Below are 121,896 nucleotides of genomic sequence, written 5' to 3'. Positions count from 1 at the left end.
TAGTGGGAGATTTTTGGGTCATAGGAGGTTTCCCCTCAGAAGGTAATTCTCACAAATGGGTTGGTTACCTAGGCCAAGTTCAGCCTCACTTCTCTCTCCGCTCCCAGGCTGACTGTGTGTGAACATTCTTCTGCAAATGCTTTGCCATTGCCAGCCTCCACCACACACAAGACTAATAGGACCACCCAACCTTGGACTGTGAACCTCCAAACTATGAACTAGAATCAATCATTTTTCTCCCTAAAAAAGCTCCTATTAGGTATTTCTGTTCTAGTAATACAAAGCTGGCTAATACACCCACCATCTTGGGAAAGTTATAAACCTTGAAGCTGAAATTGTCATAAGAACAGGTCCACCCTGGCCAGTCCAGTGTGACAAAGCCTCTACTCAAAGTTGTCCTTATCAAAGTCCAACCCCATTACTCTCCATCCTCTTACTCTATTTCATTTTTCTTCACAGAAATTTTTCATCACCTAAAAGTTCATCACTTCTCTTTGGCCATTATCTGTTTATCCTATTAGAATCCAAGTTCCATGAGAGCAAGGAATTTTTTGCTTATTCACCATTGAGTTTTTTTTTTTTTTTTAACAGACAGTGAGAGAGAGAGACAGAGAAAAAGGTCTTCCCTTCTGTTGATTCACCCCCCAAATGGCTGCTACGGCCAGTGCACTGTGGCCAGCGCACTGTGGCCGGCGCACTGCACAGATCTGAAGCCAGGTGCTTCCTCCTGGTCTCCCATGCGGGTACAGGGCCCAAGGATTTGGGCCATCCTCCACTGCACTCCCAGGCCACAGCAAAGAGCTGGACTGGAAGAGGAGCAACCAGGACAGAATCCAGCACCCCAACCGGGACTAGAACCGGGGGTGCCCGCGCCGCAGGCGGAGGATTAGCCTAGTGAGCCACAGCGCCAGCCTGAGTTCTTAAAACTGAAGTAATACCTGTAAAATAGTAGATGCCCAATACTTATTTTTGAGTCACTGGATAAATAAAGGAATCATAAATAGCTTTAGAAGCTTTAGATCAGAAAAAAAAAAAAGCCTGCAAAAACAAGCAATGCATTGCTTTCCAAAGACTTTCCAGAGAGAGAGTACCTAGCAACAAAGCACTCTCCGTTCATGATGGATGTGTTCCCATTAGAGGATGAGCTCATCACATTTCCTACTACAGCTGCTGCTACTAGCCCCTCTCATACCACTATGTGAGTGCCCTCGTTCTGATTGTATGGTCACAACATAACTTCTAATAATCTGGTTTCCATGTCATCTGCTCACAAGGCAGGATTACTCCTTGCCGTTCCAACCTCTCCTGGCCATGCTGTGGCCTTGCTGTGGGCCCATCCCTATGTGTTCACATGAACTTTGGAAACAAGCAATAGAAAACAGGTGAAACAGGTCACGCAGAAGAGAACTTTTTTGGAACAGTATAGAAATATGGCACAATCTTTAAACCTAGGGCTCTCAGGGGAGCAGTCACAACAGGAAAATTCCAACCACAGACTGGAAGGCCACAAGAATTCTAACTACACCTTTCTCTGCTCCTGTGTGTTCAGCAATTTCATTCTATTTCACCGTACATGCACCAGAGACGTTCTGTCTATGTTCTCTCAGAGACTGAAAGGCTCCTGGGAAAGGCGCTGATGGGCTGGCCCAGCTGGGCTAGGCTCCATTCCAGACCAATCCACAGTGGCCACAAGGGTGGGATCCATGAGAACATGGCAGCATCCATGAGCCCACACGGCTGGAGGATGTCAGAGGCAGACGATTTTCTAACAGAAAAAGGTTACTACTCACAGAAGAAAGGAAGGATGCTGGGAAGACACACAGTGGACTCTCCCTCTCGTACATGAAATTCTGCAAGACTAGTATAGGTGTCTTGAAGAAGTGAATGCATGGCCGGTGCCGCGGCTCACTAGGCTAATCCTCCACCTAGCGGCGCCGGCACACCGGGTTCTAGTCCCGGTCGGGGCGCCGGATTCTGTCCCGGTTGCCCCTCTTCCAGGCCAGCGCTCTGCTGTGGCCAGGGAGTGCAGTGGAGGATGGCCCAAGTGCTTGGGCCCTGCACCCGCATGGGAGACCAGGAGAAGCACCTGGCTCCTGGCTTTGGATCAGCGCAGTGCGCCGGCCGCAGCGCCAGCCATGGCAGCCATTGGAGGGTGAACTAACGGCAAAGGAAGACCTTTCTCTCTGTCTCTCTCTCTCTCACTGTCCACTCTGCCTGTCAAAAAAAAAAAGTGAATGCAAAATATGCCAAATTGGAATGTTAATTATTTCTAACTGAAATCATTTGAGGAACTGTTGTTTCAGAAGAGGCCATTTGGCCTCTTTTCCTACGTGCAGCAATCCATAAAGATACTTTTGGGGCCGGTGCCGTGGCACACTAGGTTAATCTTCCACCTGCAGCGCCGGCATCCCATATGAGCACTGGTTCTAGTCCCGGTTGCTCCTCTTCCAGTCCAGCTCTCTGCTGTGGCCCAGGAGTGCAGTGGAGGATGGCCCAAGTGCTTGGGCCCTGTACCCCATGGGAGACCAAGAGGAAGCACCTGGCTCCTGGCTTTGGACCGGCGCAGCTCCAGCCGTTGCAGCCATTTGGGGGGTGAACCATCAGATTGAAGACCTTTCTCTCTGTCTCTCTCTCACTGTCTGTAACTCTACCTGTCACATAAATAAATAAAAAATCTTAAAAAAAAAAAAAAAAGATCCTTTTGGGAGGGATGTCCTATGCACTCCAAGGCTTAATCAGCAGACTAGTAAATGGAGCTGCATTAAATCTGAGCAACCGACCTCTAAAGTGACCCGTATCTTTCACTAGATCCTGCACGCCCTGTATATCTCTTAGTAAAACCCCTAAATCTTCCTCCCCAGTCAGAGATCCATCTGTTCTTTCATCCCTTCATAAATGTATTGTTCTTTGTTGGGAAAGGAGGAGAGGGATTCGAAAAGTTCGTAGAAAATGCATATTAGGAAACAACTAAGCATAGATTTCAGACAAAGAGATCTAAGCGGTGTGGGTTTGGGGTCTAACCTGGTGCTGCAGTCTTGGACAGGCTGCGGGGTCCTGTGTGACCTAGTGTTGCAGCATCGGTGGCCACAGGACTGGGCATTTGGGTCCGCCCCAGGCCCAGGGGTAGGGTTTTAGAATGGGTTACCCCTTTTCCCACAACTCCTCAATTCATTCGGAATGTCGCAGCAGCTGGGTGTGCTTCAAACCCAGGCTCCAAGTGGCACCGAGCCAGTCTGTGCACGGGCAGCTGCGTTGGAGCAAATCTCAGCTTCAGACACCGCCTAGTGCTGAAGGGGTGGAAGTGTCCACAGACTTGGCAAAGCAGACTCCTTGGAATTTCTGGAAGGCATCCACCAAGACACGAATAATCATTAACTCTTCCGTGCCCAGATGAAGCCATATGCCAATAAGGATCAAGAACTCGGAGAAATATGACTTCCTTCACCTAATGAACAAATCGGGGTGCTGGAGACTAACCACCTAGGACCTGACATTGTCAGATGTGCAGATAAGGAATTTAAAGTCGCCGTGTTAGGGGCAGGCATATAGTCTAGCGATTAAGATGCATGTGTCCCACTGAGAGGGTCTGGTCGGCTACCTGGCTCTAGTTCTTCACTCCAGCTTTCTGCTAATGTACACTTTGGGAGACAGTGATTTAGAGTCAGTGCACTTCCTACCAAAATGACAATGACATTTTCCACAGAACTTAAAAAAACTGCTAAATGTTAGATACTTCAGATAGACAAAGCAATCTGGAGCAAAAATAACAAAGCAAGAGATTTCACTAGCTGATTTTAAAATATTTTACAAAGCTGAGTAATTAAAACAGCATTGGCATAGACCCACAGAAGAGAGACCTTCGACTTAAACCCACACATCTACAGCCAACTGATCCTTGACAAAGGTGCCATAAACAGTCATTGGTGCTGGGGAAACTGAAGAATAAAAGTAGACCTCTGTCTCTCACCACATACAAAAATCAGCTGAAAGGGGATTGAGGACATAAATGTAAAAACTGAAACTTTGAAACTGTTAGAAGAAAACATAGGCAAGACATTTCAGGACATTGGAATGGGAAGAAATTTTCGGATCAGATCCCCAAAGCCCAAGAAGCCAAAGGAAAAACAGACAAATAGGATTTCCTTAAACGAAAGAGTTTTTGCATAGTAAAGGGAATAGTTAAGACAGTGAAGTGACAGCCTACAAATGGGAGAAATTATCTCAAGCTCTATATCTTACAAAAGGTAATAACCAGAATACATAAGGAACTCAAACAACTCAACAACAACAAAATCTGATTACAACATGGGAAAATGGTCTGGGTAGGCATTTCCCCTAAGCAGACACACAAATGGCCAACAAATGTGTGGAAAAAAAAAAAAAAAAAAAAAAAAAAACGTTCAACCTCACTAATCAGCAAGGAAATGCAAATCAAAACCACAATGAGATTTCACCTCACTCCTGTTAGATTGGCTATCAAAAAGAAAAAGGATAAAAAGGGGAGATTGGGGAAAAAAACCTTGCATACTGTCGGTGGGAATGTAAAATAGCACAATTATTAGGAAAAACAATATGGAGGTTCCTCCCCCCAAAAAATAAACTAAACTGAAAAACAGAACTACCATATGCTCCAGCGATCCCACCACTGGATATTAATTCAAGTGAAATGACATCAGCTCATTGAAGAGACATCTGCAGTCCCATGTTTATTACAGCACTATTCACAACAGCCAAGGAAGGGGAACAACATAAGTGTCCACACATTGATGAACAGGTAAAGAAAATGGGGTACATACACACAACTGACTATTACTCAGCCATAGAAAATGACATCATTGGGCCGGCGCCGCGGCTCACTAGGCTAATCCTCCGCCTAGCGGCGCCGGCACACCGGGTTCTAGTCCCGGGCAGGGCGCCGGATTCTGTCCCGGTTGCCCCTCTTCCAGGCCAGCCCTCTGCTGTGGCCAGGGAGTGCAGTGGAGGATGGCCCAGGTGCTTGGGCCCTGTACCCCATGGGAGACCAGGAAAAGCACCTGGCTCCTGGCTCCTGCCATCGGATCAGCGCGGTGCGCCGGCCGCAGCGCGCCGACCGCGGCAGCCATTGGAGGGTGAACCAACGGCAAAGGAAGACCTTTCTCTCTATCTCTCTCTCTCTCACTGTCCACTCTGCCTGTCAAAAAAAAAAAAAAAAAAAAAAAAAAGAAAGAAAGAAAAAAGAAAATGACATCATTTACAACAACGTGGACGGAACCTCAGGTCACTACATTAAGTGAAATAATCTAAGCACAGGAAGAAAGTACCTCATGATCTCCCTCATGTGTAGGACCCGAAAACACTGACCACATAAAGGAGTAAAATGGTGGCTACCAGAGCTGGGGACGGTGGTGAGGAGGGAGGTTGGGGAAAGGTTGATTAATGAGTTCTAAGTTATAGTTAGAAAGGAGTAATAAGTTCTAGAGTTCCATTGCACAGATAATGATACCATAGTGTATATTTCTTCTTAAGAATGTATTGTGGGCCGGCGCCGTGGCTCACCAGGCTAATCCTCAACCTGCGGCGCCGGCACCCCCGGTTCTAGTCCCGGTTGGGGCGCCGGATTCTGTCCCGGTTGCCCCTCTTCCAGGCCAGCTCTCTGCTGTGGCCAGGGAGTGCAGTGGAGGATGGCCCAAGTCCTTGGGCCCTGCACCCCATGGGAGACCAGGAGAAGCACCTGGCTCCTGCCTTCGGATCAGCGCAGCACGCCGACCACAGCAGCCATTGAGGGGTGAACCAATTGAAGGAAGACCTTTCTCTCTGTCTCTCTCTCTCTCACTGTCCACTCTGCCTGTCTAAATAAATAAATAAATAAATAAATAATTTTTTTTAAAAAAGAACATATTGTGAATGCTTTTGCCATAAAGAGATGTTAAATGTATGAGAAGAGACATTTACCCTGATTGAACTTTACATTGTATGTGTGTAAATATGTATAATTTTCATCAAATAGAAAAATAAAAATAAAGGATTTTTCACCAAAAATATTTTGCAGCAAAATAAACTCATCTTTCAGCTCCATTTTTCCATGAACTCTTCTTTTCCATGAACTTTTTGAAGTACCTCCATATGAAAGCAATAGGCTTTGGCCATTTCTTTGAACTTGACTCATCTGTGAAGGAAAATTTCATAATATGTGTGTGCCTCTCTCTCTTATTCATCTCTTATTAACCGGGCTCCTAGATGCAGACAAACCAAGAAGGGTAGAGGGAATGTCTCCAATACCTGCAGTCTCCAAGGGCATTCAGGGCAACTTATGCTCAATACTAGAGCGTCAGGATGAAAGTCACAAATAAATCTCAGGAGGAAGAGCTTGGATTCCAACCAAAAAAAGGCCATCATTGGCAAGTTGTCCAAAAACTCTATAGACCCTCTTTTTACTGATACATTTGAGAGCATACAATAAATGAAGAGCTATGAAAATATTTTAATTTGATTCACATATTTTGTTTTTCATCTCCTCATAGGAAATATTTTAGGCCTTTATTGTGGGCCACACAATGAGATGTAGGAGGAATTGGGACAAACAGGAAGGAGCTAGTGGTGAAACCTTGAGCTGCCAGCCCTTTGAGTCCTAGGTTTTCCTTTTTGAGCCCACTGGTGCCCCATGTTCCCAGCACCCCTCACCTCTACCCATGTACTGTGCAAGCAGGGAGGAACGAGGAGGAAGCAATGGCCGCCCTTCAGTGCTAGTGCTTTGAGCATCCTTCCGATCCCAGCCTCTCCACCCGCCTTGCACCATCACCCATCACATCTCCATTTGACTCACTATCCACAAATGCACCTGATGAACATCTGCACCCAAGTGCAGCCAGTTAGGGAGGGACATTTCCACGCTCAAGGGTGACGGTTCCGACCTCTGCAGAGTGAGCATGGCCTTGCGGTTGGTTTGACCCCACATCCTCTCACCTCCACCTTGTCAGCAGCAGATATTTAAGTGTAGCTTGAAGCACATGGACAAGGCAGACTGCAAAGCGGAGGCTGAAAGTAAATAAGCTTCGATCTACAGCAGCGCAGGACACGGGAAGTGCTATTGCATATCTACAAAAGCTGGGTGCAGAGGCACATGACTACCAACCTCCGCGCCATGAAATCAGTGAGCCGGGAAAATCTGAAATGCAGACAAGATCAAAGGATTCTGTGACTCACAGAAGCGGGGCAGTTGATTTAAAATAAAAGATGAAATCCAAATGTGCCACAAGATGGCGCCTTTGCCTTTCTAAAATTGTTTCCTTTTGTTGGGCACCAGGCGTCATCTTTCCCAGGGGAAAAAAAAAAAAAAAAAAAAAGGCAGGAATATGTACAGAAAACAACAGGCTATTTCAAAGATGACCTGTTTATTGAAGGACAAGTTTCCTGGGAGACTTTGGCCTGGCAAGCCTTAGGTAAACATTGAGCAGCTCCTGGAGTAATGAGCACTGTGCTTCAGCACACTCACCATTGCCACACGCTGTTGGGTTTGGTTCCATTTGATGAGGAAGGAAATTAATCTTTGGAATCTCCAGGCAACCCTTTGTCTTTAGGCAGGTCATTCGTTTCGCAGCATCGCTGTCAAACCTTTATTGGAACCTGCTCTGTTCAGTGCAGTCTGCTGGCGAAGCCATCATTCAAGGAGAGTTCTTTCTAAGAGGATGAAATGGGAGGAAATATTTGGCTGATAACACTTATAACACCCGGGTTTACCTAATAATCAGCCATTCGATATTGGAAGAAAAATATGAATACTTTATGCATTGAAGAATGTCAAAGAAGCTCTCCCCAACTACAGAATATTGTGACCCAAAGAGAACTAAAGGAGAATGTTCACTGCAGCATCATTTAAAATAATAAAAATGTGAACATAATATACACGTCCAGCACTATGAAAATGGTTAGTGTGCTATAACCGCACAGTAGAGTATGGGCAGCTGTGTAAACGGTGAATGAATACATTGAGTTCCATGGTGTGGCTGTCCTCTCTCCGCTCCGGTCCCTCCCGTCCATGCATACTCTGTTTTGTGACACTGATGGAGACCTGCAATGCCTGGCTCCCCTTTGCCTGCGGGCGCAAGCGAGCTCTGCCAGTAGGGGGCAGTCGAGGGAGCTTGCACAGCTGGAGGAGGGAGCCGGAGGGAGCAGGCTCCCTATGTGTCGTTTTGTGTGGCTTCTGTCGGCCTCAGCCTTCACCCTGGCAGCCCCTGGTACAGGATTCTGGGTTGTTTTTGGCATCCTAAGAACCAGCCTCATTGTGTGTCTGCCCAGCCCTCTCTCCCCGCCCCGGGCACCAGCAGCGGTCGCCAGGCGCCTTCCTTCAAGCCTCTGAATTCTGATACCTCCACCCTCCTCCTGTGCTCCCCACCCTGCCAGGGGGAGCTTCTGGGGCAGTTATTTTCTCTGTACTCCAGGGCTTGTTTCTTTCCCCCGTTCTATGAGGCCTCTTTAAGTCCTAATACATTTTCTCTTTTGAAATACTTAATGTGGACCCTGACTGGTAGGGAGACATTTGCCAGGAACTATATATTATATAGATTTGTAGACAGATGAATACACACATATATACATATTAGAATATATACATTCATGTATGTAAAGGTGCATATATATATATATATAACTTCCAAAAGTTGTGGAATTTCCAAAAGTTTGTGGAAATGGAATTAAAAGATAAATTAATTTTGGTGCAAAAAAACCTGAAATTCAAGCCTTTTTTTTCATCATTTCCATGAACTTCTTGAAGATCCTTTGTTTCCATGAATTTCAAAATTTTTTTCAAAAGGTTTATTTATTAATTTGAAAGGCAGAGTTACAGAGAGAAGGAGAGACAAAGAGAGAGATCTTCCACCCACTGATTCACTTCCCAAATGGCCACAGTGGCCAGGGTTGAGCCAGGCTGAAGCCAGGAGTTTCTTCCAAGTCTCTCCCATGGGTGCATTTGGGCCATCTTCTGTTGCTTTTCCAGGCACATCAGCAGGGAGCTGGATTGGAAGTGGGGCAGCTGGAACTCAAACCAGTGACCATTAAGGGTGCTGGCTCTACAGACGCCAGCTTAACCTGCTGTGCCGCAGCACCGGCCCTGGATTTCAAAATTTTTTGCAGCAAAATAAATTTTGTCTCATTCCATTTCCCATGAGATTTTGGAAGCAACCTCATCTATAAAAAATGTTACTTAATCCTCACAACAAATACTATGGAAAAGATACCATTACCCCCATTACACAGAAGGAGAAACTGAATCTTGGGGAGGGTAGATAAATTTTGCAATATTACATAGCTAATAAATGATGAAGCTGGGATTTGAATCCAAATATCCCTGATTCCACAATCTGTATTTTTTGCTCTATGCCTTGGAAGTTGCTCAAACCTCAAGGTCAATTTACACTTCAGTGGGCATAGTTCAATTCCTAGACTAAGCCTTTTTTTTTTTTTTTACATTATAATGTAAGACAAAACACTGTGCATATAATACTAGAGAAGATCATCACCATGTGTGACTTTATGACGTTATGGAAAGTTATGAAAAGTTTGAGGAGACTGTAAGGAAACCATGGACATCCCTAATCCCAAGTTGTGTGTCAGTTATTCATTCCACTACTAGGATTTAGTGTTTTATTTGCCTGGCAATGTGCAGGACTCAAAATGATAATGCAAACATGACTAGTCCCTCCTCCAAATAGTTTACAATTAGGGTATTCGACCATCTTTAACTAAATCATCATATATAAAAGGTACTTCAAAAAATCCCTAGAAAGTAGAGTTAAAAGGTAAATTTCGGGGGTGGGCATTTGGTCTAACGGTTAAGATACAGTTAGGACATCCACGCCCACATTGGAGGAACTGGGTGTGATCCCCAGCTCCAGCTCCTGGCTCCAGGTCCCTGCTACTGTGGACTCTAGGAGGCAGCACTGATGGCTCACATAGTTGGGTCCCTGCCAGCCCCAAGGGAGACCTGGAAGGAGTTCCTGGTTCCCAGCTTCCGCCCAGCCCAGGCCCAGCCATGGTGGAGATTTGAGGAGTAAACAAGCGGATGGGAGCGCTTTCTCTCTGTCCTTCTGCCTCGTAAAGTAATTAATCAATGAATCCAAAAGATAAGTTTGTTTTGGTGTAAAAGCCATTTTTGAAATCCATGCATAATTTTTTCATAACGGACATTCTCCATGCACTTTTTGAATACCCCTCATATGCAGGGATTTCAACATTTTTGCACCAAAATAAACATCTTTTAATGCCACTTTCCATGAACTTTTTGAAGTACTGTTATAGAAGTACCTAAGTGTATCACGCAAGGAATTAACATGCACAGGCCATCTGATAAGAGCTGTTCAAAATGCAGCATACACACACACACACACACACACACATTCCAGATGTTGGCATCCATCCCTCCATGTCTGGACTGTGTCTGCTCTGCCTTTGTGTACCGGGAACTCTGGGTTCCCCATCCAAAGGGCTTGCAGAGAGATGTCAGAGCAATAGTAGCAGTGTGTCTCCCGAAAACCTGCTCCTCCCCAGGGCTTGACCTCTTTGCTTCCCGCGTGACTTTTGTGAGGTCCATCAATATTTCCACAGGCAGCAGATGGACCAAGACATCCCTGTAGCCTAATCAATACCATGCTCAAGTGACCAGGGAAAAGTGGCCAGAAAGCTGTCTAAGGGACAGACTTGCAGAAGTGCAAACACAACCCAGCCAGAAACTTATGTTGTAATCAGGGTCAGGAATCTATTTGTCACATCACCCATGACAGCGAAACCTCTGAACTCGTGCAGCCACATTTCATCAGTCAGGAAACAAAGCATTGGGCAACCACCCAGTAGAGAAAAGGGATCTGCTGTAGCCAACATCCACTGATGGATACAAAAATGAACAAGGGAAACCTTACAGAGGAAAAAGACTTTTGCAGAGCTTCAAAACACTTTCTTCCTAAATACGTAATCACTGTCATGGCTGAACAATTTCTTTGAAGCCCCCCTCCAGGAGGTGGAATTGATTTCCACACGTTCATGGCTGGGAAAGGGGGAAATTGCAGCTTTGATGGAGACAGCACCTGAACCAGGAGAAAGGCACATGGCCTCTAATTGTCTACACCAAGACATATAGCCTCAGCTAGCCACAAGGACACACCACACAAAGCCACCAGAGGGGCATTCTACAAAATTTCCGATAAATACTTTTTCTCTTTTTTGTTTTTTGCTTTCTCTTTTCAGAAACCACTCTTACATGTCTTTATTATGGCTCATTCTTTTTGCAGATTGAATAAAGCATTTTTTTTCTAAATCGGCTTTGGATCTGAGGATTTAAAAGTTTTTATTGTATATTGACAAACTATAATTGTATATATTTTTGGAATTCAAAGTGCTTTTACGATATATGTCTACAAAGGAGAATGATTACTCAAGCTAATTAGTGTATCTGTCACCTCAAATACTTAACCATTTTTTGGTAGTGAGAACATCTGAAATTTACTTTTTTTTAAAGATTTATTTATTTACTTGAAAGACAGTTACAGAGAGGTAGAGACAGAGAGAGAGGTCTTCCATCCATTAGTTCACTCCCCAGATGGCCGCAACGGCCGGAGCTGTGCCGATCAGAAACCAGGAGCCAGGAGCTTCCTCCGGGCCTCCCATGTGGGTGCAGGGGCCCAAGGACTTGGGCCATCTTCTACTGCTTTCCCAGGCCACAGCAGAGAGCTGGATAGGAAGTGGAGCAGCCGGGACTAGAACTGGCGCCATATGGGATGCTGGCCCTTCAGGCCAGGGCCACAGTGCCAGCCCCCTGAAATTTACTCTTAGCAACTTAAAACATAATGCCAATAGTTCATATTACTAGCTGTGGTCCCTCTGCTGTGCTATAGATAACAACAATTTATTCTTAGGATAACTGAAAGTTTGTATCCTTTAACCAGTCCCCCTTCCCTCCCCCTCCCACCCTGCCCTTGGTGACCACTATTCTATTCTCTGTTTCTATGAGTTTGATTGTTTTAGAGTTCACAGATAAGTGAGAACAGGAGCTATTTGTCTTTCTGGGCTTCTGACCAGTACTTTTCCAAAGTGTTTTTCCATGCAAAACAAAGAAAGATTGAGAATAAACACAATTCAAGATCCTGAGACAGAAAAAGGGCCTTGGTAGAAACACTGGTGAAATTCAGTTTTTAAAGTCTGTCAGTGAGCTAGTAGCATGTTAGTTGCTTTGTTTTGATAAAGATGCCATGGTTATATAAGGTGACATTTGGGGAAGCTTGGTGAAGGCTATATAGGAACTCTCTGTACTATCTAACCCTTCTGTAAATCTAAAATTATTTCAAAATATAAGGACTAAAATGGAAAGAGACGGGGCGCGGGAAGCTACCACGTACCAGGACCCATTTCCACAAATGCATGCAGTACTTCTGCAGTTTAAGGGTTAGGCAGTATGGGTGGCACTCTTTGCGCAATCAGCAGTCACGGGCTGGGGAGGAGAGGTGGGTCCAACATCAGCATATGCACCCAGCCTCTTGACAGGCAGGAAGGCTGCTTGGAGGAGGCTCAGGCCTGATCTGGGGAAGGGTGGAGAATTCTGGGGAGGGAGAAAGGACAGAAATGAGAAGAAGCTTCCCCTAAAAAGGCTGCAAAGTATTCAGGAGAAACCCCTAGGAAGACCTGTGCGAGGAGTGTCCCAACAGAACTACTGACCTTACCCACCACTCGATCTGACTTGAGTGATGTGCATATAAGTTCTGCTTCTGTCTTGGACATCCAGAGCAACCCCAAGCCATCCTTTGTTCTTTATCAATACAGTCCTTATCTGTCCCTAGAATTGTTCTTCTTAAAATTAACCAGTGGCAGGGGTGGGCGCTGTGGTGCAGGGGGTTAAAGACTCGGCCTGCAGCGCCAGCATCCCATAAGGGAACCAGGTTCAAGTCTTCGCTGCTCCACTTCTGATCCAGCTCTCTGCTATGGCCTGGGAAAACAGCAGAGGATGGCCCAAGTCCTTGGACCCCTGCACCCATGTAGGAAACCCAGAACCAGCTCCAGTCTTTCTACCTATCTCTGTAACTCTTTCAAATAAATAAAATAAACATCTTTTGAAAAAATTAACCAGTGGCCTTTTTAGAGATGATTTTTTTAAAAAAAAAAAAAGAATCTGCTCTTTAAAAAGTAATCTCCAGGGGCTGGCGATGTGGTGCAGTGGGTTAAAACTACCAGCTGTAGCGCCGGCATCCCATATGGGTGCTGGTTCGAGTCCCAGCTGCTCTACTTCCCATCCAGGTTCCAGCTGATGGCCTGGGAAGCAGCAGAGGAGGATGGCCCAAGTGCTTGGGCCCCGGCATCCATGTGGGAGACCCGGAATAAGCTCAAGCCAATGCATGCTCACTGTGCAATGACACATGAACATATATTGGCACGGAACACAGAAACGCTGACTAGAGTCTGACCATGTTCCAACATTTCCCAAGGTCATTAAAAGTCACTGGGCTTGGGTGTCCCCGGCCTCCAGCACTGATACTCGGCCCTGAATAAACCTGACATGAACCTTTTTATGGAGCCTGCTAATTTCCTTCCATAGAACCTTTGCAGGCCAAGCGTGCAGATGAAACAGCACTACCCAAGCAAGTGAGTGCTGAGGTTCAAGGAGAAGAAAAGTGGCCAGCAGGAACAGGTCCAGACCGGACAGAGCGCAGGGCTGCGGGGAGAGGGCTGAAGCGGGAAGGTGGCAGAGAGGCCTGCCCTTCAGAGCAGGGTTGAATGTCATTTCAGATCGCTAGAGTGTGCTCAGCAAGTTGGCTTTCCTACAGGCTTGCTCCAACCCTGGGGTGGAAACGAACAGCAAACAAGAAAGAATGATGGTTGTGTGAGAACAAAGATTGGGTCTCTGTTCATTCCCCAGTGTCTCTGGGCCTAGTGCCAGGCACACAGCAGATAATCAGAATGTGTTTATTGTGGAGTGAATAAAGGAAGGAATGAACATGTAGGACAGGCTGGAGGAGGCTGTGGAGCTACATGCTGGAGTGGGGAGGAGATGGAGCCCCGGCCCTGGATGCCTCTGTTTCCCCATCAGCTCTGACTCCCCACTCTTTCTCCTTACCAGCCTCAAACCCGCTCCTGCACCTCGTTTCTCCCCACAAGTGCAGCACTAAAGGATGAACCTGCAACTTCCCCTAGCTCATCTAGTCCTAAAGCAAGACATAGCCCTCAAAGAATATTTTGTGAGCCTTTTTTTTTTAAATATTTGTGTTCATCTACTTGAAAGGCAGTGTGTCAGGGAAAGATTTAACTTTGTTTTATACCTTTGCAAACCAACAGTTAAGAATGTCATATAGTGGGGAAAGCTGCTGCCTGCAGTGCCTGCATCCCATATGAGCACCGGTTCGAGTCCCAGCTGCTCCACTTCCGATCCAGCTCTCTGCTATGGCCTAGGAAAGCAGTAGAAGATGGCCCAACTCCTTGGGTCCCTGCACTCATGTGGGAGACCCAGAGGAAGCTCCTGGCTCCCGGCTTCAGAGTGGCGCAGCTCTGGCTGTGTGTCCAACTGGAGAGTGAACCATCGGATGGAAGACCTCTCTCTCTCTCTCTCTCTCTCTCTCTCTGCCTCTCTATAACTTTGCCTTTCAAATAAATAAAAAAATAAATATCCTTAAAGAAACAAGAAAACATTTTTTTAAAAAAGAATATCATACTACTACAGTTTTAATGACTTGTCATTACTTTAAAATTTACTGTGTATGGATGAAATGGTCATTTTTCCATTTAATTATTGTTTATAGCCATTGTCTTTATTCCCACTTAACTAGGGTTTTTTGCTTTTTACTTGTTAAACTTCTTATTAAGTGAAATATTAGGCCTTTTATTGTAATGTAAATTCAAAATAAGTTCTCTCAAAAACCAAAAAAAAAAAAAAAAAAGAAAGAAAGAAAGAAAGAAAAGGAGAGGGAGGGGAATATCTTAGAATTCAATCTACAAACTATATTGAACCTGTTAAAAAGTAATTAAAAAATTTTTAAAATAAAATCTCAAGAAAAAAGAAAAGAAAAAGAGAAATCTTCCCTCTGCTGGTTCACTCCCCAAATGCCCTCAGCAGGCAGACCGGGGCCCAGTTATTGGATCAATCAGCTGCTGCCTCCCAGGATTCACCAGCAGGGAGCTAGACTGGCAGTAAAGGATCTGGGCTTCAGGGCATTACTCTGACATGGAATGCAGGCGTCCCAAGCCCTGGCTCAACCTGCTGCACCACAATGCCCGACCTCAAAGAATATTTTGATTGTTGGTAGTATAGAAAAGATTTCTCATTCATTACAAAGTTCATGGATGAGTCACCTATAGCCAAAGATTAATAAGAGAAAAACATACACATATATTTTATATTAAATTGATGTGACACAGGAGCCTTCTGAAATGAAGAGTCAGAGTAAAGCTGTGTGTTCCTACGGACAATCACACTGAAGCATGTTCAAAAGACAGAAGGGTTTAATCTAATAATCATACACTGGGGGATCTCAGCAAGGTCTGTTTATGTCTCTGTGTCTTTAAGACACAAGGAAGGGAGTGGGCACTGTGGCACAGCAGGTTAAGCCTGTGACACGAGCACCCCATCTGGGTGCCTGTTCTAGTCCTGGCTGTTCCACTTCCGATCCAGCTCGCTGCCAATGCCCCCTGGGAAAGCGGTGGAAGTGCTTGGGCCCCTGCACCCACATGAGAGACCTGGAAGAATCTCTGGGCTCTTAGCTTCAGCCAGGCCCAGCCCTGCCGTGCCCATTGTGGTCATGTGGGGAGTGAACCAGTGGATGGGAGACACGTCTCTCTCTCTCTCTCTCTCTCTCTCTGTTTCTCCCTCTCTCTATGTAACTCTGCCTTCCAAATAAATACATGTCTTTAAAAAAAAAGAAAGAAAGAAACACGAGGAAGAATTCCTTTGCTCCATGTACCAGGAGGGCAATTCTTGAACGAGGGTGTTAGGGTCACTTCAGGGGAGGGTCAGAGAATTCTTTGGCTGGAGAAAGGCAGAGAAGCCCGCCTGCTTCTGCTGTTGCCTCAAATGCCAGCGTGCCATATCTTGGGGAAGGTCATCCTGACCAGCATCGGTAGAAATAGGGAACTTGGTTGTATGCTCTTAGTGTGTGTTTCCAACTTCCTCCCCACCCTCCCTTGGCTGGGTTGACATAGTCCAAGGACCACGGCAAGGTTCATCCCCGCTGCAGCAGGAAGCATGCACGCCAGTCCCTCTGTGGTAGTGCCCAGGCTGGAGTTGTTTCTGTCTATTGAGTTGCTAACTCGACAACAGTGCCTTCTTATTCTGAAGAATTCTAAATGGACATTTTTACAATCTGTCCTTTTTCCATGTTTGCCCGTTATTTTGCTTTGAAATTTCATATTCTTTTTAGATGGAAGTTACTCCTTCATTTACCTCATTGTACATGTGTGTCAAATATTGTTTAAAGTCTTCATCAGATTCCTTCATATAATAAATTTTATTTTGCATAAATTGCAATCTGCTAGTTTTTATTTGCATCCTTTGTTGGTGTTAGATTTCTTGTGTGTTTTTGAAGTGTAGTTTGATTTTTAATTTGTGACTTTTCTTCTTCACTCATTCTATATCTCCATATACGTGGTTTCTATACATCCTAATGATTTCATATCTGCCTCTACTGCCCATCTAGAATTAGAAGTTAACATGGTACTTTGAGATTCCTGGCTGGTGGTTATAATTCCTGGCTGGAGGGAATCATAGATCCTGTCCCAAGCCAGCTGGTAGCTTGGTTGACTTCCAGGGTCAGGAGCTGATTATGTCCTCCAACTCCCATTAAAAGCCATGCGTATGACCAGCACAATTTCTCTGTCTACCTTGTTGGGGGGTGGGGAGAATGGATGCTGGAGATCGAAGTTTGTGCCTGTGTTTACCCTCTTGGCTTTCTATTTTAATCTTCCATTACTATGTTTGGGAGCAGAGTCGCTGTATCAAAGCCAGTCTGAAGCCCTGAGTAGCCTTCTTGTCAATTTCTCTGCTGCCTCCACTCTAGTTCAGGCCACTGTCCACTCTGCCTGGATAACTACGGCAGCTTCCGAACGGATCTCCCTACGGCCGGACTTTCTTCCCACCAGTCCCCATTCTTCCCACCATAACTAAGGAATTGTACGATGTAATTCTTCTCACTTCACTACCCTTCCTAAAGGCTTTAAGTATTTCCCGGTTGTCACAATCTGCAGCAGAGATGGAGCGAACTCACCAGCTCAACATGGAAAGGGAAGAATGCTGCCTCCCACTGCTCACAGGCAAAAGAGCATTAACTCTATAGTCCCAGAAGACAGACACATTCCCAAAGGAATGATGTATTACTACCTTCTACAAATGAATGCTCACCCCAAAGACTTTAGGACAAGGGAATAGGTCAGGAATACTTTCTAGGTCCCATGTAACAGTCAGCACCTTCTTAGAACACATGGCAGCCAGTCAGAATGGATCTGGTTGGTGATTCCAAAAGTCAGGAAGAATGGAAGATAATGATGAAAACCTTCAAATGTCCATTAACAGATACTAAACATTTCCTATTTTCAAGGTACTTTGAGGGAAAGCAGAAAGCATATACAATATGTCCAGCTTTAAAGAAGTAGTAGGTAAGGTGAAACATTTCAGCTTGTGTCGAAATCGTGTTGAACTGTGTCCCCCCAAAAAAGATAGGCTGAAGCCCTAAACCCCAGTAATTCAGAATGTGACCTTATTTGGAAACAGTTTCCATGGCTGTCATTGTTCCAGGTGCGGTCAGACTGGAGTAGAGCAGACCCTTAATCCAGCATGAGATGTACAGACAGGAGGGAACACCAGGCGACAGTGGAGGCAGAGGTGGGGCTGACGCACCTCCAAGCCAAGGGCCCCCAACCACTGATGATAGCAAGAAAAGCTAGGAAGCAGGAAGAATTCGCCCCTATAGATTTAGGGATTTGAAGCCTCCAGAGCTACCAGATGAATTTCTGTTGTTTTTAAGCCTCTGTTTGTGCTATTTTGTTACAGCAGCCCTGGGAAACTAATGTTATCATTAGTTTTATAGCTAGTGTTATAAACAAAATGACATAACAAAAAAGAAATCATTTCCAGCTGACACAGAGCCTGTGCAGAACACAGCATCTGGGCCGGGCTTTGTAGCACGGTTTTGATAGGTAGCGCTGGCAGCAGAAAGAACTTTGTGTTCTTCCACATCAGTCCAGGAATCAATCCTGAAGCACAGCCCCCCTAAACAGCCTATTTTGATTCCCTTTAATGCTCTGTAAGAACCCAGTGTCAACTTTGCCATCAACGTGACTGTAAGGCATAAAATCAGGAAGAACAGAATATTTTACATAGGCTTTATCCCTTTAAGCAGGAATTGCGGAGGTTAAATAATGATTACTTGCTTTTATTCCCTTTGTATCACACTGTAAAAGGGGCAGGAGGTATCTTCATGGAGATTCCAGTGTGCAGTCTACTGCTCATTAAAATCTCAGTCTAACCAAAACTGACAAGCCGGTAAGAGGAACTGGTATTAAGAGCGCTGTCTGGAATTTCTTCCAGAGCTTTTGACCTTGGGTTATGACGTCTTCACGGTGCCGTCGCTAGGTTCTGTTATGATCACAGGCATTGCTTAGCAATCTCCGGTTGTAAATAAATTCTTGAAATTTCAGTAGTCATTTAGGGAGCAAGGTACACGCTCCCCTTCTCACAACTCAATCTCACTTTGGGCTCCAAATGAAACTGACGGAATCCAGATGGCTTCCATCCTAAAAACACAAGCACCTACGGGTTTGAATCTTCAAAAACACCGAAGGGTTTCCTCCTGAAACCCGGATCAAATTGTCTCACAGCACAAGGGTTCTTCACCAGGGATGTGCGCCCGAATCTCAGGGAGCGGCTTATAGAACAGAATACATTCCCCGCCTGCGTCCCGCACTCACACGGCTGTGTCACAGCTGAACACACGCCCAACTCCCACGGACCACCCCAGGAGGAAGTTCTGAACTCAGGACAAGGCCCATAGCCCACAGCTAAAAGACCAATTCCAGCAGTCGCCTCCCCACCCTGAAACTCGATTCACAAAAGCCACTGCTAACCGATGTCCTCCACCCCGGGGGTGTTTTCAGCTCGGTGAGACCCCCACCCCCACAACGCCACGACCACCTCCCACCCACTCTCCCTCCAGTCTCTCCTCCCTTTCCCACCCGGGGCCGGTCCCCACCCACCTCCGCCACGCCCCTTGGGCGTCCACGAAGCCTAGGCCACGCCCCAATTCCTCGGGCCCCGCCTCCTTTGGCCGCGGAGGCCCCGCCCCCGACGGCGAGGCGACCAGCAGCCGCGGCCCGCAGCGGGAGGGGCGGGGGCGGGGTGGGCGCCGGGGAGGGGGGTGCGGGATGAGGGGTGGGGGCGGGACCGGGCCGAGCGCCACGAGGGGAGGAGTCGCGCCGGCGACTCACACTTTCGCTCCTACGGACTCTGCCTCGGAGACCGAGGAGCTGGCGGGGGAGCCGCCGGGAGCGCCCGAGGAGCCGCCGCTGGAGGACTGGCGCTCCCCGCAGCCGTCGGGCTCTGAGCTGCACCGTGGCCGGCGGAACATGGCGCCCCTGACGTTCTGGCGCTGCTGCCAGCGCATCGTGGGCTGGGTGCCGGTGCTGTTCATCACCTTCGTGGTCGCCTGGTCCTACTACGCGTACGTGGTGGAGCTGTGCGTGTGTGAGTACCGGGCGGGCGCGGGCGGAGGCGGGCCTGCGGGGGTCGGCGGCCGCGGGGCCCCCTGTGGCTTTGTTCACGCCCGCGGCGCGGCCTCCGGGCGTCCTCGGGGGCGAGCGGCGCGGCCGCTGCCCGGGCAGAGGCTGCGGGCCCCGCGGGCCCCGCGGGCCCCGAGAGCTTCCTGGTTCCGCGGTCGCCGGGCGGCTCCTCAGCGTTCTGTGACGGAATGTTCAGAGAGGCGTTTTCTTCGAACTGCGAGAGCCGAACTCGGGGGGTGGGGGTCGTCTCGAGGTGCGCGTGAGGCCCTGTCTGCTTTTGTTAATGTCTGGTGGAAGACAAATCTGTGCCTTCCAGATTGTTGTTTTGTCCAAACAGCGCGGGAAGAAACGCCTGGGACCCGACGAGCCGGCGGCTGGGGGTGGGGGAAGGGAGGCGTGTCTTCCCTGGCCCGAGAGCAGGCAAGATCGCCCGCTGCTGATTTTTGCTGGCACTTGACCCTTTTTAAAGTTCATTTATTTCGAGTCTGAATCCAGCGACCGGTACAGAACGCTGCTTTAAGGCAGGACGAGTGAGTGGGGGCGACACAGAGCTCGACTCTGATTTTCTTGGCCGTTCATTGTGGAGGCTGGTGTATCTTAGAGCTTCAGCTTCCAGGGTCTTGTTTTATTTTCGTGATTCCCATTTCCCTGGTTGGTTTTTAGCACCCAGTTCTCACCTGATTCCCTGACTTGCTGCTTAAAAAAGGGTTGTCTTTAGATCGAAGGAAATTGGTTGTCATCGGAACATTCAGAGCTACTATTTGTGTGTGTGTGTGTGTGTGTGTGTGTGTGTGAACATTTGTGCCCAGATTGCTCTGTCTTGTGTACATTGTTCATAAGCTTTGGGTATGCGGCTGTTTCATGTCAGTCCCCCCCTCCCTGTTGCTGTGTATACATCTGCTTTTTGTATCAATTTTTTTTATGAAAACCTAGGACCCAGTGGTAAATGGTGCCTGTAAAAGCGATCTCTTGGAAGTACCCTGGGATGATGTAGTCCTAGTTCTTATTCTGCAGAAACATCACCATTAGTATTCTTTGACAGAAGAACCGGATGAGATAGGTACTAGTTGTTGAGTGAAAAGCAGTGTACCACCCGCTTTCCCTGGAAGTGGCAGAAGCAGCATCTCAGGACGGATTTGCGTGACTCTCAGCCAGCTGCTTGGTTAAGACACGAGCTCTGTAGATGGAGAATACTTTGGCTGAGAAGATTTAAGGGTAGGTGTTTTGTTGTTTTTATTTGGAAGACCGAGAGACAGAGACAGACATCTCCCACCTGCTGGTCCACTCCAGATGCTCACAGGAGCCCTGGCTGGGCCAGGTGGAAGCTGCGAGCTGAGAACTCCGTCCACGTTTTCCACATGGGTGGCAGGGATCCAACTACTTGAGCCATCTCCTGCTGCCTCCCGGGTCACATATATAATTAAGAAGCTGAGATTGGTAATGTAGATCAGACTGCAACCCAGGCAGGCATTCCAAGTGGTGTCTTAAATCTGTGCTAACAGCCACCCCCTATGGTTTTTGTTTTTTTTTTTTTTGTTTTTTTGTTTTGTTTTTTTTTTAGATTTATTTATTTATTTAAAAGGCAGAGTTACAGAGAAACAGAGGCAGAGAGAGAAGTCTTCCATTTGCTGGCTCACTCCCCAAATGGCTGGAGCTCTGCTGATCCGAAGCCAGGAGCCAGGAGCTTCTTCCAGGTCCCCCACGTTGGTGCAGGGACCCAAGGACTTGGGCCATCTCCCACTGCTTTCCCAGGCCATAGCAGAGAGCTGGATCAGAAGTGGAGCAGCCCGGACTAGAACCGGCGCCCATGTGGGATGCCAGCACTGCAGGTGGCAGCTTTACTGGCTATACCACAGCACCATGCCAGCCCCAAGGGTCAGTTTTTAAATTAAAATGCCTACCCTTGGCGGGGGTGGGGGGTGGGGTGGGGTGTTGCAGCTCAGCAGTTCAGGTGGCTCCTTGTGTGGCCCACATCCTGCATCAGAGTGCTGGTTTAGACCCAGACTACTGTGCTTCTGATCCACCTTTCTGCTAAGACATCTTGGGAGGCAGTAAGTGCTTGGGCCCCTGTCACCCATGTGGGAGACCTGGATGGAGTTCCGGGTTCCTAACTTCAGGCTGGCCCGGCCCTTGCTGTTGTGGGCATTTGACGAGTGAGCAAGTAGAAGACTCACTATCTGTGTGTCTCTCTCTCACTCTCACTCTGCCTTTCAGTAGATGAAAATAAACATTTTTAAAGATCTGCCCTTAAGAAAATTGCTTTGCACCTATATGTTTAATTTTGAGGAAAACTATCCCTACATGTAGGCCCATAATAAGTTGGTTGTAGAATATTATTTCCAAACAATAATAGCATCAATCTGTTGAATATAATGGTTTTGTCTCATCCTTTGGATGCCAACATGTTGAGTCAGTTAGAATTGAGTAGATTTAGCTTTTTTTTGCAGCTGTTTCCAGAAAGTAATAGTTAACTAATGATACCTACTTTATAGTATTTTCTTTGAAGTGGACATTCACTCCAAAAGTTGTATCATTCTTATGTTGGACGAGTCCCACCCTATTCTAATTCTCGTTAGTGGTTTTGAAGTAAAGTTTGTGAAAGAACACTAAAAATTCGATATTGGTTAAAAATGAGCATTTATGTTCCGATTTCACAGTTTGACCTATCCATAACTTCTGTCAAAAATATCAAAAGGTGTGATTAGACCATGCTGCCAAAAGTCTTAAATTGTTCCTAATTTCTTTCAGCCTTTCATATAAAGTAAGGGAATTAATATGAATTGAGAAGCACCGTGTGCTAGTGAGCATAAAAGGGATATTCCATTCACTCTATTCTTTAATTCTCTTGTCTCAGAGCGTAGGTGTCTCTACAGAGCTGGAAGTTGAGATTCTACGTGATTCAGTCCTTTGGTTAGGTCATATAATTGTTGAGTGACTATTGGAATGTGACCTAGATGTTTCCATACGTCTGTTAAACTTTTAGTGACCAGTGAGAATCAGTGGAACAGTAATTGTTTGGTCCATAATAGGGTGGTAGGTTATTAAAGTGGTTGACATTTTTGAAAGTCAATTAGCTGGACTTTAGGTCCATCCTTTAGAAATTAAAGCTCTAGGATTTTATCAAGTTAAAACATTCTGCAACAATTAAGGTCCAATGCTTGGCAGAATTTTCAACTATTCAGTAATAAGAGGTCTTAGAGATTGTGTTTCATACTGATAGCTGATTTTGGAATTTGGAAGTCTGCAGTGTCTCTGGAATATCAAGGTGGGTATAAAAGTATATTCACTCTCAAAAATATCTTTTATCCTACTTAGGTATTTTTATATTTCATAAGCAATGGCCCTCCCCTGAAATATATAAGCATATACCTTTATAGGAAGACTTGAAGTGTGCTTTCCATTATATGCCATTAAGTATTTTTATAGAATTTTCTTAGTTACTGATATTCTTCATCAAACTAGAAGGAAAGGAGGATCCTGGTTGTAACTTTACATGAATGTGTCAATTTAATACTCACAATCAAAATCCACAAGGCTAAGCAGTTTCCCCAGGGTGATGTAGAGACACTGAATAACATAATCAGAATTAGAACTCAAGTGGTTTGCCTCCTGAACCCGTGTTTTAAAATTAACCACTATGCAGTGAGTAACTAGTTTACTTACTTGTGCAGATCTGGACACTCAGGGAAGTGTCTATTATATGTTCGTCTATGATATGTTTATAGAAGGTGGTTTTCTCTTCAAAAATAGCAGTGGAGGTTCCTAAATGTATCAGGCAGTAAAAATGCCTGGCCCATAGTAAGCCCTCAGTCATTTGGACAGATTGCTTCTGAGCGAGAGAGACCCTCCTTCTTTCCATCCCAGTCTCTGTAGCTTCCTAGTTTTATAATTAAACATATGCAAGCATGTTTGGTTTATCCAAGGATGGGTATATCTTTTACTTTTTCTGAGGCAGAAAGATTACACAGTGGGACTGTAACCTGAGCTTGTATCAAATACTTCTTGCAACTCCTTCCAATTTAGAGACACAGGATAAATAAATACTGTCATTGAACATAGTTTAAAATAGTTGGTTTTGAAGTGTGTTATTGATCTCAAAAGATTCTTATGGTTTTTCTCTTCTCTATTTCATTGATTAATCTATTTCCTTTTATCTTTTACTTTGAGTTTAATTTGCTCTTTTTCTAGTTTCTTAATGTGGAAACCAAGGTCATTGATTTGAGCGCATCTTAGGTATTTAGTCCTATAAATCACCACTAAATGTTATGTTAGTTCTATCCCATCATTTTTTTTTTTTAAGATTTATTGTGTTTATTTGAGAGACAGAGTGACAGAGAGAGGTTGGGAGAGAGGTAGAGATAGAGATCTTCCATCTGCTGGTACACTCCCCAAATGACCACAAAGTCAGGCGCATGGAACACAATCCATGGGTTCAAACATGTAGTCTGTCTTTTGCTGCCTTCCCAGGCACATTAGCAGGGAATGGCATACAAAGCAGAGCAGCTGGGACTTGAATTTTGGTGCTCCAGTATGGGATGCCAGCATCCCAGGTAGTGGCTTAACCTGCTGCACCACAATGTCACTTCCACCATTAATTTTGATACGTTGTAGGTTTTTTAAAAAGATTTATTTATTTATTTGTAAGGCAGAGTTAGAGAGAGGCAGAGAAAGAGAGAGAAGTCTTCCATCCACTGATTCACTCCCCAAATGGCCACAATGGCCAGAGCTTGCCTGACCCAAAGCCAGGAACCAGGAACTTCTTCCTGGTTTCCCACGCACAGACTTGGGCCATCTTCTACTGCTTTCCCAAGCTGAGGCAAAGAGTTGGATCGAAAGTGGAGTAGCCAGGACTCAAACTGGCTTGCATATGGGATGCCGGCACTGCAGGCAGTTGCTTTACCCACAGCACCGGCCCCTTACATCATGTTTTTATTTTCACTCCATTTAAATGGTTTTCTCATTTCACTTTTGATTTCATCTTTGACCCCCATGATTTGATTATTTCACCTTTGATACCCATGATTTGATTATTCTAGAAGTATGCTACTTAATTTTCAGTTATTAGATTTCAGAGTTAATTCCACACTGTCAGAGAACATGCTTTCTGCAACTTAAATTCTTTAAAATATATTCAGATTTGTTTTATGGCCCAAAATGTGATGGTCTGTCTTACCAGTGCTACATGTGCACTAAGTGTTCTATTATGTCATAATGCTCCATAAATGTTAATTAAAGCAAGTTGGTAGCATTCAACTCTTCTGTTGAATGCTTGTTCTTGCTTTTCTGTTCTTTCAGTTATTAAGAGAAGTATGACTGTGATTGTGGATTTGTTTATTTTTCTTTGTATTTCTGAAATTTTTTGAAATTAGTTTATTTATTTGAAAGGCAAAGTGGCAAAGGAGGAGAGAAGGAGAGAGAGTATCTTCCATTCACTGGTTTACTCTGCAGGTGGCCACAGCACGTAGGGCTGGTACAGACCCAAGCTAGGAGCCTAAAATTCCATTCTTGTCTCCTATGTGGATGGTAGGGGCTCAAGCGCTTGGGGCATCCTCTACTGCTGTCCCAGGCACATGGCAGGGAGCTGGATCAGAAGTGGAGCAGCCAGGATTCAAATGGGCACTTTAATAAGAGCTGCTGGTGTTGCAAGCAGTAGTTTAACCCACCATGCTACAACATTTGCCCAGTATCCATTTTTGTCTCATTTATTTTTCAGATCTGTAATAAAGTACATGAACAGTTTAAAATTATTATGTTCTCTGATGAATTGTCCATTTTTATCATTATGAAATAACTTGCTTATCCCTGGTGATATTGTTTGGCAGATTTTTTAAAATTTCCTCATAGTTACATGTTGGCTAACCTTTCTTTGATTTGTGTTAGCGTGGTATGTCTTTCTTTGTCCTTTTATTTTTTTTAATTATTTTTAAAAGATTTAGTTATTTATTTAAAAGGCAGAGTTACAGAAAGACAGAGATAGAAAGATATCTTGCATCTGCTCGTTCACTCCCCAATGTCAATGGCTGGCCAAGCTGAAACCGGGAGCCTGGAACTCCATGCTGGTCTCCCACATGGGAAAACAAACTGTTTTAAGTTAATTTATTTTGGGGCTGGAGCTGTGGAATAGCAGGTAAAGCTGCTGCCTACAGTGCCAGCATCCTCTATGGTCGCTGGTTTGAGTCCCGGATACTCCACTTCCAGTCCAGCTCTCTGCTATGGCATGGGAAAGCAGTAGAAGATGGCCCAAGTCCTTGGGCCCCTGTACCTGCATGGGAGACCCACAAGAAGCTCCTGGCTCCTGGGTTCTGATCAGAACAGCTCTGACCATTGAGGCCAATTGGGAAGTGAACCAGCGGATGGAAGACCTCTCTCTCTGCCTTTCCTCTCTCTGAGTAACTCTGACTTTCAAATAAACAAATAAATCTTTAAAAAATTATTTTGACAGAGCAAGCAAGTGAACAGTTAATTTCCCAAATACCTGCCATGGCCAGGACTGGGCTGGGCCAAAGCTGGATCAGAAACAATCCAGATCTCCCATTCGGGTGGCAAGTCTGCTGTTACTGGAGCCATCATTGCTGCCTTCCAGAGTCTGTATTAACAGGAATCTGGAATCAGAAGCTGGAGCTGGGAATCAAACCTAGATGCTCTGATGTGGATACAGACATCTTAAATGTCACCTTAGCGGCTAGACTAGAAAGTCTGCCCTGTTCTTTTACTTTTAACCTTCTTGTTTCTTTATATTTAAAATGTTTTTCTTGTGAGAAGTGTATATTTGGGTATTTTATTCAATCTGAAAATCTCTGCCTTTTAATTGGAGTGTTTTGACCATTTGTATTTAATGTAATACTTGGTACAGTTAAGTATATTGTTTGCCATTTGTTCTTTATCTGTCCTATCTGTTCTCCATTCCTGTTTCCTTTTTCTATCTTCTTTTGAATTAGCTCTTTTTTAATCTTCTGTTTGACTTATACTACCTTTTCCTTCTGTTTGTTATTTTAATGGTTGCTTTACAGTTTATAGCATACATCTTTAACTTCTCCTAACCTACCTTCAAGTGGTACAGCTCTTTACATAAAGTACCTTATTAAAGCATTCTTTCATTTCTTCTCTCCCAGCCTTTATGCTGTTGTCATGCATTTCATTTTTTTTAAACCTCACACTATGCTGCTATTACTTTGTTTGAACAATTGATTATGTTTTTAAAAGATTTAAATAATTTTTAAAAAGGGTGGGTGTTTGGTGCACAGTTAAGGTACTTGGGATGCACCTTATATACATCTTGTATCAGAGTATCTAGGATTGAGTCCTTGCTCCATTTCCAAATCTAGCTTCCTGCTAATGCACTCTCTGGAAGGCAGCAGGTGATGGCTCTTATTAATTGGGTCCCTGCCACCCAGATAGGAAACCCAGAGTGAGTTCCTGGCTCTTGACTTCAGGCTGGCCCAACCTCAGCCATTGTGGGCATTTGGGGAACGAACCAGTGGTTAGAAGATCTATCTGTCTCTGCCTTTCAAAAAAATAAAAATAAATAAACAATAAAAAACACATGTTACATATATACTGTTCTAGTTACTATTTCTGGTACTGTTTGTTCCTTTTTATAGATACATATTTCCATCTGGTATTATTTTGTCTTCCTGAAGGGCTCCTTTGACATTTATTGTAGTATAGGTCAGCTGGTAATGAATCATTTCTGATCTTCTGTGCCTGTAAATGTTTTGATTTTACCTTTGTTTTTCAAAAAGCAACTTTATCAAGATACAGTCTACATACAAAATTCACTCATTAAAGAGGTACACTGCAGTGATTTTTATTAACATTATCCATTTGTGCAGTGTCACAGCAATCCACTTTTTGAGCATTTCTATCACTCGCCCAATTCTTCATGTCTATTTACAGTTAATCCCTCTTCCCAGCTATAGCAAAGGCAACCATTATCCATGTTCTCTGTTCCATATATCTTTTCTGGACATCTCACATAAATGAAATCATACAATAAGTGTTCTTTTGTGTTTGGTATCTTTTACATAGCTTAGTGTTTTTGAGGTTTTTCTGTGTTGCAATAAAAGAGGTCTTCAAAAATGCATGCATTATTGTTCGCTTCACATTCCAATTTGTATTTTTCCTGTTTTAAATACATATTTATAGTTTAATTTAGAGCTGTATTTCTAGTACATAAATGTATTTCTAGTATATAAATGTAAAATATGGATGCATATTTAAGTACCTAAATAATCCAGCTTGCAAGATTTATGATTGGGTCCTGTTGGTGTTCCTGTTCAATAGAAAGTCTGATGCTAGTAGACTTTTTGTAATAAAGCAATATTCTTTTTTTAAGAAATACTTATTTATTTGAAAGGTGGAATTACAGAGGCAGAGAGAGATAGAGGGAGAGGGAGAGAGAGAGAGAGAGGTCTTCCATCTGCTGGTTCACTCCCCAAATGGCCACAATGTCTGGGGCTGGGCCAATCCTAGACCAGAAGCCAGGAGCTTCCTCCAGGCCTCCCATGTGAGTGCAGGGGTCTAGGGATTTGGGCCATCTTGTACTGCTTTCCCAGGCCATAGCAGAGAGCTGGATTGAAAGCGGAGCAGCCGGGACTCAAACCAGCGCTCATGTGGGATGCTAGCACTTTAGGCGGCGGCTTTACTTGCTAAGCCACAGTGCTGGCCCCAACTTTTTTTTTTTTTTTTTTTTTTGAGTTCTTACTGGGGCCACTGCTGTGTTGTGCCAGGATGGGCTGCAGCCTGTGGTGTTGGCATCCCATGTGGGCCCAGGTTTGAGTCTCAGCTGCCCTACTTCCCATCCAGCTTCCAGCTAATGCTCCTGGAAAAGTAGGGTAGCGTGGCCCAAGTGTTTGGGCCACAACACCCACAGGGGAGACCCAGAGTAAGCTCTTGCCTCCTGGTTTTGGCCTAGCCCAGCCCTGGCTGTTGTGGCAATTTGGGGAGTGGGCCTGTGGATGGAGGATCTCTCTCTCTGTCTTTCCCTCTCTCTGTAACTCTGCCTTTCAAATTAATCTTTTTAAAAAGTTTTTATACTCCTATGGAGTGTTTGAAACATTCTTTTTATATTAATACAAAAAACTTAAAACTAGTTTTTTATCATATATACATTATATTTTTCTTAGCTTTTTTAGTGTAACCTGATAATCTTGGCCTTTTTAAAATATTTAACTGAGAAATAGTTGTATATACTTGTAGGGTACAGTATAATTTGATAAATGTTGATTCCGGAATTTTTTTTAAAGATTTATTTGTTTGTTTGAAAGTAAGAGTTACACAGAGAGAGGAGAGACAGAGGGGGAGGGTCTTCCATCGGATGGTTCACCCCCCAGATAGCCACAACAGCCAGAGCTGAGCTGATCTGAAGCCAGGAGCCAGGAGCGTCTTCTGGGTCTCCCATGTGGATGCAGGAGCCCAAGGACTTGGGCCATCTTCTACTGCTTTCCCAGGCCACAGCAGAGAGCTGGATTGGAAGTGGAACAGCCGGGTCTCGAACCGGTGCCCATATGGGATGCCAGTGCTTCAAGCCAGGGTGTTAACCCACTGTGCCACAGCGCCGGCCCCAATTCTGGAATTTCCAAGTCAGAATAATTCACATATTCTTCACCTCATATATTTTATGATGAGTACATTTAAAAGCCTCTCCTAGACCAGGAAAAGCACCTGGCTCCTGGCTCCTGCCATCGGATCAACGCGGTGCGCCGGCTGCAGCGCGCCGGCCGCGGTGGCCATTGGAGGGTGAACCAACGGCAAAGGAAGACCTTTCTCTCTGTCTCTCTCTCTCTCACTGTCCACTCTGCCTGTCAAAAAAAAAAAAAAAAAGCCTCTCCTAGAAATTTGAAATATGAAACACAACATTATAGTTTCCATGCTGTGTGGTACAACTGTAAACTCATTTGTCCTATCTACTGGAAACTTTGTACCCCTCGACCAGTGTGTCCCCTTTGTCCTTACTCCACCACTTCCCCCCTCACTCATTGGTAACCACCATTCTTCTCTCTAACATGCATTTCAGTTTTTCAGAATTCAGGTATAAGTGAAGTCATATATTTGTCTTTTTGTGTCCTTCTGGGTTTGTCACTTCACATGATATCCTCTATATTCATGTAAATTGCCATATGTGACAGAATTTCCTTATTATTCAAGGCTCAATAGAACCCCATTGTGTTTATATACCACATTTCAAGTCCATTCATGTATAGGTGGACATATCCATAGTTTCTTAGTCTTACCTATTCTGCGTAATGTGTAATACATATGAGAGTACAGATAGCTTTTCAATATACTGGTTCCATGTCCTTCATATATATTCCCTGCCATAGGATTGCTAAATCCAATGGATTTTCTAGTTTAAGTTTATGCTATTTGCCAAGCTGCCCATTTTAATGTACAATTGCATAGGGTACAATGGAGACTCTTTTTCTATCCTCATGAACACTTATGATTTTGCATCTTTCTGATCATTCTAACAAGTGGGAGGTGATATATTGTTGTTTTAATTTGTGTCTCACCAAAGATTAGTGATGTCGAGGATGTTTTCATATATTAGCCATTTTCATGTCTTCTATTGGGAAATATCTATTTGGGTCCTTATCTCCTCTTAATAGAGATATTTGATTTCATATTATTATATTGATTTGCTTAGGGAATATTATTCTCTTAACTGTGTTAATATTAGACTTATCACTGTTTCTTTTTTAATTTTTAAGGATTTATTTTTTTAAAGATTTATTTATTTACTTGAGAGGCAGAGTTACAGAGAGAGAGAGAGGTTGGCTTATTCTCCAGATGGCCACAGTAGCCAGAGCTAGACCAATCCAGAGCCAGGAGCCAGAAGCTTCTTCTGGGTCTCCCACATGGGTGCAGGGGCACAAGCACTTGGGCCATCTTCCACTGCTTTCCCAAGCAATATTCTTTTAATTAATTACTTTTTATTTGAGAGGCACAAAGCCATCTGCTGGTTTGCTTCCCAAATGCCCACAACAGCCCTCCTCCAGGCTAAAGCAGAACCTGGAAACATAAGTGGCAGGAACCCAACCACTTGAGCCATCACTGCTGCCTCCTAGAGTCTTCATTACCAGCAAGCTTGAGTCAGGAGTGAGAGCTGGCTGGCACCAATTATTGAATGCAGGTACTTCAATGGGGGACCCAGACATATTAACTGCTAGGGAAAATGACTGCCCCTGACTTCTAATTATTTTTTGTTGAATTTATTAAAATCATACTCATAAATTCCTTTGACTCATGTTTGAATGTTAAAACACACAAACAAATAGAATAGTACTTATTAAAGTTATAAAACATATTTTGCAGGGCCAGCATTGTGGCGTAGCAGGTAAAGTCTCTGCCTGTGGTGCCACTTCCCATATGGGCACCAGTTCGTGTCCTGGCTGCTCCATTTCTGATGCAGCTCCCTGCTAATGTGTCAGAGAAAGTAGCAGAAGATGACCCAACTGTTTGGGCCTCTGTCACTCACATGGGAGACCTGGAAGAAACTTCTCACTCCTGGCTTCAGTGAACCAATATATGGAAGACCAATCTCTCTGTCTTTACCTCTCTGTGTAGCTCTGACTTTCAAATAAATTAAAACAAATAAACCGGCTGTATTTTACAATCTTTGGTGTAGAAGTCTAGATGATATGGCCTATTGGTTCTACAGTCTTTGTTTTGAATTATGAAACTGATTCCTTGAAATTATGTTGACATGTTAAAAAATAAAATAAAATAAAAACTTGGCTCACTAAATCCCGTCCAAAGGGGCCAGCATAGTGTCACAGTGGGTTAAGCTGCTACCTGGGATGCTAGCATCCCATATTAGAGCATCAGTTCAAGTCCCAGCTGCTCTGCCTCTGATCCAGCTCTCAGTTAATGTTCCTAGGAAAGCAGTAGATGATGGCCCAAGTGCTGAGCCCTGTGCCACCCACATGGGATACCCAGATGTTCTGGGCTCCTGACTTCAGCCTGGACCAGCCCCTATCATTGGTGCCATGTGGGTAGTGAACCAGCAGATAGAAAATCTTTTTCTCTCTCTGTCTTCCTCTTTCTTTATCACCTTGCCCTTCAAATACATAAAGTGAATCTTTAGGGGAAAATAACTCATCTGTAATGTTTGGCATAATGATAGGAAAAGTAAAAAAAATCTTAATTTGAATTGTTTAAAATAATTTATTAATTGTATATCCTGTCTTTTGGATTGCTTGAGTTTAATGATTATCTAGATAGCTTACCTTTTGCAAGCTATAGTCCCCTTCAGACCTGTTTATTTGCATTCTGTAGTTACTCTACCCTGTTTTTCTTGTGTTTGAAGAACAAGGTTTTTGTTTTATTTTTTGTTCTCCTCCCCCACTTCTAACAACAGAGTTATCTTTCTTGGTATTGTTTTCTCCTGTTACCTGGTAGTAAACTAGTTCTATAAAAATACATCCAAAGTAAAATACTCCAACCCTAATGAACAAAACAATCTTGTATGTTTTCTCCCACTGAACTGAACTTTCTTTGAGGCTTCACTGCCTTCTTGAAAGATAAGAAATGTGGAAGGAAAAGACATTGGGCAACTTAGAAACCAGATCAGACTGGAAGAAAGTGCCCTGGTGGTATAAATAAAAGCTTTACTTCCCCGCCCGTTTCCACTTCATGGTAAAGAAGTAGTGTGCTGAACTCTAGACTCCAGTGTCTGCCTGCTTGACATCAGTGCTGGGTAACCAGCAGGCATTCACATTTAACATGTCCAAAAACGAAACTCTGGATTTTTTTTTCCTCTCCTGAACCTGCTTCTTCTGTCATAACTCATTAAATGGCAGTTGTACCATTCCAGTTTCTTGATTGAAGTCATTCCACATCCAACTGATCAGCAAATCCTGTCATTAAATATACTAAAATCTGGTTGCTCCTGATCACGTCACTGCAACTATATCCCTTCAACCAACTTGATCTCTGCTTTGTGAAGCAGGTTGGAAAACATGGCCACCATAATTTGCACCTCTTCCCATCAAGCGGTCGAGTCTGGTTATCTACCCATGAAACTGGGCTGACATTTTACTTGCTTTAACCAATAGAATGTGGTGGAAATGATGATGTATGAGTTCTGGAACCTGAGCCTCTTTTGCCTTAGCTCTTTTGCAACATTCTTGTCATCATGTAAGGGCAAATCCAGGCTAGACTGCTGTGAGAGAGATCAGAAGCTTACAAAATTAATGTCTTGTATTAAGCTTCTTCTTTTTTATAAGATTTATTTATTTTTTATTAGAAAGGCAGAGTTACAGAGAGGTAAAGGCAGAGAGAGAGAGAGAGAGGTCTTCCATCCTATCCAAAGCCAGGAGCCAGGAGCTTATTCTGGGTCTCCCACACCGGTGCAGGGGCCCAAGCACTTGGGCCATCTTCTACTGCTTTCGCAGGCAGAGAGCTGGATTGGAAGTGGAGCAGCTGGAGCTCGAACCGGTGCCCATACGGGATGCTGGCACTGCAGGCTGCACCATAGTGCTACCCTGTATTCAGCTTCTAAAGTACTACAGGATGATGATGATGATGGTGATGTAAAGGGCCATCTCCATTAGGTTTCTCCCTGTTGCTTCCCCACACATACTCCTGACATTACCATCGGCCCATAGCTCTACCACTACCACACTGGCCTCCTTTCTATTCCTTAATCATCTTAATCATGGTCTTCATGTAATGGTCTTAGTGTAAACTTTGAACTTGTTTCCCTGCAATAAAATGGAATCATAGCTTAAAAAGTGATGTCAAGTTTCTGGCAGAGTAGGCTTTCAGATGTTATTGAGGATAGGGAAAAGATTTAAATAATCATTAGCACACTATTTCTTGTCTTCTTGAACCCTTTTTGGTGAGAGCTGGTATTTTTGTAGGTAGAATTGTGTTTTCTCTCCCAAGTTGTGTAGTGAGCAAAGGAGCACATTCTCACCCACTTTCCATGTTCGTAATTGGCTCTATTTGAAGATCATACTGCAAAATGTGCCTTTTTTTTGCTGTAAACTGCTGATAATGTTAGCAGTATGCATGTGGGAAGGTGTGTTGTCTAATGGAAGGGGTCCTCCACATCATCATGTGGGCTTTTAAGAATGATAACACCTGACATCATTCCTGTGTGTAAGAAATACAGATTTACGTATTGCTGAAATGTGCAGTGCATGTTTTTGAGCAGTTGGGCACATACATTTAATTACTGAAAGAGCCGATAAAAAATAAAAGTGAGCATAGTTTGTTTTTAAGATTTATTTATTTATTTATTTCAAAGAGAGAGAGGGAGAGATATTGAGAGAGAGAGAGAGAGAGAGAGAGCGTGCTTCCATCCACTAGTTCACTCCCCAAATGCCTACAATAGCCAAGGCTGGGCCAGACTGATGCTAGAAGCAAGGAGCTTCATATGGTCTCCCATGTGGGTGCAGGGGTCCAAGGATTTGGGCCATCTTCTGCTGCTTTCCCAGGTGCATTAGCAGGGAGCTGGTTTGGAAGTGGAGCAGCCAGGACTTGAACGAGCACCCATATGGGATGCTGGCACTGCAGACAGGAGGCTTAACCTGCTGTGCCACGGCACTGGCCCCATGAGCAGTAGTTTTAAGAAAATAAATTCAAGATAGGGATTCATACTCGAAGATCTTAAAGATTTTTTAAAAAGATTTGTTTTTATTTGAAAGGTGGAACAACACAAAGGGAAAGAGAGAGAGAGAAAGAGAAGCGCGTATCTTCCATCCACTAGTTCACTTCCCAAATAGCTGCAACATCCGGATCTGAAGTCAAGAGCCAGGAACTCCATCCCACATCTCCTGTGTGTGTATCAGGGACCCGAGTTGTTGGTCCATCTTCCACTGTCTTTCCAGGAGTACAGCAGGAAGCTGGATCAGAAGCTGAGTCGCTGGACTCAAATTGGAACTCCAACATTGGATGTTGGTGGCAGCTTAACCTGCTATGCCACAATGCCAGCCTCCCATTCTCTGAGTTCTTTTGCTGTTCCCAGCACTTCAGTATACTAACTAGTGTAAACTTTGTACCACTTATTGGAATCATAGGAAGAGTTAATTTTTGTTAACATACTAATTGAACAACATATAAAAACAAATGTGAATTTATTAAAAGTGAAGTCTTCGGGGAAGCTGTTTAAATTTAATTGTGTGGAAAACATATCCTCAACACTTCAAGGAAATAATATCAAATGTAACAAAATCTTAATAGCGTATGTCTCTGGGTGTAAAGTGATACTCCTTTTTTCCCAGATATTCTGTGAGTTTCTTTTTCTATGAATAATTGGTGTACTTTTCACAAGTACTTTAAAAGGAAGGGAGGTGGTCGTGGCCTTGACACAAATATTGTGTTCATGTATGCAATAGTCTTGTAATAAAGGCTGTTGGGGCCGGCACTGTGGTGCAGTGGGTTAAAGCCCTGGTCCGAGGCACCGGCATCCCATACGGACGCTGGTTCGAGTCCCGGCGACTCCTCTTCTGATCCAGCTCTCTGCTTTGGCTTGGGAAAGCAGTAGAGGATGGCCCGAATCCTTGGGCCCCTGCACCTGCACATGGGAGGCCCAGAGGAAGCTCCTGGCTCCTGGCTTCGGATCGGCCCAGCTCTGGCCATTGCGGCCATCTGGGGAGTGAACAGATGGGTGGAAGACCTCTGTGTCTCTACATCTCTCTGTAACTCTGTCTTTCAAATAAATAAAATAAATCTTTAAAAAATAAAATGTAAATATAAAAGGCTGTCATATTTTCTCCTTAGTGTATTCTTCCCTCAACCCCCAAGCAACTAAAGTGAGTATTTTTAAACCTAGTCAAGTGTATGACTCCTCTGCTCAGCACCCTCCAGTGGCTTTCCAGTTCATTCATAGTGAAATCCAAAGTTGTGTAGCCTTTGAGGCTACCCTGCTGTTTCTGACCTCATCTCTTTTGTTTGATCATTCTGATTGTCACAAGCAAGCTACTTTATCTATGAAGCTGTGCATGGTCCCACCTGAGGATATTTGTAGCTGCTGTTCCTTCAGCTTAAAATGCTCTTCTGATTTCTGTATGGCTAGCTATCAAATAGCATCCTGTCAGAGATGCATTCCTGAATACTCTGAAATTTAAGTGCCTCCTCCTTCACTATCTCCTTCCCTTACCTTGCTTGTTTTTCCTCATAGTTCTTACTACTGTTTGACATAGTTATTTGTATTTCTCTACTGAGAAATGTTTGTAGAACCTCGAACAGGGTGTAGCATAGTGCAAATATGTTCTCAATAGGTATTTGTTGAATGAGTGAATTGATTCTGTAGCTGCCAGTTCCTATGCTAGCTAAAGAGTGAATTGGAGTGTTTTCTTATAGTAGAAAACACAATTAATTAAAATCATTCATATGTCCTTCATTTAGCAAATATTGATTCCATGCTTTCATTGTTCTAGATACTATATATTTGATACTGAAAATACAAAGGTATATAAATAGCCATAGCCAAATGCATTTACACTTCATATACCAGTCCCCATTTTTAGTTTTCACAGTTCTCATTTGCATTTTACAGGTTTTAAGAAGTCTTGCCTTAACTAAATTTGCAATTTTATTCAGTATTTTTCTAGCTTTCTTTTTCCATAGAATTCTTTTTTCATGAGACCTCTTTAAATCTTTTTTGACTTAGATAATTAACCATTAGCAACAAAGCTCCAGTTGTGGGAGTAGGATGAGAAGTCACACTGAAGGACTTTGGGGAGTGAACCAATGGAACTCTCTCACTATCTCCCTCCCTCCCTCCCTCCCTCCTTCTCTCTCTCTCTCTCTCTCTCTCTCTCTCTCTCTGCCTTTGTGTCTTTCAAGTAAACTTCCAAAAGTTTTAGAAGTCAAATGTGCATAAACATCTATGTAAATAGGAATAAGTGGATATTTTTAAAGTTGTTAAAAGATATAAAATACTTGATAAAGTTCCACTGAAACATGGAATAAAATACAGTGCTTACTATAGTCATTACTCTGTGACATTATATTGACAGAATTAATTACTACATTCAAGCAAGAGAATTCAATCAGAAGCTTAAGCCACTGTAAAGGAAAGAGGGAGAGCTATTTCTCTTTTTTAAAGATTTTGTTTATTTATTTGAGAGGTAGAGTTACAGACAGAGAGGGAGAGACAGAAAGAAAGGTCTTCCACCCACTGGTTTACTCCTCAAATGGCTACAACAGCCAGATCTGAAACCAGGAGCCAGGAAGTTCTTCGGGGTCTCCCAAGCAGGTGCAGGGGACAAAGTACTTGGGCTTCCACTGCTTTCCCAATCCATAAGCAGAGAGCTGGATTAGAAGAGGAACAGCCCAGACTTGAAATGATGCCTTCAAGGGATTCTTGCACTGCCAGCAGAGGCTTAGCCTACTACACCACAGCACCAGCCCAAGATTGATTTAATTGAAAGGCAGAGTTACGTAGAGAGAGGGAGAGACAGAGAAAAGACATCTTCCATCCACTCTCACTCCCCAAATGGCCAAAATGGCTAGAGCTAGGCCTATCCAAAGTCAGAAGCCAGGAGCTTCTTCTGGGTCTCCCTTGTGGGTGCAGGACCCCAAGCACTTGGGCCATCCTCTGCTGCTTTCCCAGGTGCACTACTAGGGAACTAGATTGGAAGTGGAGCAGCTAGGTCTTGAACCTGCACCCGTATGGGATGCCAGCATCGTAGGTTGCGGGTTTTACTAGCTACACCACAATGTCTGACCCCAAGGGAGAGCCATTTCTTTATGGCAATAACATGATGCTGTATGCTGAAAAGCTGAGAATATTGACTGAAAATCTAAACAAGAGAATTGAGTAAAAGGGCAGCATATAAAATAAGCAAGCAAAACCCAACACTTTTTTATGATAATTTTTGAATTTATAGTTTGAAAAATATAGTAGAGGAGATGTCTGTAACATCAAACATCTGTAACATCAAAAAGAAAAAAAAAATACTTAAGAATAAGCCAGGCCAGCACCGTGGCTCACTTGGTTAATCCTCCACCTGCAGCATCGGCATCCCATGTGGGTGCTGGGTTCTAGTCCCGGTTGCTCCTCTTCCAGTCCAGCTCTCTGCTGTGGCCCGGGAGGGCAGTGGAGGATGGCCCAAGTGCTTGGGCCCCTGCATCCACATGGGAGTCCAGGAAGAAGTACCTGGCTCCTGGCTTCGGATCAGCACAGCACCAACTGTAGCGGCCATTTGGGGAGTGAACCAACAGAAGGAAGATCTTTCTCTCTGTCTCTCTCTCTCTCACTAACTCTACCTGTCAAATAAAAAAAAAAAAAAAAAGAAGAAGAAGAAGAAGCCAAACCCAAACCCATAGAGGAAAGCATTCCTGAAAGGCACAAAATTAGAGCTGAACAAATTGAAAGATGTTTCATATATCATATTTATGGGTAGAATAACTCAACATTACAGAGATACCAGTTCTTCACAAGTGAAGATATTTTTTCTGGTGCAAAACAAGTTATGGGAGGTGATAACTGATGTCATACATAAAAGAGTGTTAATTGCTAAATTAACAACAGGAGTCACTGTGCTCTAACTTCCCATACAGGACCTCTGTCCTCAAAGAGTTGCATTATAATTAAGTCTACATGCTAGCAAAAGATGTATCATTCTTGGGTACTTCTTTAAAGTTAATTACGTTTCTAAAAAAAAAAGTGAAATTATCTTAAAGATGCAATGACTTTGAACAGCCCTTGTCTCAACTATTGAGGAACAGTTCTTTTTTTTCTCTGCAAATTGTTGAACTCTTTACTTAGTATAGAGTTGGTTTTCTGTGTATCAAGCTAATCAAAAATGGAACTTAGTGGAGGATGGGACTGGGAAAGGGAGAGGGAGGAGGAGGAGGGGTGGGAGTGTGGGTAGGAGGATGACTATGGTCGGGAGAATCACTGTATTCCTAAAGTTGTACTTATGAAAAGCATGAAGTTTGTATTTCTTAAATAAAAGGTTCCTTTAGGGGGAAAAAAAAGACCATATGAAAAAATAAACTAAAAAGAATGAACAACCTAAAAACCCCTGAGGGACAGACAGTTAGGATGCTCATTTAGATGCCTGCATCCCATATCCAAGTATCTGGGTTCAGGTCTTAGCTCTACTTAGCTCTGCTCCTAATCAGCTTCCTGCTGATGGACATCCTGGGAGGCAGCAGATACTGGCTCAAATAGTTGGGTTCCTGCAACCCACATAGGGGAGCTGGATTTTGTTCCCAGCTCCTGATGTTGGGAACATTTCGGAAGTGAACGAGCAGGTGAGAGCTTGTGCTGCCCGATTCTCTCTTTCTCTCTCTCTGCCTTTCAAATAAAATACAAATTTAAAGAAGGAAACCCCAGCATGACGAGGGCAAACCACAAGGCCTTTATCAGTAATTAAAACTCTTGAGACAGAGAATGTATGAGAATACTCTCTACATGCCACTCAATTTTTCTTTAAAGATTTATTTATTTATTTATTTGAAAGGCAGAATTACAGAGAGGCAGAGGCAGAGAGAGAAAAAGAGAGGTCTTCCATACACTGGTTCACTCCCCAAGTGGCCACTACAGCTGGAGCTTTGCCAATCTGAAGCCAGGAGCCAGGAGCCTCTTCCAGGTCTCCCACAAGGGTGCAGGGGCCCAAGGTCTTGGGTCATCTTCTCCTGCCTTCCCAGGCCATAGCAGAGAGCTGGATCGGAAGTGGAGCAGCAGGGACTTGAACCAGCGCCTAAATGGGATACCGACCCTGCAGCCATTGGCCTTACCAGCTACACTTCAGCGCTGGCCCCAGCTCCACTCAATTTTGGCATGGTACAGATACATATGTTGACCAATGGAACAGAATAGAAGGTTCAAAAATAATTTAAAATATAAGGGTGCAACTCAAATCATGAAAAAAAAAAAGATGGAATAACTGGATAAATATTTGGTAAGAGGTAAAATTAGTTCTATACTATTCCTGGATAAACTGTATTTTCTTTTTTTCTCAAATTTTAACTGTTTATTTAAAAATAATTTCAGACTTGTGAAAAACAATATAAATAATTGTCATATATCCTTCTTCTAGGTCCTGCACTACTTTTCACTTATTCTTTGTAATTCATTTATTTTCTGCCTTAAATGTTAAAGTTGCAGGTATAATGGTCCTTTACCTATAAATACTTCAGTATTATTGCTTAAGAATAAGAACATTTTTTTGAACCAGAATACAGTTATAAAAATCAGGGGATTAGTATTGATAAAACACTACTGTCTAATCTGTAGCCTTGATTTAAACTTCATTCGTCACTCCAGTCCTTTGTTCGGCTTCACTGTCTAGTCTAAATCACATCTTTTGGTTGGAGTTGCTGTTTTTCTGATGTCCTTTAATCGGAAGGATTAATGTGTTTTATGTCCATGACATTTTTTAAGAGCAGAGACTTACTTTGAATGCCTGAACGTCCTTCAGTTTGGGTTTATCTGATGCTTCCTGGTGATTAGATTTAGAATAAATGCTTTCAGCAAGATTACCGCAGAAATGCTGTGTCATTGATTGTACCGTTTGGGGTCACCACTTTAGGTGGTGTTTGGCAGCTTTCTTTATTCTGTAAAGGTACTGGTTCTCTTGGTAATTAATAAGTATTCCAGTAGACTCAGAGATACCACACACAGATTGCCTTTCGAGGAAAGACATGCTGCTCCGTTGTGGCAACTGTGGTCAGCAGACAACTTCCAGCTGCTAGCTCTTTCAGCCTGACTCACCTCAGCCAAGGTCACACCCTTCCTGGAGCAGCCCACGCACCGCCTGCCTGTGCTGGGGCGACACCACTCACTGCAGGCTCCTTGCTAGCTGTGGAGCTAGGACTGCATTGCAGTTAGATTTCTCCCTCAGCCCAGTTTCTGCTTCCTCCCTGTTCTTTGACTTGTGTCAATCTCTACTAAATATGTTGACCCCAAACTCTGTCTCAGCATCTGCTGTCAGAGAACCCAACCTGAGGCAAGTATCTTGTGAGGAAACACGTTGAAACTATAAATAACCTGTTCCCTGTTGCTTTCAATTACTCTTTTTAAAGGTGTCCTTTGAGGATTTTTGCTTGATAGTGATTTTTTAATTCTGTCATTTCTTCTGCATTTATCAGAATTCCGTAAGAAAGAATTTATCATCTTCCCCTTTATTGGTTGGTTGATTGATTCATTTACATCCACATACACTTAGGGATTCCATTTTAGGGATTATAATCAATCATTTATTTTGTCTCCCAAATTGTCCCAGATTTGGCCCACAGGAGTCTCTTCAGTCTGGTTTCTGTGTCCATTTCACATGTTCCCATCATGTTTTAGGACTTCCTTGCTTTCTGGCACCAGACATTTTTCAGGCTCACTTGATAACTTTTCCTTGCCCCTTACAATTGGCCAATTAAGTATGAACCAAATACGAATTTTTAAAAATGAAAACTGGGCCAGCATTGTGACATAGCAAGTTAAGCCTATGCCTATGACACTGGCATCCTGTATGGGTACTGGTTTGAAACCTGGCTGCTCCACTTCATATCCAGCTCCCTGCTGATGCGCCTGGGAAGCAGCAGAGGATAGCCCAAGAGCTTGGGCCTCCACAGCCACATGGGAGACCCCGAAGAAGCTCTGAGCTCTTAGTTTCAGCCTGGCCCAGTCCTGCCCATTGTGGCCATTTGGGGTGGAAGATCTGTGTGTGTGTCTGTGTGTATGTCTGTGTTTTGTGTATCTGTGTGTCTTCCTCTCTTTATAACTCTGCCTTTCAAAAAAAAAAAAAAAAATCTTAGGGAAAAAGAAAGCAAGCATTCAAGCACTAGAAAGAAAACATGGTTTGGTGATCTTATAATGGGAGTAAGTAAGGAAAGCCTCTAACTGTAGTTCAGAATTGCTATTCCCAATTTTTAAAAATGGACAAATTTCATAAACAGTTCACAGGAAAAATGCAAATGGCTTGCAGCATAAGGAAAGATGCTTACCTGCCTATAAAGAAAGTGCAAAGTAAAGTGACCCTGCAGTACCAAAAGTTTGAGAACACCTTACTGAGTAGATTGCAGAGAAACAGGTGGTCTCACACATCGCTGAGAAGAGTGAGAAGAAAGTGATTACAACTACTGTCTCAGGGATTTTGAACAAAGCTAAAAACACAGCAGATTTTATTTTTGGTCCAGTAATGCCACTATTGAAAATCTACACTAAAAATAAACTTCCACAAATAACACATGCATTTGATTATTTATTGCCAAATTCTTTTTTTTTTTAAGATTTATTTTATTTATTTGAAAGACAGAGTTACTGAGAGAGGTAGAGACAGAGAGGTCTTCCATCTGCTAGTTCACTCGCCAGATGGCTGCAATGGCCGGAGCTGCGCCAATCCAAAGCCAGGAGCCAGGAGTTTCTTCTGGGTCTCCCACGTGGGTGCAGGGGCCCAAGGACTTGGGTCAGCTTCTACTGCTTTCCCAGGCCATAGCAGAGAGCTCGATCAGAAGAGGAACAGCCAGGGCTAGAACCGGCAGCGCCCATATGGGATACCGGCACTTCAGGCCAGGGCTTTAACCCGCTGCGCCACAGCACCGGCCCCAATTACCAAATTCTAATAGCAGAAAACTGAAGGCAATCCAAATATCCAAAGCCTGGTTATAAAATTCAATATCTACACAATGGAATACAGTGCAGTACTTTACAGAAATGATTGCCCCTGTGTGCTAATGTGTAGTGATTTCTAGAATTTGTAGGGCGTTTGAAAAGACATTTGGCCTGTTCTCTTAAAAAGTCACCATTATACGTGATTCTGGGAAGCTTGAATTGCTCTAAATCACTGCATAAAAACAGAGCACCTTTACTAGAATCTTTAGCAAAGCTATTTTGCTGGAGGATAAGAGTGAGCTTCAGATAATTAAATTGACTTTAGAGATAGGAGTACAACTTAAACTCTGATATAAACATCAACTATTTTCTTGTAGACCCAAGACTAAATGAGGATTATAAGGAATAGAGAATGGATTTCTAATGGTAATGGGTATATACTTTGACAGTGTAGAGACAGTACAAGTATTAAAGAATGAGAGAACCTATGTGAAAAATTATTTAAGCTTGCAAGTAATATTACTTGCTGGTCTCTTGTGATTGTTGAGTGAGCATTATGGGATATTCTAATCTTCATCCCTGTGTCCTTGAGAACTAGGAATCTCAGTGGAAAAAAGGAGATACAAATGTTAGAATATGCTAAGTACAAATCTTTGAGACTTGAATTTTTATTGGAAATATCAGTGTATACTCATGAGGGTATTTTTGGGGGAGGGGGAGAAAAAATTGATTACCAGACTAACCTCATGCAGAAAGATTCTATTAAAAAGCAGAGTCAGGGGCCGGCACTGTGGTGCAGTAGGTTAATCCTCTGCCTGTGGCGCCTCCATCCCATATGGGCGCTGGTTCTAGTCCTGGCTGCTCCTCTTCCCATCCAGCTCTCTGCTATGGCTTGGGAAAGCAGTGGAGGATGGCCCAAGCCCTTGAGCCCCTGCTCCTGGCTCCTGGCTTCAGATCAGCGCAGCTCCGGCCGTTGCAGCCATTTGGGGAGTGAACCAGCAGACCTTTCTCTCTGTCTCTCCCTCTCATTGTCTGTAACTCTACCTCTCAAATAAATAAATAAATCTTAAAAAAAAAAAAAAGCAGAGTCATAGAAGATGAATAAGCAAAACTTTGTTGTATTTCTAAATAATAGCAATGAACAATTAAAAATTGAAATTTGGGGCAGTGTGTGGTGCAGTGGTTAAAGATGCTCCTTGGAAACCCACATGCGGTATCAAAGTGCCAGAGTTTGAGTTGTTGCTTTGCTTCTGATTCCAGCTTCCTGTTAATGTGTACCCTGGGAGATTGGGTCCCTGCCCCCAAAATGGGTGATCTCGATTGAGTTTTGTGCTCCTGGCTTCAGCCTGGCTCAGCACTGGCTGTTGTGGGCATAGGAGGCCTCCCTTGTCTCTGTCTCTTTCTGCTTTTTAAGTAAAAAATAAAATAAGATAAAAATGCTGTTTATAAAGCATCAAAAACATGAAATATTTTAGAGAAATATAATGAAATACGTAAGTGCAAGTTTTTGTGTACTGATGATATAAAGTCTAAAAAGGAAATTAGTTCTTAATATTAAAAATTGTGAACATTTGGGGCTGGCGCTGTAGCGCAGTAGGTTAAAACCCCAGCCATCCCATTTGGGCGTGATTTGAGTCCCGGCTGCTCCACTTTTGATCCAGCTCTCTGCTATGGCCTGGGAAAGCAGTGGAAGATAGCACCAGTGTTTGGGCCCCTGCCACTTATGTGGAAAACCTGAATGAGGCTCCTGGCTTCAATCTGGCCCAGCCCTGGTCATTGTGGCCTTCTGGGGAGTGAACTAGCAGATGGAAGATTTTCTCTTTCTCTCTCTCTCTCTCTCTCTCTCTCTCTCTCTCTCTCTCTCTCTCCTGATCTGTAACTCTTTCAAATACACAAACAAATCTTTAAATAATAAAAAACAATGACAGGCTATGTATACAAATGATTGCATAAGATTATAAAAGAGCTGACAAATTCCTGTTACCTAGTAACATTAAAGCTGCTGCTGTCCTAACATTTTAGTGCATCACATTCCTTGTGTGTGGTGATGCCAGAATGAACACTGGGCCACCAGTCCTGTGAGGGTGTAGCACATACAGTTAGGTAGTTCATAATGCTTGATAGCAAACAACTGTTACTGGTTTCTGTATTCACTGCACTATGCTTTTTATCCTTATTTGAGAGTATACTCCTACTATTACACTGATGGCAGCCTCTTAGGTCTTGTGTTTACCACACTTCTGATTGCATCAGTAGGCCATCTGGTGGGATGGACGTAGTGGCACAGCAGTTAAGACCCCTCTTGGGGACACCCACATCCCTTATGAGAGTACCTGGGTTTAAGTGGCTGCTCTGCTTCCAATCTAGCTTCTGTCTCTCTCTCTCTGCTTTCCAACCCAGCTTCTCTCTCTGTCTCTCATTCCTGCTGTCACTCTCTCTACCTCTCAAATAAATAAAGATTAAAAGTAAATAAAAGAAAAAAAAGAACAAATAACAGCCGAATAAATTTTTGACATAAATATGAAAAAAAAAGTAAATAAAAGTTTACCAAAAAAAGAGACCACATTGAGTAATTAACCCATACCATCTTGATTTGTATAAATATACTCTAGGACATTCACCTAGGACATTTGCCTATTTCTCAGAATATATGCTCCTGGTTGACTGATGATTTTAAAATCATCTGGTTTAGGGGCTGGCATTGTGGCATAGTGGGTAAAGCTGCTGCCTTGAGATGCTGACATCCCATATGGCTGGTGGTTCATGTCCTGGTTGCTCCACTTCAGATCCAGCTGCATTCCCTGCTAATGGCCTAGGAAAAAGCACAGATAATGGCCCAAGTATTTGGGCCCCTGCAGCCCATGTGGCAGACCAGATGAAGCTCCTGGCTTCTGGTTTTCACCCAGCCCAGTCATGGCCATTGGGGGTTCCTGGGGAGTAAACCAGTGGATGGAAGATATCTCTCTTTCTATATCTCTCCCTCTCTCTCTAACTCTGACTTTCAAATAAATAAATCTAAAAGTAAAGTCATCTGGTGTAGTATTTGGCATGACTGGTTCTATTTCATTGTTTTCCTCTTTAAGCATTTCTTTCTCTCCCTGCAAGTTTATTTTTTACAAATGGACTTTAGACTCAGGGTTTTTGTTTTTGTTTTTGTTTTAAAGTGATTTAGCAACCTAATACAATATAGTTTTTTTAAAAAGACTTATTTATTATTTGAAAGGCAGAGTTATAGAGAGACAGAGGCAGAGAGAGAGGTCTTCTATCCACTGGTTCACTCCCCAAATGGACACAACGGCCAGAGCTAAGCTGATCCAAAGCCAGGAGCCAGGAGCTTCTCCTGGATCTCCCACATGGGTGTAGAGGCCCAAGCATTTGGGCCATCTTCTGCTGCTTTCCCAGGCCATAGCAGAGAGCTTGATCAGAAATGTAGCAGCCAGGACTCAAACTGGTACAGCCAGGACTCGAACTGGTGTCCATATGGGATGTCTGCAACTGCAGGCGACAGTTTTACATGCTATGCCACAGCTCTGGCCCCAGGTTTTTTTTTTTAAAAAAGTATTTTTGTTGAGATTAATTTAGGGAGAATTGTCAACTCATCCTATGTAAGGGCATTGTCTTTCCATTTGTGCAGATTTTATGTGTCCCTCAAAAGCATTAAAATGTTTCTTTGTGCAGATCTTGCTAATTTATTATGTGTTTTTTAGATTGCTTTGTAAACAAAATTTTGTTCCTTCAACTATAACTTCTGTGTAGTAACTGTATGTACAAAGGAAAGCTACTGATTTCTTTATACTGTTTTTGTGCACTATCACCTCTTGTTTATAGTAGTTTTTCAATTTATTTTCTTTGACTGTCAAGGATTACACTACAAATAGTGATAACATTTGCTTTTTCAATTTTTATACTATGAATCTACTTCTTTTTCATAATGGTTTACTTGTATAGTGTTCTCATGTCACTTTCACATTATGGTATGTATAGAAAACAATAAACTTTTTAGTGTACAGTAAGATCAGGAGAAAATGCTGTGTGAGGCCGAAGGTGATGAGCACAGGATCTAACCACTCCAGGCCCCTCTGACGGCTCTGAGATGGGTGAGAGAAGCTCCATGACTCTACAAAACAGTGGGGTTTTTTTTCCCTTTTTTTTTTTTTAAGAGTAATGATTATGAACATACTCTTCTTGTTCCTGACTTTACTGGGAATACTACTTAATATTATATGATTAAATTATGCTGGTTTAAGGATTTATGTTATATATATTTATATTTGTTTATTAAGGAAGTATTCATGTAAAATTGTCTATTCAAAAAGATTTTGGTCAAAATAGATATTTAATCAAATATTAAGCATTTCTGCTGTGTACCAGACTTTGGATATAAAATGAGAACAAAATGAGAGACACTATAGGAAAGAAAACAAGTTTGGGGCCGGCGCTGTGGTATAGCAAGTAAAGCTGCCACCTGCAGTGCTGGTATCCCATGTGGGCGCTGGTTTGAATCCTGGCTGCTCCACTTCTGATCCAGCTCTCTGCTCTGGCCTGGGAAAGCAGTAGAAGATGGCCCAAGTCCTTGGGTCCCTGCACCCATGTGGGAGACCCGGAAGAAGCTCCTGGCTCCTGGCTTTGGATCAGCTCAACTCTGGCTATTGCAGCCAATTGAGGAGTGGCCTAGCAGATGTAAGACCCCTCTCTCTTTCTCTGCTTCTCCTCTCTCTGTAACTCTGACTTTCAAGTAAATAAATACATCTCTAAAAAAAAATTCCTGCTAATGCGCCTAGGAAAATAGCAGAAAATGGCCCACCCACATAAGAGTCCTGGATGGCGCTCCTGGCTCCTGGCTTCAGCCTGGCTCAGCACTGACCATTGCAGCCATTTGAGGTGTGAACCAGTGGATGGAAGACCTCTCTCTCTCTTTCTCTGCCTCCCCTTCTCTCTCTGTGTAGCTCTGACTTTCAAATAAATAAATAAATAAATCTTTTTTAAAAAGAAAAAGAAAACAAGTTTGAACAAACTTCCAAATCCTATCCACACTACACATAGTAACTCTATGACCTTAGGCAAATCATTAAATTATTTTGAAACATAGTTTACTTATCTGTAAACTAGAGGTAATGATAACTTTCAGGGTTATAAATGCGCTAAGACATGATTCCACATTTCTGGGAACATGCAGTCACAGTAGGATGAGAGGGCCATCAGCCTACCATTTAGAATGCCCACATGCTATATCAGAAAGCCTGGGTTCATTACCTCTGGCTCCTCACTCCAGCTTCTTAATAAAGTAGGTCCTGGGAGGTAGCAGTGATGGCTCAAGAAATTGAATTCTTCCAAAAATGATGCTGACATTCATATGGAGGCACAGGAGACCTCAAATAGCTAAAGCAATCTTATATAACAAAAACAAAGTCAGAGGCATCACTATACCAGATTTCAAGACATAACTACAGGGCAGTCATATTCAAAACAACCTGATGGCCGGCGCCACAGCTCACTAGGCTAATCCTCCGCCTGCGGCACCGGCATCCTGGGTTCTAGTCCCGGTCGGGGCACCGGATTCTGTCCCGGTTGCTCCTCTTCCAGTCCAGCTCTCTGCTGTGGCCCGGGAAGGCAGTGGAGGATGGCTCAAATCCTTGGGCCCTGCACCCGCATGGGAGACCAGGAAGAAGCACCTGGCTCCTGGCTTTAGATCAGCACAATGCGCCGGCCACAGCGCACCAGCCGTAGTGGCCATTGTGGGGTTAACAAACAGAAGGAAGACCTTTCTCTCTGTCTCTCTCTTTCACTGTCTAACTCTGCCTGTCAAAAAAACAAAAACAAAAACAAGAACAAAACCAGCCTGGTACTGGTACAAAAACAGATGAACAGATGGATAGATCAATGGAACAGAATAGAAACACCAGAAATCAATCCAAACATCTACAACCAACTTATATTTATTTGATCAAGGAACTAAAACCAATTCCTGGAACAAGGACAGTCTCTTCAATAAGTGGTTCTGGGAAAACTGGATTTCCACATGCAGAAATATGAAGCAAGACCCCTACCTTACACCTTATACAAAAATCCATTTACAGTGGATTAAAGAGCTAAATCTATGACCTGATACCACCAGCTTATTAGAGAACATCGGAGAAACCCTGCAAGATATTGGCATAGGCAAAGACTTCTTGGAAAAGACCCCAGAGACAGAGGCAGCCAAAGCCAAAATTAACAATTGGGATTATATCAAATTGAGAAGTTTCTGTACTGCAAAAGAAACAGGAAAGTGAGAGGCAACCGACAGAATGGAAGAAAATATTTGCAAATTATGCAACTGTTAAAGGATTAATAACCAGAATCTACAAAGAGATCAAGAAACTCCACACAACAAAACAAACAACCCACTAAAGAGATGGGCCAAGGACTTAAACATACATTTTTCAAAAGAGGAAATCCAAATGGCCAATAGACCCATGAAAAAAATGCTCAGGATCTCTAGTCATCAGGGAAATGCAAATCAAAACCACAATGAGGTTTCACTTCACCCTGGTTAGAATGGCTTTCATACAGAAATCAATGCTGGCTAGGGTATGGGGAAAAAGGTACACTAATCCACTGTTGGTGGGAGTGCAAACTGTTAAAGCCACTATGGAAGACAGTTTGGAGATAACTCAGAAATCTGAATATAGCCCTACCATATAATCTAGCCATCCCACTCCTCGGAATTTACCCAAGGGAAATTAAATTGGCAAATAAAAGAGCTATCTGCACCTCCATGTTTATTGCAGCTTAATTCACAATAGCTAAGACACGGAATCAACCTAAATGCACGTTTATTATAATTTCATAAAGAAATTATGGGATATTACTCTATTGAATACTACACATGCTCCACATGTAGGACCTCTGTCCTTAATGAGTTGTACTATGAGAATTAACTGTAAAACTTGTCTTCAAACAGTACTTTATACTTTGTGTGTCTGTGTGGGTGCAGACTGTTAATAAAAGCTTTTGAAAGAATGAAGAAAGAAAGAGAGAGAGAGAAAGAAAAAGGAAGGAAGGAACGAAAGAAGGAAGAAGGAAGGAAGGAAGGAAGGAAGGAAGGAAGGAAGGAAGGAAGGAAGGAAGGAAGGAAGGAAGGAAGGAATAGAGAAAGAGGAAGGGAGGAAGGAATTGAGTTCTTGCCACCTACATTGGAGACTTGAATTGACTTCCTGACTCCCAGTTTCAGCCTCAGCTGAGCTCCAACTATTGCGGACTTTGAGGAGTTTGAACCAGCAGATGGGGAAGCTTACTGTTTCTTTCTCTCAAATTAAGAAAACTAATTACTCCACTTCCAGTCCAGCTCTCTGCTATGGCATGGGAAAGCAGTAGAAGATGGCCCAAGTCCTCGGGCCCCTACACCCACATGGGAGACCCAGAAGAAGCTCCTGCCTCCTGGCTTCAGATCCATGCAGCTCTGGCTGTTGTGGCCACTTAGGGAATGAGCTAGCAGATAGAAGACTCTCTCTCTCTCTCTCTCTCTCTCTCTCTGCCTCTGCCTCTACCTCTACCTCTACCTCTCCTCTCTGTGTGTAACTCTGACTTTCAAATAAATAATAAATCTTAAAAAAAAAAAAGCGCTAATTGCAGTGACCAGCGATGTACCACAGTGGATTAAGATGTTGCTTATGATGCTGGCATCCCTTACTATAGTGCTGGTTCAAGTTTCAGCTACTCTGTTTTTAATCCAGCTTCCTGCTGATGTGCCTGGGAAAAAAGTTGGAGGGTGGTCCAGGTACTTGGTCCCCTCTACATATGTGGGAGATGTGGATGGAGTTCCAGACTCCTGACTTCAGCCTGGCCCAGCACCAGTTTTTGGCAGCCATTGGGGACATGAATAAGCCAATGGAAGATCCCTTTCTCTCTGTCTCCCCCACACACACACAGACCCTGCCTGTCAGTATGCCTCTCATATTTTTAAAATGAATCTTAATAAAAACAGTAATTTCAGGGGCTGGCACTGTGGCACAGTGGGTTAACACCCTGGCCTGAAGCGCCAGCATCCTATATGGGCGCCAGTTCTAGTCCCGGCTGCTCCTCTTCCTATCCAGCTCTCTGCTATGGCCTGGGAAAGCAGTAAAGGGTGGCTCAAGTCCTTGGGCCCCCTGCACCCGTGTGGGAGACCCGGAGGAAGCCTCTGGCTCCTGGCTTTGGATCAGTGCAGCTCCGGCTGTTGCGGCCATCTGGGGAGTGAACCAGCGGACGGAAGACTTTTCTCTTTCTCTCTCTCTCTCTGTAACTCTTTCAAATTAAAAAAAAAAAAAGGCAGTAATTTCAAATAGAGAGGAATGATATGGCAGAGATGGAAGAGTGAGCAGTAGTGATACCTAAAGAGACACTCAGGAAGGTTTTACACGGGAGCTAGGATTCAGACTAGACTCTACAGGGAGAGAACTGGGGAGGGACACAGTAAATGTGAAACTACTTGAAGTATTTATTCAGAATAATTAGACTAGAGATATCGGCAAATAACAGACTGGAGAAGTAGACACATTCTAGATGGCAGAGGACCTATAGTTAACTACCCTAAAGATTTTGGACTTCATTCTGAAAGTGACTCAGAAGTGTTAGAGGGTATTCAACCATCAGATTTGCTGGTGGTGAGGTGTGTGTTACACTGATAGTAGGAAGACAGCTCAAACTATTGCATTTAAGGAAGGCAGAGGAGGGAAGGGAGGAATTGAAGAAGAGGTGACACATTTGAAAGAGACTTAGTAGAGTCAATAGGACCTAGAGGCCATTGGACCCTCCAGGGCTGGGGTCGGGAGTAAGAGTAAGTAGCAATTCTCAGGGGTTTGGACTTGGTGAACTGATACGGTTGTTGAATTGAAATAGTATACAAGATGGAAGAAACACTGAATTAACTTTTCTATACTTAGACTAATTTTTTAAATATTTGAGTATTCAGAGAAAAAATACTCTCTTTAAATTACAGGTATAATTTTTACTTTTTTCTATAAAAAATAAATTTGCCTAATGCATATTCTCAGACGTGAAAACTAAGAAAGTTGGGCTTAAAGAAGAGAGCAAATAGTGATTACCCAAGGTGAGGAAGGGGAGTAGAGACGGGAATAAAGAGTTGCTGGAGCTGTACCTATGAAATTTATATTTATTAAATAAAAGCTTTCTAAGCCGGCGCCGTGGCTCAATAGGCTAATCCTCCACCTTGCGGCGCCGGCACACCGGGTTCTAGTCCCGGTTGGGGCGCCGGATTCTGTCCCGGTTGCCCCTCTTCCAGGCCAGCTCTCTGCTATGGCCAGGGAGTGCAGTGGAGGATGGCCCAGGTGCTTGGGCCCTGCACCCCATGGGAGACCAGGAAAAAGCACCTGGCTCCTGGCTCCTGCCAGGATCAGCGCGGTGCGCCGGCTGCAGCGGCGGCCATTGGAGGGTGAACCAGCGGCAAAGGAAGACCTTTCTCTCTCTGTCTCTCTCTCTCTCACTGTCCACTCTGCCTGTCAAAAAAAAAAAAAAAAAAAAAAAAAAAAATTAAATAAAAGCTTTCTAAAAAGAAATAGTTGCTGGATAACAGGTACCAAAATATAGTTGGATAGGAGGAAATCAATTCTAGTGTTCTATAGCACAGTAGAGCAACTATAGTTTACAGCTTAGTGTATACTTTACAAAGAACTAGAAGAGAAGAATTTTAAGGCTCCAAATACAGCTTAGTTGGAAATGTTAATTACCCTGATTTGAGGTCGGTCCTTGAGTACATGGATTCAGTTATCACATTCTACCATGTAAATATGCACAATTATGTGTCAGTTAAAAAGAGAAAGATTTGTCTTGAGTACATGTTTCACCAAAAGGTCACTAGAGTACATCATAGACTGATGAATAAGTTTGAGTGCCATAAAGGACAGCGCTGTTCATTCTGCAGGTATCATTAAGAAAAGAGCTAAAGAAGATATCACAACTATATAACCTTGTTGACATATTTGAAATTAACAAAAGTCTACAGAAATTTTTAAATGTAACTGTATTAATGATAAGGAATTTTTTTAGTATTTCAGTGTTTTTGAAAATTTTTCAAGAACAATTCTAACTTTACAGTGGTGTTTATATTTTATAACCCAACTTTATTTTTATGAAAATTATATTAAGATGAATATTCAACTCAAAGCTTAGTACAAAATGTTCAAAATATACTTATTCACTCTTTTTTCTTCTATTCTAGTTACTATTTCTGGAAATGAAGAAAATGGTAAGTCATTTTTAGTCTCATTTTAATAAAGTAGAATAATCCTTATGGTATCTTAGTTGCCACCCACATACTTTCTACTTATTGATGAGCACATGTGATTTTTGCTTTTCAGAAATATATATCTTTAAAACTTATGTAATTAAAAGGAGATATAATATTGGGTTTCTTCTTAGACATTTAGTATGTTCTCAGTTTGTATTATATATATATATATTGAAGTAGCCATTATTATGTGAAATACCTAGCACTCAAATGTTTGTATTTTTGTATGCCTATTTAGATTTGCCTGCTTTATTTATTCTCCAGAACTCATTCAGGTTGTTAATGTCATACCCAGCTAGGTTGAGAAAGAGAATTTGCTCTCATGAATTTAATTGATGTTTTTTTAAAAATAACATTTGTTAAAAATAATACTTCACTACTCACATACATTTAATAAAAATAACCAGACTACAGATTTGAAAATTTTATTATTAGTTCAAGGAAACTAAAATTTTTCTAGTAGCTAGTCATAGAGGGAAAAAAATTATCAAAACTTCATATCAAAATTCATCAGGATAAAAAATTTCTAAAGTTTATTGAGATCACATTTTAAAAATAAAATTTGATTTGACAAAAATCCAGAGGTTCTAAAATAGTTGAAGTTAGAAATTATTATTATTATTATTATTAAGCATAAAGCATTTATATCTCAAGTTGCCTTTTTACTCTAACTTTTCAGTAACAGAGTAAACATAAACTCAGTCTTGGTAAGCTCTTTCTTCTTTTTATTTTTTTATTTATTTATTATTAGATATACTTTATTTATTTGAAGGTCAGAGGGACAAAGGGAGAGAAAGAAATCTTCCATCTACTGATTCACTTCCCAGATGGCTACAAAAGCCAGAGCCTAGCCAGGAGCCCAAATAACTAGGTCTCTGACGTGGATGCAGCAGCCCAAGTATGCAAGCCACTTTCTGCTGTTTCCCCAAGTACATTAGTAGAGGAGGTAGAATCGAATTAAGCAGCCAGGACTTGAACCAGCACCCGTATGGTCTGCTGGCATCACAGGCATCCACTACTGCTCCCCTCTTGTTTCTTTCTTTAAGCTGGCACTGTTCCCTGTGTGTTTAAAGCAGAGAATTTCAGAAGTTCCTATAGGACTTTTCACTTGTATTGTCTCTTAGGGCTGTTCCTAATATGCCTCTTAAAGAAACTTTGAACAAAGTTTTTTTGTTAGCTTTTTAATTCAATGTGATTTATGAATATAGATTTCTTGATTTATAAATTCAGATTTTTCTCTCAGCTTTGACTTAATTTGCTTATTAGTAAATAAGATTTTCCATGTTGTTTACAACCAGTGGTTTATGGCATATATATATATATATATATATATATATGAACAGCAATTTGCCTATTATCAATCACATTAATTTGAACTTAGTTAAAAGCAATATCTTCTATTGTTCACTCATAATTTAATAATTATCACCTGTTGAATTCTATACTCTAGGCATGGTACTAAGAACTTAATTTTATCAATTTTTTATTGAAATAAGTGGTAGTATATTTTATTTTAAAGCAAATTGTCTTGTTTTGCTTTCATGGAGAGCAAAAATATTAGAAACATATTAGATATTAATTTTTTAAATGCTTGAAGCCTATATGCTTTGTTTCACATACTGCTCTTAGTTGTAGATAAATTATAAAGTTTAAATATGTCAGGGGTACTCTTTACCTCAGTGTATAGGTGAGGAATGGCACGCTCGATTAAATATGGATGTCAGTCATAAGTATAGATAAAGGGAGGTTCCTGAAGGTAACATCTGCACAGTCACTCAGTGGCCTCAGAGTCAGCCTCAGTGTTGTGCAGCAGTAGGCAGCTGAGCTGCTAAGTGCTTGTGTAAAGGAAAAACAAACCAAACAGGATCTAGCATTGTAGTGTAGCAGGTAAAGATGCACCTGTGACACTGGCATCCCATATGGGCACCCGTTCAAGTCCCAGCTGCTCCACTTCTGGTCCAGCTCCCTGCTCATGGGCTGGGAAAACAGAGGAGGATGGCCCAAGTGCCTGGGCCCCTGCATGTAGGAGACCCAGATGAAGCTCCTGACTCTTGGCCCAGCCCTGACTATCTGGGGAGTGAACCAGTGGATAGAAGATCTCTCTCTCTGTCTCTCCAGTTCTCTCTGTAACTCTTTCAAATAAATAAGCAAATATTTTAAAAAATAAATAAATAAGATGAAAACAAACCACGCAATGATTTTGAGTCTGTTGGATATACTACAGGGTTCAACCTTGAGGGAACTGATAGGATAGAAAATGCAGATTTGAGAAATCAGAATTTTCAATGTGCATAACAACATTAGTGGAAGTGAAAAGAGCACATTTGAAAATCAAAGAAAATTGTAGTTCGAATTTTATCCTGGCATCTGATGCCAGCTTAGAAGTAGAATTTGACCATTAAGATGATGGTTCAAAAAGTAGAGGAAAACATAATCTTAGGGATGACATATTGCAAAGAATTTTGGATTTTTTTAAGCAGATAAGTTTCAATTCTGGTTTTATCATGCAAAATACTAAATCCTGTGAGGCTCAGTGTTTACATCTGTAAACTGGAAGAATGCTTTACTTGACTTTGAGGGTTGGACATGAGGCACATACGATATGTCTTCCAGGTGACTGTGTAACCAGCAGTGTATGGTGGGGAGTTTTGTTGGGATGTATTTATCAGGAAGCTAGAGTTATCTTCAGGAATTTCACAGTGAAGAGTGAGAAGGAACTATGAGCAGCACATCTCACATTGTCCATAGAGGATGGATTGGAACAAAGACTGGAAGTGAGGAGACCAAATGGCCTTTGCATCAGTTTGGATGAGCTAGGCAACAATTTATGGGCTGTGTACTGACAGTGAAGATGAGTTCAATTTTAGGCACCAGGACTGGAAGTATTTGTGCTGGCTAGCTGTGAGGGATGAAGAATCACTTGAGCATCTGTTAACTGTGTGACTGGGGTTTCTAAGCCTCAGAAATCAGGAATAGGCCAGCACAATTTCAAAATAAAATGCTGGGTTCCAGTGGGGTTTTCAATTATTTATCATAATTTTTTAAAAGAATGGACTTTTTAAAACCAAAAATGTAAGGAAGATAACATCAGGCAGAAGGAAGGAGAGTACTTCAAATTGAATGCATGTTAGCTTTATAAAAGCTTCACTACGATGTTTTTAATGTTTCTCATTTTCCTACAGTTCAGTGAAAACTACCACTATTTAAACTTGAGAAGCACTGGAATAGGGAATGTACAAAAAGCACCAAATGTTATGAAGTAAGATGCCTGGCCGGCACCGCGGCTCACTAGGCTAATCCTCCGCCTAGCGGCGCCGGCACACCGGGTTCTAGTCCCGGTCGGGGCGCCGGATTCTGTCCCGGTTGCCCCTCTTCCAGGCCAGCTCTCTGCTGTGGCCAGGGAGTGCAGTGGAGGATGGCCCAGGTGCTTGGGCCCTGCACCCCATGGGAGACCAGGAAAAGCACCTGGCTCCTGGCTCCTGCCATCGGATCAGCGCGGTGCGCCAGCCGCAGCGCGCTGGCCGTGGCAGCCATTGGAGGGTGAACCAACGGCAAAAGGAAGACCGTTCTCTCTGTCTGTCTCTCTCTCTCACTGTCCACTCTGCCTGTCAAAAAAAAAAAAAAAAAAAAAAAGAAGTAAGATGCCTGAAGAGCTAGTATTTATTGATGATTTATTATGTGCTAGGCATTACTCTAAGTGTTTTGCATAGTAAGCAGCTAACTCTTTTGAAGCAAGAACTTTAATTAAAGTCTAAGCAAATTATTTGGGGTATGCAGTTTGAAGAGGTAATGAATCCCAAAATGTAATTGTAGAATATTTTTGTGGAAGAAGTAGTATTGGAGCTGAACTTTAAAATGCACAGAATCTCATACTTTAATGCTTGTCTGTGTTATCTGTAGTGTGTTTGTGGTGCTGCGTGCCAAACTGAAAGAATTTAAGCAGCTGGTAGATAGTTCATGCTTGTGGAAACAAGTCCTGTTCCTTACAAATAGAAAAACTACATTGCACAACAAAAAGCTTAAAGTTACATCAGTGAGTTAACATTTGAAGATGAAGATGTTGGAGTATTACACTGATCCCTTTGGGAAATAATTATGGTAAAAATTTAAAGTCACTAAACATTTTTCTTGTTAGCTTTGTTGAACAAGAGAATGAAATTTAGGATATTTTTTCTGAGCAATGCAGGAATTTGGTTATTTACTCATTATTCATGGTAATGGTGACTTTATTTACTTTCAGTTTACAGTTCCTGAGATTTAATGTTCATGGTGATGGATTCTGTTTTAAATAATTTTTAAGTCATTAAACATTAACTTTAGGGAGTGCTTGAACTACAGTGAGTGAAGGAAGTGTTTTAGCTTAAGTGTTCATCAACTTAATGAGATCAGATTTCATCTCAGGCTGTAGTATTTTCTTGTAAATCAGACTGATAAGACTATTTCTTCATGTCTATTAATGTTATATCATGCAGATAAAGTTTGTATATTTGATGTTTTGATAGGTTTTAATTCCATTTTTTATTGGATTTAGGCCTCTAGACCCAAATATTATGTTTTAATGGTAATGCTTTTTCCTGTTTTCACTTGGATTCAATGAAATGTTATTTGCTTTTATTTACCAGGAAAGACCGTTGTTTACCTTGTGGCTTTCCATCTGTTCTTTGTTATGTTTGTATGGTCCTATTGGATGACAATTTTCACGTCTCCCGCTACCCCCTCCAAAGAGGTAAATTTAATGTTGGTAAATTACCAAATGCTTTAACTGAATATGGAATTATTTTCCCTTGTGTTACCTTTGTTAAAACTTTACATAATACATTTGTTCTGTTTCTGTTCATAAAATTGCTTGGTAACTCCGTATTGTGAATGTGAGTCATTAGCCTATTCTCAGATACAATCCCCTGACATAACATGGTAAAAGTTTAACTATAGATGAAGAATTTCCTGCCATGCTATGTTTTCTTAAAGAAGTAAAAGTAGAGTTTATTTTTAGAAACCCTCTTAACATTTATATTTTGTTAGGATGAACAATTATGCCTAATAACAATTATGTTAGGCACGAACAACAAAAGAAAATATTTTGATTGTGGAAAACAAACTGTCTAGCTATTGCTTGTCCCACCTTATAGTGACTAGTGTTTCTTCTAATTGGAAGTCTCATTGTAAAACAATGTAGGTAAACATTTTTTGTGGAGTGAGTTTTAGGACTTGAATGTCTCTCTTGGCCTTGACATAGCTGTCTAAATTCTTCCCACTATAAATTTATTATCGCAAATGGTTAAGAGTATGTTCTCTAGAGTTAGAATTGTCTTTTGATTTTCTGTTTTAGCACATTCAGTTTTGTCATCAGAAATGGAGCTAACAATCGTGCCTGTCTCTAAAAGATGTTTGTGAGGAGTAAATAAGATTTGTCTAAGTAAAGGTTTTAATATATTAGCTACTACAAGATTGGCACTCATATATATATCAAATGATGGTAAATAATGTTGTTTCCCTTCGTATTAAATTTATGAAAATATATTTAACATTATAGACCATGTGATTAAAACTAATATCAACTTCCAGTTAAGTTTGTAATGAAGAACATATATGCAGAAAAGTATACACGTCATAAAACTCGGAGTTTCACAAACTATGTAACCACCACCCAACCCAGTTTAAGAGGCAGAACCGTGCTAGCATCCCATCAGCTCCCTCCTGCTTTCTTCTTGTCACCCATTCTAGAAAAAGCCACTTTCCAGCCTTCTAACAGCAGAAATTAGTTTAGCCTGTTTTTGTACTTAATATATAGTAGGTAGCACGTATAGTCGTGTAACGATCATAGTGATATATGCTTACGTGTATGGCTTCTTTCATTAACATTCTGTTTATGAGCTTCATCCCTGTTGTTGCATATAATTGTGGATTATTCATCCACGTTTGATTTTCAACTGTGGTGTATGTGTAACACACTTTATTTACTGGGTCTACTGTTGATGGACATTTGAGTAGCTTCCAGTTTAGAGCTGTTACAAATAGGGCTGCTGTACACATTCCAGTGCATGTCTCTTGGGGGGACGTATACGTAGTTCTTTTGGAGAGATGCTTAAGAGTAGAACTGCTATATCATGCATTATGTGTACATTTCAAAAAAACTAAGTGGATATGCCAGTTTTTCACTGGATGCTTGTGTTTTAATAGGTAAACCATAAATCAAACAATGTTCCTTCAGGTGTATATATTCTTCAGAAATTTGGTAATAATTAGCCCTTAAAAGTATGCTACAGTTATCCATTTCTTAATCTCTAAATTCAAAAGCATCTAATTTTATTTAATCAGTTACTAGGAGTGATGGCTGTTGTAAACATAGCATATGCAAAAAGTAAATAGTTCTCATTATAGGAAGTAAAAATAGAAAAAGAACAAATTGTTAATACTTTTGAGAAGCAGTATAGAGGTTAAGAACTCAGATTCTGTAGCCAGAACTGCCCAGGCTTAGCTTAGGCCTCTGCTACTTGCTAGGCATGTGACTGTGGACACTTTGCTTAGCTGTAAAGTGAGGCTGATAGTAGTACATATCCCATGAGATTGTTGTAAGGAATGAATAAATTAATAGCGCATATAATTAATAACATAAAAATATAGAAGAATGCCTAGGATATAAGCACCATCTAAATATATGTACTTTTATTTTTTGGCTGTTGTTTTGGCATACTGCAGCTCTGAGCTTAAGCCTTTACATCCACTCAACCCTTCATCCTCCCCCACTCATGACTGCCCAAGCCTATGTCCAGTGGCCATGCTATGACATGCTCCATTTGCCCTGTCCAAGGACATTTCCATCATGTTCTCCACAACCTCTCACTATCTGGCACATGATGAGTGTTCAGTAACTATTTTTTTTTTTAAGAATGATTTATTTATTTGAAAGTCAGAGTTACACAGAGAGAAAAGGAGAGGCGGAGAGAGAGAGGTCTTCCATCCACTCGTTCACTCCCCAGTTGGCTGCAATAGCCGGAGCTGCGGTGATCTGAAGCCAGGAGCCAGGAACTTCCTCCGGTCTTCTCATGCAGGTGCAGGGGCCCAAGGATTTGGGCCATCTTCTACTGCTTTCCTAGGCCACAGCAGAGAGCTGGACAAGAAGTGGAACAGCCAGGACTCAAACCGGTGTCCATATAGGATGCCAGCACTGCAGGCGGCAGCCTGCCCGCTACACCACAGCACCGGCCCCATTCAGTAACTATTGAATGAGTTAATTATTAAATCCTCAAGGATCAAACTAAGCTCAGCTCTAGTGACAACCAAGGACAGGATTGTAAGAGTCTCACTAAGCTTGCAGTGTGCTGCCTGAGCTAACACCGTAAGTAATATCAGACCTGTGAGATCAGTGCTGACTATATTGGAAGGACTTTGTTAGCTCAAAGTTTAGAGCAACTCTTGGGGATCAGGTCTAGGAGAATTGATAGGTTCCAGAAAGGAAAAACTGTTACAAATACAAGTTTTGTTTTGATTTGGTTTCAGTTAGCAAGTACTCAATGAGTACCTACTGAATGTCGGACTCAGTGTTAGTCTCAGAATAAAAAGAAGAGCAAGACAGGTTCTTTACACTTGAGAGAGAGAGAGGTGATGAACAAGCAAACAAAATAATTATAAATTATAATAAATTTAGATAATTTTAGAAAAGTAGTTAAATTTAGGAAAGCATGGAGATGTGACAGAGCATAACAGTAAAAGCTGATTTAGGGGGAAGAAAGCTATGTTAAATCAAAGAAGTCTTCTCTGAGGAAGTAGCATTGAAATCAATACCTTTATAAGTTCTTCCACTAAGTTTCGGAAGGAAAAATCTTTGTTGTTTACTGCTGTGTCCTCATTGTCTAGAATGAGGCCTGCTATTTAATCAGCAGTTTGGTAGACTTGAGTGAAGGAATAGTGGATGAGCTAGGCACCACGTTGTTCAAGAACAGCTTCCAGGCTGACCCAAGGGAACATTTAGCATACATAATAATGTACTGTTAATATTATACTTATGCTGACTTGTATTTTGTAATTCACTGTTTACATAGCTAACTACATAGGAATGTTCTTTTTGGAGACAAAGGTTGTTTTTATTCATCTCTGGATCCCTGATATGAGGAACAGCACTGGTCCTTAATTGGTATTTAATATATATTTAAATGAAACCAGCTGAACACCAAAATTAAAGATAATAACAACATTTCGTAGTTTGAATTCTCTTCAGTTTTGAATGAAAATAGAATTTTAGTACTAATTTCAAAAGTCTAATCTATTTTACTTATTTATTTATTTATTTAAAAATAAATAGAGAGCAAGCTGCCATCTGCTGGTTCACTCCTCAAATGCCTGCAACAGGTAGGCTGGGCCAGGCTGAAGCCAGGAGCCAAGAACTCACTCTAGGTCTCCCACAGGTGTGGCAAAGACCCAACTACTCAAACCATCACTTGTTACCTCCCAGGGTCTACATTAGCAGGAAGCTACAACCAGTAGCAGAACTAGGATTTGAACCCCAGCACTCCGATATGGAATGCAAGCATTTTAAGTGCTAGGACAAATCTGCTATTTTAATTTTTTTATTTTATTCCATTTCTCATCTAAAATTCTGGTATCTCTTGAAATTTTCATTCAGTTTTAGTTTTTCATAATTTCGTAAGATTGATCCCCTTTTTTTTTTTTTTTAAGATTTATTTATTTATTTGAGAGGCAGAGTTACAGAGAGAGAGAGGTCTTCCACCTGCTGGTTCATTCCCAAAATGGCCGCAACGGCAGGAGCTGGGCTGATCCAAAGCCAGGAGGTGGGAGCTTCTTCCAGATCTCCCACATGGATACAGGGGTCCAACACTTGGGCCATCTTCTGCTTTCCCAGGCACATTGGAAGGGAGCTGGATCAGAAGTGGAGCATCCAGGACCTGAACCAGTGCTCATATGGGATGCCAGTGCTGCAGGCGGAGACTAAACCTATTATGCTACAGCACCAGCCCCATAAGCTTGATTCTTAAGGAAAAACAATGATGTTGAGTAAAAGTATCAAAATAAAGATAAAGGAAGTTGGGGTGCTCCTGAATGCTAGGAATAAGACAGCCCAAGGAAATCTGTTGAGATTTTACAAGGAAACTGTAAAGTTTGATGAGAAATTCTCCTATCCAAATACATACTTAGCATCATAGCATGTGATTTTTATACTTTACTATGAATGTTTCAGAGACATATCAGGCAAGAACTTTCTAAAGTAAAGTTTCTTTTGAAAGAAAATGAGGGGCTGGCGCTGTGGTGTAGCCACCACCTGCAGTGCCAGGATCCCATATGGGCACCAGTTCGAGTCACGACTGCTCCACTTCAAATCCAGCTCTCTGCTATGGCCTGGGAAAGCAGTAGAAGATAGCCCAAGTCCTTGGGCCCCTGCACCCATGAGGGAGACCTAGAAGAAGCTCCTGGCTCCTGCCTTCAAATTGGCCCAGCACCAGACATTGCAGCTATTTGGGGGGAGTGAACCAGCTGATGGAAGACCTCTCTCTCTCTCTCTCTCTCTCTCTCTCTCTCTAACTCTGCCTTTCAAATAAATAAATCTTTAAAAAGGTATTTCTTCCCTCTGAAAATATTAAAGAGAGGGTGGATAGGTCAGAAATGTCTGAAGAACCTCTCTCTGTGATGGGAGGTTATGCAAGTGACCTCCACAGTGTTTGTCATTTTGACCTTTAGGTTGTGTGAATCTGTTCTGACTTCTTTCTGTCCTGTTCATGTGATTGCAGGAGCCAGGTGAGCTGATCTAAATAGACTCTTATACTTACTAAAGTATAGTGTTTATCCACTTAGAGTAGCAGTCTTTAAAAAGCCAGAGCACTTATTCTACATTGGCAGTATAGAAAAAAAACATACTAGAGTAAAACCCAGAAGGACCTGTATTTTACTGTGAACTCTGCTAATAATTCTGCAACTGTGGAAAATTCCCAGGGCCCTCTCAAGCTATACACCATGCTATAGCCTCATTTATATCAGAACAGACTACATGGTGAAGCTAATACATTTAACAGTGATGGGGCAGCAAGAGGAGGGGATTTGAATTAGCAGGTAGACCACACTAAAATACTCTTAAATATATATAAAATATAAAAATATAAAATTCAGAGTCCAGCACTGTGGCATAATAGGCTAAGCTTCCACCTGCTATGCCAGCATCCTGTATGGGTACTGGTTGTAGGCCCGGCTGCTCCTCTTCCAATCCAGCTCTCTGCTGTGGCCTGAAAAAACAGTAGAAGATGGTCCAAGTGCCTGGGCCCCTGCATCCATGTGAGAGACCGGGAAGAAACTCTGGCCTCAATTCTACCCGGCTTTGGCCATTGCGGCCATCTGGGGAGAGAACCAGCAGGTGGAAGACCTTTCTATCTATCTCTCCCTCTCTCTGTAACTTCTATAAATAAATAAAAAAATTTTTTTGATTTATTTATTTGAAAGTCAGAGTTACAGAGAGGCATAGGCAGAGAGAGAGAGGAAGAGAGAGGACTTCCATCCTCTCGTTCACTCTCCAGATAGCCACAAGGGCCGGAGCTGTGCCAATTCGAAGTCAGGAGCCAGGAGCTTCTTCCGGGTCTCCCACATGGGTGCAGGGACCCAAGGACTTGGGCCATCTTCTGCTGCTTTCCCAGGCCATAGGTGAGCTCTGGATAAGAAGAGGAGCAGCCAGGACTTGAACCAGTGCCCATATGGGATATTGGCACTGCAGGCGGTGGCTTTACCCACTATGCCACAGTGCAGGCCCCTAGCCTAATAGAAATTTAAAGTTCTTGGCTACCTGAAATGCAGACATAAAACTGAGCGCCTTTGAGATGATGGGATGTCATAGGAAAAGAATAGCAGCTAAACAATTACATGATAGAAAAATGCTATCAAAATGCACTGGAGGCTAGCCACACAGTAAGAACAAATACTAAGGTATGAAACAAGTCTATAGAGGAATCTCTCCTTGAAGAAAGGAAAATGTGCATATCTTGACAATCTTTGATAGTTCTGGAGAAAGTATCCCTACAGGTTAGCTTTCCTAAAGCCTAAAAATGATCAAAGAATGACTTGTTCTGTCATTGACATATTTGACCAGAAGATACTGGGACCCCATTACCTTGACTTAGCCTGTTCTCCAAAGGAAGCAAGTCTTTCAACATTCTTCCAAAAATTGAAAGATTTTTGGTAACAACTTTTAAACAAAAATATTTTTACTAATAGAAAATGTATATTAAACCTTTTTTTCTTTTAGAGGAATTTAATTTTAACTATTAAAAATAAAGATGCAAAAATACTTAATTCATGTCTTTGCTATTATTAGTATAGATGGCAAATATTTTTTAATGTTTCAAAGGTACATGCTTTTGGTTAAAATGTATTTGATTTACTTCTTAAAGAAATTTGAAGTCAAATTTTGCCTTAGTAAAACAAAATAGGGTTTTTTTTTATTTTTTGTTTTCAATAGCAGTTTTTCTTTTTTTTTTTTTTTAACTTTTATTTAATGAATATACGTTTCCAAAGTCAATAGCAGTTTTTCTAAGAATTATAGTTAACATCATGGCATTTAAAAATTTTTAATAGTTCTCTCTCCTTTCATAGTTCTACTTGTCAAATTCTGAAAAGGAACGTTATGAAAAGGAATTCAGCCAAGAAAGACAACAAGAAATTTTGAGACGGGTAGCAAGAGATTTACCTATCTATACAACATCAGCTTCAAGAAGTAAGAAAGAAATTTTAAACTTTCCTTTCCAAAGGATTTTTAAAATAGATTTATTCCTGCCAATATATGTTTCCATGGTTTGACTGTTAAATGGATACTATGATTGCCATAAATAGCTTCAAGAACAAAATTTTCTGTTTTCTGTGTCTTCTATAGTGTTTCAGATACACATGTATAAATAAAATCATAATTTGTTTAAGAGTCAATTTAATATAAACTTTTCCTTTGCTTATTTTTTTTCCTCAACCATTAAGGCTAAAAATTTCAGTTGCTCTTCTTAGTAAACCATCAGTTGGAAATTTTAGTTTGAATTTGAATATGATATGTCATCACCAAAGTAATAAAATCAAGACTTTGCTCAGCAGAGGAGAAGTAAAAGACACAATGGGGAGGAAATTTGTTCAGAGCTATAAAGCTATTATTCTGAGAGCTAGCGTGGTGTTCCTTCCTGTAGCACTGCCCTCATTGACCTAAAAACTGTTAACATCAGCTTCCTTTCCTTAGGTTTTATCCTTGTGATGGGGAACAGCCTATGAGTGACCAACCTAGTCATTTAAGTATAAGAAATTGTTTTCACATGTGTATTGTAAACCTAACTAATTGGTTCAAATAACAAAATCATCACAGCGTAACAATTAGTCTGTTTTAATTGCTTTGTACGCTTGAAATTTAAACTTCACAACAACTGTGTAAGGAAGATACTGTAGTCACAAGGTTAAGTACCTTGGTCAAGGTCATACAGGTCATATGTGGGAAAACAGGGATTTAAATCCAGGTGCTCCAACTCAGCACCCATTGGGCTTCTCAGCTTCAGATAGAAATAGAAGGAGCTTTGCCTTTGTGTGGTCGTGTACAAATTGGGACTGCAGAAAAATTGAAGTGTCCGTAAGCTTCAGGAGGAGGGGGTCTTTGACTTTTAATTTTAATGCAGTTATAATACTGTCTTTTTGCATAATTAATATACTAAGATATAGAACAAAAACGTTATTTTTGATCAAACCCCAGCTTTTCCAATGCTAGTGCGGTGCAAGTCACTTAAATTTTCTAAGCCTTAGTTTCCTCACTTCAAAAGGAGGATACTATCTACATCTCTGAGTTAGTGGAAGCATTAAATTAAACAATACACATAAAGCACTTGGTGCAGATTTTGGCATGTAATAATAAATTTCCAGTACATTCATTTACAGTAAATGATCACTAATTTAAAATAATTTTCATTTAAAATAATTCTTTTTAATTATTAGTAATTGCAGTTCTGTAGATTAGGTGTGTTTAACTCAAGGTCCAAGATTTATGGGCCTCTGGGATATGGTACAGAATACGGGACACATGTCATTTTCAGAGCAACTCATTCATAGCAGATACATCTGATTTTCAGAGCAGTGCATGTTCTTTAGAAAGTAAAGAACCAAGTAAGTGCCACTTGAAACCCTGGAATCCAAGTACCAATTCAAGTCCTTGCTGCTCCACTTTTTTTTTTTTTAAGATTTATTTATTTATTTGAAAGTCAGAGTTACACAGATAGGAGAGGTCTTCCATCCACTGGTTCATTCCCCAGTTGGCCGCAACAGCCGGAGATGTGCCGATCCAAAGCCAGGAGCTAGGAGCTTCTTCTGGTTTCCCACGCAGGTGCAGGGGCCCAACGACCTGAGCCATCTTCTGCTGCTTTCCTAGGCCATAGCAGAAAACCGGATCAGAAGTGGAGCAGCTGGGACTCGAACCAGTACCCATATGGGATGCTAGCACTGCAGGTGGCAGCTTTACCCACTATGCCATAGTGCCCCCCCCCCTTTTTTAGACTTATTTGTTTATTTGGAAGGCAGTTACAGAGAGAAAAGGAGATACAGAGAGAGATCATCCATCTGCTGTTTCACTCTCCGAATGTCTGTAACGGCCAGAAGTGAGCCAGGCCAAAGCCAGGAGCCAGGAGCTTCATCCAGGTCTTCCACATGGTTGTAGGGGCCCAAGTACTTGGGCCATCTTCCACTGCTTTCCCAGGCACATTACCTGCTGCTCCACTTCTGAGCAGGCTCCCTGCTAATGTGCTTGGGAAGGAAGGATGGCCCAAGTACTTAGACCCTTGCCACCCCCTGGGAGCCTCAGGGTATCAGGCTTCTGACTTCTGCCAGGACCAGCCTTAACTTTGTGGCCATTGGGGGAATAAATCAGCAGATCTACTCTGTCTCTCCCTCCCTCTCTCTGTCACTCTGCCTGTCAAATAAATAAATCTTTAAAAATAATAATAACAGGGCCGGCGCCGCGGCTCAATAGGCTAATCCTCCGCCTAGCGGCGCCGGCACACCGGGTTCTAGTCCCGGTCGGGGCGCCGGATTCTGTCCCGGTTGCCCCTCTTCCAGGCCAGCCCTCTGCTGTGGCCAGGGAGTGCAGTGGAGGATGGCCCAGGTGCTTGGGCCCTGCACCCCATGGGAGACCAGGAAAAGCACCTGGCTCCTGGCTCCTGCCATCGGATCAGCGCGGTGCGCCGGCCGCAGCGCGCCGGCCGCGGCGGCCATTGGAGGGTGAACCAACGGCAAAGGAAGACCTTTCTCTCTGTCTCTCTCTCTCACTGTCCACTCTGCCTGTCAAAATAATAATAATAATAATAATAATAATAATAACAAAGGAGCCACTGATGTGAAAACGTGACTCTTGAAGCTTCCTTACTTGTCAGTGATTATAGTGACTTCTCTCTGATTTGTTTAATGCTATCAAGTATCACAGCAGATTGTGCTCTAAGTACTTTATCTGTGCGTATTTGACCTTTGTAACAACTCTGAGAGAAGTATTGCACTTGTGCCCATTGTAGAGAATGCGGCACAATGAGGTGGCCACGTCTGGGATTCCTCCTTCTCTCTGACTCCCACGAGGAGCCTGAGCTCCTGTGTGCCGTTTTATACTGCATTCCCACTGCTTAGAATTCCAAACTGCGTGCGAGTTTCTCTCTCTCTCTCTCTTTTTTTTTTTTTTTTACTACAAAAGTAATACCTGTTTATTCTTTCAAAACTGAAGTTACAGAAATACATATATGGGCATACATTGGGCCTTTCACACATCAGGATTAGTAGAAGATAATGGAGCTGTCTTCACTCTGGGAACTTGAGAGCTAGAGTACAGGCATGGAAGAGACTTTGCACTGAGTTGTGCTTTTTTGGAACCATGTGGACGTTTGTTATTAAGAAAGCAAAATGAGTCCTTCTAAACCTTCTCCTGACTGCAGTCTGGATCCCACTGTCTTGAGTTTTGCCCCACTGTTTTCCTCATTGATTCTGTGCTCTACATTGTGCTAAGTCCCTGCCCTTCCCCACCTTTTTAATGTCTTCTCTCTCTGTTAGATTATTGCCTCCTCCCAAAGTCCAGTTTAAAGTTCTCAGTCAACATCTTTTTTTTTTTTTTTTAAAGATTTATTAGTTAACAGAGAGAGAGAGAGAGGAGACATCTCCCATCTGCTGGTTCACTCCCCAGATGGCTGCAACAGCCAGCACTGGGCCAGGCCAAAGCCAGAAGTTTCATCAGGGTCTCCCACATGGGTGGCAGGGACCAAACATTTGGCTGTCTTTCTCTGCTTTTGCCAGGCCATTAGCAGGGAGTTGGATGGAGCAGCTAGGACACAAACCAGCACCCATTTAGGATGGTGGTGTCCCTGGCAGCTGTATCACCTGCTACATCACAATGCCAGCTCCCAACATCTATCTTTTTTAAACCTATTTCTGTTTGCTTTCACAAGAAATGATTTTTCATTTTTTTATAACCATAACATCATACAGCTTTTTAAAAAATGTATTCATAAGGTAGAGAGAGAGACACCGATCTTCCATCCACTGGTTCACTCCCTGAATGCCCACAATAGCCCAGAGAGGGCCAGGCCACAGCCAGGAGCCTGGAAGCTAATCCAGGTCTCCCACTGGTGGCAGGGACCCAACTACTTGAACCATCACCTGTTGTCTGCCAGGATGCATGTTAGCAGGAAGCTGGAATCAGTAGCAGAGTCAGGACTTGGACCCAGGCACTCATATATGGGACGTTAGCATATGGGATCCCAAATGGCATCTTAACTGCTGTGCCAAATGGCTGCCCCAAGAAATGGTCTTTAAAGTCTACTCTGAACTTCACAAATCCTTACCTTGCAGATCACAAATCACTGCTACATAGTTATTTATGTTCTCTCTCTCACCTTCTGACTTTATTCTAAGCCCCTAATGGTCAGGAATTTCTCCCATGGTTCTTACAAAGTATCTCACTAAATAGGTGTTCAATGAATCTTTTCCTAGGTGTGCTCCATGATAGCTGTGGATATATTTTCTTTTTAAAAAAATATTTATTTGAAAGGAAAGTTACAGAGAGAGGAGGGAGGGATAGGGAAGGAGGGGGAAAGAGAGAGAGAGAGAAAGATCTTTTTTACCCCCCAAATGGCTGCAACAGCTAGGGCTGAGCCAGACCACAGTCAGGAGCATGGAACTCAGCCGGGTCTCCTTCATGAGTGGCAGGGGCGCAAGCACTCAGGCCATCTTCCGCTGCTTTCCCAGGCATGTTAGCAGGGAGCTAGATCAGAAATGAAGCCGCTGTTACTCAAACCTCTCTTAGATGGGGTACCAGTGTCACAAGTGGCAGCTTAACCAGGTGTGCCACAGCGCCGGCCCCTGTGGTACATTTTGAAATCTTCCTGGTTTTCTCTCTTTGACTGATTTTCCCCATCTTAAAGTATGACTTAATTTTTATCAGACATAATAGCAAAATAATGATAAAATAAGTATTATTAATAGTAGTACTGTCATAATGATTATAGTTAATTCGTTGAGAATCTGATGTCCCAGATTTGGTTTTAATACAATAACATTTCCACTTGATATACTTTTATTAACAGATTAGGAAATTAATGCTCTTACAGAGTAGTTCATTGTCCAAATCTCACAAGCTGGTAAGGACTTGTGCCATCTTGTACTGCTTTGCCAGGCCATAGCAGAGAGCTGGATCGGAAGTGGAGCAGCAGGGACTGAAACGGGTGCCCATATGGGATGCCAGCACTGCAGACAGTGGCTTTACCCTCTACACCACAGCACCGGCCCCTCATCTATCTCTTAACATTTTGATTGACAAGCTCTCTGGTGTATTTTGATATTATTTTAAAATTATTAGTTGTTAGTTTCCTAGAGTTGTTTATTTTTAAAAATCAAGTTTTATAGTCAACATCTTCCTTTGACTCCTTTCCTGTAGCTATCAGATACTGTGAAAAGTGTCAGCTGATTAAACCTGACCGGGCACATCACTGCTCAGCCTGTGACACGTAAGTGCTCCTCACTCATTTGTTTTCATCTAAACCTCGCACTGGAGATTAGTGACAAGAGAATGAAAGGGGAAGGAACATTTAATCAAAAACACATCATTTTCCCTCATTATTTGCTATGCATACAGTGCTAACAAAAATATTTATGTAAAGTAGAATATTCCCAGAAGTAATCTTTGATGATAACAGTTTCTCTACCAGTTTATAGAATTTTAACTTTAAATATACTTTCTATGTTTATGCTTAAACATGAGAGTACTTCAAAAAATTTGTGGAAAAAATGGCATTAAAAATGTTCATTTTGATTTTTAAAATGTTTTGGAATCCATGCAATAATTTTTCATAGTATGTATTTTCCATGAACTTTTTGAAGATGCCCTATTTATAATTTTTAAAAGATTTATTCATTTATTTGAAAGGCTGAATTACACAGAGACAGAGGCAGAGAGAATGAGAGGTCTTCGACCCATTGATTCACTCCCCAGATGTTCACAACATCAGGAGCTGAGCAGATCTGATACCAGAAGCCAGGAGCTTCTTCTAGGTCTCCCATGTGGGTGCAGGAGCCCCAGCACTTAGGCCATCTTCCACTGCTTTCCCTGGCCATAGCAGAGCTGGATTGGAAGAGGAGCAGCTAGGATGGTGCCATTGGGGATGCTGGTGCTGCAGGCAGTGGCTTTACCTGCTAAGCCACAGCACTGGCCTCTTTCTTGTTATTATTAATGCTTATAGTTAAAACCCAAAAATCCACTAAAGTATTTATCTTCAGTTACCATTTGTGAGTTTTCTCAGAAAAATTTGAAGGAGTATAGCATTCCTACCTGTGTGAGAAGGTCATGAGTGTGTTCAAAGATCTTTGCTTTGTGAATCTTTGATTTGTGAATTTGATTTCTGGTTAGACAGGCTGCTTGACTGCTGAGTGTTAGCCCTCTAATTTGTCACATTATTTGAGGTGATTTGTGGTCTAACTTTATACAAATGTAGAATACATATAATAGTAGGGAGGCAAATTTTGGGTTTGCTTTTGTTCCTTATTATAAAAATGCAGTTCTTACCCATAGGATAAAATATTAAAAATAAGCTCATTAGTGTTAGTATTTTGACATAGTTGCTTCTAGTTGTATTTTCATGACTTGCACATGTTTAAAATAGCATAAGGATCACATCTGTATTATATTGCACCTCTTTCAGCCAGTTTGTAAGCTGGTCCTATCTAATGTGCCCCAGTATTGCCCATCAAATCTGAGAATTAAAGTCATTGGATACAGTCCAAGACAACTGGAAATTCTCAGTTGAATTCCCAGTGTGAAAAATCATAACCTCTGAGATACTTGTGGAAATACCAGAAATTATCCCTAACCTGATGTTTCTGGTCTGGCTCTCTGAAATACAGTATGAAAGGGGAAATTTTAAGTCAAACAAAAATATGTGGAAAATTAGTATTAGGAAGCTTTTTCTGCATGAATTTTCTTATGCTTATTTGTTTCTTAGATGTATTCTTAAGATGGATCATCACTGTCCTTGGTATGTATAAAATAAAATTCATGTATAAGGGATGGAAAGGTGGGAAGGAGAGAATTTAGAGTGTTTTATCTCAATGTTCCTAAATTTTAAAGGTTGATTTAATTACTTATAGGTATTAAGATTGATCTGCTTATATACATATATATGTATGTATAGAAGAGTATTTATATTAAATATTTTCCTTTAAAAATGTCTTCTGATATTATTAACCTTAATAGCAGTGTATTAAGTATTAACACTAAAATTCCAAAGTTCTTTATAGAATTTATTAAAAACACACATGCACAGTTAAGACACTACTCCCTATTTCCTAAATGACCTACTTCCAAGTAATAATGATAAAAGTTTTCTGATTTGTTTTCTTTTTCTATTATGGTTTAAAAAAACATAAATTTTAACATTTTAACCATTTCTGAATATACAGTTCAATAGTGTTAAGTATATTTACACTGCTGTGTAAATCTCCAGAACTTTTTCCTCTTATAAAACTGAAACTGTTCTCATTAAACAACTCCCCTTACCCCTCCCACCAGCCCTTGGCAACTCTCATCTGCTTTCTATGTCTGTGAATTTGTAATTTTTCTTATTTTTATAGTGTGACTTTCTTTATTCTTCTAGGGTGAATAACTGTGTGGGATTTTCTAATTACAAATTCTTCATGCTGTTTTTATTGTATTCCTTATTATATTGCCTTTTTGTGGCTACAACGGTTTTAGAGTACTTTATTAAATTTTGGACGGTAAGTCTTTTTCTACTTAAACATGTATTTGAGACTTTTTCTTAAGATGTTTATATTCCTAAAGAATTACTTGATTCTTTGTTACAAGTAGATATACTTTAAAAAAAAAATTGTTTATTTGAAAGGCAGAATTACAGAGAGAGAGGGAGAGACAACTAGAGGGAGATCTTCCATCTGCTACTTATTCCCCAAATGGCTGCAATGTCTGGGGCTGGGCCAGGCTGAAGCCCGGAGCCTGGAACTCTCCCCAGGTCTCCCAGGTGGGCCATCTGCTGCTGCTTTTCCAGGCGCATTAGCAGGGAGCTGGCATCGCAGGCCACTGCTTAACCTGCTATGCCACAACGCCGGCTCAAGTGGATATACTTTACTTCTGCTAGTGAGAGTTTATGGATCAGAGAGCAGACAGCTACATTTACCTTCAGATACACATTTAGGTGTAAGTTAATGTATATTAAACAAAAGTGGAAGTTTTCGTAGTGGCCCGTTATTTTCAGCCACACCCAAATAACAACGTCAGTTTTAAGACAGGAATTACTCTTGGAGTTGCTGCGTCTTACTGCAGTTTACAGTAGTGACAGTGAGATCCACAGCCCCATGCAACCATTAATCTACCTCCTGACTATAAAATTTACAGCATTGTTTGTTTTTTTAAGACTGACTTATTTATTTGAAGGTCAGAGTTAGAGAGGAAGAGACAGATTTTCCACCTGCTGGTATACTCCCCAGATGGCTGAAATGTCCGGGGCTGAGGCAGGCCGAAGTCAGGATCCTCATCTAGGTCTCCCTCTGGGTGTCGGGGCCCAAGCATGGGCCATCTTCTGCTGCTTTTCCCAGGCCATTAGCAGAGAGCTGTATCGAAAGTGGAGCAACTCAGCCATGAACCGGTACTTATACGGGATGCCGGCATCACAGGTGGTGGCTTTACCTGCTGTGCCACAACACTAAAGCATTGTTTTTCATGTTTAGTAATTGAAAAAAAAAATCAAATGTCTTATTAACAAGGGACTAAATTATTATTTTACACACACACACACACAGAAGACTACAGTGTTGCTTAAGAAAGAATAAGGAAGTCCTTTATGACAAATAATGTGAAGTGATCTTTGAGATGTGTTACATGTAAAAGAAATAAGGCACGAAAGAATGCTTACAGCATGCTTCAATTTCTACAGAAAAATAACACAAATATATAGTTGTATATGTCTTCTCTGGAAGAATGCATTAAAAAATCACTGACAGTATTTGCTTCTAAGAAGGACAATTACAGAGACATGCTTTTCACCATTACCTGTTAAATTTTGTATACCATGTACAAATAGTAATCCATTAAAATTAGATATTCGGTTTAATTTTTTATTTTTTACTATGGAAATATATAAATTTAATATGTAAATATATAGAAGAAACTACCAGAGGCCCTGAAAGTTAACTGCCACTCAGGGGTCGGGCAGAGAACTGCTATTTTTCTTTAATTGCTTTTTGGCATTGTTTGATTTTACTCGTGCATTTTAAAATAAAACTATCTCCATTAAAATTCTCTGCCTTTCAAAATATTATTCATCCCATATCTGATTTCCATCCCATCCCTGTCAGCCTCCTTAAATGTAGCTGTTGTCCTTCGGTGCCACTTTCTTGCTTCTCTGTAATGTGTTTCTGGGTGCTTACGTGTCCCCGTGTCCCCTTGTCCCCTTGTGGCTTTCACAGTCTCTTTAGCCCTAGCTCTTGACACTGTCCAAGCCTTTGTGCTCAGTTACCATTTGCTATTTATTGAACCATCAGACATGAAGGCATCATAAAAATCAGCATTTCTCAAACCAACCTCATTATCTTCTCTGTCCATTGTTCATCCCGTGTTTATCTGATTTAATGAGAACAAAATCTATGCTAACCTCTCAGCTGCCAGGCTAGAAAAGTTAATTTCATCTTTGAGCAAATGTTATTCCCTTAATTCCCTTAGTCTAAAATCAGGGTTGCATATTACCAAAAAAAAATAGTAGCCTCTTTATATTTAAAAATTATTTTATTCCCTAAGGTCTAAGTTCCATGAGGGCAAGGATTACTATCTCTTCTGTCCCTTGATGTATCCCAAGCACCTAGAAAACGCCTGGCTCACAGTAGGTTTTGACTGTATGCTGAGTGAAGGAATAGGCCACGGTCAAGATATGTAAACATTTGTTTTTTGTTCTCTCATTTTTAAAATTTGGAGTAATATTTGTCTCTGGATTGATGTGAAGATTAGTGTTAATATGTGATACATAGAAAGCATTCAGTATATGTTTTTGATTTTGTTTTTCCCAATTCACTGTGCTTTAAATCATTCCTACTCCTAATCACAAACATGGTTTAGACTGTCTGTCTCCTACATCCCTGTCTTTATCCTTTCCCTTTCTGAAGTTCAGAGCTTGTTAACTTATGAGAAAAATCTAATTTATTTTGCCTATCCTTAAGTGTATGCTCATTAACCACTAACTTGTCTTTTGTATGAACTTCCTGTTTGTGTTCTTTGCCCTTTTTTTCTAGTAGACTTTTGTATTTACATATGAGACCTATTCTTATATTAACAGTACTAATATTCATTCTGGACTTTGGTGTGTGTGAGGGTTTCTTTAAAAAAAAAAAAAAGGATTTATTTATTATTTGAAAGTCGGAGTTACAGAGAGAGAGAGATCTTCCATCCGCTGGTCCACTCCCCAAATGGCTGCAAGGGCTGGGGCTTGGGCCAAGCCGAAGTCAGGAGTCAAGAGCTTCTTCCTGGTCTTCCACGTGGGTACAGGCCCCAGACAATTGGGGTATCTTCTGCTGCTTTCCTAGACAGATTAACAGAAAGCTGGATTGGAAGAGGGCAGCCAGGACTCAAGCCTGTACCCATATAGGATGCCAGCACTGCAGATGGTGGCTTAACCTGTTGTACCACAGTGCTGGCCTCATTAGGGTTTCTTAAAAAGAACATAGGAATTGCTAACCATAGAAGAAATGATCAATGAATTAGACTTCACTAAAATTTAAGAGCTTTGGGGCAAGAGTTTAGCATGGTGGTTAAGTCACTGCTTGGGATGCCTGTGTCCTATGTCAGAGTCACTGGGTTCTAGTCTCAGCTCCACTTCCCATCCAACTTCCTGCCAATAGGCATCCTGGGAGACAGTAGAGAATGTAAGTAGCTGGGTCCTTGCCACCTATGTGGGAGACCCAGATTGAATTCTGGGCTTCTGGCTTCTCCCGGGCCCAGCCCTGGTTATTGCTGACATTTGGGGAGTGATCCAGAGAATGGAAGATTAATCTGTATTTCTCACTCTTTCTGTCTGTCTGCCTTTCAAATAAATAATTTCTAAATTATGAGTGTTAATAAAAAGTCAACTTTTAGAATGAAAGGTAAGCTACAAATTGGAAAAAGATATTTGCAATGCACATAGGACTCATGCAGAGTACATGAGAAATACCTAAATATATTAAGCCTTTTTCTGAAGTGGGTTGCAAGCATGTTTTCTGTATTTGTTTTTTGTGTATTCTAACCCTGTTTTGTTTTGTTCTGTTTTTATGTAACCAAAGTTTAAATGTTTAAAGCAGTTATTTTTATTTATGGGTCTATTCAGTGTAAAGTTATTAAATACTCATCCATGTTTCCTTCTGATACTTTTGTTTTCATCTTTGCATTTAAATCATTGATTTTGAAGGACATATTATGTTGGCTTTTTTAAAAGATTTATTTATTTATTTGAAAGAGTTACACAGAGAGGAGAGGCAGAATGAGAGAGAGAGAGAGAGAGAGAGGTCTTCCATCCAGTGGTTCACTCCCCAATTGGCTGCAACAGCCGGAGCTGCGCCGATCCGAAATCAGGAGCCAGGAGCTTCTTCCGGGTCTCCCACGCAGGTGCAGGGGCCCAAGGGCTTGGGCCATCTTCTACTGCTTTCCCAGGCCATAGCAGACAGCTGGATCAGAAGTGAAGCAGCCGAGCCTCAAACCGGTGCCCATATGGGATGCCAACGCTTCAGGCCAGGGTGTTAACCTGCTGGCGCTGGCCCCAGACATGTTATGTTGTTAAAAAGTACTTTCATATTTACTCTTTCTAAAAACCCTATGAAGATGTTTAAAAATGTAGGTCTTAATATTATTATTCAGGTAATAAATGGTGAAGCCGACAGATCAGAGGATATAGTTCCACTGAAAAGATAGTGTGCTACTCACAGGCCCCAAAGAAGGGAGCACATGGTGACAGGAAGCGCTGGGGTCAAGTTCTGGAGGTGGAAGGAGCGAAGGCCAGAGCAGTACTGTGCAGGGAGGCAGGGTAAACAGTCGCACTGGCCAGCTTGAGTAACTTCAGCAGGCTCTAGAGTACAGAAAGGCAGAGTTTAATTTTAGGTCTGTCTGTTCCAACACCTACATATTTACCACTGTAACTTGCCATTCATATAGTTACAGTTGGGAAAAACATAATTAAAGACCTGCATCATCAAGCACAGTTATATTTCCAGGAAGTATCTAATACATGTCAGAAGGATATTTACTTTTAAAAACTCACTAGGTTTTTAAAGTTGGGGTATTTAATACCAGGTGTTAACTTTTTAAGGTTCATCATGAGTAAGACTAGTAAAGTTGAATTTATCTTCTTCCTTCATGCCACAAATATTTATTTTGTACTTGTGCCATACAGTATCTAGGGACTTAAGATATACAATATGTATCTGATGGGGACAAAAAAAAAAAACTGTATAGATTTCAAAAATTTTTTGCACCAAAATAAACTTGTCTTTTAATTCCATTTTCCACATTTTTTTTTTTTTTGAGATTTATTTTATTTATTTGAAAGGCTAGGTTTCAGGGCACTGTGGCCTAGCGAGTAAAGCTGCTGCCTGCATTGCCAGCATCCAATATGGGCACTGGTTTGAGTCCCGGCTCCTCCACTCCCAATCCAGCTCTCTGCTTTGGCCTGGGAAAGCAGTAGAAGTCCTTGGCCCCTGCACCCATGTGGGAGACCCTGAAGAAGCTCCTGGCTCCTGGCTTCAGATCAGCCCAGCTCTGGCCATTGCGGCCACTTGGGGAGTAAACCAGCGGATGGAAAACCGACCTCTCTCTGCCTCAGCCTCTCTGTAACTCGGCCTTTCAAATAAATAAGTTAATATTAAAAAAAAAAAAAAAAAAAAAAAAGGGCCTAGGTTTCAGAGAGAGAGAGATCTTCCACCTACTGATTCACTCCCCACAGGGTAGCAACAGCCAGGACTGGGCCAGACCAAAGCTAGGAGCCTGGAGCTTCATGTGGGTCTCCCACATGGTTGTAGGGGCCCAAGCACCTAGACCATCCTCCACTGCTTTCCCAGGCTCTCTAGCAGGGAGCTAGATTGGAAGTGGAGCAGCCGGGACTCCTCGGCACAGCCGACAGTGGCTTAGCCTTCTGCACCACAACACTAGCCCCTCCGTGAACTTTTTGAAGCACCCTTGAATCAGTGAACAAACAGTTCCGTCTTTGCAGAGCTAACTTTTAAACAGTTTTGAATTTTCTATTAGAGAGAGAGCACACTCCACCCGCTGGTTCACTCCCCAAATGTGCACAATGACTAGGCTGGACTGAGTGGAGCCAGGAGCCTAGAACTCTAGGTCTCCCACGTGGGTTGCAGGGACTCAAGAACTAGAGGTGGCTGCCTCCCAGGGTGCCTTTTAGCAGGAAGCTAGAATGAGAAGCCGGAGCTAGGAAGAACACGAATATCTTAACGCCATCCGCAGAGCTGACTCCTGAGACATAGTGAAAGTAGATCCTGGGGCTGGCGCCTGTGGCGCCGGCATCCCATATGGGCGCTGATTTCTGGTCCGGGTTGCTCCTCTTCCAGTCCGGCTCTCTACTGTGGCCTGGGAGGGCAATGGAGGATGGCCCAAGTGCTTGGGCCCTGCACCTGCATGGGAGACGGGGAGGAGGCACCTGGCTCCTGGCTTCGGATCGGCGCAGCCGTTTGGAGGGTGAACCAACACAAGGAAAACCTTTCTCTTCCTGTCTCTCTCTCACTGCCTATTACTCTACCTGTCAAATTAAAAAAACGAAAGTAGATCCTGCTAAGGGAGTGTGGCCCAGATTACAGTGTTAAGAAGAGTCCTCTTGAAGAAGGTAGGATTTGACCTGAGCAAAGACTTGAAGGAGAAGAGTGGCTGTGTGAGAGAAGAGCACTTGTAGAGGGGACAGTGGCAGGTGTCCCTGGCTTATTTGAGCAGCAGCAAGGAGGCTTCTGTAGGGGGAAGAATGAGCAAGACAGAGACTGAAGGAGTGGGGGCCACAAGTGACGCAAGGCTTTGGGGAATGTTGGAGGGGCAGTGGCTTAGTTACTGAGATTTAGGTGCTGAGCCCAAGAGTAATGTACTCTAACCTGTAGAAGCATCACTGTGCTTGCGGAGCAGAGAATTGGTGGCAGGGCGAGTATTGACAGCAGCCAGCAGGCGTCACGGGCTCCTGTGCAGTGTCCCAGAGGAACAAGGGTGGTAAGAGGTCATCAGATCTACTTTCTGGCAACTACCAATCAGAAGTTTTTTAAATAATTGCTAAAACATTTTATTCTTTCTTAGAAAATATCTGTTTAAAAACTTCGTGGGAACTGTGTAATTAAAGGGTACCTGAAATGTGTTTGAAAAGCTAAATGTTCTTGTCTGCTTTTTTGATTTGTGAGAAAATGTTTTAGATGGTTGTTAGAGAGCCACCTCTTAGTGTTACTTCAGAACATAAAGGATTTATAGAACCTCATGTTCAGGGTACTTTTGTATAAAAACTGGTTTCTTAATACATTGTCTCTATTTGCACAAGCTTTGCCGCAGGAAATCTACAGAGAATTGTCCAAAGGTAAAATACATCATTGCCATGACATTCTCATGATCTCTTTGTGACATTTATAATGAATATACTTCATAAAAGTTTCCTTCACAAGATGGCAATAGAGAAGAATCACTTAATGTGTTTAGAGAGTATAGTGGTTACTTAGAAAAAGAAAGAGAGAAATGTTAGGATAATCTAGTACCAACAACCTTCCTTTTAGTCTGTGGAACACTTTTTAAGTCAACAAGACAGCCTCTTGTTCTCTTGTTCTGGTGGGGTACTTTAACATTTAAAGCTTCCCTCTTCCTTCTATTGATAGATACTAATTTCATTTAGGTTAAAACTTGGCTTCTGAAAAATGTGTGTAGCCATAAGAAGGGATAACAGAGAAACTCTTTTCATTCATTAATACCTTTTAATAAATTTATTTATCACAATTGCCAATTACCTAAAAAGGCTTTATAGAAATGAGACAAGGATAAATAAAAAAGTAGGAATCAAAGCATCTAAGGGCCTGGGTAGCTTTGCAATGGTGTTCTGAAGATACGGATTTTTATTAGAAAAATAAAACTTAAATATGACTTAGCAGCATATATAATTAAAATAAGTAAATACTTTAGCAAAGATGAAGGGAACCTTTGTGTATCTTCCATGTTGGGAAAAGCTCATTGCATAAACCACAAAAGAAAGATGTTGGGTAGAAGAGTCCATCTTTTCATTTATTACTGAAAGTAATGATAATATCTTTAAATGTTTAAGAATAACTTTAAAATGACTCTTTCTAACCTCTTAGATAAGCAACCTGCTTTAATAATACCAATTCTTTGCTTTTGCAGTTGTTGCTTTGGGATGTATTATCTAATTTGTTTTATTATTCTTTAAGCCTGGGAAATTTTTAGATGATTCAATAAGATATTAGGCAATGTATAAGTTATTTTTTGGAGGTTGATTGTCCTCAAAAGTAACTTTTCTTTTATCTTTCCTCAGAATGAACTAACAGATACACGTGCAAAATTCCACGTACTTTTTCTTTTCTTTGTGTCTGCAATGTTCTTCATCAGCGTCCTCTCACTTTTCAGCTACCATTGCTGGCTAGTTGGAAAAAACAGAACAACAATAGGTAAGTAGGTTAAAATAAATTATAATTACTGGGGCCGGTGCTGTGGCATAGCAGGTTAAACTAACGCCTGCAGTGCTGGCATCCCATATGGACCTGGTTCAAGACCTGGCTGCTCCACCTCTGATCCAGCTCTCTGCTGTGGCCTGGTAAAGCAGTGGAAGATGGCCCAAGTCCTTGGGCCCCTGTACCTGTGTGGGAGACCTGGAGGAAGCTCCTGGCTCCTGGCTTCAGATTGGCACAACTCCAACTGTTGCAGCCAACTGGGGAGTGAACCAGCGGATAGAAGACCTCTCTCTCTCTGGCTCTCCTTCTCTCTCTGTGTAACTCTGACTTTCAAATAAATAAATAAATTTTTTAAAAATGTATAATTACTTAGGAAAATAACCACAAATGAAGGTGAAATCTATAGGACAATAGTCAGATGATAAAGTATAAAGTAATTTTCATTAAAAGTAACTATGACTGGATAAATAAGGAATATTAATAAATAAAATATTTATTAAATAAATTATTCATTAATAATATTTCTTATTTTTATGAAGAAAATCTGTTTCCTACATCTATATTTATCTATAGTATCTTTTGAAAAATCAGTTTATGATAGATTCAAATGCTTTATTGTGAGGCTCATTTTCAGCCAAAAAAAGGTTGGATCCTTAATTAGTTAATTTTAGCTATAACATATCAACTATATATTTCATACATGTTGTTTACTTTTTTCTCCCCACAGTGACACATTTGACTGGCACATGTTCCATATTTGAGGCCAAAGAATAGTGCTTTTGGTATACATCATTGTTTGTCTTTGTGTCAGTTGTCATTTACTAGTATCAGAATTTCTTCTCTATTTTGTTCATTCTTTTAAAATGAAAATATAATGGAAGACTTCAGTAATGTATTCAAGTAATTGGACAAACATTTCCCAAAGATGATGGTGGCTTTGCTTACATGAGGTGTTGGCATGGAAGCAGCATCCTGTGTTATAATTGAATCTTTGTGTATCTACCAGTGTACCAAGGTACAGAATAAGGATTTGTTGGTATAATGTTTTGTAAGGAAGTTAAAAACCACCTCTATCTAAAGCCATGTATCTGCCAGGAGAATTGGAAGGAAGAGGTCTTAGGGAGACATTTAGATAATTTTATGTTTGGATCCCTTTAATCTTGTGTCTTACTGAGTCACTAAGTTCTAGTGGGCTTCCCACATACGAATTTCTCTGGCCTTCCTTCCCTAGGTCACCCTCCACTGTTAGAGTCTCATTCATTTCCATTACATCTTCATTCCTTTTCCATATAAATAAAATTGCTCCTACCTATTAACTAACTTTTCTACACTCTTCACAGAATATCCTGCTATCTCCTTACCCTGAGTCAGAAATGACAAAAAAAAAAAAAAAAAAGGCTGCATGCAAGGTCCAGCCCAGAAGACCTCTCACAACAGCAAAAACAGAGACTTTATATAGAAAACCAGATTTTTGTCTTTGCAAAATGAGTAAATCTGGTAATGATGGGCTCATTTTCCCCTCTGACATCTGTCAGTTGGAGCTGGCTGCTTTGGTTGGGACATGCACATTTCAGTTTGCCACGGTTCCCACCATGCCTGCTTTACCTGTTTCCCTGGGAAGAACTTGAAAGGCACTTCTAGGGAACTCTCTGTTCTCTTTGAACACTCTTTTTCAAACTTCTTTGCTAATGACCACAGTAAGAGAAGTATCATTTTATATCATGACCTGTTATATAAGTACATATTTATGAAATTGTGAAAATAAAGTGGGAAAAATTTCACAAAACATTGCTAAATTTATTCTAGTTGTTTTTCCATTCCTAGCTTTCAGGCCACAAAATTGATTCTATGGCCTATTTTAATATTAAATTTTAACATTAAAATTTAATATTAAATTTTAAATGCTTTAGCATTTTAAAACCCACAGTTTGATTAACACATTGCCTTAAAAACTAAAACCACTTCCTTTATTGCTTCATCTCCCACAGCCTGGGTGTTTGGCTAGCTTTCTACTGATGCATTCAGTTTTTTGTTCTTTATCATTTGAGGGTGTTTTATTCAGATATATCCTCTCTTTTCTTTAATATTTATTTATTTATTTGAAAGGCAGAGTTAAAAAGAGGCAGAGGCAGAGAGATAGAGAAAGAGGGTTCTTCTATTCTGGTTCACTCCCCAGATGGCCACGGTGCTCAGAGCTGTACCAATCCAAAGCTAAGAGCCAGGAGCTTCTTCCAGGTCTCCCATTCAGGTGCAGGGGCCCAAGGACTCAGACCATCTTCTACTGCTTTCCCAGGCCATAGCAGAGAGCTGGATTGGAAGTAGAGCAGCCAGGACTCGAGCTGGTGCCCAAATGGGATGTCGGTACTGCAGGCCATAGTGCCAGCCCCTGTTTCACCTCTTTTTTAAAAAAATATTTATTTATTTGAAAGGCAGAGAGCTACAGAGAGAGTAGGAGGGATATATCTTCCATCTGCTGGTTCACTACCCAAATGGCCACAGTGGCCAGGGCTAGGCTAGGCCGAAGGGAGGAGCCTAGAACTCCTTTGGGTTTCCCACATGGGTGGCAGGGGTCCATGTACTTGGGCCATCTTCTGCTTCTCTCCCAGGTGCATTAGCAAGGGAGGTGGATTAGAAATAGAGCAACTGGGACATGAACCAGTGACAATATGGGATGCAAGCATTGGAGGCAGCGACTTAACTAATTGTGCCACAATACCAACCACTATCACCTCCCTATAACTGTCATCTACCCACCTTGAAATCATTTGCCCACATTTAATGAGTTCCTCTATTCAACTAATTCCATTGTCCCAAATTGGCAAGTTAGTCTCTTTGATTCAAGTGGCCTATAATTCTTACAACCACATGTTGAGTCTTTTAATCCTGTAGAACTGAAGAGCTTCTGGAGATGCAGTTTTAAATTTGGGCCAGCGCTGTTGCATAGTGGGTAAAGCCACTGCCTGCAGTGCCAGCATCTTATATGAGTGCCGGTTTGAGTCCCGGCTGCTCCACTTCCAATCCGGCTCTCTGCTATGACCTGGGAAAGCAGTGGAGGATGGCCCAAGTCCTTGGGCCCCTGCACTTGCATGTGAGACCTGGAAGAAACTCCTGGCTCCTGTCTTCAGATCAGCACAGCTGCAGCCGTTGCGGCCAATTGGGGAGTGAACCAGCGGATGGAAGACCTCTCTCTCTCTCTCTCTCTCTGACTCTCCTTCTCTCTCTGTGTAACTCTGACTTTAAAATAAATAAAATAAATCTTTAAAATTTGTTTGAATATTCCATTTTCTCTTTCTTTTTTTTGAAATGCAGAATTAGAGGGAGGGGGGAGGGGGAGAGAGAGAGAGAGATCTTCCATCTGCTGGTGCATACCCCAAATGGCCCTGATGGTTGGGACTGGACCAAAGCCAGGAGCCAGAAACTCCATCTGGGTCTCCTACATGGATGTTGGGTCCCAAGTACTTGGACCATCTTCCACTGCTTTCCCAGGTACATTAGAGGGAGTAGGATGAGAAGTGGAGCAGCTGAGACCATAACCCACTATGCCACAACACCAGCTCCTGAATATTCCATCCTTTCATCACAATTGTTTATCCTTTTTTCCCTCTTTTTTTTTTTTTTTGAAGATTTATTTTATTTATTTGAAAGACAGAGTTACAGAGAGAGGGAGAGACAGAGAGAGAGGTCTTCCATCTGCTGGTTCACTCCCCAGATGGCCACAATGGCTGGAGCTGCGCCGACCCAAAGCCAGGAGCCAGGACTTCTTCCAGGTCTTCCACATGGGTGCAGGGGCTCAAGGACTTGGGCCATATCGTACTGCTATCCCAGACAATAGCAGAGAGCTGGACTGGAAGAGGAGCAGCCGAAACTCGAACCGGCGCCCTTATGGGATGCTGGCACTTCAGGCCAAGGCTTTAACCCGCTGCGCCACAACACCAGCCCTTGCCCTCTCTTTTCAGTACTCTGATGTATTTCCTTTTTTAACTCACTAAGTCTCCATTCTCCAACAGTTTTCTTCCATTATCCAACTACCCACATTACTTGCATGTATAGTGCTATTGAAAGGTGATCAAGGAAATCTTAAATCCCGTAGAAAGCATTACAGCTGCAGGCTTAAGGTCTCAGACCTCTCTGAAGCCCTTAACTCTGTCATGTTACATGATTTTAGCCAGGTTCCTCACTTACGACACACAAGAGATTTTCCAGATTTTCACCATTCTCTCTACTCTACTCAGTTGTGAGAACTTCTAGAGGAATTAGAAGTGATGGTTTTGATTTGGATTTTTCTGATGGCTAGTGATCCTGAGCATTTTTTCATGTGTTTGTTGGCCATTTATATTTAATCCTTTAAAAAATACCTTTTCCTGTTCTGTGCCCATTTCTTAACTGGATTGTTTGTTTTGTTGTTGTTGAGTTTCTTGAGCTCTTTATAGAGTCTGGATATTAATCCTGTATTAGTTGCATAGTTTGCAAATATTTTCTCCCATTCTGTCCTTGCCTCTCCACTTTGTTGAGTGTTTCCTTTGCAGTGCAGAAGCTTTTCTTACCCTTCACTTGTAAAACTTGCTACAGTGCATTCTATTTATTTATTGTTTTTAAGATTTATTTCTTTATTTGAAAGGCAGGGTAACAGAGGGGAAGAGGGAGGGAGGGAAAAAGAGAAAGCAAGAGACCTTCACCCACTGGTTCATTCTCTAAATAGCCACAATGGCCAGGGTTGGGCCGGGCCAAAGCCCAGAACTACATCCAGGTCTCTCAGATGGATTGTTTGGGCCTAGGTACCTGGGCCATCATCCTCTGCTTTTGCATGCTCCTTAGAAGGGAGTCAGATCAGAAGCAGAGGATCCATGACTCAATCTGGCATTCCATTATGAGCTGCTAGCATTTCAAGTGGTGGCTTAACCTTCGGCACAACAATCCAGCCTCTGTTTATTTTATTTATTTGTTTATTCGAGAGGCAGAACAAGAGCACTCTCATCCTATAGTTCAACCCCCAAATGCCTCCAACAGTCAGAAACCAGGAACTCAACCCAGGTCTTCCACATGGGTGGCAGGAACCCAATAATTTGAGCCATCACTGTTGTTTCCCAAGGCCTTGCACAGGCAGGAAGGTGGAGTCAGGAACGAGGCAGGAGTCTAACCCAGGTACTCCAATGAGGGACATGGTATCTGAACCATTAAACCAAATGCCCACTCCTGTATTTTAATTTTAAATAAGGAAGCAAAACTTTTCTGTGACTAAAAGGGGTCTTTTGTTAGACATCATTCTGTGTATCGTTTTATACAAACAAGCTAGAAATAATGGTCTGTAATCACCCCCCTGTTTTCTCCTGTTGCTCACCACTGAAGTTCATGCTCAAGTGCTACCCCCTCCAATACCCTTAAGACATACATGTTTGGGCTGGCTGTGGCTTAGTGGATAAAGCCACTGCCTGTGGTGCTGGCATCCATATGGGCACCAGTTCGAGTCCTGGCTGCTGTTCTTCTGGTCCAACTCTCTGCTATGGCCTGGGAAAGCAGTAGAAGATGGTCCAAGTTCTTGGCTCCTGTACCCACTTGGGAGACCTGAAAGAAGCTCTTGGCTCCTGGCTTTGGATCAGCACAGCACCGGCCATTGCAGCCATTTGGGGAGTGAACCAGCAGATGGAAGACTTCTCTCTCTTTCTCTCTCCCTCCCCCTCTCTCTAACTCTGCCTGTCAAACAAATAAATAAATCTTTAAAAGAAAAAAAAAAAAGATATACATGTCCCTATCCAGGCAAGCATAGGATTTTTCACCTCTGTTCGCATAGTCTACCACAACTCTTTTTTTTTTTTTTTTTTTTTTTTTTTTTTAAGATTTATTTTGTTTATTTAAAAGAGTTACAGAGAGAGGAAGATCTTCCATCGCTGGTTTGCTCCCTGGATCGCCGTGATAGTGGGGGCCGGGCCAAGCTGAAGCCAGGAGTCTGAAACTCCATCCGGTTCTCCCATATGGGTGGCACTTGGGCCATCTTCTGCTGCTTTCCCAGGCACATTAGCAGGATGCTGGATGGGAAGTGGAATAGCTTAATCTGCTGTGTCACGACACTGACCCCTACCATCACTATTTTAATGCTTACTACATTTTAGTTTTGTTAGACACTTTGGGAGAATTTCCTGTAGTAGTTTGTCTTTGGATACCAATTACCTTATGTTGTGCCATCAGGAACATAGAAGTTTATAAATAATGACTACAGAATATCTTTTTTTTTTTTTTTTTTTTTTGACAGGCAGAGTGGACAGTGAGAGAGAGAGACAGAGAGAAAGGTCTTCCTTTTGCTGTTGGTTCACCCTCCAATGGCCGCCGCAGCCAGCGCACCACGCTGATCCGATGGCAGGAGCCAGGTGCTTCTGGTCTCCCATGGGGTACACGGCCTAAGCACTTGGGCCATCCTCCACTGCACTCCCGGGCCACAGCAGAGAGCTGGCCTGGAAGAGGGGCAACCGGGACAGAATCCGGCGCCCCGACCAGGACTAGAACCCGGTGTGCCGATGCCGCAAGGCGGAGGATTAGCCCATTGAGCCACGGCGCCGGCCAAGAATATCTTTTTAAAAGTATAATTAAAGGACCCAGCCTTGTGTCATAGAGGTAAAGCCACTACCTATGATGCTGTCATCCCAAATGGGCACCAATTCATGTGCTGGCTATTTCACTTCCAATCCAACTCTCTGCTAATAACCTTGGAAAGCAGCAGAGGATGGCGCAAGTGCTTAGGTGTCTTCAGCTACTTGGGTTAACCAGATGAAACTCCTAGCTCTTGGCTTTGGCCTTTCTCAGCCCTGGCCATTGCAACCATCTAGGGAGTGAGCCAGTGGATGGAAGATATCTCTGTCATTCTCTCTGTCTCTCTCTCAAATAAATCTTTTAAAATGGTGTGTATAAAAGCTATATTAAACATAACCTTTGTCAGAGTTTCAGTAATATTAATTGTTTTGACATGTTATTCCATATGGTTGATGAAAGAGTAAATGGGGCTGGTGCTGTGGTACGGTGGGTTAAGCCACTGTCCGCAGTGCCAGCATTCCAGTTCGAAGCCCAGCTTCTCCACTTCCAGTCTAGCTCCCTGCTAATGTGCCTGGGAAAGCAGCAGAGGATGACCCAAGTGCTTGGAACCCTGCACCTATGAGGGAGACCCAAATGAAATTCTTGGCTCTTAGCTTTGGCGTGGCCATTGAGGCCATTTAGGGAGTGAGCCAATGGGTAAAGGATCATTCTCTCTCCTTCTTTCTCTCCCTCTTTGTAGCTCTGACTTTCAAATAATAAAAATAAATCTTTAAGAAAAAATAATAAGGGGCTGGCGCTGTGGCACAGTTGGTTAATCCTCTACCTGCAGTGCCGGCATCCCATATGGGCGCCGGTTCTAGTCCCGGTTGCTGCTCTTCCAGTCCAGCTCTCTGCTGTGTCCCGGGAGGGCAATGGAGGATGGCCCAAGTGCTTGGGCCTCTGCACCCGCATGGGAGACCAGAAAGAAGCACCTGGCTCCTGGCTTTGGATCAGCGCAGCGCTGGCCGTTGCAGCCATTTGGGGAGTGAACCAACGGAAGGAAGACCTTTCTCTCTGTCTCTCTCTTTCACCGTCTATAACTCTACCTCTCAAATAAATAAATAAAATCTTTATAAAATAAATAAAAAGAAATAGCAAATATGCTATTTTTTCCCAAATGAATCTCAGAAATTTATCTTTTAATTTCTACAAATAGTTAAAAGTTATGTTTTTTAATGTTAGAGATATAAGCATGAAAATGAGTACCTTCTATATTTAGTAATTAATAATTAGGTTTTTATGTATATTTATTTTTAACAGAATCATTCCGTGCACCCACATTTTCATATGGACCAGATGGAAATGGTTTCTCTCTTGGATACAGTAAAAATTGGAGACAAGTATTTGGTGATGAAAAGAAATATTGGCTGCTTCCGGTATTTTCAAGGTAACTTACAAAATGCAGATCTCAGGAAATATGAAATCTGTGTTCTCTCTCTCTGGTAAAATATTTTAACATTCATAGAATATACAATGACATTCTAATGGGCCTTTAGAATGAAAACTCAGAATATCTTGATTTTATATAAAATATTTTACTTTCTCTTTTTTATATAAGATAAAGGGAGAGTTTGAACAGAAGTATTTAAATGGAAAGTAGAAAAATAAATTTGATTTATAAAAAGTAAGAATCACCTTTTTCCTTCAAAATGAAAATAAGTTGTTTAAAGTAAAAGCCTACAAGAATTTATACATATTAGCTTCACAAAGATTCCTTTGCAGATTCATATGCATTCTATTATCTTCAATCAAAGAAGACAAACGCATAATGTATTTTAACTCAAGTGTGAAAGAATATGTATTCCATATGATTCATGGTTTCCATATCTCCCTAATTCCCAGCCATTTTAGGCCTTTAAACTGCCAAAATCATAGAGAAGGAAGATTATTTTAATTCAAGTGATGTATTTTCATGAGTTTCTGGGGGATTTTCATCTTAATTAACTGCCTTTTATTTTTGTCTAAAACTGACTTATTTTGCCTTCATTTTTTGAAGGATATTGTTGTGTGATATAGAATTCTAGATGTTGCGTTGTTGTCTTTTGGCTTTTTTTTTAATGGCAAGTTAATGATCACACATATTTTTACCCTCTCTCTATATAAAATTTATCTTCTCTCTGGTTACTTTTAAGACTTTTGTTTATCCCTGTTTTCACACAGTTTGTCACATACTTTGGTGTAGTTGGATTGGTTGAGATTCTTGTATCTGTTGTTTTTATAGCTTTCATCAAATTTGAAAAAACCTGTAATTATAATTTTTCATTCTGTGGTCTTCTCCCCCTGCCATTACTGTAGGAACTCCAGTTCTACATGTATTAAGTTCAAAGTTTTGCACAGCTCAGTGTCGTACTCTTCATTTTTGTTCAGTTGTTTTTGCACCTCATTTTGTGTGCATTTTATTGCTGACTTTTACAATCTGTTCTATGTTGTTTCTCCATTGTCTCATGTATTCAGGGTTTTTCCACTCCTACTGGTTGGAACACCAGACTATTTGTTTTGAAAGCTGTTTTCTTGTTGTTTGTTTGTTTGTTTGTTTGTTTAAGATTTATTTATTTTACTTGAAAGTCACAGTTACACAGAGAGAGAAGGAGAGGCAGAGAGAGAGGTCTTCCATCCGCTGGTTCACTCCCCAGATGGCTGCAACTGCCGGAGCTGGGCCAGTCTGAAGCCAGGAGCTTCTTCTGGGTCTCCCACATGGGTGCAGGGCCTAGGGATTTGGGCCCTCTTCTACTGTGAAAGCTATTGTCTCTAAACAGAGAATCCAGATTTGATAGGGTGTTTTTTGGGGAAGATGAGGGATCCCTTCCTTTAAACGACTTTATTCTGATATCTTCTGGTGTATCTTGTTTTTGACAAGTCAGCCTCATTCTTATCTTTATTCTACTGTTTGTAAATTACTGTGCCTTTTTTAAGATTTGACTACTTTTAAGATTTTATTTTTGTCACTGGTTTTAAGCAGTTATTTGGTGATTGTTCTTTAGGCTGGCTTCTTGGATCTGTGAAATCTATAATGATCAACAGATCTGAATAATTTTGTATCCATTTATCTTCAGGATTTTTTTCTGCGTGCTTCCCTCTCATCCGCTTGCTGCCAGCTTTACCAGTACTCTGAAACACGTGTCTGTAAAACTGCTTGGTAGTGACCCACAGGTCATTGCTGCCCTGTCCTTCTCTCCCAGCCCCATCGTCATTTCTCTTTGCCTCAGCTTGGTCAATTGCTGCTACTATGTCTACAAGTTCACTGACCACTTCTGTAGCACTTAATCTGGTGGTCAGCCCATCTAGTATGTTTCCCATTTCAGGTGTATTTTTCAGCTCCAGAAGTTAATTTTGGTTCTTTTCCTAATACCTTACACTTATCCTTTCATAATATCATTTTTTCTTTTCATCCATGGACATTTATAATTGCTGTTTTAGTCTTCTTTGCTAACTTTTACTGAAATTGATAACTTTTTGATTCTTTTCTATTGGCTGTTTTTTTGTTTTGTTTTCCCTTAGCATTGGATCACAGTTTCTGCTGCTTTTCTTGTCAGCAGTTTTTGACTCAATGCTGGACTTTTCGTTTTCTTTTTCATTTGAGTGGCAGGCAGACAGACAGATGAAAGAGAGCTCCCATTTGCTGGTTCACTTCCCAGTTGCCCACAACAGCCTGGACTGGGCTAGGCCAAAGTCAAGAGCTAGGGACTCAGTTCAGGTTTCCTACATGGGTGGCAGGAACCCAGCTACCACTTGTACTTCCACATGTCACTTTCCAGGGTCTGCAGTTGGCCAGAAGCTGGAATCAGGAGGTGGATTCGAAAATCAAACCCAGGCACTCCACTATGGGATCAGGGTGTCGTAAGGGACATCTTAACCGCTAAGCCTAAACACCTGCCCCTAGGCGTTGGACATTTTGAATGATCCTTGTAAGCTGGGTATCAGTTTTATTGTCTCCTTTTAAAGAATGTTGAATTTTGTCTTGACAGGCAGTTAAGTTACTTGTGTTTCAGTTTCTTCTTTTTGAGACAGGTTTTAAGCTTTATGGATTGGATCCAGGGTAGCATTTTCACCAGGGCTCGTTTAGCCCTGCAGTAGGGGGCTCTCTACCAATTCCATGCATTCAGCTAGATCTTTCTGCTGTGACTGGTCAGCTTTGAATGTTTTGTGGGAACTCTGTGAATTGTACATCTTTTGCTTTCCAATTTTTTTCCATATCACCAGTGCAGCCTCGTATTCATCAAAAGACTCGAGGACAACACTGTACAGATTTATGTAGTTATTTCTCTGCATATCTCCCTTTCTCAACTGTGTCTCAGATGCCAAGGCGCCTCAGAGCCTCACATTGCCCTTCTGTCACCTCGATTCAGTGTGAGACCCCCTTGCTCTGCTTGGTTCCCTTCCAGTGCCAAGGTCCCTGCAGAAAGCTGGGATTCACTGGCTTATTTTCCTTCTCTCTCAGATCTACAGTTCTGTGTTACCTATTTTGAAAACAGGTTTTTCTCTATACTGTTCAGTTTCTGGCTATTTCCATTGACATGTAACTTTACCATTCCATTTTGGCTGAAAGTAAAAGTCCTTATCATATGCAATTTTGGTGTGTTTAAAATCTGAAAGTATGGGACGGGTGTTTGTCCTAGCAGTTCAGATGCTAGCTAAGTCCCCCACTTCCTGTGTTGGAGTCCCAGGATTTGATGCCTGCTTTTGGCTCCTGATCCAGCTTCCTGCTAATGCAGGCCCTGGGAGGAGAGGTGATGGCGCAAGTCAGTGGGTTCCTGCCACCCACATGAGAGACCTGAATTAGTTCCCAGCTCCCAGCTTTGGCTCCCCAGCTGTTGGGGATATCTAGGTTATGAACCACTGGATAGGACATGAATTACTGGTAATTTATTCTGTCTCTCTCACTCGCTCATTCTCTGTGTCATGCTCTGTATCTCTCTCCCTTCTCTGTCCAAATGTACAAATTTTTTAAAAAGTAAAATAAATAAGACATGAAAGTAGGAGCAGGTATTTGGCCTGGTGGTTAAGATGCCCACATTCCACTATCAGAGTGTCTGGGCTTAATTCCCCGCTCTGATGCCTGACTCCAGTGTCCTACCAATTGCACACCTTGGGAGGCAATGGTGTTGTATCAAGTGATTGAGTTCCTGCTACCCACATGGGAGACCTGGTTTGACTTCTTGGCTTCTGGCTTTGGCCCCAACCCAGCCCAGGTCATTGTGGGCATTTGGGAGTGTGATCCAGCAGTTGGGAGCTCTCTCTTAGTCTCTCCCTCTCTTTCTTTCCCTCTCCCTCTCTCTCTCTCTCTAATAAAAAATAACTTTAAAAAATTTTAATGTGAAAGTAAGTCGGGGCTAGCACTGTGGTGCCGCAGGTTAAGCCACTGTCTGCAGTGGCAGCATCCCATATGGGCACGGTTCAAGTCCTGTCTGCTCCACTTCTGATCCAGCTCTCTGCCAATGTGCCTGAGAAAGCAGCAGAGAATGACCCAAGTGCTTGGGCCCCTACACCCACGTGGGAGACCCAATGAAGCTCCTGGCTTCTGGCTTCGGTCTGGCCCAGGACTAGTCATTGCAGCCATTTGGGAAATAAACCAGCAAAATGGAAGATCTCTCTTCTCATTCCTCTTTCTCTATCTCTCCCTCACGTGCTGTAAATCTGATTTTCAAATAAGTCTGTTAAAAAAAGACTGTGTTAAAAACTCTTTAAAAAAAAGGAGGGGGGATACCTGTGCTCTTTTAAACTGTAAGCTTCTGAGAGAGGTTTTCTTCTCTTTGTTCAGTGCTGTTTCATTCATGATTAAGACAGTACCGGAACCTCATGGACATTCAGTAAATTTTTGTTTTATGAATGTTGTTAAATGAATAAATATGTGGAGCTTACATCTTTCAATCTGAGCCTGTGTGCTGTCTGAAATGATTAAGCAGCTCAGTTACCCAAATATTTGAATACCTGTGTTTCACGAGTTAACAGGCATCATAATCTTAATAGGCATGGAAGACTTTGTTTCTAAATATATGTAAACTATATAAAAGAAAGGGGTTTATGTCTTCCATGGTAGAAATAACCCTCTAAAATTAGAAATTATTCTCTAAAATGACAAGTTGTGATAATTTCTTTAAGCTATGACTCTGAAATACAAGTATTAAATTTGACTGCTTTGATTAACTTAATACAAATATAATTGAAGTCGTTGTTAATATTTCCTATTATGTAGCTTGGGTGATGGTTGCAGTTTTCCAACTCGCCTTGTGGGGATGGATCCAGAACAAGCTTCTGTTGCAAACCAAGATGAATTTCCCAGAAGGTGTGCTTCTTGTCCTTAAGTTTTTCAGTGTTTATTGTAAATCAAACTGTAACATGTTAGATGTACTTATATTTTAGGTAAATGTAAAAGTCATTCAGCCAGCCAACATTAACAGAAAACAAATATTCTCTTTAAATTTTTTAATGGAGGGTTAATGTGTGCATATAGGATAACCATATTTTTTTATCATCCCCAAAATATTACTTTTGAGAAAGGAAAGAGAATGTTTATCTAGTGAGTGCATTAACAGTTGAGCCAAGACAATCACATAAAACTGAAAATGTCTACTAAGAGCATCTAAACATGCTATATCTTCCTAACAGCTAGGATTTCTCCCAGCATTTTATTACATTGCTTTATATTATCAGTTACATGTTTTTAAAGAAATGAGTCATTGTACTGATCACTCTTTTATTTTAAAGTTTATCTGATAGATTCAAACTGCAATGTCAATAATAATAACATTAGAGAATATTAATTTTTTTCTTATTAATTCATCTGTCTTGGAGGAAATTTTCTCAGTATTGTCATGGCAAACAGACTTTCACAAATTCAGCAAAATAATTTAAATGAAATTTTAAAGAAGCTGGAAATAGTTCTGTCCAAGTAAAGCAGTTGAGATACATTTGTCACAGAAATAAACCATAAGGGAGGAAGGACTGTAAAGTCCAGGCTAGCCTACTAATATTGGAAGAACACAGGCCTTAGAATCTACAACCTGAGGTGTTGGGCCTTTGAGCTCTTACATTTATTACAGTTCTAAACAGGTCACTTAAACATCTGACTTCATTTTCCACCTCTAGAAACCAAGAGAATGATACCTATCTCCAAAGGTGGCTCTGAGAGTCCAGATCATATAACAAAGCACTTACACAGTAGTTGGCCCATAATGAGGACCCAACAAATATTATTCCCTCTCCCCCTCCTTTCCTTTTTCTGTTCCTTCCTTCCTGGATCTCTTAGCTAGAAAAAATAAGTCTACGCTAAATCACTGAATCATTTTTTCCCCTTAGATCTAAACTGCAGAGGTAGAAAGCAGAAAACTTGGGAAATGACAGGTAATTTTTTTGTACTGGCCACAGACATAGATCCTCACCTGTCCTCGCACTCACTTACGGCTCCTGATTAACCTGTTATGAGCATTCAGACTGGCCTCTGAAGCTTCTTTTCTTTTGTCTAATTGTTTTCATTGGCAGTGTTGAAGTGTAGATCCCTGGGTCTAGAGAGCCATTTAACGGGGGGTTGTGGGCATAGTGTTCTTTGGAAGATAGTTTCTCGTAGTGCTGAGATCTCATGAGTTGCCCTCACATATTTAGGAGAAGGAATACTAATTTCCTGCTTATTAATTTATTAAGTATCTTGAATTGAGCACTAAGCTATTTACTAAACCACTTGATCCTCTTTTCAGTAGTGGCTCAAATCAACCTTTTCCTATCAAACCACTTAGTGAATCAAAAAACCGTTTGTTGGACAATGAATCTCAGTGGCTGGAGAATGGAGCTGAAGAAGGCGTCAGATCAGGTAATAGTTCTCACTTGAAAACACTGCTGCTTCTGGTTCAAGTGCAAATCAACAGATTTAATAAATGTGGAAAAATCAAAATAATGTGATACTAAAAGTTACTAAAACATGTGAAACTTTTTAATAAATATTAGATATAGGGTGTTTGTGTTCATAGGTAGCTTCTGTGGAGAAAGAAGACAGAGTGAGGTGGGTCTGATGCCCAGTGATGGGGTTTATTCTGGCAGCTGACTTTCGTGTTGCCCATCCACACGTTCTTCATCCACATGCTGAAAGTTCCTTTGGCACTGACTGTTCTGAATAATGTTTTAGTCAACATTATTCTTTAGAGGTTAGCATTTTCTTAGTTGAAAATAATTTTTGAAAAACACTGTCCTCTTGCTGCCTTAGCTAAAAAAGTATACTGAATATATTTTAACCTTTTATTGAAGACTCTTAATCATTTCACGAATCATGGATTCATGGAGTAATTGATCAAACTGAAGTGGGAGTTTTCAGGGTTTGCAGTATTGTGTAGCCGCACACTTAGCATTATATTACAGCCTAAATACATCTGAGGTCGTTCTTAATGGTAATAGTAGTAACACTGTCATCATCATCTTGCAATGCAGAAAAATGATCTGAGACATTCCATTCAATTTGTACTAACCCTAGATAATAAAGAACTTGCTATGAGAATTTGATTGTGTTGACCTTTTAGCAGCATTTAAAATGTTCTCTTAATGTATTATCTTGGGCCCTTCATTAAGATCATTAGATCCCTTGCATAGGATGAAGGCAAAAATTCATTTTGTAGACTTCTTAATTATTGCTACTTAACATGTTTAAAGCCAATGAATATCTTTATGAGGCTAAGCATCAAAACCAGGCCTTTGACCCCTGATGCTCTGTACTCACTTCTGGATTTTAGAAGATAAGTGGTAAGGACCGTAATCCTGTTTAGTGTTTTACATTGTAGTTGTTTTCACTGTAACCAGTTTTACCATTTACCCAGAAACTGAATACTTCTCTTTTTTTGTCATGTCACGGTATAATTGTGTGCTTACAGGGACAAATAACCATGTTACAGTGGCAATAGAAAATTGAGTACCTCTTGTTCATAACTAACCATTTGAATAGCAGCAAGGTAAGACAGTATAAAGGTAATTTTCTTGAACAAATGTAGTTTATGTACATATCTCATTGTCTCAAAACAATATGCCATTCTATTTTTTTAACCTTTCAGTTGTATCAACAAAAATAGGCAATACAGGAGAAACTGGAAGATGACATCTGCTAAAAGTCTCATTTTCTTACCACTTGTACAATAATGTTAGTAAATATTTGTTGGTAGATTAATGGAAAAACTAATAAATAGAGTTTAAGATGGGTGCTTGGACAATTAACTTGTTCAGCATCTTATTCATTTATTCAAGAATAAAAGGGAATTTGCCCACTATTAAAAAAATTGCATCCAGAGAAGAGTGGCTAATATTAAAGGTTTAGAAACGACCTGTGATTCGTTGATGTTACTTAGTTTGTGAAGGCTCCAGCAGCAGAGCACTGCTAACCGGAGACCACAGACGTGCGCGAGGATGACGCATTTACTGGCATGCCCATTCCTGAATGCCAGGGGTTTGCTTTCCAGAGGAATCTCATCTTGCGCCTCAGGCTGTACCTCAGGAGGGCTCGTTATCAGCAGGCAGGTCCTTACAAGACCTGTGTCCCGAGTTAGAATCGACACCTAGGACAGGATCAGTCCCTGTGGGCAGAGTGAGCTGAGTCTGAAGAGAAGCTGTAGAAGCTGAATGTGGTGACCATGAGTCAGTTTCATGCCCCTGTGAACTGTGACTGTGGTCCTCAGTCCTGGTCCTGCATTGCTTCTTAATGTAGGCGGAATATAGCACCGTGATGCTTGTGGTTGTTGAGTCTCCTCAGCTGAAACGCCTCCAACAGTTGCCATGGGAACTTCTTCAGGCCTTAACAGCAGTCTTAGAACAGTGTAGGTGGACAGCGTGGCTCCTCAAGTGAGGACTGAGTCAGCAGCCAGGGAGGACTATTTAAGAGCAAACACAGCAGGTTAAGCTGCTGCTAAGATGCCCACATCCCGTATCAGAGTGCTGGTTTGAATCCCAGCTGCAACTCTTGTAATCTAACTCCTTACGAATACATCCTGGGAGAGAGCAGATGATGGCTTACATGCTTTGGCCACCGCCACCCACATGGAGACCTGGATAGAGTTCTGGGCTCCTGGCCGTTGTGATATTTGCAGAGAGGACCAGCAGATGGAAGATCTATCTCTCTGCCCCTCTTCTTTCTCTCACTCTCTCTCATTCTCACTGTGTCTTCAAGTAGATGAAAAAATAAACATTAAAAAAAAAAAACACCCCTATTAAAATACTCTTGTAGATGCTTCAGGGAAAGAAGAAAGTCAGTGATATCCCCTTAATGCTTTCAAATTATTTATTATTATCTTCATAGTATTAAAGAGCATATTTCCTGTCTTATTCTATTAGCAACTTTATACTTTAGCCCACAAAACCATTTAATATTTTGAGAAATAAAAACTTAAGTTTTAATCAGTAATTGTTTTTATTTTTATAGGTATTTAAACACATTGTGGACTATTTTCAATTTTATTTGCAAGAAAATGATCAATGGGATGAGATAATTGAAGTATAACAGAAGATATATTTTTAAAAAAGGAAGCCTTTGTACAGTTCGCTGGATCTACAGAAGCCCTTCTCCAGAGCAGAACGATGCCTTAATCCTAAGTGTCCATTTGTGCAGCACACTCACAGCGACAGAAGTGACTTAATTTTTACTTTGGAAATAACGCTTACCTGTATGAGATGCTATAATATGAGCTATCACCACGTGTTAACATGGCATACTTACTTTCCTGATACCTGAGTTACATTATTAGAGTTGTTTCCTAGTATCCATATACATTTTCACTCCTAAAACACAAGGTAAAAACTTAAGTACTTCTAGGGCAGATGGTGGCGGAGAGTGAATAATATCAAAATTACTGTTGCTTGTACTGTATAAGGAAAAAACTTTTTTTTAATTGGGTATTTGCTAATTTATAATTACTGTTTTATACTTTTCAACATTTTTAATAAAGTTTTTTTATTTTTGGCTATAAAATAACAGAAGGATTCATATACCTAAATGTAATAATTTAGAACATAGAACATATTGGTATAATTGACTTAGTTAAGAGCATTCATGTAACCATGCAATGTTGTAGTGTGTGCCTAAGACTTAAAGAAAACTTGAAAGTGTAAGAAATATTTTGGAACCCCTCTGCTTTTTAATTATTTTTGGTTGAACTTTCAGGAGTATTTGTATGGGCAGGGAACAACAAAGGCACATGTGCTATAGGGATATTGGACACAATGTGAACAGGTGGAAATGGCTAGAAGAGAAGCCAAGGGAAAGATAGGAGGTATATTGTAAGCTGTTAAGAAATATTTTCAATCCTAAAGTTATTTAGAATAAAGCACGCTATGGAGATGACTTTCAAATTTCAATTTAGGTAATAACAAAAAATTATTTTGAAAATTTTTACAGTAATCTTTTAACAGCTTAACAGTGACTTGGGATGCAACTTGAGCTAGGGAAAAAACTATTTAGAATAATATGATCAGGAATGTTACTTGTCCTTTATACTGTTTCTCTTTCTCTCTCTCTGTCTCACTCACACACACACATACATACACATAACAATTCACTGCTTCCAGTGGGTGGGTAAGGAGAAATCTTACCAGCATCTCTAACTATTAAGGGTTAGTTTCCTTCTTGTAAAATCAGATTACAGGGGCCAAGGGGCTCTGGAATGAGTTGGACTGGATGACTCCTAACATGCTGTGATACCTAATTTTGCAAAATAACCTCACTTTTCATTCACCTAACAAACATCCTTGAAGTACTATCCATATGTTAAACAACATACTAGGGGACAGCTCTGTAATTTCCTTATGTAGCATAAACTTTATAATTGATACTCTGGGTATAAAATTTGTAGAATTTATTTTATTTCCATTGGCTAATCTATTATTAGGTTTTCTAAAAGTTATTTTTCCCCCTTTGAACTGAAGGTATGTGTTAGCCTTGAAAACCTAGTTTAGGGTCTGATACTATGGATTCTCTCACCTTCGTTTCTTTAGTGTGAATCTTGATTCTAGAAGAAACTCAGAATGAGTGAAGAGATAGCAATTTCCAACCAAAATGTAAATTCAGTTTGGCAGTCTGTAAGTTACAAGGACACAGTAAATGTCTATAAACAGATTTGACTACGTACAGAAACACCTGGTACTTTTTGTGAGTATTGTTACATTTAGATCAAAGAGTTTGCATGTACAGCTAACAACTGAGGAAACTTAACTTTCTCCTTTAACCTATTCAGGCACCTTTATGGTATTAGAATCTTTCATGATTCTTTTCATTTGTTATTTAACATCATTTTTAATAGTACAGTTAAAACCTTTTCAGAAATGTTCAATGAAGCACTCTTATTTTAGTTACCTTTGATTTAATCTACAGCCAATATTTTGCTGCATTCTTAATAATATTTAGCTAAATTTATTCATAATGACCGTTTATCAAGGGCCTACAAATGGTATGGGGATCAGGGAAAGGCTGCCTCTTTGGTATTTCAACTGGTATTGATTATTGCTCTCAACTATTTGGTGGGAAAAGGTCCAAATGAAACCCTGCCAAAATTTATAATTGCTATCTTTGGTCTTCAAAAACTTGAACATTGGTGACAATACTCAAGGAAAATGAAGTTGAATTTCAGGTCTAGCCATTGCCATTAAAAAAAAAATTACACAAGAGACTTAGTATACCTGGGTACAGACTTACTTGAATACTCAGTACCTGAGGCATCAGACCAATATCACTATGCCAAACCAAAGAGCAGCTGTAGTGTATTAGGTATTAAAAATGAACATGTTTACAAAGTTAGGTTTCATCTTTACATAAGGGTGATTTTTTTAAAACTTTTTACATATGTAGCTATAAATGAGTTTGACTCTAAGGTTAGTTTAAATCAAATATTCAATGTTTACTTGAACTTCTGTTAGAAAGCAAATTTTGACAATGTTTACAGGATTGTTTAAAGATTATCTGACATGTGAGATTGCCATTCAGTTATCTTTAAAGCAAATGTATTTAAGGGCTTAGTGTTAGGACCTGCCTGTTTGGGGCACTGAATAGACAGTAACTTAAAAATGTATTTCGCTTATGTTGTTCTCAGACTGGCACTGCTATCAATGGGAAGTATTTTTAACTAAACTGTTATTAAGAAATTAATCATATTTTTGCATTTCAGCCAAAATAAAGACCATATCTAATAATCAGTTAGATACAAGTAATATGTAAATCTGAAATCCATATATTTCATATTATCTGCACTGTATTTTCCAGTTTAAATTTAAAATACAATATAGAAACAGAAAGATTCATATTTTTCTAATCACTTCACTCTGTTATTTTGTTGGATTACATAATGAAGCAAGGAATTGTATTTGTATTAAAAGATTAAGAAAGCTATTAGTTGTTTATTATATACGTGCATGGTTTCAGAGGAGTCCATGCCCATTTAAAAGAAAGATGGACAATATTTTAAAGGGAACTTTAATATGCTTTTATATAAACAAATTTGAAATACGGTTTACTTTGGTTGTCTTTACTTACCAAGTACCACCAGCTTGTTTTTCTCATTTGTGTAATCGTCAACCATGACTTGATGTTAACTCTGCTTTGTCTTTTGGATGACCTAACCTATATTAACATGTATGCAAAACATTTTCAACCTTACTTCAAAAATCATAATTGATCACTTTATTAATAAATAAAGGTAAAGCCTTGTATTTGAACCATTTTTGTTCTTGTTATAAAGAATGAATTACTTTTGATCAGCGTGGAAATCTGGTAAAATAGTGTTCAGTTAGAGCAAGCAATTGGCTAATAATCTGGGGGAACCCACCTCTCCAGCAGGTAACATTTCAGTCAACGAAATTGCACTTTAGTTAAGTTTATTCAAAACCTAAAGAGTTTAGCCTTCACTGCATATAGTTTAATTTCAAAAGTCACTTTAGGATCTTGAGTCACTATGAAGTGTTTGAGTTGTGGTTGCTAAAATGCTGAGTAACAGATTTTATCTTGTATAGAATTATTTTATGGCATCTCTGTGCCCAGTTCCCTTTCAGAGGGGTACAGTTGTGTTAGTGAAGCTGCTGAATATGGAAGGCTTGAGGTTGAGCTGTGATTCTCACTGTTCAGGCTAGTAATATTTCACAATATTTGCAAGAACCAGGAGAGGTTATAGAGATGAAGCAACCTTCTCCCCGACAAAACCTACTCCCCAAAAGAGTAGAACAGATGACATCACATTGGCCTCAGCTTTTGTCATTTTTTATAGGCTGGTTTTTTGAGAATCACTCTGGCAGAGTAAAATCATGTTGGCCTCTTTTTTTTTTTTTTATGTTAATATGAAGAGTGATTCAAGAAGGAGAAAGAGAGATCTCCCATCCACTAGTTCACTCCCCAAATTCCTGCAACAGCTGGAGCTGGGCCAGGCCAAAATCAGCATCTGGGAACTCCATTCAGGTCTTCCACACAGGTGGCAGGAACCCAAGTACTAGGGCCCATCCTCTGCTGCCTCCCAGGGTGCATATTAGCAGGAAGCTGAAACTGGAAGTGGAGCTGGGACATGAAGCCAGGCGCTCTGATGTGGCATGAGAGCATCTCAAGCAGTATCTTAATCCCTTCACTCTGCCTGCCCCTTGAGTGATATTTCTTCTCTGTAATTCCTCACATACTTCTCATCAAGACTGCCTCCTCCCTTCTCATCTTCCACATAAGCTAATTATTTTCATCCAGCTTTCCAACTCCCCAGTAGGCTTCTATCCTACTTCACATGACCCCAAGCCAAGTTACCACTTATGCTGCCTAGAGCGTTGTATTTGTTTATTTTATTTTACAATATATTCATTATGCACACTTTATAGCTAACTCACTAGATTATAAATTCTAGAGGACTGTTTTAGTCATTAACCCCACAAAGTGAACAATGAAGATGAAAAAAAATGTAATGAATTTCACATCCATTAGATTTTTTTCCTGTGATGTTTGCCCAAGTTACCATTAAAGCTAAGTGGGCATCAGAGCCTACAGAATCCCCTGAAATTTGAAAAAGAATAGTCACACTCCCATTCTGATGGTGGGCTACGCTGGTGTATTGCAGTCTCTGGAGAGCAGTTTGGCGGTATAGCTCAGGCTTTCAGATACTGCCCATATCCTTTGACCTAGTAGTTTTGCATTTAGGAAAATTGTGTGAATTTGCAGTACATGAGTATTCAGCAAACCTTCAAGAAGTTTGGAAAAATGAAAATATATTTGTCCATGCATAGTTCTATGCACCTTCCATGAACTTCTGGCAGGCCCTCTCATGCATGGATTTTTTTTTAATTATAAACTTCTTTCAACTCCATTTTTCTTTTTTTTTTTTTTTTTTTTTTGGGACAGGCAGAGTGGACAGTGAGAGAGACAGAGAGAAATGTCTTCCTTTTCTGTTGATTCACCCCCTAATGGCCGCTGCGGCCGGCGCGCTGCGCTGATCCGAAGGCAGGAGCCAGGTGCTTCTCCTGGTCTCCCATGGGGTGCAGGGCCCAAGCACTTGGGCCATCCTCCACTGCACTCCCGGGCCACAGCAGAGAGCTGGACTGGAAGAGGAGCAACGGGGACAGAATCCGGCGCCCCGACCGGGACTAGAACCCAGTGTGCCGGCACCGCAGGATTAGCCTAGTGAGCTGTGGCGCCGGCCCATGATCTTTTTAAAGTACCCTCTTATAAGATTATTCATTGCAGTGTAGGAGTACTGTTTGAAAAAACCAAAGTTTGGAAACAACCTTTTGCCCCACCTTCACTTATGGCTGGCATATGCTGTGATGTATCTGAAAGGATACACCATCAACTAATAGGGTTGCCTTCAGAGAGGAAAATTGAGTAAGTAATTGATTCTATTTTGCTGTATTTTTTATGCAATTTTTCCTACCAGGTGCATGTATTTTCAAGAAGAAAAATTGTTCCTTAGACCTTCTGTATCCAATGGAGAAAGGAGGTTGTTTGATATAGGATGCTTGGCCAGTGGGCTAGCCATGTGGGAAAGAAGTTAAACCTACCTCTATCCTTCACATCATACGTTAAAAAAAAAAAATCCAGCTGGCTCGTGGACTTAAATACTAAGAAATACAGAAAGGTATGGGACAGGGAAGTATTTAGAAGCAATAATAATGCTGGTAATGATAAAAGGTGAACATCACATAAAAATTTTAAAAACAAATTCACAAAGGAATTAATAAGTCCTCAATAACACAACATATGAAAATAATCAAGTGAAAACTGTGATAAGATTATATTTTGATTAGTATAATTGCTGAGGATATGGACAAGAAAACATTTTTGTGGGAGTATAAAATGATAACTCTACTAAAAGCATTTTGGCAATCACTCAGGAATTGATACAGCAATACACATAGGGTCCTTTTTAAAATCAGTAAATAAGGACACCCAATGTCCATCAATAGAAAATGGCTTAAATTCTTTTATTTAATTCCAGAGCCCACCATGAAGCCATTTAAAAATTCATAAAAATCAAAATTTTCTCCATGGTAAAAGATCTAGAAATACGAAATTGCAGAAATCTACGTATATAGTATGATCCCACCTGGAACTGACAATGCCAAGCAGTGTACTTGTGTGTTCAAATGTGACCCATTGATTGAGCACCATGCCAGAGGATGGGTGAGTGGTGGGGACAGAACCATCGCTGTGCTGTCCCAAGTTATGTCCATGTGTGGGACCCACCTGGGGGACATAGGGAAACCCCAGGACACTGCCTCTGAAGGGGTCAAAAGGTACTTGGGCAGCCATTGCCGGAGCCCAAGACCACTGTAGGGCTCTGGGCTTGTTTGATGTAGGAAGTGAGAAATGTTGGCTTACGATTTGCTTCATTTAGCCACCCAAAGTGACAAGCATTTACGTGGAGGATTTCCCAATTATACGCCTGTGCATATGCTATGAACTCACTATTGACAGCTTTTCCCTCAATTGTTAAAATAAACTTAAAATCTGGTGGCAGTTTGCCCTTTTGTCTTTTTAAGATGAAATGTTCTTTCTCCCTCCCACTATACTGTAGACTATAAACTTTATTATAGACTGCCTTTCTTTATGGACTGTGCTGATAATGTGAACTTGTACTAATAAAATACTAGTGCTTTCAGGTTTCGACATGGGACGTTTTCATGATTCATGACAATACAAAGCTGTGTGTTAGAGCTCAGTCGTATAAAAAAAAGTGTATACCCACATCCTGCACTCTGATTTTGTGATTGTAAGTGAGTGTGGTTTATTATCTAATTCTTTTTCAGCTTCCTGTTGAGCATGTATTACTACTAAAATCTGAGTGGAGTCAGCACTGTGGTACAGCAGGTTATGCTGTTGATTGCAATGCCGGCATGCCATCTCAGAGTGCTGATTCAAGTCCGGGCTGCTCCACTTTCTGTCTGCCACCGTGTACAGAGTAGCATATAGTTCCTGGCCCCTGACCATTGCTAGCATTTGGAAAGTGAACCATTGGTTGGAAATCTCATTCAAATAAGTCTTTTAAAAAATTAAAATTTGAGGAGTAAAACCTGAAAGCGTTGGAAGATCACACATATGCTCGGAAAAAGGAGAGTAGTAAGCGGAATACTAGAAAGATTATTCATTTTCCTTAGTGTGTTGTTACATATTTTACAACTCTATATTTTAATATATGTAAACACAAGGCCGGCACCACAGCTCACTAGGCTAATCCTCCGCCTTGCGGCGCCGGCACACCGGGTTCTAGTCCCAGTCGGGGCGCCGGATTCTGTCCCGGTTGCCCCTCTTCCAGGCCAGCTCTCTGCTGTGGCCACGGAGTGCAGTGGAGGATGGCCCAAGTGCTTGGGCCCTGCATCCCATGGGAGACCAGGATAAGTACCTGGCTCCTGCCATCGGATCAGCGTGGTGCGCCGGCTGCAGTGCGCTGGCTGCGGCGGCCATTGGAGGGTGAACCAACGGCAAAAGGAAGACCTTTCTCTCTGTCTCTCTCTCTCACTGTCCACTCTGCCTGTCAAAAAACAAACAAACAAACAAATATATATATATATATGTAAACACAAAACCCAGACTAGAAGTAAAAAGAGGAGCCAGCATTGTGGTTCAATGGGTTAAGCCACCACCTGTGACACCAGAGTCCTCCATGAGCACCAGTTCAAATCCCAGATTCTCCACTTCAGATCCAGCCCCCTGCTAATGTGCCTGGGAAAGCAGCAGAAGATGGCCCAAGCGCTTGGGCTCCTGCACCCAAGTGGGAGACCTGGAAGAAGCTCCTGGCTACTGGCTTCAGATCAGCGCAGCGCCGACCATTGCAACCATCTGGGGAGTGAACCAGCAGATGGAAGACCTTTCTCTCTGTCTCCCTCTCTCTCTGTAACTCCACCTCTCAAATATATAAGTAAAATCTTTAAAAAAAAAAAAGCAGCAGAATAAAATGTAATATCCTATGGGGACCAGTTTTGTGATTAACACCAGCATCCCATATGGATACTGGTCCAAGTTCTGGTTGCCCCACTTCCAACTCAGCTCCTGCTGATGCACCTGGGAGCAGCAGAGGATGGCCCAAAGTGCTTGGGCCCCTCATCCACGTGGGAGACCCGGAAGAAGCTCCTAACTCCTGGGTTTGGTCTGGCCCAGCCCTGGCCATTACAGTCATCTAGGAAGTGAACCAATGGATGGAAGATTCTTTCTCTTTCTCTAAATTTGCCTTTCAAATAAAAAAAAAAAAAAAGTAATATCCTAGCTTTTAAAATGTTAGACACAAACATATGTATAAAATTTTTATATGCATAGTAAAGTATCTAAAAGGCCAGATGATAATTTTTTTAAGATTTATTTATTTATTTGAAAGGCAGAGTTACAGAGAGGCAGCGAGAGAGAGAGAGAGAGAGAGAGGTCTTCCATCTGCTGGTTGACTCCCCAAATGGCCACAACGGCGAGACCTGGGTTGATCCGAAGTCAGGAGCAAGGAGCTTCTTCCGGGTCTCCCACGTGGGTGCAGAGACCCAAGGACTTTGGGCATCTTCCACTGCTTCTGCCTTTCCAGGCCATAGCAGACAGCTGGATTGGAAGTAAAGCAGCTAGGACTCGAACCAGCGCCCATATGGGATGCCAGCACCGCAGGCAGTGGCTTTACCTGCTACACCACAGTGCCGGCCCCACCTCTACCATTTTCAATGACAAAAATTTTTAACATAGGACAGTCAGTAAAAAAGTGTAAGATAAGGAATCAGTGGTGGGGCCAGCGCTGTGGCTTAGTAGGTTAAACATCCTCTTGCAGTGCCAGCATTCCATATGGCACGAGTTCAAGTCCCAGCTGCTCCACTTCTGATCCAGCTCCCCACTAATGGCCTAGCAAAGCAGTGGAAGATGGCCCAAGTCCTTAGGTTCCTGCATCCACGTGGGAAACCCGGAAAAAGTTCCTGGCTTTGGACTCGCCCATCCCCAGTCATTGCAGCCATTTGGGGAGTGAACCAGCAGATGGAAGACCTCTCTCTTTCCTCTTCTCACTAACTCTGCCTTTCAAATAAATAATAAATCTTAAAAAAAAAAATCAGTGGTTGACGTTTTTGGCTTGAACAATCAGGGTGAATAAAATGTGAAGTCACACAATGGAGAACACCAGTAAGAACAGTTTTTTGGATAGAATAGAGTTTGAGGGACTGGCATTGTAGTGCAATGGGTTCAGCTGCCACCTGCAATGCCAGCATCCCACAGAGGCACTGGTTTGAGTCCTGGCTGCTCTACTTCTGACCCAGCTCCCCGCCAATGCACCTGGGGAAGCAGCCCAAGATGGATCAGGTCCTTGTGTCCCTGCACCCACATGGGAGACCCAAATGAATCTCCTGACTCCTGGCTTCTGCTTGGCCCAGCCCTAGCCACTGCTGCCATTTGGGGAGTGAACCAAAAGGTGTAAGATCTCTCTTGTGACTCTGCCTTTAGAATAAATGAAATAATTTTTTTTTTTTTTTTGACAGAGTGGATAGTGAGAGAGAGACAGAGAGAAAGGTCTTCCTTTTCCGTTGGTTCACCCCTCAATGGCCGCTGCGGCCAGCGCACCGCGCTGATCCGAAGCCAGGAGCAGAGCCAGGTGCTTCTCATGGTCTCCCATGGGGTGCAGGGCCCAAGCACTTGGGCCATCCTCCACTGCACTCCCGGGCCACACAGAGAGCTGGACAGAAGAGGAGTGACGGGACAGAATCTGGCGCCCCGACCGGGACTAGAACCCGGTGTGCTGGAGCCACAGGCTGAGGATTAGCCTAGTGAGCTGCGGCACCGGCCAAATGAAATAAATTTTTTAAAAAAAGTTTAGAGATTGGCACTGTGGTATAGCGAGTAAAGCTGCTGCCTGCAGTGCTGGCATCCCATTTGGGTGCTTGTTCAAGTCCCAGCTGCACCTCTTCTGATCCAGCTCCCTGCTACGGCCTGGGAAAGCAGTAGAAGGTGACCCAAGTGCTTGGGCTCCTGAACCCGGGTGGGAGACCCGAAGAAGCTCCTGGCTCCTGGCTTCGGGTTGATCCAGCTCCAGCCAATGCAGCCATCTGGGCCATGAACCAGTGGATGGAAGATTTCTCTTTCCCTCTGCCTCTGCTTCTGTCTTTCAAATAAATATTTTAAAAAGAGAGTTTGATCTGGGGCTGCTGTTGTGGCACAGTGAGATAAGCTGCCACACGCAATGCTGGCATCCCATATAGAGTGCTGGTTCAAGTCCCAGATACTCCACTTCCAATCCAGCTCCATGCTAATGTGCCTAGGAAAGCAGCAGAGGATGGACCAAGTGCTTGGGCCCCTGCCACCAACATGTGAGATCTGGATGGAGTTCTAGGTTCCTGGCTTTGGCCTGGCCCAGCCCCAACTGTTGCAGCCATTTGGGGAGTCAACCAACAGATGGAAGATCTCTCTGTAACTCTTTCAAATATAAAAATAAATAATAAATCTGAAAAAAAGACAAAGGCCTTTAAGAAGAAAGTTTTTTCTGAATATGTCTTTAAAAAATACATTTATTTATTTATTTGAAAGGCAGAGTTACAGAAAGAAAAGAGAGAGAAAGAGATATCTTCCATCCGCTGGTTCACTTCCCAAATGGCTGCAATGGCCAGGCCTGAGCCAGACAGAAGCCAGGAGCCAGGAGCATCCTCCAGGTCTCCCACATGGGTGCCAGGGCCCAAGCACTTGGGCCGCCATCTGCTGCTTTTCCAAGAGCCCTAGGAAGTGGAACAGCTGGAACTCAAACCAATCCTGATATGGGAAACCTGTTGTGCCACAGTGCAGGCTCCTGTTCTGAACATTTCAATGTTGGGCTCCACCATTAGTAGACAAAGTGCTTCAGATCTAAAGTCATCTGGTGTGAAAATCTAACCCCAAGTGGGGCTGGTGCTGTGGTACAGTTGGCTGAGCCTCCACCTGCTACAATGGCATCCCAAATGGGCGCCAGTTCATGTCCCAGCTGCTCTCTTCCAATCCACCTCTCTGCTTATGGCCTGGGAAGGCAGTGGAGGGTGGCATGAGTACTTGGGCCCCTATGCCTCCATGGAAGGAAGACCCAGAAGAAGCTCCCAGCTCCTGGCTTTGGATTGGCTTAGCTCCAGCCATTGTGGCCATTTGAGGAGTGAACCAGTGGATGGAAGACCTCTCTGTCTCTCCCTCCCTCTGTCTGTAACTCTGTCTCAAATAAATAATCTTAAAAAAAAAATCCCTAGCAAGACTGACCAATAAGCAAGAAGACATAACTTACAAATATAGTAATGAGGGACTGGCACTGTGGCATAGTGGGTGAAGCCAGAGCCTGCAGTGCCAGCATCCCATATGTGTGCCAGTTCAAGTCCTGGCTGCTCCACTTCCAATCCAGCTCTCTGCTATGGCCTAGGAAAGCAGCAGATGGCCTGAGTGCTTGGGCCCCTGCAACCATGTGGGAGACCTGGAAGAAGCCCCGGCTCCTGGCTCCAGATCAGCACAGCTCCATCCATTGTGGCCATTTGGGAAGTGAACCAGCGGATGGAAGACCTCTCCTCACCCCCCTCTCTCCCTGCCTCTCTGTAACTGTACCTTTCAAATAAATAAATAAATAAATCTTTAAGAAAAAAAAACACAGTAATGAACAAGATTATCACTACAGAGCCTACTGAAATCAAGAGAATGTTATAAGCAACATTATGCTAATACATATGACATATTAGAAAACACAACGTACCGAACTGGCACACAGGAAAATCTGAGTAGCAAAGAAAGTAGATTTGTAATCACAAACTTCCCCACAACTCCCAGCTCCAGAAAAAGATGGAAGAAGCACATCTTCCTATTTTCCCCACCAAGTACAAGTACATTGTATACAAAGCAAACAAGAAGCATATGCAAGGTGGAGAAGGCTGACCAGTCAGGAACCTCCAGCCAAAGGAATGACATAACAGTTGGTTTCCTTTTTTGTGTCCTGTCTCCAGAGTTGTGAAAACGTCAGTGGAGAAGACACAATAAGCCCCATGGAGAAAACTGCTTTCTGTAACCACAGGATCAAGAAAGGAACAATTGAGCAAGACAGAAAACATTTATACAATAACCACCCTACTGACCCAAACAGCGCAAACAGCACAAACATGCTCACACACACACACACCCCTCCCCGACATCAAAGCAGAGTGAGGAGCCTGCATTTCTGCTCTCCTACAGCTGTAATGAGGCGCTGCCCCTGTGCCATCCTGCTCGGGTCGTGTCCTAGTCTGTGTTGCTGTAAGGAAAGACCACAGACTGGGTGCTATTTCCCACAGTGCTGGAAGCCTGGACGTCCAAGATCAAGGTGCTGGCACTGGAGTATAATGAGGGTTGCTCTGCTTCCCAGATAGTGAATTTTGTTGCATCCTCGCATGGCAGAAGGAAGGGAGTGAGCCCACTCTGGCAAACCGTTTTTCTAAGGGCCCTAATCCATTCAAAGGGAAGAGCCCTTATGACTTAATCCATTCCATCTCGTGATACCACCATGATGATTTTCAACATGGATATTGGAGAGAAGACCATCATTCAAACCATAGCAAGTGGTGAGAGAGAGAGAGAAAGAGGGAGGAAATCTCCTATCCATTTGGTTCATTCCCCAAAAGCTTGCCACAGTAGTTTAGGCCAGGCCAGGGTTTCAATCTATACGTCCCACGTGGGTGGCAGAGACTCAGCAACTTGAATGATTACCTGCTGCCTCCCAGGGTGTATATTGGCAGGAAGCTGGAATCAGGAGCCTGGCCAGGACTTGAACCTAGGCGCTCCAATACCAGGTATCTCAAGTGGCACCTTAACTGCTATGCCAAGCACTTACCCCATGTCTTCCTTATTCTAACAGTGCTTCTCACAAAGCAGATGTTCTTAATTTTCATGAAGTCTAATTTCTCCTATTTCATTTTGAATCATTTTAGTTCATATGTAAGAAATTTTTCCTAAATGAAGGTCACAGAATTTTTCCTTTTTAAAATGCTATTCTTAGTTTTGTTTTCTAATTTTTTAAAAGATTTATTTGAAAGGCAGTATTCAGAAAGACGGAGAAGGAGAGGGGGAGAGAGAGAGATCTTCCAATCACTGGTTTTCTCCCCAAAAAGCTACAATGGCCGGAGCTGCAGCAGTCTGAAACCAGGAGCCAGGAGCTTCCTTCAGGTCTCCCATACCGGTGCAGGGGCCCAAGGATTTGGGCCATTTTCCTGCTTTCCCAGGCCACAGCAGAGCTGGACCAGAAGTGGAGCAGCTGAGACTCAAACATCCATATGAGATGCCAGCACTGCAGGCAGCAGCTTTACATGCTATGCCACAGCTCCGGCCCCATCCTTCATGTTTTTCATGCCACTAATTAAATGCTTTCAATGGCTCGACTACTTACATGATAAAATTCTCTAAGCAATCATAAGGTTGGTCTGAAATTCCTACTACTTATCTGCTCAACATGCTAACTAAATTTCCTCAAAGATCACCTCTTCTGAAGCTTTTCCTGACTGCTTAGGCAAGGCTGAAAATGCCCTTTCCCCTGGACTCGACAGCTGAACAGAGCCCAGAGAGCTCCACTAGGGCAATAAACAAGTAGCGTTCACAATGCAGGTGTGGCACAGGTCATACAAATGCTTCTCAGGGCACAATGGGGTTACATTCAGATAAACCCACTACAAATTAAAAGTATCAAAAAAGGGAGCCGGCAATGTGGCTCAGTGGGTTAGGCCACAGCTTGGGAAGTCCTCATCCTGTATGGGAGTGCCTGGTTCAAATCCCAGGTACTCCACTTGCAATCAAGCTTCTTGCAGAGGCACCTGGGAAGCAGCAGCTGATGGCCCCCATGAGGGAGACCTGGATGGAGTTCCTGACTCCCAGCTTTGGCCTGGCCCAGCCCCAGCTATTGCAGGCATTTTGGGGATGAAATCTCCCTTTTCCTGCCTTTCAAACAAATTTTTTTTAAGACAGTATTGTGAATGGAAAATACATTTACTGCACCTAGCACTGTTTATCCTAGTTTAGTCGCCCGGCATGCGGTACTGTCAGCTGTTTTCCCTGTGAATGTGGGGCTGGCGAGGAGCTGCAGCTGCTCCCACTGCCCAGCATTGCATGAGAGCATTTTGTGGCATACCACCGGCCCAAGGAAAAAAATCAAAATTCAAAATATAGTTTCTACTCAATGTGCATTGCTTTTGCTCCCCTGTAAAGTGGGAATAGGCTAAGCTGTCTGTATCTTATTACTTGTGTGATTACGAACAGCTCTGAATGGCAACAGGCCTCTCGATGTTGGTGAAAAGATTAATATCTCTATGACAGCTATGACGGTTAACAGTTGTGGTATCTGAAGGAGAAAAGTTAAACTTCTCAACAGAAGTGCCTTGGCTAAAAAGTGACCAGTAACAAAGCTGGTCTTTATTTCCAGCACCTAGTCTGCTATTTTAAAATGAACATAGTCTTTGGACACTCTTAGTCCAGAAGTGTGCCTTTACCTGTGTGAAACGGGAATGCCGCTGACATTTCTGAGCTGCGGTTTTACACCTATATAGTGGGGACATCTATTTCACAAGATTGTTTTATTTTTCATTTTTTTACAATTGTTTGAAAAAATTTTTTTTCTTATGGTTGTTTTCCATTTCTTTTTTTTTTTTTTTTTTTTTTTTGACAGGCAGAGTGGACAGTGAGAGAGAGAGAGACAGAGAGAAAGGTCTTCCTTTGCCGTTGGTTCACCCTCCAATGGCCGCCGCGGCCGGCGCGCTGCGGCCGGCGCACCGCGCTGATCCGATGGCAGGAGCCAGGAGCCAGGTGCTTTTTCCTGGTCTCCCATGGGGTGCAGGGCCCAAGCACCTGGGCCATCCTCCACTGCACTCCCTGGCCACAGCAGAGGGCTGGCCTGGAAGAGGGGCAACCGGGACAGAATCCGGCGCCCCGACCGGGACTAGAACCCGGTGTGCCGGCGCCGCTAGGCAGAGGATTAGCCTAGTGAGCCGCGGCGCCGGCCTGTTTTCCATTTCTTAAGAACCAAAGTTTCCTTCTGTCATCCTTTGTCTTCTCAAATGTCTTCTGCGATTCACGTTATCCAGCAGCATTTTTCCGACTCTAAAGTCAAAGGTTTCTATACAGAGATCAGAGCGAAGAAGTGGCAGCTGCCTTTAAGCAGGTCCCCGAGCCTCCTTCCTTCACCATTTTCCTAAACAGTATCAGCTGTCACTACTTCTAGGCTTGAAAATAAAAGTTCAGACATATTAAATATCACATATGTATGAGACATTTAATGAACAATGAAAAGCATTTAACTATATACATTAAGTATTTATATACCAACAAGAATACGACACACCATTGATCTTTCAACTTGGTTAAACAATCATGAAACACTTGGGCACTCAGTTGCAATGAATTCTTAAAAATCGAGTTTTTGGGGCCAGTGCTGTGGCGTAGCAGGTAAAGCCACCGCCTGCAGTGCCAGCTGCTCCACTTCCATTCCAGCTCTCTGTTATGGCGTGGGAAAGCAGTGGAGGATGGTCTAAGTCCTTGGGCCCCTGCACCTCTGTGGGAGACGCGGAAGCTCCCGGCTCCTGATCAGCCCAACTCCAGCCATTTCAGCCATTTGGGAAGTAAACCAGCAGATGGAAGACCTTTTCTCTGTCTGTAACTCTGCCTCTCAAATAAAGAAATACAATCTTAAAAAGCAAAAAAAAATAAAAAAAGTAAATCACCTAACAAAATATGGTATTTTTGTTACTAATCACAAATGAGATTAGTACTCACATTATTAGTCTTGGGGTTTGTGCTACCTTTTTGGAAAGCCATTTAGAGTTAGAAATTTAAATAGTTTTTAAATTCTATTTATCTATAATCTCAGTATCTTCAAAAAGTGAATGTATATAAGAATACTAAAAGAAAAAACATATAAAGATTTCATTAATGGGTAATGGAATTGAACAAATTTTTTCTCCTGTGTATCTTGCTAATTTTCTATTAATGTATATATAAAAAATAAGTAGTTGTATGTATAGTAAGATTCCTGTATTACATAGCAATCGCACTCCAAGTCCCTAATTACTGAGTGTGACTTTGGACAGGCTTGTTTACTGTTCTCTCTCCTACAGAATAGTCATGTGGCAGGAATGTGCCTTAGCAGTTAAGACACCAGTGTCCCATATCACAGTACCTAGTTCAATTCCAAATTCCTGACTCTTGCTTCCGGCTGTAGCAAACTAAAGTTGTTGGGTCCCTGCCACATACATGAAAGGTGCAGAACTGGATTATATTCCCAGCCCCAGGATTAGCCTGGCCCAGTCCCAGCTGTTGCAGGAATTTGGAGAGTGAACCAGAAGGTGGAGCTCTGCTCCTCAAAAATCTGTTACAAATAAAAAAAAAAAAAAAAAAAAGAGTACCAATGAATACAACATGTTCCCTATTTGGGAACAAAGTGCTTAACTATTTTTATTACATTCTGAAAAAGATTTTAAAATCTGAGAGGAAGGGAGACCAAGTTCCTATCCACTAGTTCACTCCCCAAACGCCCTCAGGAAGTAGAAAGCCAGGAGCCAGAGCAATCCAGGTCTCTCACATTAGTAGCAAGAACACAATTAATCGAGCCATTACCACTGCCTCCCAAGTTCTGCATTGGCCAAGAAGCTGGAGTCAGAAGCCAGAGCTGGAGAATCCAAAGCAGCTGAGTGGGCCAAATGTCTGCCCCAGGGAAAAACTCATTTAAAAAAACAGAGGCCTGCATTATGGCACAGCAGCATCCTACATGGGCGCTAGCTGAAGTCCCAGCTGCTCCACTTCCAATCCACTTTCCTGCTAGTGTACCCAGGAAAGCAGTGGAAATGGCTCAAGTGCTTGGACCCCTGGCAAGCATGTGGGAGACCTGAAGAAACTCCTGGTTCCTGGCTTTGGCCTGGCCCAGTGCTGGCCACTGAGGCCATCTGGGGAGTGATCCCTATCTGTCTCTCCTGCTCTCTCACTTTCAAAATACATAAATATTTAAAAAATTGTTTTTCAACTGAATTGTTTCGTATATTAAATTGTATTTCTAGGGGCCAGTGTTGTGGCACAGGTTAAGCCACCATCTGAAAAAAAGTATGACCACTACACTAAAAAAAAACTACAAAGTGTTGCCAAGAGAAATTAGAGGCCCTAAAGAAATGGAGATTCTGTGTGCATTGGTCAGAATACTCAATATGGTTAACTATGCCAGTTCTACCCAAATTGAAATGAATTTAAATGCCATTCCAGCCAAAATCCCCACAGTCTATTGTCTGAGAACAGAGAGCTAGACTGATTCTAAAATTCACAGGAAAACTCAGAAGACCTCAAACAAAACAACTTTGAAAAAAATGTTGGAAGACTTACACTACATAGTTTCAAAATGTAAAGCAATGGTGATCAAGAGTGTATGATTGGGGGCCAACGCTGTGGTGCAGCAGGTTAACGCCCTGGTCTGAAGTGCCCGTATCCCATATGGATGCTGGTTCGAGAACCAGCTGCTCCACTTCTGATCCAGCTCTCTGCTGTGGCCTGGGAAAGCAATAGGAGATGGCCCAAGTCCTTGGGCCCCTGCACCCACATGGGAGACCCGGAAGAAGCTGCTGGCTCCTGGCTTCAGATCAGCGAAGCTCTGGCTGTCGCAGCCAATTGGGCAGTGAACCAGCAGACGGAAGACTCCTCTCTCTTTGCCTCTCCTTCTCTGTGTAACTCTTTCAAAGAAGTAAATCTTTAAAAAAAAATAAAATAAAAAAAGTGTAAGATTGGTGCCTGTACTGTGGCACAACCGGTTGATCTGCTGCCTCCAATACCAACATCCCGCACCAGCACCAGTTCAAGTCTCAGCTGTTCAACTTCCAACCCAGTTCTCCCTGCTAACGGCCTGGGAAAGCAGCACGGATCCCAATACCTGGGCCCCTACAACCAAGTGGGAGACCCACATGAAGCTCCTGGCTTCAGCCTGGCCTAGCCTTGGCTGTTGGGGCAATTTGGGGAGTGAACCAGTGGATCGAAGATCTCTCTCTCCCCCCAACACACTCTTCCAAATAAAAACAAATAAATATTTCTTAAAATACATTTTAAAAGGTTTCCACTTGAAAATTCCTTTATGTAACATTCTGAAAAACACTCTTACTTCATTTAAATGCCCACTTTTAGTAGTCAAGTCGCAGAGGAAAATGCCATTTTTAGGAGTATGTTTAACAGAGAAAGATCATATTTAAGTTTGAAGATTATCCAAGCAAGGTAAGCAAACTAACACTGCCAGATAAGGCCATGAAGCATCATAGATTTAAGCAAAGCCCCCAAATCGGGTTTGCAGTTTTATTGCAACTTTCAAAATACATTTTATCTTATATGTGGCTCAGGAAATCCCAGATATCTTCCCAGCAGACTAAAAAGTGAACACAACTGGCCAGTGCTTCGGGAGTTTAAGCCCCAGACACCTCATACACGGCTCACTGTGCTCTGGTCCAAAGCTTCCTGCTTCTTCTCGTAGCTTTTCAGTCCCAGGACCACATAGACAAGACGGTCCCGTGAGCCATCACACCCAAGGGCGACGGCTCAGGGTTAGGCCCACTTCTTGGTGACATTGAGATGGTCGAGCTGGTCTGCAATGAACCTATGCGGGGGGAACTTGGAGGTCCTGGCCGCCTTCAAGGCCTCGAAGGCCTCGGCCCTGCGCGCCGCGGCGTGGCCGTACTCCTGCTCGGCGCTCATGTAGGGCATGCTCAGCCAGTAGTGGTTCTCGGCCTCGATCTCCAGCCGACGGATCATGTTCTGCTTCGCAAACACGGACACCTGCCGCGGCCGCCGGTGCTTCCCACTCCACTGCCGGCCCGGAATGCGATTGCGGCGGAGCAGCGCGGTGAGGAACATGCTGCCTGCCGAGGAGACGCGAGCTGCAGGTGCGCCGGCCACGGCGGAGGAGGCCGGTGGGCCCCCGGGCCACGCGCCAGCCTCGGCCAGGCGCCGACCCGGCTCCCCGCGAGCGCGCACCGGCCCCCCTCCCCGGAAGTGGGGAACCCAGCTGGGTCCAACAGGGGGAAAAAAGGGGTACCCCGCAGGAGAACCTCCCCTCGGAAAGCCACTGACCTCCCGCGTTCTTCAGAACCGCGCGTCTCCCACGCTGACGCGTACCGGAAGCGCCCTAGATCGTCTTCGCGCGAGACTTCGCTCCAGCGAGAGAGGACTTCTGCGCTTGCGCAGAATCTGGACGCGTCCGTCGCCTTCAGATTCAAACCTGTGGCGGGTTCTGAACGTGAAGAGCTGGCGTCTGCTCGCGCTTAGAGTCTTTCTCTGTTGCCCTCACCCATGGACCCGATCCGGAGCTTCTGCGGGAAGCTGCGGTCTCTGGCCAGCACGCTAGACTGCGAGACGGCCCGGCTGCAGCGAGCGCTGGACGGAGAGGACAGCGGTGAGTGACGGGGCCGCGCCCGACCGGCCCCCGCGGGGTGTCCTCAGTAAGTGCTGATATCCATCTGGAAAACAAGAATGGGTCTGGTCCTTACCTCGTGCCGTACACAAAAATAAACTCTGGGTGTTGTGGCTCTAAATGCAAAAGGCTAAACTGTAAAGCTTTTAGGAGAAAGCGTCAGAGATACCTAGTGTCATTGGCAAAGATTTTTAACGTAGGATGCAATGGAAAGGAAAAAGATACTGTTTCGATATGTCTGATAAGAGATTTATGGCCCAAGTGTGTGAAGACAGACTGCCTACAAGTTAAAAGAGAAAGACAATGCAGAGAAAATGTGAAAGTCTTATTAATACTTTAAGGGAAATTATGTTCAGGTGGTCACTCGTATATGAAAAAAACATCTATTAGTCACCAAGAAAAAAATGCAAATTAAATCCCAATGCAGTACCAGGGCCACTGAAAGAAAAAGTAGAAAAATGCCAAGTGTTTGCAGAGATGTGGAATAAATGGAGCCCTCCATGCACTGCTGGTGGAAATGTAATTTTAACAGGCACGTGGGAAAACCGTTTGACAGTATATAGGAAAGTTAAGCATGTACATACATAATTTATACTGCAGCTCTTTCCTTTAGCATACAAAAAAGTGATTATACTAGCACCAAAGACATGTTATAGAAAATTCAAAGCAAGAGTATTCATAATATTTCCAAACTACACAAAATCCAAAGTCTCTCTGTTGATAGAACAGAATAGATTGGATTAATTTGATACAGTGGAATCTATCTATCTATATATATATACATAGCAATGAGCATGGGTGGATTTGATTATGAACACAGAGGAATGTCACAACATTGAATGACATGAATCAATCACAAAATATTACATATTGTATGAATCCATTAAGTAAAGTTCATAAACAGATGAAAGTACTTCATGTGTTTGGAAATCAGGGTAATGTTTACCTTTAAAGGGAAGGGAGGGACTGAGAGAGGACTATGAGAGTTTTAGAATCCTCCCTGCCTGTTTCTTAAGCTGAGAGCTGTTTTTGCAGGTAGGTTCACTTTATAAAGTTCAGCAAAAAACAGATCAATCAATAAAGTTAAGCAAGCTATATAGTTAAGACTTACATACTTTTCTATGTGTATGTTATAATTCAATAAGCTTTAAAGAACAGCCTTAATATTTTTCTTAGGAATTAATAGGACATAAATTTATAAATAAGTTAAGTATCTACAAGGATTTTATAATTCTCAGTAACTATACTAAATTCTCTTTTTCTTTCCCTTATATTTATTGGATTTTTCCTTTCGATGTTCATATTGAAGACTTTGAAGATTATCCAATGAGAATTTTAAATGGCCTTCATTCAGAAGTCCAGACTCTAAAGGTACCTTCTACACTGTTGATTTCATCATTTTCTGTGGTCATTGTTTTAGCCAAAGTAAACTGAGACGTTACAGAAATCATAATTTATTTTGTTTCTTCTTTGAAGGATGATGTCAGTATTCTTCTTGATAAAGCTAGATTGGAAAATGAAGAAAGCATGAGTTTCATAAAGACAACAAAAGTAATGATGAAAAAAAATTCAGTGGATATCATGCAAATAAAAGAGTTTTTCCAGAAGTATGGCTATAATCCACGTGTCAAGAAAAATTCAGGTTTGACTAACTTTCATTTTATTGCATTTGTTTTAGTATTCAGGAGGGCAACATGATTGAGACAAGTGTTAGCTTGACGGTTTTTATTTCTGACTGTCGTTACGCAACTGTCATTTGACAAACATCTATTCAACAGTCACTGTGTGCTAATCTGTGGTGCAATATAAAGATAGTCCCATTCTCCTTTCCAAAATGCTAGATGAGAATTAACAGTGTTGGATGAAAGAATTCATTCAACTGTTCAAATGAAAAAGTACAAGATAAATCTACATGACTTAGGATTGGTCATTTCTAATCAGCGCTGCAAAACAAAAAAAAAAACGCTGAGAAACCTTAAGGAATGCTATTTCATTTTTCCTGTTCTCAGTTTTCTCTTTTGTGGAATGAGAGCTTTTGGCTGTCTAAGTTAATAAAGTCCTTTTTTAGTTCTAAGATTTTATGAATGGTAGTAAAACACAGTTGTTTGAAATCTGGAGCTAAACTGCCTGAGTTCAAATCTTTATTGCATCACTTACATACTGTATTATCTTTGGCAAGTTCTGTAACCCATGCATCAGTTTCTCATCTGGGAATGTGTAATATATCTACCTCAAGAAGTTATATAAGGACTAAATAAGATAAAATCTACTTAGAGCAGTGCCTGGTTTGCCAGTCACCCAGTGTTAACTGCTGCTATTGTTCTGCCCATACCTCTGAATGACTACCTTAAATATACTTCAGTGTCTTCATTTCTATTTTGAAAATAATCAGTGAACATAAATAAAGCATTAATTAAATTCAATAAATATGTGTTGAGAATGTGTGAAAAGTATATTAAACGGTTCCCCTGGTACAAGAATTTCGTTGACTTTGGTGTGAGTGAGTCATGGGTTCAGACTGGTTCCACCAGATGCAACATGTGTGACCTTGAGCAAATTCTCTAAATCGCATTTTCTTTGCTTTGAAAATGTGGAAGATACTACTATCTTCCTATGGAGTAGTGATAATGGTGATAAATGTATTGTACTGTGATAAATGTGATAGTATGTTTTTGGCAACTCTTGACATTCTTCAGAATGAACAAAACACAATACCAAATAAACGCCTAAAGCCATGAAATCTATTAAAGGTTAGGAAACTACATCTCTTTCAAATGCTATTATTTTCTCAATTAGGCTTTCGATAGAAATGTTGCAAACTGATGTAAGATAAATATCTCTGTCAGCAGTCATTCCATTTTCTCACAGGCATCAGAAATTAAAAATCTAAAATAATATACCTTTTGGGAAATCTAGAATACAATTGATATCACACTGTAATTAATGTCATAAAATGATAGAATAGTTTCAGAAAGTATTAAGAAAGACCAGTAAATCACATTAACTGAGGAAGTAAGGAAATTGGACTTTCACTTGTGAGTTAGTGATTTTTTATTTTTTAGTACTTTTTTTTTTTTAAAGGTTATTTATTTGAAAAGGAAAATTAACAGAGAGGGAGAGACAGACAGAGATCTTCCATCCACTGGTTTACTCCCCAAATGGCAACCACAGTGGCTGGAGCTGGGTCGATCTGAAGCCAGGAGCCAGTAGCTTCTTCCAGGACTCCCACGTGGGTGCAGGTGCCCAAGGACTTGGGCCATCTGCTGCTGCTTTCCCAGGCACATTAACAGGGAGCTGGATTGGAAGTGGAGCTTCCAAGACAAACCTGTGCCCATATGGGATGCCGGCGTGGCTTTATCTGCTGCACCACAGTGCTGGCTCCTCTTTCAGCACTTTCAGTTGCTTTCCTCCTCTAATGTATCATCGAAATAGGATTGGGGCGGGGTGGGCAGGCGCTTAGCTTAGAGGTTAAGACATTGCATCCCACATCAGAGTATCTAGGTTTGAGAACCGATTCTACCCCCTGACTCTAACTTCCTGCCATTGCTGACCCTGAGAGGCAGTGGTTATGGCTCAAATATGGGATTCTTGAATTGAGTTCCTGCATCTTGGCTTTAGCCCAGCCTGGTTTCACCTGTTGCAGGCATCTGGGGAGTGAACCAGTGGATTGGAGTGCTTTTTCATTCTCCCTCTCTCAAATGTATAAGTATCAGGGCAGCCATATGGTACAGTGGTTAAGATGCTCCTTGGGTCATCTGCATCCCGTAGCAGAGTGCCTAGCTTCAAGTCCCAGATCCACTGCTGATTCTAGCTTCCTGCTGACGTGCACAGGAGGCAATAGCTGTTGAATACCTGTTGCTCATGTGGGAGATCCAGATTGAGATCCTGACTCGTGGCTTTGACCTGGCTCAACTCTAGCTGTTGAGAAGTGAACCAGAAAATTGGAGTTCTCTGTCTCTGCTTTTCAAATAAAATAAGTGAAAATTCATCAAATGCATAAATAAAAAATGTTAAAGGAAAAGAGGTATATAATGAATTTATTGAAAGGACAATTGAAATAAAAATTTTAGAGAATCAGGACTTTTGCTGAGTTGAGAAATTTCAGAGGGAGTTATTTTATGCTGTTTTAGTAAACAGAAGATTTTCTTTTTAATGTTTGACCGCATATTCTCTCTTTCAATTTTGTTCCTAGTATGTGAACAAGATGGTGCTGACTCTGCCACAGAGTTGCCTCAGTGTGACAGTTTTCAAAAGCCTGATGGTGATTTGTCTGATCCTCCTGTTCCAAGCAGTTCTGTTTCTGAAAAACCTCCACGTAGTCCACAACTTTCAGATTTTGGACTTGAGCGGTACATGATATCCCAATCTCTGCCAAACCCTCCACAAGCAGTAAACCAACACAAGGAAGAGCCCAAAATTGTAACTCCACCTGGCAGTCAGTCAGTAATTAAAGTACTCAAAACTCCAAAATGTGCACTAAAGATGGATGATTTTGAGTGTGTAACTCCTAAATTAGAACATTTTGGTATCTCTGAATATACTATGTGTTTAAATGAAGATTACACAATGGGACTTAAAAATATGAAGAATAATAAAAGGTAAGCCGCTTTTTATAAAGTCTCCTTTTACTTTCTTTTTTTTTTTTTTTTTTTGACAGGCAGAGTGGACAGTGAGAGAGAGAGACAGAGAGAAAGGTCTTCCTTTGCCGTTGGTTCACCCTCCAATGGCCGCCGCTGCAGCCGGCGCACCGCGCTGATCCGATGGCAGGAGCCAGGTACTTATCCTGGTCTCCCATGGGGTGCAGGGCCCAAGCACCTGGGCCATCCTCCACTGCACTCCCTGGCCATAGCAGAGAGCTGGCCTGGAAGAGGGGCAACCGGGACAGAATCCGGCGCCCTGACCGGGACTAGAACCCGGTGTGCCGGCGCCGCAAGGTGGAGGATTAGCCTATTGAGCCACGGCACCGGCCCTACTTTCTGAATCTTATATTTATTGACACTTGTCTTAGTGGAATTGTTTCAGATAATGTCTTTCCTTTTAAAAGTTTTCAGGTACTTCATATTTTAAACCTCTCTGATCACCAGTTCCATCAGTAAAATGTGAACTCTTGGTTTCCTAAAGTGAATGGCTATAGAAGGAATGACAAGAGCCTCAAAATAGATGGCATTTGTAAGGATAAAAAACAGTATAAAACGGGACTGACACTGTGGCATAGTGGGTAAAACTGCTGCCTGCAGTGCTGTCATCCCAAATGGGCACCGGTTCTAGTCCCGGCTGCTCCTCTTCCAATCCAGCTCTCTGCTATGGCCTGGGAAAGCAGTAGAAGATGGCCCAAGTCCTTGGGCCCCTGCACCCGCATGGGAGACCTGGAGGAAGCTCCTGGCTCCTGGCTTCAGATTGGGTGCAGCTCCAGCCATTGCAGCCACTGGGGAGTGAAACAGAAGATGAAAGACCTTCCTCTCTCTCTCTCTGTCTGCCTTTCAAATAAATAAATAAATCTTAAAAAAAAAAAAAAAGTCTAAAAATAAGTGGGTAAAATTAGTAGGAATTTGTTATTAATTTGGCACATTGACTTGGGAAGACAGGAGGATCTAAGTAAATCCCAGATTTCTGTTTTGTTGCCCAGGTTATTGCTAAGGAAAACAGCTAAGATAAGAATATCTGCATTGTAGGGGAAAAGGTGTTGTGTTTACATGTTGGTTTTTGAGGTGTCTGTATATATTTTTATTACTTCTTAAATTTAGGTATTTTACTATGTGTCTGAAGCTCAGTGACGAATTCAGTGCCAGACTAAAGCATGAAAATGGTGATTAAAATCTTAAAAGTTGCAATGCAAATAGCATTTATCAAATTAGTCAAGGAATATCAAA

At 41.9% G+C, this 121,896-nt stretch overlaps 3 protein-coding genes and 1 long non-coding RNA gene across 28 annotated transcripts in view; 2 read left to right on the top strand and 2 right to left on the bottom strand.

Annotated features, from left to right (window-relative positions):
- Window positions 1-7,351: 7,351 nt before the first annotated feature.
- LOC103349027 (uncharacterized) lies at window positions 7,352-19,561 on the bottom strand. Its single transcript, XR_517255.3, has 2 exons — window positions 19,423-19,561; window positions 7,352-7,656 (listed from the first exon to the last, which is right to left on the bottom strand). It is a non-coding gene; the product is annotated as an uncharacterized lncRNA (long non-coding RNA).
- ZDHHC20 (zinc finger DHHC-type palmitoyltransferase 20) lies at window positions 19,349-99,881 on the top strand. 19 transcript variants are annotated; one of them, XM_070049149.1, is made up of 14 exons: window positions 19,349-19,678; window positions 52,419-52,445; window positions 57,110-57,213; window positions 64,077-64,197; window positions 69,409-69,478; window positions 70,970-71,002; window positions 71,621-71,741; window positions 78,521-78,556; window positions 79,517-79,649; window positions 87,474-87,600; window positions 92,407-92,496; window positions 93,944-94,017; window positions 95,066-95,143; window positions 96,601-99,881. In XM_070049149.1, the coding sequence occupies exons 1-13, from the start codon at window positions 19,360-19,362 to the stop codon at window positions 95,101-95,103; spliced, it is 1,293 nt and encodes a 430-aa protein (XP_069905250.1). In that variant the 5' UTR covers window positions 19,349-19,359; the 3' UTR covers window positions 95,104-95,143; window positions 96,601-99,881. The 19 variants fall into 19 exon arrangements, 12 of the variants coding, with proteins under 12 accessions (XP_069905250.1, XP_069905253.1, XP_069905247.1 ...); XR_011378908.1 differs by lacking the exon at window positions 95,066-95,143 and adding an exon at window positions 93,510-93,554 and having other exon boundaries at window positions 19,350-19,678; window positions 93,908-94,017; XM_070049146.1 differs by having other exon boundaries at window positions 19,350-19,678; window positions 93,908-94,017.
- A 14,997-nt stretch (window positions 99,882-114,878) lies between these two features.
- On the bottom strand, window positions 114,879-115,771 carry MRPL57 (mitochondrial ribosomal protein L57). 2 transcript variants are annotated; one of them, XM_070049157.1, is made up of 2 exons: window positions 115,683-115,771; window positions 114,879-115,471 (listed from the first exon to the last, which is right to left on the bottom strand). In XM_070049157.1, exon 2 carries the CDS (start codon window positions 115,468-115,470, stop codon window positions 115,162-115,164), a length of 309 nt encoding a protein of 102 aa, XP_069905258.1. In that variant the 5' UTR covers window position 115,471; window positions 115,683-115,771; the 3' UTR covers window positions 114,879-115,161. The 2 variants fall into 2 exon arrangements, with proteins under 2 accessions (XP_069905258.1, XP_069905257.1); XM_070049156.1 differs by having other exon boundaries at window positions 115,687-115,753.
- A 98-nt stretch (window positions 115,772-115,869) lies between these two features.
- Window positions 115,870-121,896, top strand: part of SKA3 (spindle and kinetochore associated complex subunit 3) — a 16,294-nt gene continuing 10,267 nt past the window's right edge. For 5 of the 6 annotated variants that reach the window (XM_017343469.3, XM_070049144.1, XM_051850698.2 and 2 more), the window contains exons 1-4: window positions 115,870-116,008; window positions 117,336-117,397; window positions 117,503-117,668; window positions 120,219-120,624. In XM_017343469.3, coding sequence (XP_017198958.2) covers window positions 115,906-116,008; window positions 117,336-117,397; window positions 117,503-117,668; window positions 120,219-120,624 — 737 coding nt within the window. In that variant the 5' untranslated portion in view covers window positions 115,870-115,905. Of the gene's footprint in view, window positions 116,055-117,335; window positions 117,398-117,502; window positions 117,669-120,218; window positions 120,625-121,896 lie in introns of all 6 variants that reach the window. The other variant, XM_070049145.1, reaches the window with a different exon arrangement.

Source organism: Oryctolagus cuniculus, chromosome 9, assembly GCF_964237555.1.
Source record: "Oryctolagus cuniculus chromosome 9, mOryCun1.1, whole genome shotgun sequence".
NCBI lineage: Eukaryota > Metazoa > Chordata > Mammalia > Lagomorpha > Leporidae > Oryctolagus > Oryctolagus cuniculus.
The sequence above is the reverse complement of the archived record's forward strand: the minus strand, read 5'-3'. Positions and strand labels throughout refer to the sequence as shown.

What these genes read in the sequence shown, in the direction of transcription:
- ZDHHC20 (XM_008259911.4), top strand. Translation starts at nt 19,360, where the DNA reads ATGAGGGGTGGGGGCGGGACCGGGCCGAGCGCCACGAGGGGAGGAGTC. An exon ending in CCGCTACCCCCTCCAAAGAG is followed by an intron (nt 57,214 to 64,076) that starts GTAAATTTAATG and finishes CTCCTTTCATAG; the next exon opens with TTCTACTTGTCAAATTCTGA. An exon ending in CTGCTTCCGGTATTTTCAAG is followed by an intron (nt 87,601 to 92,406) that starts GTAACTTACAAA and finishes CCTATTATGTAG; the next exon opens with CTTGGGTGATGGTTGCAGTT.
- MRPL57 (XM_070049157.1), bottom strand. Translation starts at nt 115,470, where the DNA reads ATGTTCCTCACCGCGCTGCTCCGCCGCAATCGCATTCCGGGCCGGCAG.